Consider the following 138,593-nt stretch of genomic DNA (forward strand, 5'->3'; position numbering starts at 1 on the left):
AGGATTTAATAAGAAAGACTTTTCTGTGTACCTGGCTCTGAGTTTTGAGCTGTAAAATAACGAAAATTGACTCTTTTAATATGTTCCTCCTTCCAGACAATATCTAAATATAACTATCCCAGGGAAGGTAGAATATTGTCAATATTCTTGCCTGCTGCCTGTTCTCTTTTGATAGCTGGCTCTCCAAAAAGCATGTGAAAATCCTTTGTTCTGAGGGTACGTATCACATCTGCCATGGTTATGTAAAGCTAAGTCATGAGTTATTCTAGATCAATTGCCATTAGTGCTTTTATAATGGAAGTTCCTAAGACAAAATCAGATGCCATTTAAAATTGATTTTGTGACCAGGGCTCCAAATCATACAATCTAATAAAACAAAAACATTCTGATATTTATGACTGGGATCTAAATCTGACACACTGTCAAATGCTTTAGTCTGTAAATTTAAGCAGTCACCAATATTTCTCACAAAAATTAATGTGTGTATATATATATGTGTGTGTATATATATGTGTATATATATATATATATATTAGTACACAGAAAAATTACACAAAAATGATCTATTCATTATTGTTCTTTTTCACCTTAAGTGTAAGAAGCAACAAAATTTTAGTTTATATGCAATGTCATTGTAAAAAAATTACTTAGATTATCACAAAAAGCTTTTGAAAAGACTTTTGCTCAGTTGTCTCTAGCTCCTCTCAAGCATATACTTCCTTATTATCTTCCTAAAGCACAGATTCAATCATTTCATTGCCCCACACAGAAAATGTCAAGGGTTCTCCATTGCCCACTAAGTGAAGCCCATTACCTCGCTCAAACAACCCAGTACCTATATCAGTCTTCAACTTCCTTCTCCAACTGCCCTCACTGTTTTTCTTTATTCACCCCCTCTTTAAATAAAACAAGCAAATCTGCGATTTCTGAAAAAAATTTAAATTTTCCAATCCCTAGACCTATTCAAACTGACTGTCTCTAATACAATTCTATGTTTCAAGTTCACTCTTACAACATCCAAGTACATTATAATCATCTTAGCATTATGCTAGAGTATAGAAATGAGTACACATATTGATGGCCTTGATTCCACTGCTTTACAAATTAATACTAAGTACCTTGCGGTGTTTGTTAAAAACTTACAAATAAAGAGCTAGACAGACATTTCATTTTCCAAGGAATGTGGAAACCTATGCTCTACATAATTCTATGTAATTTGTCCATCAGGAAGAAAGTCTACTGGGAAAAAAAATTAATCATTGTCAGTTTGTACCTCTAGAAATTTTGACGTCAACTGTAGAATCAACATTATTATTATTAGTCCCAAGGCTTAAATAATTACTTCAGAACACAGAAAATTAAGGGAAATTTTCCATTGTTTTTTCCCATATAATGCACACCCTATATTTTAAACATACCTTTAGAAGATTCACAAGGTTGTGCAACCATCATGACTAATTTCAGAACATTTTCACCACCCCAGAGAGAAAGTCTGTCCTCATTAGCAACTATTCCCCACCCCACCCCCTTCCAGTCTCTGGCAACCACTAATCTACTTTCTGACTCCACTGATTTGCCTATTCTGAACATGTCATATAATCGAATCGTGTATTAGGTGGTCTTTGGGGTCTGCTTCTTTTACTTTGCATAACATTTTTGAGTTCCATCTATATTGTAGCATGTATTAGTATTTTAGCCTTTTATGGATAAATAATATTCCATTGCATGTCTATGCTCTCTTTTCTTAGTCCATTCATCAGTTAATGGGAAAGCGAATTGTCTCCACTTTTTAGCTACGATAAATAAAGCTGCTGTGAACATTTGTAAAAGAAAGAATAAGGAGAAAGGGTACACACAAATATTGCTGTTTGTATATTTCACAAACATTTGTTGAGTACCTTCCATGTACTTCAAATTAGAGAAGGCAATGCAAAATGATGAGAAAAAAGTATAGAGGCTAGGGTGAATTTCATTCCATTAAGTAATGAGACATAATTATAATACATGGTAGGAAGTGAGAAATTGTAAAAACAGAGGGAGAGAAAAAGAGACAGCTTTGGAGTTGAAAGGAAAAAGAGAGAGTGTGGCTGCTTGGGAGGATCCCAGAAAGCTTCACTTTAAAACAAGAGGTTTCCATTTGTCTTCGGCAAATTTCAACCACAACGGAAAAACACTGAGGCAGCTAAGTATAAAACCCTTCAACATGAATCCGTTTCCATGGTGTCAACTCTATATGTTTATATAGACTATTTTCTTGGTCTCATGAAAAAGATTTTAATAAACCTATGCACACAAAATCATTGAAAGCCACATTTGCCACAAGATACCAAAGTTCTAAAATATTAGTGATTTGCATTATTACTGTGCATATTTCCATTCAGGATTAGTTCTTTTGTTGAGATTTGGGGAGTTATTTTCAGACTCTCTGCCCTCAGAAACCATTGATCCTGCATGACTTCATCAGCACAAAATAGTTCCATGAGTAGGAAAGTAAGTGTTTATTTCGGGAGCTAAGTTTTGTCTTTCATGAATGGGAAGGGCTAGAGGTGACTTAATTAATCCATTCATTTCAGGACCCTCTTGCCTCTAGAGTATCTTTGAAAAGATATACTCCAGAAGATGTGCTTTCCTTCTTTAAATAAACATATGAATTCTTGTGATGTAGGGAGAAGAAACCAAGTAATCCGGCTCAGTTAATACATGCTGGAATGTTGACATTAATGAAGGATAAACAAACCACTATAGTAGTTATATGAAAAATTAAGCAAAGCAATGGATTAAAAAATAATAACGTAACAAATGTTTTAGTTCCAATAAGGCATGGGGAACACAGCAGTGAAAAACGCAAACAGTCCATGCACTCCCCACAGGACATGTTGTAGGTGTATGAAATATGGGTTACAGGGAGGGGGGAGGCAAGAGTTTGGAAGGGGAGGAGGTCAAATGCATAGATTAACAAGTAAATGAATATCAAAACAATCTCAAATAGTGACAAATGCTATGAAGGCAATAATTTAGGATGATCTAATAAAGAGGAAATTGACAGGGACCTTAGGTTAAGTGATTAAGGAAAGGGGGCATATATAAGAAGGTAATATCGGAGCTGATACTTGAGTTATCAATTTACAAAAGAACAAACCCAGGTAAAAATCCAAGCACAAATGCAGTAAGGGTAAAAGCCCTAAGGTGGAATGCAGTTTGAATATCCCAGGGGGAAAAAAAAAGAAAAGAAGGGAAGAAAAAAAAGCTAGGATAACAGAAGCCTGATGAGCGAGGTGAGGAATGTGCAAAGTGAAATTGTTGGGTTTGGCATGATTGTGTAAAGTCATATAAGGGAGATCTTTTTAAGTTTGTGTAGTATATATAAACAATCTGGATTTTTATTCCTTAAAGACCTGATTTGAACCTGTGGTAAGGATTTCTGTATACTTTTGCATACATTAGGGAAAAGAAACTTTAATGTTTATATTTAGTCAAAAAGCAATTATTGAGGAACTCCTATGTGCCAGCATCTGGGATTGGAGTAGAAGGTAAACAGGAGAATAGACTTAGTATTTACTCTCTAAAAACTTAGAGAGTGGTAGAAAAAGTGCTAGAAGCCCAAGAATATTTTATTACATTTATAAAGTAGTTTAGATAGCCTAAGCACTGTTATAACCTCTAGTTGATAAGATCTTTGCATATAATTTAGCATGTAAATTGAGCTTTGCAATATGGATATGACTTGAATACATGGAAATAGGGGCATAGGGAGGTTCTGGAAAATGGATTAAGATAAAAGGAAAATGATAAGATGTTTTATGGAATCCAGGGAACAGCATTTAGCCGAGAGTTGCTGATACTGGCTATATATGTGAGGTTATGAAGGGAAATTCATCAATTCACTCATTTATTCAGTGAATATTTATTGAGCAAGTACTATGTAGGAATATTTATTGAGCAAGTACCCTGAGCCATACTAGTTGCTAATAGTAGTGAATGAGATACAGCCCTTGCTCTTATGGAGCAGTCCAGTAGAGGGAGACATACAATAAACAAACAAGTAAATACAGACTACAAGGTGATAGTAAATGCCATGGAGGAAAATAAAGCAGAGGGTAAGGGAAGGCAGTTTGTAAGTAGTTAAACTTTTACAAAGAGTCATCAAAGAAGCCTTCTCTAATAAATGACATTATAGCAGAGATATGCAAATATCTAGAGAAGAGTTATCGAAGCAGAGGAAGTAATTGGTGGAAATGTCCTAAGTGGAAACATTCTTGAATGTTCAAGAAAAATTATAGAGACAGGCATAACTTCAATACTGGGGAGTGAGCTAGAAAGTAATAGGAAATGAGGTTGCAACTGAAGTTATCCAGATGAGAGGTGATGGTATGGTGATGGAGGAAGTGATGACACTGGTCAAATCCTGAAATACTTTGAAGTGATAAAATTTTATAATGGGTAAATATTGATAAGAGAGGAGTCCAATTAACACCAAGTTTTTTGACCCAAGCAACTGTGTTGATGTTCTCTCAGTGAAGAAAACCCCAGAAGAACAGGAATTGGTTCAGCAATCAACACATCAGTTTTAGACACAGTTTGAGATGCCTGTTTGTAACTAGGTGGAGATTTTGATAGGCAGCTGGATGTATGGTTCTACAGCTCAGAGAAAATGACTGGGCAGAAACAAAAATTGGGGAGTCATCAGGAGATATGTTATATTTAAGACCTTGTGACTCCATTATATAACTCATGGGGTAAATCTATACTGAGAAAAGAAGGTGGCTTGGGATTGAGTCCTGAGGTACTATACATTTAGAGGCCGGGGGGAGAAGAAAGAACAAGCAAGGGAAAGAGTGCTGATAAGGAAGGAAGAATTAAAGAGTCAAAAGGAATTAGTGTCCCAATAACTTAATGAAGCAAAAAGAGAGTAATCAACAGTGACAAATATATTTAAGTAATTTGAGAACTGAAAAGTGACCACTGAACTTCGTCATGGGGAAGTAATTAATGACCTTGAAAAGAGCAGTTAGAGTCGACTGATAATAATTAAAAACCTCACCAAAGTAGGATTAAGAGAGAAAAATTAGTGAAAATTAACTCCTCTGAGAAGTTTGTTGTAAAGGGTGGCAAAGAAATGGGACAGTAGGTAGTGGAAGAGATACAGGCGAGAAAAGGTTTGCCTGAGGTGGGATGTAGGTTAGTCTAATTGAATACCACTGGAATGGTCCAAATGGGAGAGAAATTAATGAAATAAAACAGAAAATGAGAACTGCAGAAGTGATGTATTTGAGTGGTCAAGTGCACTGATGGTTTATCCATACTAATAGGAGGGAAAGCAGTGTATATTGGTACTAATATTTATAGGTGAGTAGATTGGGTAGCTAAATTTGAATTTTTTTCAAATTGCTTTACCTGCTCAATGAAATAGAAGGCAGTTTCATCAGCTGAGAGTGAGACTAGGAAGGAAGTGTTTATAGTGGTGAGAGGAGAAGGAAGAATTAGAGGTATCCTTTAAAGAAGCAGGAGGGAAAAAAAAGGTACATTTCCTTAAATGGACTATAGGTCAGGATAAAACATCTGTTTGAGATTAGCAGGCAGGCATCTAAAAGTGCTATCATTAAGTAAAATTGTGTGTTTTCTCCATTATGATTGCAGGGTCAGAACTGAACTTAATCAACTTTAATTTTGTACAATTAGTATAATGTGAGGAGGAGTATGATACGCTGGTGTATTTAAGCTCTATGAGGATATGGGGGATATAAGTGTGGTGAAAAGATGATAAGGTCTAAAAAGCATAGTTCCTGGAGTCTTGAAATTTAGGCACAGGGGAGAATGAGTCAGAGCTTGTGGGTGTGAAGATGTTAGTTTCTTATATTTGATAAACTGTAGTTGTTTTCTTCAGAGTGAATAGTCAAAATAGGATGAAAAATAAGATCACTTATGAAGAGGTAAAGAAATCAGGATTATTAATTAATTGTCACTATTGGGAATAAGAACCTTGAGCTTAATCTTGGAGTATGTGAGGGGCTCTGAAATTTTCAAGAAGAAAAGTGGCATGATCAGTATTTTGAGATAGATAATTAGACAAGAGCATGGAAGGGTAATAGAAGTAGGTAAAGATGGAAAGCAGGAGGAAGAAATTAGCAGTCTGATGGTACAATCAAGTGAAAAAAAAAGATGAAGATGGGCTGAGGGTTGTGTTCTGCTCTCACGTAAAGAAACATGCAGAATGGATGCATTGTTCCAAGAATTTGGCATTCAAACCAGGTAGATAGGCATGTAAATAAATAATTTTGACCAGGTATAGCAAATGCTATGCCACAGGTATGTACAAAACGTTATGTAGACACAGAGAAGAAATTGAATAATCTGATCATTCTGCTATGAACAAAATGAGGGATAAAGGAAAAACTTAGCCAAAGATATATATTGTTAGCTAAAAGCTAAGTGGTAATTTTCTAGGTAGAGTGGGCAGAATTAGGTATGCTACATAAAAAGAAAAGGAAGCTTAACATCTAAAGAGTGTAAAGAATATATGTCAAGGAGTTCCCTGGTGGCTTGGCAGGTTAAGGATCTGGCATTGTCACTGCTGTGACGTTGGGTATGAGCGCTGGCCCAGGAACTTCTGTATACCACAGGTGTGGCCAAAAATAACAATAATGAAAAAAATAAAAATAAAATAAAAAGGGTATATGTCAAAAATGTGATGTTTTGGATTAGCTTGAGCATGGGAGCTAGAAGGTACAGAGTGGGAAATAAGGCTAGACTTAGAGGCAGAAGCCAATGTTAAGTGACTGAATACCAATCTAAGGGATTTGGATTTTTTTTCCTGCAGATAAGGAGAATTCACTAAAAATGTTAATTGTGTACTTTTAGAGATTTTGTCGGTGTGTGTGTATGTGTGAGAGAGAGTGTACACTGAGCATGTGCACATGCATCTGTTTAAGACAGTGCATGATGTTTCTTTCTTTGAAAAAATTTGAACTTCTTTGGTCACACTTTGATCTCCAATGAAGTGAGTGACAATCTAAAGATGGATTATGGTTACATTTGCCCATTAAATCATGTAAAATTAGCCTTCCTTTCTAGTAATCCACTTGGAAACAGTGGCCTCATCATTATCATACTTTAACAAATTAAACCGATTAACAATTATATGATAGGAACAAAGCCAGAGCCTTTCCAATATTATCTGGGGTTTAGTTTCTCTTTGAGTCCAGTTCCACACCTGCATAGTGGCAGGTGGGAGATGGACATACTTGATAACTCTAAGGTTTGTTCCATGTCTAAAGTGTGATGACTCCATGTGAACAAGGAAAAAAAGCAAACCATAACTAAAAATTCACTGTGAATATCCACATATCAAAAATAAAGAAATAAATAAAAGGAACTATCCTCTTTTTCAGGAATAAAATATAAAATATAGTTGCCCAAAATAGAAGTCAGTTGATATACTATTAGGCCAACAGTGAGTAGGTAAACTATTACACTGAATGCTAGTACATTTACACTGATATTTACAAATAGTGTAGAACATTGTTGTCTGATCTGGTTAGCATAATTTTGGTCATGTTCAGTTCCTACTGAATTTATCTCATTTGAATTCAGAGGAATAAACCAAAACTTTAAAACAAAGCCAGAAAACTTTTCCTGTGTTTATATGTTTATGTAAATTTTGTGACAAAATTCTGTGACAAAACCATAGCCTTCAGTGGGTACATGAGGTTTAAGTGGTTTCTTCTCAAACTGGAACCAGATGTGAGGACTGGTGAAGTAACCAAATGTCATATTACAAAACCAAAACAAAACCACCGTTCAGTGTCTTCATCTCTGCAAAGCACCAAAATGATGTGTTTCAAGGATCAGCAAAGGTCTGAATGAAATTTGTCTTCATTGGGAATTAGGATTTAATCCAAGACCAGCAAAAAAATAAAATTGTCAAGGGATTTGGGTGGAATATTTGCCCCAGAGGTTTCAGAGGAAACTGTTCATTGTTGGCCAAACTCAAGGAGCCTGATAATTAACCATGCTGAGGTATTTTTCACTCTTCTACAAACACCATATTCATATCCATTTGAATATTTTGCTTACTTTATATCCCAAAGTAAGACTACTTTCCTCTTTTCCCTCTTCAGTTTCATCACTGCTCAGCTCAAATTCATTTATGAAATAACCCTTGCCATGAAGACAATTCTTCATTAGAAATCATCTAATCCCTTCATTTTATAAATGGGAGACTATACCTTAGAGATATATTTATTATATTTTTTATATAAAGACTCGGTAAAGTCATACTGTTTATTGGAGGAGGAGGATTTTTCTAAATTTCTGCAGTTTTAGTTGTCTGTAACACAAACAATATTTATCATAACTAGAGAAGGGATCCTCCCAGTTTATGAACATTTGATTTGTGAATAATGTAACATTATTCACATGCTGAACATTGGAGGAGCTGCTTATTAAAAATTCTAGGATTTGAGAAATGTCCCCTGAATGACACAATCTGTTGTCTACACTGGTGCTTTCTTCATAGATCCAGAAATATGGGAGGGTGCAACACTATGTGTAACGTCTTTAAATGGTTTCAAGATCTGAAACTGGCAATTTAGTTTTAGAGATTCTCTACTATTGCCCCAAAAGTTATTATGATTGTAGTATTCAAGCACCCTAAGTTTCCTAGTTTCTTCTCATCAATTATTCAACCAGAGAGGAGCAGCAAGATAAACTTTACTGTTCAGTTGACATGAACAGTAATGTCAAAATAGGTAATGTCAAATCACTTGCAATCCAGTCGTGATCTAGGAGAGAAAATAATACAGTAGCCTAAGATTTCCATATATACACATTATCTCACATACCATGGAAACCAACAACTAAAACTCAGAAAAGTTCTTTTAAAATGGATTAGATCACCCAGCGTTGTACAGCTAAGGTCAGAAACACAGGTGTTTCATTTCTAAGACCAACGTTGTCACCTCTTCACCTACAAGTATTAGTAACTCTGCCAGCAGTTGCCGTTTCCAAAGCCAAGATTCTAACACCATCTCATAAATCTCCTCTCCACAGTGGTGATAAATTCCTTTTAAGGTTGTAATTGGTATAGAGGTCCGAAAAGAATGACAAGATGTGTGTTCCCTCTCCTGAAAAATGTAAAGGTCTTACAGGATGTGGCATGCAATTAGGACACCTAAATAGCACTCAAATATCTGTCCGTGAGTAAGCCTTTTTACCTTCTGGAAGGCATGGTGTGATATAGTCAGGATGTTGTTGAGTTCTCAAATGCCCTCTAATCCAAATTTATAAATAGCTCCCAAGTGATTGTTTGATTTCCTGACTTCCTCTAAGGGTGATTCACTCCAATGCATAATCCTTCAATAAACTGGCGAATTTAAGTAAACACCAAAATTGGCAGTAGTCAAGGATAGAGAGACTTAAGGTAATAATAGCACCAATATAAAAGGTCTTCAGGAGCAGGTATTAATATTTCAGTAAGTTCGGTCCTCATCTTTTCTACAATGATCTTTCCATTCTCTGAATTTATAATTTTAGTAGATAACATTATTATCTATTATATTCACTGTTATTCCCCAAATATGGCATCAGACCTGGATCCTACACTTGTCAACTTATAGTTCAAATAGTTAACATATATTGATCATCTATATATACTAGGTACCATGCTAGGCTATGAAAAAATAAAAGGGAAAAAGTTATATTTTTTGAGGGATTTGCATAGCAGCAGTTCCAGAATACATAGAAGACCAAAGCAGAGAATTACAACTTGCATTTATTAATGTATAAATCAGAGAAGCAGCAAAAAAAGTAACAACTTCCTTCCACAAGGTTAACATTTAGTTGTAATGACTCCTGAATAAAGACTTCATAAATTATTTATGTAAAATTCCAAATTGCAAGACTAGCAGGTAAAAATACAAATGAAAATCCATAAATTTTCATCCTTCTACATCTCTAGAGAGGTACAGTTTGTTCTTTACAATATTAGTTCTTTATGAGATTACAAACGGACAAGTGAGGCACTGCTCCTTATATTTAAAAATCTTGCAAAATAGATGTTTAAAAATACATAAATATTGCTCATTTATAACTATATAGCGATATATACTTAAATATATAATATATCCTTAAATATATAGATATAAATGAGCAAAGTTTATACCAAAAAAAAGATTGTAAAACTGAAAATCCAATACTGTAGAAGGAATAGAAAAGTATATTTAAAGAAATATTCTAACCTAGCAGAACAAGTATGTCTTATATTATGTGAACTCTTCTAAATCATGAATTATAGGTAGAAAAACTCCTCAATCACTGTACAATAACTAGTTACCAAAGCCAACGACATACACATACACACACACACACACACACACACCCCTCTCTCTAAACAAAGTCCCATTTGGATACTTAGATTCAAAGTCTCCTAAATAATGTAATTTTAAAAATGAAACAAATAATGAACTGAAAGCAATATACTATGAAAAAATAAAAGAATTTCCCTAGAGTACAGTATCTTCTTTCCCTCATTTGTTGTTTTCATATTTTGTTAAAATTTGTTAAATAGATATTAGAATTTCCCTGATATATGTTATATTTCAATTTCATTTTCAACTTTGTGAAAGTTGTGTCTCTTCAGAATACTGTTTAACTGATTATTTTGTTAATTTTTTATTAACTTATTAGCTTGGATTTATCCAACTGAAAGTGCCTATCTTTCAACATGGAGAATTAATGTTTTCATATTTATTGTGATTCTTATCTGTAGATCCTATTTCTCTCATGTATTTTTCTCTAAGTATATGCAAATTTGGAAAGATGGCTGTTTTTTGTTTTTTCTTTCATATATTTTGTTGAAATTTACAGAATTTTCTCTTCAACATTTATACCTCTGGTGATATGTCATTTTGATGTATTTCTGTAACTTGCTTCAATCTTAATCTTTAATCTAGTTGTTATCGTTGAATTTAACTTTTCAATTACCATGTAGATTTACTTAGTATCTGCATCCATTTGATGAACTAAAGAAACTTTAGCTCATATTTACTTTCTTTCTCCTCTTCACACCTTTCAGTTATCTCTTATTGTAGAGAATCCAGATATTTAACTGCACATTTCTATTTATATCATTTTTTATATTTTCATGAACAATTATATAAACATTGGTTTTACCGAGTTCTTCACCAGTGTATTGTATCCTACACATTCCCATTAGGCATTCTTTTGAAAATTTTATTAAATTATAATTTAAATCAGGTCTATAAAAGTGATCTGAACCCTTGATTATTCAAAAATGTCTTTGTTTTGTCTTCCCTCTAGCTGTTAGATGACTGAATTATTCCAATTTCAAAATCATTTTCTCTCGTAATGTTGACAAGAATATTCCATGTTCTCTAAGCAATAATTGTTGCCAAGAAGAAATCTAATGCTTCTGCTTCTTTTGAAGGTAGCCTATTATTGCCACCATCATCGTTTTTTCTTTTTTAACCTATGCATTTTAGCTCCCTGAGTTTTCATAGTGATTTCACAATTCTCACTCTTATGTTCATTTATTAAGCTTGACAACTGCTGTCTTATATTATTATCTGATTTGTTGGATTGTTTTCTTTTTTCTTACTATTAAGGATTGGCTCTCCTACATCATCTTTATTCTCTCCTTTTATAATTCCATTTCACTGATAATTGGAATTTCAGGATCTGTTTTACCCATCCCCTAATTTTTCTGTCACGCCTTCCATGTCTTTGGCTTTTAGCACTGAGGAACAATCTGGTGGTCATTTATTTGTTCTTAATCTGTTTCTAGTCTAAAAATCAACCTATTTTTGAGGTCTTTATTTTTTAACATAAATATATAAGAGTTCAAAGAAAGTAATAACACGAACATTCCCAGCAAAGACTAAATATTTTGTCATATTTTCTTGCAGTTGTTATTTTATCCCTTCTAATCACCAGTATCTTAGTTCTCTGCCTTACCCTCATTTGCTGAGGCAACTACTATCATGAGAGGTGCACATTTCAAGTCACTTCCAATAATTTTTATCTCGGTAGGTTTTCTTAATAATATATAGTTGATGTTTTAAATTTTACAACTATTGTTCTACAGAAATGTTGTTTGTATCTAGCTTTTTCATGAGATATTGCATTTCAACATCTACTATTTTATATAGGTCAGTAGTTTTTAAATACTATAATGCATTCCATCATAATAAGATGTATATTATTTTATGAATACATTTTCTTATGAGTGGAGTTTTTCCAACAGGTTTTGCTACTATGCAAAGTAAAATATGTTGACATGAAGTAGGGACATCATTTTCTATTGCTTCAATTTTGGTGGGTAAATACTCTATAAAATTATTGAATGTCTTTTCACCAGAGTATACTCTTCTTTTTTAAAAAATCATCTTAGAGCTGCACCCACAGTATGTGGTTGTTCCCAGGCTATGGGTCAAATTGGAGCTTTAGCAGCTGGCCTACATCACAGCCACAGCAAGGTAGGATCTGAGATGCATCTGTGACCTACACCACAGCTCACAACAATGCCAGATCTTTAGCCCACTGAGAGAGGCCAGAGATTGAACCTGTGTCCTCACAGATGCTAGTCAGATTCATTTCCGCTGAGCCATGATGAGAACTCCCCTCAAAAGTATCTTCTTAAAATTTTTGAGTTATAACTTTCTCCAGTCTTATTTCAATTGTATCTGTTTTCTACCTTTCTATAATTCTTCAACTATTATATTTCTTCTATGACATGCTTTCTATTTTCTAGTGTTATAGTGGGATGATATTCACATATAGAAACATGTCTATTTTTTCATATACATTCATGTATTTTTTTCAATCCAATAATTTCTTTTTCCTGAACATATGATAATCTCTTTCACTAGGACTTATACAATAACCTCATAAGGATTATTCCCACTTTATACTCCTTATTAATTTTCCACAACATTAGTGTTATCTTTTTAAATTATAGCTGATCAGATGAATGGATTAAGATGTGGTATAGAGACACAATGGAATGCTACTCAGTCATAAAACAGAACAAAATAATGCCATTTTCAGCAACATGGGTGGAATTAGAGATTCTCCTACTAAATGAAATAAATCAGAAAGAGAAAGACAAATACCATACGATATCACATATCTGGAATCTAATTTATAGCACAAATGAATCTTTCCACAGAAAAGAAACTCATGGACATGGAGAACAGACTTGTGGTTGTCAAAGGGATAGGGAATGAGTGGAATGGACCAAGACTTTGGAGTTAATAGATGCAAACTTTGCATTTGGAGTGGATAAGCAATGAGATCCTACTGTATAGCATAGGAAACTATATCTAATCAATTGTGATGGAACATAATGGAGGATAATGTGAGAAAAAGAATGTATATATGTGTGTGTGTGTGTGTGTGTGTGTGTGTGTGAGACTGGGTCACTTTGCTGTATAGTAGAAATTGACAGAACATTGTAAACCAACTGGAAAAAATGGAAAAAATAAAAATCTTAAAATAAATAAATTATAGCTGATCACATATCACTACCCTATAACTATAAAGCACTCAATATTTTTCCATTTCACTTAGGCTGAAATATAATTCTTACTTTCTACAAGGTCCCAAATGATGCAGACCCTATATAGTGTTCCTCCAATCTTACTTACTTCCAACTTTCCCTTCACTTTCTCTGCCCCAGACATTGTAGATATATTTTTGATTCTCACACACTCTGAACACTTGTCTTAGAGTCTTTACATATATCATGCCCTGCCCTTGGAAAGCCCATCCTTGTTTGCTATTATTTGCTAATTTTTTCTCATCATTATATCTCAGTCCAATTTTATATCTGCAGAGGAGGAACTCAGGAGAGAAATTATTTTCCTTTTCTCCACAAAGAAAAGACATGCTGTTGTGTTTCAAGACCTGGGGCCTCCTACTTGAGTGAGAAAGCAAATAGTTTTTTATGAGGTTTTAAGATCTGGGCCCCTTCCTGATGGCAAAGAATAAGCTGAAAGGTTTCTTTTGTCTGTAAGGACCTAAATGAGAAGGGCAGACCTGGAAAAGATTGAGGGAAGAACATGGATAAATAGAATATAGATAAACAGTACTGGAGCCAGATATCCAGATATCTGAGTCCCATCCAAAGGGAAATTCAGAGATCAGCCAGTGAGCTGCAAGCACCGGGATAGGGACTAGAAGCAATAACAGGACAGCACACAATTGTCCACGTCCATACAGTTATTGGGCAATAACTCTCGTAAAAGGGCCCAAGAATGCCTCATCAAAGGCAAGATAAAATTACAGCTCTGATTACTTAACCTAGCATTTGACCTCGAGTACATTCTTTTATCACCTTATACATCATCAATTAATGTGATAATTTTGGTGATTTTATAATTAACTAGAACCACTATGAAACTCAAATTCTTGACAAAACTTCTTTTCTCAGACTACACTGCTTTTGTTTATCATTTAGGAAAACACGCACTGGAAACTCCCTCGGAATAGAGGCCAGTTTAAGCTATTCTAGGTTTGCTTCACCTTATCATTTTATCCCATATTTGAGAAGCCAGAAAAGTACCTGGTAGAATATTTCACTCTTTCCCGTTCCCTCAAGTGACTTTGAAATGATTGCACCAGACACAAATTACAGGACCTGAATAAGCTTTCAAACAATACAGCTGTAATTTTAGAAACAGCAGAGAAGTTACCCTGCTCTTGTTCTTCAATTAGCTAGAATGTTTGAGTCTGGAAATCTTTTTGGAACAATCCCTAAGGCCTAGTTAGTCTTGCTTGTCAGTTTATGCGATAGGTCTCTGGGTGCCAGAAGAACATGTCAACTCTGGAATGTGGTTTTATGAGGAAGCCCATTTAACTTTTATATCTTCACCAGGGCAGTCATTATTTCTACTAGTAAAAAAATTTCTAAATTGGTTTACAATGTCAAGCATCACGTTTAGGGTGCAAGTGTTTTGGTGGTCTGTACAGTGAAGAAAGGGGGTTAATAACAGTCATGTGCATGCAATTGTCCATTGAGCTGACCAGCTTGCAAGCACGGCATACTTTTGAATGTCAACCCAGCTTGTAAAAATAACTTGGACTCTTAAACACTTAGGTCTGTATAATAATTCATAGACATCAGATTAAAATCCCATAGAGTGCTTTGGAAATTTATTTAGGGAGACATTATTCCAGGAAAATCTCATCATGTAAGTTTGATAGCTAAAACAGTGTGCTAAATGTTCCAGGCAATTGCTTGCTAACTTGAAATCTCGTACACTCAATATAAAAATGGCCATTGAATTTTCAAGGAAAAAAATGAAAAACTTTAAAAAAATTTTTCTTCTTCTAAATCTACAGCATATCTATTCTCTAAACTCATAGAATTAAGAACAAGAATGGATTCAGATAATACCTGACCCACTTGAATTTTTTATATAAGAAAAGTAAGGCCTAGAAGCGGACAGTGGCTAATTTGGCTATACAGATATTTATTGCAGATCTAGAAATAGAATACAACTTTCCTACACCCAGTGTCCTTTCAGCTGCACCCCAGATCATACTAAGCTAACTGTACATAAATATTTATGTCCAAGAATGTAATGTTTCAACCTCTAGTTCTGGTACATCTACTACTAAAGTGATACAAACTTTTTTCACTCAAATCGGGTAAAGTAAATAAAGATTTGAAAGAAAAGTTAACAATTTCCAACATATAATCATTAATAGTATCAGTGGTTAAGAATAAGAAAAAAAAAAAAAAACAGCTTATCCTTAAATTCTAATAAAATCAGATTTTTTTTTTTTTCTTTTTATAGCTGTACCTGTGGCATATGGAAGTTCTCAAGCTAGGGGTCAGATTGGAGCTGCAGCTGTGGCCTACACCACAACCACTTATTTAAACACTGGATTCAAACAGCATCTTCAAACTACACTGCAGCTTATGGCAACTCCAGATTCTTAACCCACTGAGCAAGGCCAGAAATTAAACCTGTATCCTCACAGAGGCAATGTCAGATCCTTAACCTGCTAAGCCACAACAGGAACTCCTAAAATCATATTTTTAAATTAGTGAATTTCAGTATGCAAAGGAAATAACCTAAAAAGAGGGGAAACATGGTAGCCTTCCAGCAATCTTTATTCAAATGTAAACAGGAACCCTTTTTACATGCCATATCTATGGAGTTAGAACTAGAAATGATAAGAGAAAAAAAACTTGGAAGAAAATGACTTCTTCATTGAATTTTCCAGTTTACCAGATTATATTCTATTGCATTATGGTTTGAAATGCCATGCTGAGAACTGTATGAGGCAAATATCTTTTTTAGACATTTTATAGTTAAATAAATTAAATATTAGATATAGTCAATTATTTGATCATAAATCATCCAGTTTGATTTAGATTCCAACCTACTCAAAGTCAAATAAATTCCTTCCATAGTAAGGACTTGGGATGGTGAGGAAGCAACAGGGTGAAAGATTATGGAAGATGTTACTTTTTACCACTTGGAGTATAAACCTATATTTTACTTGCTCTTTTATTAACCAATGAAATTAAAAATTGCCAATTTAAAATAGTAAATACTTATCACAAATTTAACCTTTTCTCTTACATTGTTTTCTTTTTTGGGCCTGTGCTTTTAAAGATAATGAGACTGGAAAAAAATTTTTTTTAAACCTGAAACACCAAGTTTTATGGAAATTTTCAAAGAAAACTGTGACTGTTTAAGAAAATATTGCTTCAGGGTAGTGACAGGACAGGGAAGGGATTTCTTTAATACAGTTGAGGTTTCTGAGCCATGGCACTGTGGACTTAGATTAAGGTATAAATTCTGTAGCTCCAATTTCTGCAATACATGATATTAAAGGGTAAAATAAATAAAGACAATATATCCAGTGTTTAAAACTACTTTATTTTCATTCATTTTGAATTTTTCCAATTGAAAGTAATTCTTGTTCTGAATTATCTAGCTTCACATGACATCAAATTTTCTTTTATAGAGAGAATTAAACCTAAATTTTAAGAAATGTGTATATTATTTTCATATTAATTTATGGAGATCCCAAAACAATTTTAAACTATTCCTCCTACTTCCTTTGCTTTCTGAGTCTTTCCTCCAGCTCATGCAACTCATGTAGAACCTGGAACATTACTGTTACTGAAATAAGTGTTTGAGTTTTGTTTTGTTTTTTTTTTTTTTAATGAATGAATGAGTAAATGAATTAACTCATATATTCAAGTTTAATCTTGGAGGAAGTGTTCGATAAAATAATCATTAATAGTATTTTTTATCATTGTCACCTCTAAGTTATACTTTCAGTTCTTTACGTACAATTAATTCTTTTAGATCCAGATTCCCACAAACAAATATAAGTCATGGAAACAGGTAGAGCTAGGAAATATAATCTTCACCAGGTTCAGAATGGATAACAACACAACAACTGGTATTTATTTATTCTATGTCAAATTCTTTTTTTTTTTTTTTTTTTTCATCTTTTCTAGGGCCACTCCCACGGCACATGGAGGTTCCCAGGCTAGGGGTCGAATCCGAGCTATAGCCACCGGCCTACACCAGAGCCACAGCAACGCAAGATCCAAGCCACGTCTTCGACCTACACCACAGCTAACGGCAACGCTGGATCCTTAACCTACTGAGCAAGGCTAGGAACCGAACCTGCAACCTCATGGTTCCTAGTCGGATTCATTAACCACTGCGCCACTACGGGAACTCCCAAATTCTTTTTAAAAATCCTTTTATGGATTATATTATTTACTCATCAAAATGACCTAGTAAGTGGGTATTATTAAATATATCCGTAGTGAAACTGAGAGAGCTTAAAAAACTTGACTAATATTGCAGAGTTGGCAAGAGGCATAGCTGGTCAGCAGCAAATCTGGAATTTAAACTTAAGTAGTATGATTCCAGTGCCCTGGGTCAGCCATTACTGGACTATTTTTTAGGTCAGCAGAATCAAGGAATGGAGGAAAAGTTCCTCATGTAAAATGTTTAGGATTAAAAGGTATCTGTAGAATATACCAAGCTGTATTCCCATAATGATTTAAAGAGAATTAGAAAGCAATAACTAGTGTCCAGTTAAAACAATTATTTTGTTTGGTTTGACTTGCTTATCAGTTTACAATTTGTGAATTTACAGTCCACAGTGTTCTGACATTTTCATTTCCTTTCTTGCGCCTGTAGTCTCTTCTCCAAACAGTAACAGAGTGATCTTTTTTAAATCTTAAGTCAGATCCTTCTATTTCCACATTTAAATCCTCTAGTGACTTCAGGTACATTTAAAATAATTCCTCCCACTCTTTACTAGGTTCTGCAAGCCCCTGTATGAGCTAGCCCTTGCCTACCTGTAAAGCATCATCTCCTTCCATTTCCCTTCTTAGTCACTTTACCTGCCACCCACTAGAATCTTTGCTTTTCTTCAAATATGCTTAGCTCATGCCCTCTGAAAAGCTCTTTGACCTCAGACTACTGAACTGTTCAATTCATCATTTCATTCAAGGTTCCACATGTGATATCTCCTTAGAGGTCTTCCCTCACTAGCTTGTTTAAAAATCATCCCAAACCTCATCACTCAATTCTCTTCATGACTTTCACTACCTACTTATACTGAATGACAATTTGTTTACTGTTTTATCTGTAAGTTCTACGGGAGTAGAGACTTAAAGGCAGCAACTGTTCGCTGCTGAGTGCCAATTGCTCGAACAATGGCGCTTAGTAAGCATTCATTAGTTTTATGCCAGAAAATAAATTTTATAATCCTGAATTATTAAATAATCATTTTTTAGGTCTAGGCAGGCATACTTGTTCACTTTAAACCATAATGAATACAGTTTTGGAGTGTAAAGATGTCTAATAATTGTATAAAAGCATATTTAGACAATTAATTAGGTCAAAATTATCTTCTAATGTTATATACGCAAGCCTATATTTGTGCTTTTGCAATTGTGTTAAAGGAGGAGGAACGATAGATTCTATTTCTCAATACTTACATCTTTCAAAGTGATTCACAAAAGAGCTCAACCTCTGATTATTTCAAAGAGCCACAAATGGAATAATAAAGATAGAAGAATCAGCAATGAAGACAGGGCTCTCTATCCTGTTTCCCTCATTTGCAAAATCAAGGAACTGGCCCTAGCTCTCTCTAAGAACCATTTTAGTTGACTGTCCTACAAATGGATTATTGTAATTTGAAAAAATAAATCTTTGTCTGTAACTCTAAAATGTCAAAAATAAAACTATAATTTACTAATTTAAGCTTCCTAAATTGTATCTGTAAGTGTCAATAGCTTGTAAAAATCCTTTTTGATTAGCAAATATTACCACCCGGATCATCCATTTACCACACTAATTGTGTGACATTAAGGGAATAGCTTTTCTACGCCTCCATTTCATCAATTGCAAAATGGAATTAATTGCAGTGTACACTTTATAGGGTAGTTATTAAAATGAAATGGGCTGGTTTGTAACACAACATGAATGTAGTATGTAGCCTATTATAAGTGGTAAATAATTATCAGCTAAGAAAAATGAACATAATTCATGAGCTTAAGAGTTTAAGTGTAAGTTAAAGTGAAACAATCTACCAAATTTTCTTAAGAATATTGATTAACCTCTACACTCCTTTTTTGAACAGGAGTGGGGATGTAGGCAGTACCTCAAAAAGGAAACAAATACAGACATGATTTAATTAACACAAATTCTTCATCCACTCAATTCAGACAAAAGATACTCTTATGATACTTATTTTACCTTTAATCAATTATGTAGATATATTAGCACTGCTTTTTTGATATTTGGAATATTATGAGAAATAGAGGAATTCAACACTTACAACAACAAAAAAATGCATGTATCACTTCTTAACAAAGCTAGGTAGTAACTTATGGTAAACCACATAATAGAATACCTGCCAAATGTTTCAATATTTGAAGCAACTCATAGAAGAACCCAAGAGCAAATACTCACTTTTGGAATTAAGCAATGTACAAATTTCACTAAAAGTTTGTGAGATGTTCCTAAATAATGTGATCATTATCCTTTTGTTGGAATAATTTATAAAAAGAGAAAGAGAGAGATATCAGTGAGGCACAGAGGAAGAGAAGAAACTCCCATGGGTCACTAGTTACTATTTGCACTCAAGAGAGCATTAGGGAAGGCAAACCTATAAGAGAAAGACAAACATGTGATCTTTGGCTTAAGTCACATTGCTCTGAACTAAAATGCCCAAAAAGACAAAAATAATCATTAAATAAAGACCTCTGGCCTATGAGGCTTCACTGTGAGAAATAATGGTCCTCATTAATGTAATCTGCACACCTACCTACAGAGAACTCAGGTTAACATCCCCAAAGCAGAAGACACCACAAATTACACGGAACATTTTCTAAAAGTGTAACCAGCTACCACAGTTTCCTGTGCCCACTTCCACCCCTTTACTCCACCACTGAGCAAATAAGAAATCTGAATGGTACCAGATGGCTAACATTCAGAGATGACATGAAGGAAAGAAAATATACACATGACTTATATTTTTAACCAAAAGAAAAGGAAAGCAGTAAAACAAATAAACGACATGAAATAAAGAACACGCCGGAAAAATAAAATTTCTAAAGTAAATTTATTAATTCATTATAATAGAAAGGAAATATGAATTTTTTGCAAAGAAGCACCAAAAAATTAAGTACGAGAAACAGAAAAAATGATGAAACAGCAGATTATGACAGGTAAAGTAGAAGAGATCAGGAAGAATATTGAAAATAACAATGGAAAATATTAAAATTTGAAAATACATTAAGATTTGCAAGGCATAGGATAGATATCATTAGAACAGAATGATGAGGTAGAGGGCAGATGAGTGAACATGCAAAAGCAAATGGAAAAAACAGGGGGGGGGGGAAATGCCGAAAGACAGCCCCTAGGGAAAGCAAACAAAAGAGACCCAATCCTGGAGTTCCTGCTGTGGCACACTGGGTTAAGAATCTGACTGCAGCAACTCAGGTCGCTGCAGAGCCACTGGTTTAATTTCTGGCCTGGTGCAGTGGGTTAAATGATCCTGCATTGCCACAGTTGAGGTGTATAATTCTCAGCTGTGGCTCAGATTCAATCCCTGGTCTGGGAACTTCCATATGTCAAAGATGCAGCTATCTAAAAGCAAAAAAAAAAAAAAAAAAAGACCTGACCTAGACATAAGTTGTATTTCTGAAAAAGAGAAAAATACGTAAGTGGAATGGAAAATATATATGCTAAGAGATATGCTGTTCAAGTACAAGATAACATGGCAAAACAACAGGCAGTTCTGGCTCCATCTACCACGCTAAAACTGTGGATACTGGAGGGGAGGTAAGAAAATTTTAAGTCTCCAATGATAAAATAAAATAGAGCATTAAAAAAGTTTAATAAATGCAATATAACAAGAGATTTATAAATCATTCAGGATTTTATCAATTAATAAATATAATACTTCTAAATCTAATAAGTGCAAATTTACATAGTTTGATAGTAATGAAAACAAAAAAGTAAAACATTTCTTATAATTGTATTATTTTATACAAGATAGCAAAGGAATATCATCAACAATATGGTAAATAGGTTTCAATGGAAATTTACAAAATTTGAAAACCTACGTGGACAAGATAGAAAACTACAAAATGGAAAATTGGACACACAACGATGTGATACTTGACATATCCAATAATCATTTTGAAAAACTGAAATGGTGATCAAAGAACAGCTCCTCTCCATTCTGAAAGAGTCCCCAAATCAAAATAGGTATATGATCAATTTTCACAAACTTGCTTTAGGCATATTGTTATTTAAAGAAAAGAAAACAAAAGCAAATAAAAGAGATGAAGGCTGTGTGATTCAGTTTGTAAGCCCATGTGAACTTAAGCCCAAAAGTGGAATAAAGATAGTACAAAAATCAGAGGTGAAGTTCATCTATGAAAATAGTTGCAAAAATCCTAAAGAAAATGTCTGATAACCAGACACAAAATGCTTTAAAATAATACATTTAGTTCAGTAGATTTAACTCAGAAATTCAGATTCTCTATCATGTTAGTGACGTAAAGGAGAATACAGTAAATACAGAAAAAGCATTTGATAAGTATTAACAAGGATTTATGTTTAGAAAAAGAAAAGGTTAGTATTAAACCAAAACTTTCTTAATTTGATCAGAAACTCAGGAAATCTCATGATTCTGTAAAATCTTTACTTGGCCATATTATCTTTAAGATCAGAAACAGGATGAAAAGGCCAGGTAGCACATAGGCCTATGATTTAAAAAAAAAATCAATAGGTGATAAAATGATAAAAAGGGAAGGGGCAAAACTGTTATTATCTACAGATGATAGAATTAACCACACTGAAAACTAAATAGAATGAAAAATATATTGGAACTGGAGATTTCAGTTGAGCTTCTAAATACAAAATGAACTTTAAAATTATAAGGGCATTAAAATTAAAAATATTTGCTTATATTGGTAATATCCAACTGGAGTATATATTAAATACCATTCATAACAGGAAATAAAAAAGATAGGAATTTATCTTGCACAAGGAATTTATGGAGAAAAAAATTAATTATATTAAAGTTATGAAGGCATAAACATAGGCTAAATATAGAGATTAATTTCAAGTTATGGATAGAATTTTTAACAATATAAAGCTGTCAGTGTCCCCCAGATTAATACATAAATTCAGCACAAATTTGAATCAAAATCAAATAGGGCTTTTTTGAGGAACTCAGAAAGAGATACCCTACCAGATATTAAGGCATATTACAAGATAACAGTAATAAAGTACATTGTGATATTAGTTCAGAAACTAATTACCAGAGGCCCCCCCAAAAAAAGCAACAGCAAACTTATAAAAATATTCATGCACATATGGAATGAAGACGAGTAGAATGTATAGGTTAAAAGCATGAATACTGGAGCTCCACTGTTTGCATCCAAAACGTGGTTCTAGAACTTAATAGTTATGTAAATTTGGCCTAATTATTCACCACTCTGGGCCTTAGTTTCCTCTTCTGTAAAACAGGAAATAAAAATAGGGCCTTCTTTTTTAGTAGTATTAGTATTAGCATTTGGTAAGAACATTTAGGGTCTAGTCTCAGCAAATCTCAATCAATTATAAAGTAAGTGTTTTCGGCTACAGTTAAGTTACCATGTTTTACACTAGCCCCTCCCACTGTATTCATCTTATGCCTAAAAATTTGTACCCGTCTACCAACATGTTCCTGTTTCTCCCACTTCCCCAAGCTCCCAGAAATCACTTTTCTGTCCTCTGTTCCTCTGAACTTAACTTTTTTTTTTTTTTTTTTTGTCTTTTTGCTATTTCTTTGGGCCGCTCCCACAGCATATGGAGGTTCCCAGGCTAGGGGTTGAATCGGAGCTTCAGAGCTGTAGCTGCCAGCCTACGCCAGAGCCACAGCAACGCAGGATCCGAGCCGCGTCTGCAACCTACACCACAGCTCAGGGCAACGCTGGATCCTTAACCCACTGAGCAAGGGCAGGGACCAAACCCGCAACCTCATGGTTCCTAGTCGGATTTGTTAACCACTGCGCCACGACGGGAACTCCCTGAACTTAACTTTTTAAAATTTTTAGATTACACATAAAAGGGATACCATGCAATATTTATTTTTCCCTGTCTGGCTTATTTCACTTGGCATAATTTCCTCAAGGTAAATGTGTGATGTGTTGGGTGTGGTTACATAACTACATGGGAGGAATCCTTTCACAACATGTATGTATTGCAAATCACCATGGTGTGTCTTTAAATATCTTACAACATTATGTGTTAATTAAACCTCAATAAAGCTGAAATTTTAAAAACATACATTATAAACAAAAAATAACATTCTTTATAGAGTTTTTATAAGGGTTAATTGAGTAGTGCACTCAGACTACAAATCAGCATAGGGCAAGTGCTCAATAAAATTAGTTACTATTAACACCTCTTAGGAAGGAAAATACGCACCTCTGCATAGATGGTGTTGTAGATACTGGCTTACTGCCTGGTAAAAAAGACACTAAGAACTCTAGGTGAATTTTTTAGTTTAAATATTAAAGTTATAAAGCTAGCAAAAAGAATTTCTTTTTAAAAATTTTAAATTATAAATTATAAGATATGCAGTTGATAAACTTGATTACCTTAAACTTCAGAATTCATTCATGACAGAATCAAGGACAGAGTTAAAAGAAAGGTAAATAACCAGGAGGAGGTACTTGCAACATTAAATCCTAATAATTATCTCTAGACTTTAAAAAAAGCACATAGAATTTATTAATATCAAAACCCAAGAAGATAAACAATGACCCCAAATAACTCTAAATGGAAGAATTTATGCTATAAAAGAAAACTCTGTAAGACTGAATTATTTTAAATGTAAATAATATTAAACATTTTGGAAAACGATGGTTATTGAAGAGGATGCAAAGCTATAAATCCTTATACTGTAAAAATATCACTCAATAGGAGTTTAGATGATGGAAGCAAGCAGAGGAGGCAGAAGACATATGCACACAAATTTCTCATCTTTTTAAAGCCAGGAAACAATAGATAATGTCCAAAGTTTATAAATTAAGAAACAATTTTAAGTAAAGAAATAATGACAATCATTATATAACTGCCCAAATTACCAGAAAAATATGAAAACAAAAGCACATAAAATAAAGCCAACATAAAAGTAAATGAGATCTAAAGAAACACTGAAAAAAAAATCAAATATAAAATTAGAAATTATAGATGGAACATGTGCTCAATTTCCAAAGCCTGTCTTCTACAGTATTTAATATACTTACTCTATGTTTCCTACCCTACTGTCAGCGTGTTGAGAGCTGCCTTAATGGCTGACTTATTTCCATGTCCAGTTCTATGCCCACCAGTAGTCACTAAAAAATAAATTCTCAATTTGGAGTGTATGTGTATACAGTTCACCATTGAGCAATGCTGGAATTAGAGGGCACCTACCCTCTGAACAGTCAAAAATGTGCATATAATTTATTTTCAGCCTTGCTTAGCAGTTCTTTCATATCTGCAGTTCCTCCTTATCAGTGGTTCTGAAATCTGTGACTCAACCAACTGCAGATACAGATGAAAGAGGCAATACTATAGCAATTACTATTGAAAAATACAAGTAAAAGTGGACCCAAGCAGTTCAAACACTTGTTGTTCAAGGGTCAACTGTATTTAAGAGTTCCCACTGTGGTATGACAGAGTCGGCATCTCTGGAGCACTGGGACACAGGTTCAATATCCAGCTGGGCTCAGGGGGTTGAGGATCCACAGAGCTGTTGCAGCTGGTCTCTGGCCCTGGAACTCCATGTGCTACAGGGCAGGCCAAAAAAAATGGGGGTGGGGGTGGTGCCAACTGTATTTATAAACCTAATTAAAGGAGTGTAAAATACTTAAAATAGCATTTAAGGTTGATTAAACCCTAATTCTGATGCCAATATTTTAAAAGGAATTTGAAGAACAATTAACAACAATGTATTAACCCTTATCTAAGTACTTCAGTCTAGCAGGGAAAAAAAAATGGCACACGCAAATTGAGTAATTGGAGGAATGTTTCTAAATGGATTCTTAGGAGCTCCCTGGTGGCTCAGTAGGTGAATGGTCCTGCACTTTCACTGCTTCCGTGACATGGGTGTTATCCCCGGCAAGGGAATTTTGGCATGACAGGGACATGGACAAAAAAAAAAAAAAAAGACAAAAATAAATAAATAAATAAATAAAATAAATAAATAAAAACTAATTATTGGCAGAGCTGTGGGTCTGATGTAGGGAAACTATAAGGAACAGCACAATACCCTAGACTAATAATAACAGTGGAGTTCAGACACCATGGTGAGTCCTGTGGGAGAGAGGTGAAGTGAGATTTGAGAGAGAAAGAAGCTGAGCTGTGACCTGCCATACAGGGAGCCAGCCAAAACAACTCCCAAGGAGGATCGACCAGGGCAATAAAACCCTGAATACAGTTCTTTCCTACTCACCAAATCTCCTAGAGTGCCTCCTACTTCTCAAAATCAACTGACTGCTAGAGGACAAGGAGCCAGATGATACAGCTTAGAGGTCAGCCTCCTTGAGCAAAGTGCAAATAGAGAAAGGTGAGTGGAGATTCTGGAGGGGCAAACAGAAGCTCTCCAGCATGGTCTATACTTCCCCAAACCTTGAGAACAGGGTTTACGTCAATATCTTCCCATGGTAGACAGAAATATTTTTTATATCAGTAAATACCATGGGTTAGTTCTGTGCTTTTATTTGACCCATACTTACAAGCTCTATCTAGTATATTTTCTTTTGTTGTTGCTGTTTTGTTGTTGTTGTTTGCTTTTTTTTTTTTTAGGGCTGCACTTGTGGCATATGGGAGTTCCCAGGCTAGGGGTCAAATCAGAGCTGCAGCCACCGACAACAGCTACAGCCATACTGGATCTGAGCCTCATCTGGAACCTACCCCACAGCTCACTGCAATGCTGGATCCCTAACCCACTGAGCAAGGCCAGGGATTGAATCTGCATCCTCATGGATCCTAGTCAGGATCGTTAACTGCTGAGCCACGAAGGGAAATCCCTATGTTTTCAAATAAAACAGAAAAAAAAAATGCATTCTATTCTCTCATTTCTCAGCCACTGGTCTTATTTTATTTTCCCTGGGTTAAAAAACTGGATCTGTGATCTTGTTTCTGGTCAATAAAAAATAAGTCATGAGTGACTGAGATAGTTTTATATTCAGCAAAAATTTTCTGACCGTGCAATTCTCAGTACAGCAAAGATCTATTTCTCTTCAAAGCAGATCCAAAGACGGTACCTAAAGAGTATCTTCTCTGTTGGCTTTTAGGATAGCCAATCCTTTGGTGCCAAATCTTACATGACCCTTTTTAACCACATCATTAATAAGGGCAGATATTTTGAATTGAAAACCACACAACAGCTAAAATATGTTCTTGACCTTAAAAGATGGGTTCAAACTTCTATGGTACTATAATGATTTTTTCATCCAGAGACATTTATTTTGGGATGCATTCCTTCTGTTGGAAGGTTTCTGTCAAAAGAACTGAAATACTTTCTTGGTCCCTCTTAGCAGGTTAAGTGTAAGCACTGCAGAAACATTTCAACTTGGGCTCAAGACAGGCAGAGAATGTAAGGTAGAAGATATCTTACCAAAGTATTGAACTCTGGGTCTCATGTTAAATAGGGGTAGCCTGACATGACCTCTTTTCTTAACCCTCATTTTTACAAGAATTCACATAAAACATGTGCCAAGTTATAATTCCTCACTGTAGAGGTTAGTGCTTAGGCTGTGTTTTCTTATTTATTTTCCTATTTACCCAATCATGATTTCAAACATTCTAGTCAACTCTCCAGTTCCCTTACCTACTTCCTTTGCTTTCAACCTCCATGGAATGCAGATCTGAAGAGTTGAGAGATGCCCAAATAGCTCCTCTTAGATATCACACTGGCACCTAAAACTTCTTACTTCTTAAAATATGCCTTTTTTTCCTGGGAACCTCTCTATCTCATTGAATAACCTATCTGTTACTCAGGTTTTAAGCCATAAATCTAGGAGTCTATAAAATTACCACTCTTCGTTACATGCTCAGCCTCACAACTAATCGCCGTAGGTAGGCTGGGTTCCCTGGAAAGCAAACTTTGAAGCAGAAATTAGTGTTCAGAAGTTTAGTGGAAGTTCTCAAGGGATCTGTAGCTATGGGAGGGAAAATAAGGAAACAGAATTATGTGGGGGGGAAGGTTGGGTTGAGATGCAGTCTCCATGCCAATCCTATGGTTATTCCTGGATGAATATTTATATCCCTACACTGATTATTCACTGGATGTGACCACTCTAGGAAGGTGTACAACCTTGGGCAAGGGAGATCTTCCCAGCTGAATCTGGGGCTTTTTAGTGGTAGCATTCTCTCAAAACATGGATTTGAATGGCACACTATCCACGCTGAAATATATCACCTCATCCTATCATTTTGTTTTTTGAATAGCTCTCAAGTCATTCCAGTTCTTCATGTCACCACTTTCACCACTCTAGTCTGCTACTAACATTTCTCTCCTATACACCAACTTCTTAAAAGGTTTTCCTATATCCAGTATATTTGTCTTTTACTTCATTTTCCACCTAGCTGTGCAACCTTTATAAATCAGTTATTGGATCACCTTTCTCCTATAGCTTAAAAACTTTCAATGATCTCCTATTACCATTATGATAAAACATTAATTTCTTACTAAGATCAGTAAGGCTATAAAGATCTTTCCTCTTCATGTCTCTTCTTTAACATGCTGAAGCCACCTATGCCCCCCTTGCCCTATCTTCTGGCAATTCCTGACTACACCAAGCCTCTCAAATGTACCACTCTCTCACCTCTCAGGTTTTCCATACATTGCTTCTGACCCTGGGAATATACATCACCTACCTCTATCTCTTATGACTGATTAGCTTACTCTTCTTTAGAGACATATTTCTTGAATCCTTAGAATAGATCAGAACCTTCTCCTTCTGCTCCCTTAGCACCTTTCATTTCTCCTACCAGAAAATTTACCTATCATAAAAATATTTTATAATTTTATATCATTATTATCTCAATTTATACCAACTGCATGCTAATAGTCTCATGAGAACATAGCTTGTGTTGGCCATAAGAAGCAACATGGCCAAATATGGAGACTTTATTCACAACCTTACTCTTTTTTTTTAATTTATTTTTTTAAATTGAAGTATAGTTAATTTACAATGTCATGTTAGCTTCAGGTGTACAACACAGTGATTCACATATACACACATATATTCTTTTTTCAGATTATTTTTCCTTATATATGCAGACTTCCTCTTATACAGCACCTGACTCATGCATATTCCACAAATAAGTAAAAAGGAAAAAATTAAAACCAAAGACACCAAAAACATAATATAACAAAATATTTTGATATAGGTAGGTAGTTGTTGAATATCTGGGAGGGGGGAACAAAAAGAATGAAATTGCATATAACTAAACAAAAATTTCTTGAGAGTGTCCTCTCCCTGTGGCATGGCCTTTGTTAAATTATCATTCTTTTCTTTTCTGCCTTCCTCCTTTTCTTTCTTTTTTTTTCCTTTTTCTTTTTAGGGCTACACCTGAAGCAAATAGAAGGTCCCAGACTAGGGGTCAAATGAGAGCTGCAGCCTCTGGCCTATACCACAGCCACGGTCACACCAGATCCAAACCTTATCTGCGACCTTCCCACTGAGCAAGGCCAGGGATCAAACCCTCATCCTCATAGATACTAGCCTGGTTCTTAACCCACTGAGCCACAACAGAAACTCTCTTCTTTCTTCCTTTCTTCATCTCTTTCTTTCTTTCTTTTTATTTCTTTCTCTTTCTTTCTCCTTCCTTCCTTTCTTTTTTCTCTTCCTCTCCCTCTCTCTCCCCTCCACATGATTTGATTCCATTTTTATGTAAGAGAATTTAGTCCTATTCATTACCTTCCTTAAGCAAGAAAATATATTTGCTTTCCAATCCATCCTCCTTAAATAGATACAGTAGAGCTTCTAAATACCATAGATGGATTTGCAAGGTTTTATAATAATATTCAATTCCTACAACTATTCATTGACATTAGTGCAGGTGAAAATGTCTGTGGATTTATGTAAATCCCCAGAGCACCACTTCTTCCTCAACTACTGTAGAAAATATATTGAAATGCTTATGAGTATGCATGATATCACTTACTTATTTTAAAAAATGTAAGTGCCCTCTGTGTGCCAGGTACTATTCTAGTTTGGTGGAATACAGAAGCAAGCAAGAGATACATGATCTCAGGTTTCCTGGAGATTTCTTTCCAGTGAGGAGAGAGGAAATACATAAACTGAAAAATAAAAAGGCAGTGTTAATATAGAAAAATCCCAAGAAGAAAATAAAAGTGGACAATAAGAACTGTATCCAAGTAACTATTAGATTGATTGGCCATGGGAAATGTCATTGAGGATCCATTTGAGTCAGAAAGCTAACATTTAGAAGAATTCAGCTTGCAAAGATCTGAAGGAAAGCCTTCCAGATAACTGGAATATTAATGCAAAAGCCCTCAGGTAGGGTGTAGTTGGAGTAGGTGGCTGAGGTTAAAACACAGTATCTAGGGGAGAAGCATGAGGCAAGCAGATATCACATAATGTACCCATGGTTAGGAGTTCAAATTCAATTCTATGGAGATGTAAAGTAAGTAAATGATTTTGATTAAGGAATTAAAATGAAAGAAGGAAGTGTGCTCAGACTGGATACTGAGAGCAGGGCTTTTTAGAGGCAGACTGCGTGATTTTGAATCTCACCACTGAAAATTGCTAGCTGTGTTGTCTAAGACAATTCTCTTAAATTTTCCAAGCTCAGTTTCCCGTAAAATTGAGATACATATAAAAGTGTCCATTATACTTTATATGATTGCAGTAGGGTGGCAGTGGGATAAGAGTGCTGAACCCCAACAATGTAGGTCTCCAATCCTTGTCCCTTTGGAGAAAAATCTGCAAAGAGACTGAGAATAGTGAGGCAAATAAAAGTGTTTATTAAGAGAGAAGGGAGAGAAGATAGGTGAGGAGAAAGCACAGGCACGCTCCGGTGGACAGAGAGAGAAAGATAGACAGACAGACAGATAAAGAGCAAGGGAGAAAGAGCAGCTTGACACAGGTTTTAGAGGTAGTTTAAACCACCTGTATGGGGGACAGTCCTTCCCTGCTTCCTCTAGCAAATCATCTTGCTCAGTCTGGCCTTGAGTCCACATTTGGCCTGACTCTGGGCTCTCTCCTGTGTATGCATGCATCTTTTGGCCAAGATGGATTTCAGCAGGACTCACCTCCTCCTGGCTCCTGCCATAATCTTTATCTTGAAGTATTTGTCCACTGGGGACAGATTCCAGTTGCTTAGGTTGGGACCCATCTATCTCCTGCCTCAGCTATCTGCTTTCTGTTTTAAAAGATCAAACTGAAGTAGCATGAAGAAATAATTGCGTGAAGCAAATAGAAATGGTGAACTCATTTAGAGGTTTGTTACTTTTTATTGCTGGCATAACAAATTACCACATTTAGTGATTTAAAATTCTAATTTATCATTTTCTATTTCTGTGGGTCAGAAGTCAGACATAGGTCAGACTCCTAAAATCAAGGAGTTTGGCAGGACGGCATTCTTTTCTAGAGGCTCTGGGGGAAATCTATTTCTTTGCCTTTTTCAGTCTCTAAAAGCCATTTGCATTCCCTTGGCTCATGTCCTCCTTCAGAGGCAGTAACAGCAAGTCTGTTCACCTAATATTGCATCTTTCTGACAATTGGAAATGATTCTCCACTTTTAAGCACTCACATAATTAAATTGAACCCTCTCAAATAATCCAGATTAATTTCCTCTCAAGGGTTATACCCTTAATTATAATTGCAAGTCCCTTTTGTCATGAATTTACAGGTTTTCCGCATCTTTAGGATTAGAAAATGACTATCTTTGAGTGGTCATTATTCTGCCTACTATTGCTTAACACTGGTGATTTTTAGAACAACATCTTAGTAATACTTAATTTAGTAATATTTTCATAATTTAGTAACATGTGGTAATTTAGTAATTTTGAATTTAAACAGATATTTAAAGTAAAATTAAAGAAGTCTTTTGCAAATTTCATATATAAAAAGATATATTGTGGGCTTAAAATTGTAGAAAGTCCTTATTACCCAAAGATACTTAAAATAAATCTTCTTAAAAGGGGGAATATATACTAATAAATAAAAGACAATTTTAACTAAAAGTCATTTGTTTCACTTCAAACTTAACAATTTAAGCTATAATCACAATTACATGGTAACTTTTAGAATAAAAAGCTTGAGCAAGAGGGAATCTTTTTTAAAGTACTTTTTCAGCAAAATTGTATGATAGCATAATAGGACATTAATTATATTGATCTTTAAAGCAAAATAATAAATAAAGGCATTTTTGTAAATAGGAGCACATTACCGATTAAGGATCCTGACTTAATTTAAATCAACCCTTCTACTAAAGAAACTGGAATATTTGATAGATAAATAGACAGAAGGGATGTATAGATAGATAGGTGATAGAGAGATAGATAAAGAGAAAGACAGACAGATGAACTGCAGTGTCCTTGAAGAGCTAGTAAGACAGTAAAGAATTGCCTATTCAGTGTAACTATGTAAGAAGGAAGGAAGTGAAGCTCTGAAATGTGAGCCTAGCATTTTTGACTCTTTGTCCCTGAAAGTATATTATTTTAAAGGCTACAAAGAAGAAGACAATTTGAGTCACATTTTGACAACCTTACAGAGCTGGGTAGATAAAAATTGGAGCTGAAGACCTTCTGCATACTTTTGGTTGAAATTTGAAAAAGCTATATCCTGGAAGAAAATGTGCATTCAGTATAAACTGGCATTTTCAGGGACTAGAGTTCAACTTCAAATCAACCTAAAAGTTTTCAAATACTATCAAAAATAATCAGGAATATGGAATTCTATGGTAGCCTAGCAATTAAGGATCCAGCTTTGTCACTGCTGTGGCTCAAGTCACTGCAGTGGTGCAGGTTCAATCCCTGGCCCAGGAACTTCTGCATGACCAAAAAAAAAAAAAAAAAAAAAAAAAATCAGGAACATATGGCCACAAGAATACAGGAATAACCTCCAGCAGAAACAAAATATAATAGAAGCCTATTCAATGGAGCGCCAGGTATTGGAGTTGCTAGACCAACCTTTAAAATAATTATGTTTTGTATATTCAAATAAATAAAAGACAAAATCTATACAGTAGAAATTTTAAAGATTTTAAAGCAAAATTGATAATGATAGAATTTTATAATTTAGAGATAGTAGAAGAGAGAAACAGTGACCTTGAAGATGAATCAGAACAAAAAAACCCTAATGGATCATTGATAAAATGAATAAAAAAGGCAAAACAGTTGGGTAAGACATGTGGATGATACAGTGAGACATTTTAATATAAGTATAACGAAATCTTAGAAAGAGAGGAGAGTAAAAAGCAGCAGCAATATGTGAAGAGATAATAGATAAGAATTAACCAATCATAAAAAAAAATAAAATTTAAGAAGGTATGAGATCCAAGCAATTTTTACTTAACTGCATTTTACTGACATTACTGAAAACTTGAAATTATGATAATATGAAAAAGAAGCAAAAAACACATTAAAAAATTTTCAAAGAAGCGACAGTTGGGTTGAGAGATGAATCCTCAAAAGAAGCAGTAAAATTAAATAACAGTGAAGTACTATTTTTAAGGTGCTAAAATAAAATAAATACAAATCTAGATCACTATACCCAGAAAAATAAAATGATAAAACAAACATCTTCAAAAATTAATGTGAAATAAAATTAACTTCATATAAATCAAAATTATGTGAATTTTCCTCTACAAGCAAAATGAATTACAGGGAGTTTTTTTCAAGCAGAAGGAAAATAATCTCAGATGGAAAAATCAGAGGTACAGGAAGGAATGAAGAGCAATAAAAGTGATTGATATCAAGGTGAATATAAATAAACATTGACTATATTAAATAATAAGAATTACTATATCAAATATTCATAACGTCTTAGAAAGAGACAGGGAGATAAAGAAATAATTAAAATATATTAAAATTACATATAGACAAAATGTAGAGGTAAAAGGTTTAAAATGTTTTAACTCCCTCAGATTTTATTTTAAGGTAAAAATGCCAATTGGTTTAGACCAAGTCGAGGATATTATATTCCTAAAGTAGTTACAAAAGGAATAATAAAAAAATAATCTTCACCTAACAGAGAAAAAAATGGAACAGGATAAATATGCAATCTACCCAACAGAAGCAGAAGATGAAAACGAGGAGAAGAGAGATAAATAGAAAGCAAATAGGAATACAACAGGTTATAATACGACTATATCAGTAGTTATATTATAATTGGACTAAGTGCTCTAATTAAAGGAAAGATATAAGACTCAAAAAAATAATATACTGCCTACAAAAAACATTTCTAAAATAAAGAGTATTGCAAGGTTGAAGTTAAAATTTTGGAGAAAGATGTAGAATACAAACACTAACATAAAGAAAGCTTCTAAGTTCTATTAGTATCAAAGTGTAGCATCAAAAATCATTATTAGAAATAAAGCCAGACACATCAAATGGTACAAGTTTACCCACTAGGATTATATAGAATATAGACATAAAATTTACATTTGTACACAATGTCAGTGTTTCAAAGAATGTGAAACAAAAAATAACAAATGTACAAAGAGAAACAGACAATACATGATATGGGGATATTTTAATGCAGAGGATTCGCTAGCTGACAGAACAACCAGAGAAAAGGAAAATCAGTAAATAGAGAGAAATTTTGAACAGTATGATTAGCAAATTTGACCCAACTGAAATACATGGAACTCTGCACCCAACACCTGCAGAATACACGTTCTTTCAAAAACACTTGGAATATCCATAGAAAATGATTAGAGAAAGTAATTTAGAACACATACTCTTGGCATTTTCTACAAAAGTTGAAATAGTATGCCCTACCTTATGACAGAGGAATTCCACTCAGTATTATATTTTTAAAAATCTAAGATAGAGGCATCAAAAGACACATACAAAATTATTCATAGCAGCAGTATTCACAATGTTCAAGAACTGGGAAAAATCCCGTAGTAAAAGAATGGCTATTTAACTGAGAGCACATGTATATGCTAGAATAGCATACGGTAATGAAAATGAACAAACTACAGCCAAAGGCGACAACATATTGAATATCACTGACCTAACACTGATCAAAAGAACTCAGTAATGGATAATTTATGTGAAACTCAAAAACTAAAAAGTAATAAAAGCAAAGCTAAAGGGTGCTATTAGAAATTGGTGTTATTATTATGTTTATTCAGAGGGAAGAAATAGTGAAGAGAGGGAGATGTACTATTCCATTTCTTGAACTGAGTGGTGTTTACATAGATGTTCTCTTTGTGATAGTTAATTAAACTTGGCAAATATCTTTTCTCTACATTCTTTTTCATATATGTGTTATACATTACAATTGCACATGGGGATGTATAATTGTACATATAGTGAAAAATACATGTGCATATATGTATATACATATAATAAGAATGTGAAGTATGAGAGCATAACCTTACTTTCTTTAATTGAAGTCAATATAGTATCAAGCCCTTATGACAACTGACAATTGACAGCCCTTGACCTTGACAAATAAAGGTGTCTCAGTCTCTTCTTTTTATAAAATAGTGTATTTTGGGTTGTTAGGCTGGATATAGCACCAGCTGCCCTCTCTTCTTTGGTCCAGATCCCTCCCCTGACGCAGTAGTCAGCATCTCCTCTAAATTAATATTGAACAAATATTTAAAGGCCATCATAGTTAACCGGTGCTAAAATAGTAGACTTCATAATATACCAATGTGACTTAGTTGGGCCTGAATATAAATTACCTGCATGTACCTATTCTATTCCCCAAATCAATATTACTTCCTTTAAGTGCAAGTTTCATATCTAACTTTCATTGTTGATCCTCTTGCCTAAAATAATTTACTCCGCAGACTAGGAATTCACTAAATTTTTGTGGACATTAACCACTGTCATATGCTTTGAAGGTTGAGTATTAATATGTCCATGTTAAATAAGAGGAAAATAAATTTTAGAAAGATCAAGTAAATAACCCCTTAGCACACAGGTAGAAAATGGCAGAGTTCATATTCAAAGTCTGACTCCACAGCTAAGGTTCTGTCTATCAAGTTCTGCATCCTCTCTAAATTAAAGATCATTTTAGATTAACTTTGAACATCTGTTCAACTCTATATTTTTTTCTATAGTTCTATGGCTTTAAAACAAGAATAATACATTTCACAAATCATAATTTTAGTACATATTTTTTACTCTATATCTGTATAATGAGAATATTGTCTATAGCAGGATTTGGTAAGCTACACACTGAAGGCCAAGTCTAGCCAGATGCGAAAGTTTTACTGGAACAGTCACTCTTAATTTTTGTATTTTTTTGGCTACTTTGAAACTAAAACATCAGAGATGACCACTTGCAACAGAGACCATATGACCCACAAAGCCTAAGCTCTGTATAAGGATTCCATTATTTTTTAATACTGTATGTAATGTACTTTAAGTTTTCTGAACATCAAAATAAAAAGTAAAATACAATGGATTTTTATTATATTAAAAAAGGGGAAAATAACATTTATTTTTTAGAATTGATGCTAAGTTTGTCATTTGGAGAGTTATGTTCATTTGAATACCATAATATTAAATGGGATATGTCATCAGGGTCCAGTCAAGAGATAAAACCACATCAGTTATTTGAACAGGAAAAAATAAATACAAAGAATTTTTTACTGTTGGAAAGTAGTTAATTACTAAAAGAAGTAAAAAGAAAAAGTTATGAGATCCAGGAGTAACAGGTGCAAAATAAAGCAGGGAACTAAGAATTAGGAGAAAAGTCTTGCCCCCAAGACTGAAATTCAGACCTCATTGGCATGGGCATGTCAATCATGGGAACACACAGGCTTGCCCATTATCAAGAAACTTGCCAGAGTTCAGTCTAGAGCTTATCTGTGGAAGCATCCTGACACTGCAGAGGATCTGGTAGCACTGAGCTGCTTGGAAATGGTTTATTCTAGGCAAGTATAGTCTGAGGTTTCAGTAGAAGTTCCCTTGCTGAATAGAATAAATGGAGGACTAGCCAAGACCCAGAAGGGAAGTCTTTCTACTTCCATCACTGCAGTCTCACTCCAGTGCCCTTTATTGATGAAGGCTTACATTTATTAATGATGTGGCAAGATCCACAAGATCAAGCTCCAGTATCATCAAACTGGCAAAGAAGGGTGGATGTGGACTTCCCATCGTGGCTCAGCAGAAACGAATCTGACTAACATCCATGAGGACTCAGGTTCGATCCCTGGCCTTGCTCAGCGGGTTAAGGATCTGGTGCTACTGTGAGCTGTGATGTAGGCCACAGACATGGCTCAGATCCGGTGTTGCTGGGGCTGATGCAATCCTAGCCTGGGAACCTCCATATGCTGCAGGTGCAGCCCTGGGGAAAAAAAAAAAAAAGGTGGATATAGGTTGATAAACAGGAGTTAATGCTGCATACATGTGGAAGGAAAATTTAGAGCATGTAAATGTCTCCTCTGATGCTTGAAAATCAACTCAACAATTAAGTCGTAAGATGAGACGAGATTCAGTGAAAGAATTTTTCTGGCAGAGGGCTAAATTTTTGAGGTACCAGCTAGCTGCTTCTTACTGATCTAAGTTGACAATACAATAGTATTTAGAAGATATAGGCAGGTGAGCTGTAAATATATTGTTTAGTATAAATATAATTTTAGTTATAGTTTACTTTTCTCTAGAGAAAAATCACCTGAAAGAAGAAATTTAAAATGGAATCTCAGTGGTGTTAAAATAACAATACCAAATGACACTCTCTGTTCTGGGTTGTTTGAAAGTACACTTCAAGGGCCCAACGAGCTCTACCAGCCTAGTTCTTTGTGTTCTGAAGGATATCACACATTTGCACAAAAACAGTTCATCTTAGTGATCCCGTGTATTTGCCATTTTTCCTCTCTATTGCTCTAGCTAAATGGAAAGATGGCCCCTGAGATTCTAAAATCACCATAAGCCACAGAGACACTGCCAAAGCAGCAGTGCTCCCAGCGCCCAGGCCAAAATTGCTGCGTTCTAGTGGAAGTTGACACAATGCCTATGCTGTTGTCGGAGGTGTTAATAGATCCAAAGCATGACATTTTCCCCAACTTTTAGTCTGGCCCATTTGCTGGACAGTGTTGCCCACTTGGACTGTTGTGTTCGCCACCACCAGGACTTATACATATGCTGTATATGTGTACATATATGTCTTCAACAGAACATTAGATGCAGACTTTTTTTTTCTTTTCTCCCCTCATGAAGACTAAAGAACATGTCCACTAGAGAAAGGGGAAAAAATTCACTCTTCCAAGGAGATATGAACCAAGTGTTTTAACATCTCAATCCCCCAAGACTCAAGAGTTCTTTCCTATAAAACTCTGGTTTGTCATGCAGAGAAATTCCAGATGAGTCCCTACTGTTGATCCTCTAGCTATGTCCAAAACATATCTAAATCCTCTGGTGACAGTTTATGCTAAAATATGTGAGTCCCTCATACATAAAAATGAAATTTGTTTTCTACTCCCCAAATAGAAACTTAGCATTGCATCATGTCAATTTTCTTCTAACGTTCTATTTTAAAAAATCATCTTTTTTTTGGGGGGGGGGTCATCCCTCAGCATGCGTAAGTTCTCAGGCCAGGGATCAAACCCACTCCACAGCAGTGCCCCAAGCTGTAGCAGTGACAACGCCAGATGCTTAACATACCAGGCCACCAGAGAACTCCAAAAAATCATCGTTTTATATGTAACTCTCTCTTTAGCTGGTGAATTTCTCAAGAGCAAAATGGTTGTTCTGATTTTTCTAATCATTTCAAAGCACTTAACCCTGTGCCCAGTATAAATAAACATTCAGTTTACTTTTTTGTTCGAGTTTACATAGAAATGAAGATGATTAAGTCAAAAGAGCAACAGGAAAATCCACTGTTGTGTCTTTATTATTAAGTTAATTTTTTGGCTTAGCTTATGCTAAATAATCAAGATCATTTTCTTGTTTCTCCTGCTTTTCATTTATCAACCTATTAAAAAAGAATGCTAACGATCACTCCTACTAGTATGTGTAGAAATATTTCCTTAAGCAATTATATCTGCAAGGATTTTCCACTTTGACTCTAAGATTTGGTAGTTGATGGAACAGGGAGGGCCAGGAATAACAGTTGCTAATGGTAACATATCCTGAGGACAAACAGGAGGGAGATCCTTGCAAGTAGCATGGAGAAAACTGTTGAGTTACAGGGAGGATATCGAAGTAAAAATAGAATAATTTAGAAATCACCATCTTTCTTTGAATGGCTGTCCTGGCAGTCAAAGTCCACAAACAGAAGCTTCTTGAGCCAAGACTCCCTTTGAAACCACTTCTATTTCACGGAAACTAATTTTTAAAATGCTCAGTGGTTTAGGAACATGAAGAGTCAGTTTACAAATCATTATCCACTTCATGAAAAGAAAAAGAAATCGTCAGGAACCTCGATTTGAAAACCATATAACAAAGTTAACCATTAAGTCATGTGACAAATTAGAGGGACATCGAAATAATTTCAACAGTGTCACATCATCAGCCTTCAAGCCTCATAGTGATTATGCTCTCAGCTTACATACATCTCTGCATTACTGTGGTGTTTTAATAACATCTGTGAAAAATCCTGACATGTTGGTAATGTGAGGAGAAGACATCCTTCAGTGTACCTATGCCAATAAGCAAATGTCTGTTCTAGTTACTGAGGTTTTTAGTCTTTCTGACTATATATAGCTCCTCCTTTTCTGAGCTCCTTACTTCAGAATGGAATGTATTGAGCAGCTCAATGAAAATAATCAAGTTGTGATTACTAACTAGTTCGTATGCTGGTTTGAAAACCCAAGTCTAGAATAAAATGTTCTAATAATAGAGCATTGGTGCAAGGGTGCATGAAATCTGGACTTGATAGGAGAGCTGCATTAAATTTATCTTAAATATGAGGCTACTGTATTGTTATTTATGAATGTATTTTTTTTTCATTTTCCATTTCCAATACTAAGAGATTTTATGCCCCCAATTATTGCATATTCTGGCCCAAATAGAATACCTTCTTCTCCTAGAACATGCACCTTAATCAGCAAATGCCTCTGCACGTAAATGTTCATCACTGAGTGTTTGTACACATCCTTCAAATCTTTTTTTTTTTTTCTTTTGATCATGCCCATGGCATGTGAAAGTTCCCAGGCCAGGGATCGAACCCACACCACAGCAGCAACCCAAGCTGATGCAGTGAGAACACCAGATCCTTACCCCACTGTGCCACAAGGGAAGTCCAACATTCTTCAAAAAAAAAAAAAAGTTTTTGTTTTATTGAGATATAGTTAATTTACAAGGTTGTGGAAATGGTTGCTGTACAACAAAGTGACATATATGTATACACACACACACACACACACACACACACACACACATACACACACACATCCATTCCCTCTCAGATTCTTTTCCCAGATAGATTATCACAGATTATTGGGCAGGGTTCTCTGTGCTCTGCAGCAGGTCTTGGTTGGCCAGTTGTTCAACATACCTCAGTGTGCATATGCCAGTCCCAAATTAATTCATGTATCTCCTACTTTACAAGACCATTCTCCACTCCCCCAGGCAGAGACACATAGCCTACTTCCTTCATGTGCCCTGAGTCTATAGCCACCATTGCACTTGTTATAATAGTGTGCTTATTTTTCTCTTCTTTCAGAATGAGTTTCTCAAGCGCAGGGGTGGCTTGTTTAGTCTAGCTGAAGAAAATAATTTATTGGAGTTCGCATCGTGGCTCAGTGGTTAACAAATCCGACAAGGAACCATGAGGTTGTGGGTTCAATCCCTGGCCTTGCTCAGTGGGTTAAGGATCCGGCGTTGCTGTGAGCTGTGGTGTAGTTTGCAAACGCTGCTCGGATCTGGCATTGCTGTGGCTCTGGTGTAGGCCGGCGGCTACAGCTCTGATTAGACCCCTAGCCTGGGAACCTCCATATGCCGCAGAAGCGGCCCTAGAAATGCCAAAAAGACCAAAGAAAGAAAGAAAGAAAGAAAGAAAGAAAGAAAGAAAGAAAGAAAGAAAGAAAATAATTTATTAAATGAGCTAATCTGGGAGTTCCCGTCGTGGCTCAGCAGTAACGAACCCAACTAGTATCCGTGGGGATGCGGGTTCGATCCCACTGTTCTCGTTCAGTGGATTAAGGATCCAGCATTGCAGATGTGGCTTGGATGTTGCATTGCTATGGCTGTGGTGTAAGCTGGTAGCTATAGCTCTGATTCAACCCCTAGCCTGGGAACTTCTATATGCCACGGCTGCAGCCCTAAAAAGCTAAATACATACATCCATACATACATATATACATGCATACAGACATAAATAAGCCAATCTGTCTTCTGGATCTTTTCTCCCCTAATACCTCACACCAGTACCATATATGCATTTTATCAATCTTCAGACACAGAGCAGTATTTACACTTTAAAAGTTAAATAGTAAGGTGACCAGTGGAAGTCAGTAATAAAACCAACTAGTGATTTGAGAAACAATGACAACAAAAACCTGAGGATAAAAAGTAGTAGAGTGGACAAAAAGGAAGTGATCTGGAAATGTTCCCAAAATGGAGCAAGGATGGCTCTGGTAGCCAAACCCAAGGCAGGTTTGTAGGTCAGGAGCATCTGCCAGAGCCTAAGAGGAACAGAAAGGTTATTCATCCTTCCTATCAGAAAATGTGAACAGTGTATGCGAGAAATAAAGCCGCCTTTTTATTTCAGTTTCCATGTGTTAGCTTAAGCCTACTTGGTCTGTCTACAGGGTCCTTAGAAACAAATCTCTTCTTATAGCAGATGCAAGCCTATCTGAAAAGAAACATTTGGAGAATCAAAGTTTTTTTCTCTGCCCCAGTAAGGATGTGTTGATAGAGGAAACAAACTTTTGAGAAAGTAAAACCTAATTTTTTTTAAAGATAGTGTAAATCAGATAAGGTGATAATTAAAAATTACACTGCTTTAAACTTACTTTGTTTGTTCATTTTTGGTCACACCTGCCTCATATGGAAGTTCCCAGGCCAGGGATCTAACACGCACCACAGCAGTGAACTTGCACCATGGGATAAGAGAACTCCTATACTCACTTTTAATGCTCTTGAATTTAAGCATAAAATGTTATGTTTTGAACCCAGAATCAATATATTTAAATCAAGTAGAAAAGTACAAAAGTAATTTTTGCTTACTGCAATTAAATCAAATAAGCAAGCTTTAATTTTAAGACATTAAATGTAGAAAAACATTTCCAACAGACGCATTTTAGAGTAGCTCAAGATATCAATAGCCCTTGCATTCTAAATCTCCAGTTCTGTAGAGAGCTCTCTTCCTTGAATCTTGAATTCTTTGGATTAGGGTAACAGGTACTGGCCAGATTCTATAGTCCTACCTCCAATTTTTCCTTCCTTAATCTAGCCAGCCCCACTTCTACAAAGATATTTTTATACACATATGTGGTCAGCTTATCTTTTTCCATATTATTTATCTTAATCTTCCCACATACTTTCTTCATCCTAGCAGAAGGTTTCTGGGGAAAAAATTAAAAAGAAAGGATGAAAAGATACATGTGTAATTCTAGCTAACTTCTCTCTAGTTAAAAGGGTGAGTAGAAACTACTTATTTTTAGAGGGCTTATGATATGTAATTAGAAATGTGGGCTGTGAACATATCAGGTTTGAATTCCACCCCTATGACTTACTAGCTGGTGACATCTGATAAGTCAGGTAAGCAGATTTAGATTTATGCCTTTTCAGATTTATGGCTAATAGTAATACCCACCTCTTCAGACTACTTTGAGGATTTAAGAAGCTAAGGAATGTAACACTGTTCAGCTCTGAAGAAGAGCCGAATAAATGTTAATGGTTATTATTATTATTACTAGAAGTGATAGGTTGGTAACAAGAAAATAAGCTGTTCTTTGTTTTAATTCTCTTTACCTTAATCTATCACTCTTCTGTTCACAGTAATGGGGGCTCATGAAATGGTTTTGGTTAGATAATCATAACCAAATTGATAATTAAAGAGGTAGTTTTTGCTCAGTGAGACAAGGTTCAACAAGTCATGATTATTTAATATTGTTATGCTAAAATATCATGAAAAAACTAATTAGAGAGAACGTAACTTTTGTTGCTTAACAAATTCGGAATCTTGGAAAAGTGTTTTAAAACTTTTAATAAATGATGAACTAGCTGGCTCTATTCTTTTTAATTTTTAATTAAGTAATTAAGTAATTTTAATACAGTAATATATGAACCACAACATTTATCACTTTGAATGATTTTTACTTCATTCTGTTTTGTGTAAATAATGAAATTAATTTTTCTTCTAATAATTTAACCTATTTTTGTTGTTATTTCATGCTAGACTTTAAGCATGAGTAAAAACCAAAGATAAAATGATAGTGTTCCAGGGCTGCTCCAAGAGGACTGGATGAAACTGGAAAGTATTGTGGAACAAACTGGGAGGCGAATGGCTTTGCTCACACACGGAGCTTTCATTGTCAGCTCTCTGCAGAGTCAAACTCCAACTTTACATTCAACTTCACTCCCATTTATAATTAGTTGGAAGGGTAACATATACATTTTTTATGAAAGGTATATAGTCTGCTTCATTTTGGCAGGTCATTGGTTTCTAATACCTTGGAGAACAAGTGAGTAAGAGTTTATTTCAGGTAATGAGCAAGATCAATGCAAATGCTGAAGCAAAGGCTCATTATGAAGAATAAGAAGTGGTGTTTTTTATATTATAAGAAATAGAAAGGAACAAGGCTAAGCACCTGTGATTTCTGTTCAAAGAAGCAGTTCATGGTGATAATTGCAGGTCAGATCATTTTAATACTAGACCTAAATTAATAGCTTCAGTTTTTTTTTACATCTGTGGAAGCTGAAAGATAATGTGAATCTTAAATACTAAAAAAAGTTACCTTTGTTCATTTATGATTATAACACCATGGACCTCAGCCTTGGCCTGTGGATAGTAAGATGCATCTGTATTCAAAAAACATGTGTGCACATATTTCATGTTAGGGTGAGATCTGTCAGCCACTCCTCAGGCACCCTGGCCACTGAAATAATAAGACAGAAGGTAAACCTCTCAAACCATATTTAAAGTAAGCTTCCATAAAACTTTTTTTATACTATTTGTATAGCACCAATCACACTGAAATGTCCTCTTTGTTTAATTAACCCTCTCCTCTGGAAAACCTTAAGTGATTTGACAACATGGGCTACCCCTTACTAACTCTTTATCCTACATCTTGACTTTCTCAGCACCTGGTAAACGAAAGACTCTCAGGAAATACTTGTGGAAATGCAACACTCAGTAGTGTAGTCAATGTTGACACAGTCACAAATAAGCAGTTACCAGACTTAGGCAAAGACATTTGAAAATTGGAAAAAGCCTTGGGGATCACTTGAATAAGCTCCTTATTTTACAGATGAGGGACTGGAAGCTTAGAAAATGTAAGACTCATCCAGAACCTACAGAGGACAGAGGAAAGCCAGGCTCATTTCTGGATCCCAATTATGCCAGTCCATGAGGGATAAATGGCAGCAGGGGGGTTGTTGTTATAGTGAGTATCTTACATCTAATATGCAAAGGGAAAATCTGTGAGATACTCCTAAACTAAATCAGGCTGGCATCCAAAAGTCCAGTTTTGCAGAAAGCTGTGGGATGTGAAGATTTTACATGTAACTCACCTGCTGCTCCCAAATATCCACTCACCTCTAGTGCACAAAGTCATAAAAATTTTAAAAATTCTAGTGTGTATGTTTGTGTGTTTAAAAGAGAAAGAGAGTGAATGAGAGAGAACAAGATTTGGGTAAGAAAATATTCCCCCCAAATTTTATTAATTAATTATATGAAAATATAAAGATAAATATAATAGCATTTAGACATGAACATTAACTTTAAAAATAAAAATGAAAATAACAGCTTTACTAACCCAGACTATTTTTTATGACTAAAACCTATTACTATTCCAGCTAAAATTAACAGTTGTCACTCCCTTGGCCCAATGTACTTTCTCTGTTGATAAAGAGAAATGATCAGGAGTCTGGCCTTGGAACCAAACTGAATCTGTTGGCTAAACTGACTATACCTCAGTTTCCCATTTTTCAGAATGAGTATAATCAAATAATTAACCTTATAGGATTATTGTGATAATTTAAATAAACTGGACCATGTAAGCACCTTAAAGTAGTATGTGATTCATGGTGAGTGCTCAATACATGTTAAATACTTATTTTAAAATGTATTTTCAACTCCTTTTATTTAGTTAGTTAGTTATTTATTTGCTGTTTAGGGGTGCACCCATGATATATGAAATTTCCCAGGCTAGGGGTCATATCAGAGCTACAGCTGCCAGCCTATGCCACAGCCACAGCAACTCGGGATCCAAGCCTCAATTGCAACCTACACCAGAGCTCATGGCAACCCTGGATCCTTAACCCACTGATCGAGGCCAGGGATCAAACCCGAATCCTCATGGATCCTAGTTGGGCTGGTTAACCTCTGAACTGTGAAGGAAACTCCTATTTTCAATTTCTAAATATTGAATCATAAAGCCTTCAACACGTCTTCTAACCTAGAACCTGAAAGTAAGGGAAATTCAGAGTTTAAAGAACTTCCAAATCAGGAGTAAGTCATCCCCTCCTTCCTTTCTCAATTCGAGTTCATTATTAAAAACACAAACAGAAAACTAAGATTAAACATTTTTTTTTTGCTTGAGAAAACAATGAATTAAAAGGCAAAATAAAGGAAGTTCCTGTTGTGGCTCCGTGGGTTAAGAACCCAACTAGTATCCATGAGGATGTGGGTTCAATCCCTTGCCTCACTCAGTGGGTTAAGGATCTGGCATTGCTGAGGCTGTGGTGTAGGCTGGCAGCTGCTCCTCTGATTTGACCCCTAGCCCAGGAAGTTCCATATGCCACAGGTGCAGCCCTAAAAAGAAAAAAAAAAAAAAAAAAGGAGTTCCCACTATGGCACAGTGGGTTAAGAATCCGACTGCAGCAGCTCAGATTGCTTCAGAGATGAGGATCCAATCCCCGGAGGCGCTGACATTGCCACAGCCATGTAGGTCTCAGCTGTGGCTTGGATACATTCCCTGGCCCAGAATCTTCCATATGCTGCAGTGTAGCCATTAAATAAATAAATAATTAAATGGCAAAAAAGCACAAAACTCTAGAACCACTTTCCTGTGGTTTGAGTAAATCACTGCTATTTTTCTATATGGAGGTAATAATCAGAGAGATGAGTGAACTCTGCCAACAAATACTCCTGACTAGGACTTTTATTCATACATACACCTGTCTACTCTCATTTGGAATGAAAATATTTATAATTTTGAGAGCAAATATAATGTAGAAAGAGAACTAATTCTGAAGCAAAAGAGTAATGATTGTATCACAGATTACATGTATGTCTTATTCAACCAGTGTATTTGTTTAGATGTAAGTTGTAACAGATGTAAATTGACTATATGGTGAAGATGCACATTATCAATTGAAAATTTGTTTTTACTTGCCCAGTATGTCTGGCAACCACACTAGGGTATGCACTTTATGTTTTCAAACTTTAACATTGTAATAATTTTGTTCAATATATCACAGAACCACTCTTTATGTATTTAAATATGTTTTCATCTACTTTCTATTTTTGTTAATAGAATCACAAAGCTTAGAAATCACTAATTCTTTACTCTAACCTCCCTTTTTAAGTGACAGTCCTTTCTTCAACACCCCCAACAGATTCACTTTTTTGGAGGTACCTTTTAATGGGGGAGCTAACTGTTCTTTGAGAGAAATAATTCTCTTTTCAAAAGATCTAAAAAAAAATGTTAACCATCCTTTTGTTCCTGTTGAATTCAAATCTCTCTTCCTATTTTTTATGACCCAAGATAAGTATTAGGACCCTCTACAGGTTTTTTTTTTCTCTTTAGATTAAACATACCCATTCTTCAAAATGGTTGTTAGAGTAACTGTCTTCCAGATATCACCTTGAACTGGGTCCCCAGTTTGTCTGCATTTCTCTCAAAGTATGATGCAATCTGACAAGTGTACAGTAAAGTAGGACTATTACTTTCATCCTTTGGATATCATGTCTGTGTCAAAACCTTTTAGGTGAGAGTGAGGGAGATTTGACGGTAGAGACTAGAGCCATGTAAACAACTGAAGTAAAATGCTACCCTGCTGGCTTTGAAGATAGAGGAAGTGTCCAGGAACCAAGGAATGCAATGAATGTAGCTCTAGAAGCTGGAAATGGTGGTTGATATTGTCACATTATGGATCACTCTACCCACAGAGCCTTGAGGGGAAGAAAGAAATAAAGCACAGAGACCAGGATGCAAAAACCACTCAGGACACACACAGGACACTCAGCCACAAAAACAGAACCCACCACCCCACCTCATGCCCCCAGCAGAGAAGCCAGCAAAGGATATAAATCTATCTTGAGGTTTTGACAAAACAGCTAAGTAGGAAATCCATGTAGCCCCATTTTAAAAAAATAAGACTTTTTAGGCATCCATATCATAATTGATTCACACTGGGTGTTTTACTTAGAACAAAGCCTTATTTTATTCCCTTATTCTTAAAGAGAATTTAATAATCTTGTTGGTGGCATTTCCTACTTACTTGTGAGGTCCCACCTCACTTACCTTAGTTATCACAGTAATTAATTGAACAAAATTTATTTATTTTTTGATACCAGAGGCTATCCAAGTGTGAACTCATAGAGAGGAATTTAAGGAATGTATAATTCACAAAGACACGATTTCTCCACAATGATGTAAGTTGACGCCCTAATGGTTGCATCTCAGGAATGTCAGGTTTACCGACTGTCACATTGACTTCCCAGCATCATTGCTGTAGTACAGTGGAAAGTAGTGCTGGGGAAGTTTTAAAGGAAAGGGTTTGTAGTAATCATTCATGAACACAAATCCAAGCTCTCGCATTTATACCATACATATTCCACCCTTTGTTTCTCTATGATTTAATTATGGATAATTCCTACCTTGTAAAATGTTTCCAGGATTAGATGGAGAGACAATATATGTCAGAAATGTTTGATTTAAATCTTTGTTTTACCACTAACTATTTTATTGACTTTACCTAAGTTTTGTTTTCTTCTTTGGTAAAAGAAGGATAATAATTTCTTTTTTTTTTTAGGGCTGTACTCACAGCACGTGGAGGTTCCCAGGCTAGGGGTCGAATCAGAGCTGTAGCTGCTGGCCTACACCATAGCCTCAGCAATACGGGATCCAAGCCACATCTGTGACCCACACCACAGCTCATGGCAACGCTGGATCCATAACCCACTGAGCAAGGTCAGGGATGGAACCTGCATCCTCATGGATACTAGTCAGGTTTGTTAACTGCTGAGCCACAACGGGAACTCCAATTTCTCTGTCACTGTGTAGAAGTGATGATTTAACAATAATGCTGTCTGTCACATGGTAAATTCTCGATAAATTACATTGATTATTATTATTATGACTGTTTAAAAACCATACCACATCATCTGTCTCACAGAAATTCATTAAAAATGGTTATTCTTATTATATAGTGTCCACCCCTATAATTTACTATAACTTTAACAAACAAGTCCTAACACAACATGAGAGACAAACATACTTGAGTTTACAATTGTTAGAAAACATTCCAGAGTATCAGGTGATCCATTAGGAGGAGAAACCCTATAAAAATAATGCAAATGAGAGATAAATCAGGGATGACTTCCTCACAGGGAAGTACAGGGTTCATCCTGGAGTTATTTGCATTTCAGTTTTGCATTCCCTATTAGAAAATAGGTTCCTAAAACCTGGACCATGAAGTCCACAGACACAGCAGAATTCCTTGCACATCAAATGGGACAAAAATTACAATTCTTTAACATTTGATTTTTTTCACTTGTGTAGTGGTGTTAATAATAATTGCCCTATTTTCTAAGAGTACTTTTGTATCAAGAAAACAGTTACTATAATAGTGATATAAATTATAAACAGATTTGTAAATTTTGAAGGGTTATTTGTTAATATGTTGTTATTATTATATCAGAACATCATCATAGCAAGCAATTTTCTCCTGGAGGGGGGGCCTGGATCTGTGTGTATGTGTGTGCATGTGCATGTGTGTGTGTGTGTGTGCGCGCGTGCGTGCGTGTGTGCGTGCGTGTGTGTGTGTGGAGTGGTGGTGGTGTGTGTGTGTGTGTGTGTGTGTGTGTGTGAGAGTATATGATAAAATTGAGGAAACATATGGAAGTTTGTCTTCTACTGTGACTTTTGGTGTTCCCAGCATGTCGATATCTTTCAATTGATCAAATCAGTGACTTGAACTGTTAGAATATAGCAGAGAGAATCCTATATTTACTGTAATCAATAGGGGTGATCTTACTAAGGGAAGAGAGTAAAGGGTGCAGGTACCAAATGGCAAGGGCCTTCCATCAGGGTCAGAAAATGTTGTGGCTGTGAGAACAGTTCTTAGAATAAGGCCAAAGAACCTAGTTGAGGCATTGGCCCTATAAAATAAAGGTGAAAGCAATGAAGTTTGGCTCAAATGTGTTCTGCAAATTTCTAGCCTGTTTGTAAAAGCCCCTACCACTACAGCTACATAAGTGCAGTGTGCCCTAGACATGGAAAACATCAAAAATCAATGCAACGTAACATGAGTTCTATAGGCTTCAGAGGTAGAACAGTCTTCTGACATGGAAGTTCACTTCAAGATAAATACAAGGGAAAATATAAAGAGGCTTGTGAATGCAATTCTCACACCTCTGAATTCCATCATTAAAGGGATGTTGCTGTGGCTATGGCATAGGCCGGCAGGCAGCTGTAGCTACAATTTGACCCCTAGCCTGGGAACCTCTGTATGCCACGGGTGTGGCCCTACAAAACAAAACAAAACAAAAACTGCGCACACACACAAATACCAGAGGTTAGAGTAAGAATAGGAAACAGTAAATGAATCTGAAGTTGGTCAACAGGTAGAAAAGATTTTTTAAAAAATCAGCTCTTCCAAGAGGTGTGGGACAGCATCAAATGATCTAATACACATGTAGTTGGATAAACATAAGAAAAAAAAAAGAGAGAATGAGACAAATAGCATGTGAAGAGATAATGGCCATTTTTTTAACAAAATTAGTGAAAGAAAACAACCAAGAAACTCGGAAACCCTCAGGATAAATATAAGGAAAAATACAACTAAGCACATCATAGAAAAAGAGATGATAGCAGACTTCCCATCAGCTACCACACAGTGCAAACAAAAATGCTAAAAGAAGAAAAAGCTGAAGTGCTAAAAGAAGAAATGCTATCACCTCAGAATCTACCATGAGCAATAATAAAATTTTAAAATGAATCAAACAATTTCTTGGACAAAAAAAACACTATAAGAAATGTTAAGGAGTGTTCTTCAAGCAAAAAGAAAGTAGTACAACTTGGAAAAGTGAATCTAAATACACACAAATGCACAAAGAGCAGCATCAGCAATAGTAAGTATAGGTAAAATTGTAATTACTAAAAATTATTAACTGTAAGAAAAAACAGAAAAAAATGGATCTATAATGGGGAAAATTTAAATGTATGGCAATAATACTATAAAGAATGGGAAGGATAAAATGAAAATAAAGTATTGAAAGATAGTTACCCTATACATGAAGTGAAAAGATATGATTTGAAGAAAGGCTGTAGTGATATAATGATGCATACTGTAAACCTATAGCAAAAATAAAAGGGGTATAAATAATAATCCAAAGTAAAGCAGAATAAGAGGAACTAACCAACAGAGAATAGATAACATCAAAAAAAAAGTTTAAGATGGTAGCTTAAAAAATAAGTATATCAATAATTGTACTAAATATAAATGGTCAAAACACACTAATTGCAATTTAGAGATTGTCAGATTGGAAAAAATAGCAGACACTGATTCCATGCTCTCTTCTTTTACATGTAACGGCATAGATTGACTAAAAGGAAAAGGATGTGGGGAGAGATGTACTATGCCAGTAATTATCAAAATGAAGCTATGTGAACATATTAATATCAGACAAGGTAAACTTCTACAGAAGAATTTTATTAGGGATAAAAAGATAAATTATGTAGTGGTAAAGGAATATGTACCTAATAAAGAACTTAAGTTTTCACAAAGCAAAAGCTAATAGATCCAAAAACAGAAATACAGAAATTTAAAAATGTACTTGAAGGCATCAGGAAGTCTTCCTCAGGAATTGAAAGAACAAGTAGACAGAAATTTAAAATACAGCTTCAAACATTATCAGCCAACTTAGCTGAGATTTATAGAACACTCCATTCAATAATAATAAAATGCACATTCTTTTTAAAGTCCCCATGACAGTTCACAAAAATAGACAACTATATTGTCAGTCATAAAATAAATCTTGACAAATTTAAAAGAATTGAAATAGCACAAAGTATGTTTCCTGAATACAAAACAATTAAACTAGAAATCAATAACAGAAAAATATAATGGAAAATCATTAATATTTGGAAATTAAATGACAAATATCTAAATTAATAATAGTCACAATTTTAAAACATGAAAATAGAGCGCATTAAAATGTATAAAATATAGCTGGAGCAGTGCATAGAGGAAAATTTTATAGCACTAAATGCTTATACTAGAAGAAAAGAAACATCTATCATCAATAATCTAAACACCCATGTTATGAAAACTGAAACAGAAGAGGAAATTAACCCCAAATCAGGAAAAGAGTAGGAAGGAAACAATACATAACCAAAATCAGTGAAATAAAAGGGTGAAAATACCGGAGAGAATCAATGAAACCAAACTCAATTCTTTTAAAAGGTAAATAAAATGGTAAAATTTACAAAAACTGATTAAGAAAAATGACTGAAGAAAAAAAAATACAAGAATTAAGAATAAAGCAGAGGAAATCACCACAGATTGTACAAATACCAAAAGCAAAAACAGAATAATATATGTCACTTTAATAACTTAATGAAGTGAACATATGATTTGAAAGATGCAAGGTATAAGAGTATAGTCAGGGGAAAGAGAAAAAATTATTAGCCCTATACCTATTAAAAATTTGAAATTTTAGTCAAAAACCTTTGCACAAAGGCAGCTAATGCACAGATGACTTGGCAAATTCTATGAAACAGTTCAGGAGAAAATAACACAAATTCCAGATTGTACTCCTCCAGAAAATAGATGAGGATTGCTATGGGCTGAATGCTTGTCCTCCCCAAATTCATGTGTTGGTAGTCTAACCCCAATGTGAGATGTGGTAGTTTTAACAGATGAGGGTCTTTGAGAGGTAGAGCCCTCCTGAATGGAATTAGTACCCTCATATAGAGACCCCAGAGAGCGCTCTCACATGTCCGTGAACCAGCAAGTAGGCTCCCATAAGACACCAAATTTGCAGAGACCTTGATCTTGGACTTTCCAGCTTCCAGAACATGAGAAATAAATATTTGTTGTTGAGGTCTCCCAGTCCATGGTATTTTTGTTATAGCAGCCTGAACAGACTAAGACAAGGGTGTAATTCTCCCCATTGATTTTTTTATGAGATCATCATAACCCTGATACCAAAACCTGAAAAATATATTTTAAGGAAGTGAAAGGCCTATATCCCTCATGAATAAAGATCCTTTAAAAGTATTAGCACTCCAAATCCAGCAATGTAGAAAAGGGATAATATGTCACAATCAAGTGGAATTTATCTCAAAAAAGCAAGATTATAATTCACTTTAAGAAAACTAGTAACTGGAATTTATTCAACCTGGAACTTATTCAACCTGATAAAGGGTACTTATTCAACCCGATAAAGGGTAGCTATAAAAACCTACATTATCGTATTTAATGGTGAAAAGATGAATAACTTCCTCACCCCAAGATGAAGAACAAGGCAGTGATGCTCACTCTCTACTTCTATTCCGTATTGCAGTGGAGGAGCTGGCTGAGGCAATAGACAATAGACAATATAAAAGAGGTACAGATTGAAAGCGAATATACAAAATAGTTTTTCCTCCCAAACAGGAGAATTTTATATTCATAGAAAATCTTGTTTAATCTATAAAAGCCTACTAGAACTAATAAATAAGTTTACTGAGATCACAGAATAAAAGATCAAAATATAATAATCAATTGTATTTTTGTAAACTAAGAATGTCCACTTGGAAATTGAAATTTTAAAAACTACATTTATAGTAGCATAAAAACATCAAATAATTCATGATATATTTAACAAAATATATACAAGAGTGTATGCTTTTGAAATATAAAAACACTGTAAAGAAAAATCAAAGATCTAAATAAAAGAGAAACATACCATGTTCATACATCAGAATATTTTTAAGATGTGAGTTTTCCTTCAATTGATCTATAGAATCAATGAAATCCCAATAAAAATCCCAGGTAGCTCTTTGGTGTATATTGATAAGCTGATCTTAAAAAATCTACATGTAAGTGTAAAGGACCTAGAACTGCCAAAAAAGAGTTTTAAAAAATTCCAAAAGGAAACACAAGGAAAAATTATTCCAAACCTGAGTGAGGGAATGGTTTCTTAGAGCACATAAAGCACACTCTTTTTTTAAAAAATAGCTAATTGTACCTCATCAAAATTATAAATGTCTACTCTGTGAAATAAACTGCTATGAGAATGAAAAGACAAGCTGAAGAATGGAAAAAATGCAAAATAAATCATAAAAATTTTGTATCTAGAATATATAAAGAACTCTCACAGCTGAGTATTAACAAAAAGATTTGAACAGACAGGTCACCAAAGAAGACATACAAAAGGAAAGTCAGTATAGGAAAAGATTCTCAAAATCATTAGCCATTAGGGAAATACAAACTAAACACAGGGAGATATCAGTATACATTTATTAGAAGGACTGCATTTTTGAAAATGGCAATGAATGTCAAATGCTAGATAGGATGCTGAGTAACTGGAACTCTCATACATTTTGCTAAGAATGCCAAACTATAGAGCCACTTTGGGAATTAGTTTGGCTATTTCCTATTAAGTTAAACATATACTTTCCATGTGATCTAGGAATCCCATTTTGACATAATTGCCCAGGCGAAATGAAAACTTATATCCACTCAAATACCTTTACATTAATATTTATTGCAGCTTTATTCATGACCACCAAAAACTGGCAACAATTCAAATTTTCACCAACTGGTGAATGAATAAGCAAATGATGGCACAACTATCCAATAGAACACTCTCTTTATTAAAAAAAAAAAAACAAAAAAAACCAAAACAAAACAAAACAAAAAAAAAAAAAAACAAGTGCTGATACATTGAGCAACATGGGTACATCTCAGAAGCATTATTCTAAGAAGCGAGACACCAAAGACTACATAATGTATAATTTCCTACAGCCTTCTGGAAAAGGCAAAATTATAGGGACAGAAATCAGATTGGTGGTTACCAGGATCTGGAGTTGGAGAGGAGGATTGACTGCAAAGGGCAGGCAGGAGGGGAATTAGGGGGGTGTTGGTTACAGACATGGTCTTTATCTTGATTGTAGTGGAGGCTACATACTGTCTACATTTGTCAAAACTCATCAAACTTTGCACTTTAAAAGGGTGAATTTTGTGTATATAATTTATCCCTCAATAAACTTGACTTGCAAAAAAACATTAGAGAGAGTTCCCATTGTGGCTCAGCGGTAACGAACCTGACTAGTATCCATGAGGACTCAGGTTCGATCCCTGGCCCTGCTCAGTGGGTTAAGGATCCAGTGTTGCTGTGAGCTGTGGTGTAGGTTGCAGACTCAGCTCAGATCTGCTGTTGCGGTGGCCGTGGTGTTGGCCAGTGGCTATAGATTTGATTTGGCCCCTAACCTGGGAATTTTCATGTGCCATAGGTGCAGCCCTAAAAAAAAAAAAAAAAAAAAAGACAAAAAAAAAGCATTGCTAAGTATGGCATAAGAGTGTGGATAAGGACAGCATCTGCAGCCATGTTGATCTTTACAAATGATCCTATTTGTATGTTTCTTAGCACAATTTTGAGATTAAACAATGTGCTGTGTCCTTTATTTCTTGGGTTTGACCAAAGGTAAACACAACAGGAGATCGTATCCAAGAAGCAGAGTGCAATCTCAGTGTTTACTTTCCAGGTTCCCTCTCCCCTATAGATTACTCCTGATGAAAGGTAAGACTTCTGCTGGGCAAATTTCTCTCCAAAGTTCCCTCTGTTCTGAGTCCTTGTAATCTCACTTTTAACCCTTCAAGCCTAGGAAGACTTGGCTATTACTGAGGGCTCAACACACTCACCATCTTTTCTACTTCTCCATACCCTGCCCACATTAAATTCTCAAATTACTCAGTTTATTTGAATGTGCCATCTCCTTCCTACCCAAATCTTGACTGATACAGAGAACAAGGTTCAACTCCTGGTCTCATCACTTTTAAGCCGTGAGCACTTGGGCTATCCTTTCACATATTTGGAACTTTAGTTTTCTCATCTATTACATATGAATAATAATACGTCCATAGCAACCACAACCACAAAAATATAAGTTTTTGCTAACATTTTCTCTCCCTTTCTCTTCCTAGTCTCTCAATCTGTCACTGAGTGCTTATTCTCTTTCTATTTCTTCATGTGCTTCTATTTCTACTCTCTCTTTTAGATAACAGAATTTCTCTATCATGTACAAATCCATCAGTTATTTACATAGAGGTATATAATGTGCAGAAGCCTATATAAATGGCTTAAATGTACCATGGTTATATTCCTGGAATAAGCTGTTGCTATTTCTACTCCTACAGAACAGAGTTAAGACAAACTGTTGAATTAGGTCAACGAAATCCACAAATAGGGTGGAATCTTTAAACTGTCTAAGCAGGGATAGATCTGGAATAAGTCAGCCACAGATATCACTTGTCAGCATGCTAGGGGAGGAATTTAAAATAAGGGTCAAAGGTGTGTCAAGAATACTGGTTTCTCATAGCATTGTGATGCATCCGTTAAATCTATATTGAGAGTTTTCCATCATGTGGATTCAAGTTAACGTAATGGTTTTACGGCAGTAATGTCTAAACAAGGATCCACAAATTAGGCTGTATTTTATCTTGACTTGCGAACTATCGCTGCCAACTACTCAAATTTCAAGCTTGTTAAGACATATGTTATCCCTGGAAACCCTTCATAAAAAAAAAAATAAAGCATTTTACTGCCCCACCAATTCAGTGTGCTCTGGTCAGTTCTCCATCTAGATCTAAATTAACCATGTAATAGTTACTACACTAGTGAGCAATATTTTAAACAGCTTTTAAAGCAAAACCCAAAGGAGCAAATTTATTTCTATTTGTGAAAACCATAATCCAGTTTGTATTCTCTTTGCCAGCTTTTTACATAGTGAGACAGAGTGAATTTGTGGGAAAAGAACTGCATATGGAATTAAGAAGATTTGTATTTGAAATCTGGCTCTGCTGCAACTTCTCAGCTGTGTGATCTCATAAAGTCACTTAATTTACGTAGCCTCAGTTTCTTTATCTGTCAAATGGGAATATACTTGTGAAATAAATGAGCTAATGATGATCTGACAATGTTACACGTTACCTTTGGGACTGAATAACTTACTTTTTATTATTCATGTATGTAAAGTTGCAAATGTAATTAGTAAGAAGTGGAAATGAAGGAAACTTTCAGAGACAGGAATATTTTGGTTAATAGGAAATTAAAATCCTGGAGAACAAGAGCAAGATTAAAATGATCACAAGGTCTGCATTTATACCCCACATGTCACAGTTCAGTATTTATAGATTTGTTAGTGACAGCCTCCCCAGTATAGCAATGTTAATTACCACGTAGCTGTCAGTTTCACTGACAGGGTTGTGCACCTGACTGAGGCCGAAACTACTCACTGTTTCTATACATGATCATTTAATTTAAGAGTGAAAACTATATACCAATAAATCATGTGGGTCTGATTTATTCTCCCTAAATCAGACTTTGAAACAACCTAGTGACATTCTTTTTACCAAACCTCAGTGTATTTTATTTCTCAAATGTGATTTGTGATGATCAGAGCTGGACTAAAACCTCAGGAAGAGGTGATGGGTCTAAGGCTGAACACAATGCTAAATGTACACTTAAATTTTCCAGAGCCCATGTTCCAGCTGCTATTTAAATTTCATGATCCAAGCAATAGAAAGCATAAATAGGGAAAAGAAGAACAGGAGAGGGAAAGAGAGAATGAGTATAGAGGCTGGGAGAGGGGAAAAAAAAGATATTGAAGAGAAGCTTGGGAAAATGTTCAGTGGAAAATCTGTAGAAATGATGTAAGAGAAAGCAAAGGCAGGGATTGGAGTAAGGGGTGTATAACTGAGACTATAAAAACTCAGAGAGAAAACTCACCATCAGAGCTGAGTTTGGGGGAAACTGCACAGACAGGACTTTAAAGTTAGAATCTCCTGATTTTTCACAAGGTAAGTTAAATAGAAAAGCCAAGAAAGAGTTAGGTTTTTTCCTTTTAACTTTAAAAAAAAAATCGCATACTTTTAAGATGTTTTGATTATATCTTGATTTTGTTAAAATTAGAAATGTTTTTTGGTAATATTTTCCTCTCTAAAAATGAGTAGAAAATCTAAGATATTTTTGTAATGCAAACTTAGGGTGGAGATAATGGTTTGCTCAGGCATTTTATATTAGATAATTTTGGCTTTTGTTTTCCATTTTGAAACAAAGAGAAAGAAAACTCAAGATAATGATAATATGTATGTTAGATGTCTTAATTTTGCTTTCATCAGATATGTCCAGTGTTAGAAAAATTTTTAAATGTATAAAGTGGCCTAATTTTAAAAATTTAGATAGCAGAAAAAGTTTTTCTCATCTTTATTTCCATCAAAATCAGAATTTAAGAGCCCTCCCTAAGTTAATCAAATTCTAAATTTTATAGTCTTCAAACCCATACTCTTCAAACCCATACTATCCCTTATTTTTCTTCTTGTAAAATTCCCAAATAGGCAAATTTGATACTAATAACATGGTTTAGGGTAGATTTAGATCATGTCTATTCTGCAGTACTTGAAGTTCTCTTGCTTTATGTGGTTGAATTAAGGGTTAATCTGAAACATATATTTAAGTTCTGTTTAAGAGGAAATTTAAAATTTTGTTTTAGGTTTGGATCTGTGGAAATAGTGTGCACAATAAATTTAGTTCTGTCAATACAAAATATTGTTTCTTTGTATTATAGTTTTAATTTATAATATAGATGATATATAATTTATATACAATATATGGGTGTGCATTATATATTTTATATGTGTTATATATAATAATACATAATTTATAATTATATTTTCTGAGTTGTCTTTCTAGAAATTAGATAATTTTAACAATGATTTACAATGATTTTAATGCCCATATAAGCTATAGAATTGACTGCACTATATTTAATGCTCTTCCCACAAATACCACACGTGTCGTGTCTTCTCTTTTGTTCTATGCTTTAGCACTCTTATAGAACTTTTCTAAGGAGAACATCCTATAGCTATATATTCGAGCGTCCTCTCTATAAGTGAATTGCACTACAGCTTCATTCAATAAGTTATTTAAGGTTACCATTTGCTTTCTCCCTTTAATTTCTCAGAATTTTAAACTGATTCTTATACAATGAATCATGAGCAGGAAAGAAGCAGATATGTTTAGTAGACTAGGTTTGGGGACCTCAGGGCTATAATTTTCACTTCTTGTTCAAATACTTTCAATGATTTGAGCATTTGATTAATAAAATTAGGTTGACTGAGCTTTTCTCCAAGGAATAGAACTCAAAGTAAACAGGTCCAAAATACTACCTCAACTCTGTCACTGTGTAGTTGTGCAGCATCAGGCAAGCTTAAGCACAGAGTGGGGCTCAATAATATTTTGTTATTATGGAAAGAGATGCAAGAAACTAAAATCGCCAGTGATACTGAATGTAAGAATAACCTGGGGGTGCCTCCATTTCAATCCCTTTTCCCTGTATTAGAGAATCAGACTCAGTATCACAGAATCTTGGAGCCAATCCTTAGATATCATCTAATTTAACCTCTTTGTCCATATATCATCCACTGCGATCTCTACCCACCAGACAACGTTTGCTTAGATTCAATGGTGTCATCAGAGGAACACAAGCTTTGGAGTCAGGAAACCAAACTTCTAATCCCAGTCCTGACTTCAACAGCTTTTACCCAGCCTCCTAGGGGCTTCATTTTCCCCTCAGTAAAACTGGAGTCCATGTGGGTACAAAAGGTGAGTCACGAGTTCCCTCCTAACCCTGGACACTTCTCCACACAGGCCAACTCCCCTATGCCTAAAGAGCACTCTGATTAGAGATATTTTTATCGAAACTTTTATTTTCCTTTCTCCAGATAATTTTCAGGGTACCTCTCTGGAGTGGTTAGCATCACTGGCCAATAATTGCTGTTGCCTCAGTTGGCTTGAACTGGCTGTTGCTCAGTCTTGCCTCTTCCTTATTGATGCATCATCAGCTCCAGGCTCAGCACAGAGCATCTGCTCCTCCAGGAACAACTCCTCTGCCATGACTTCTCCTGCTCCTCCTCTTCTTCAGTCATTTCATATCTCCCCTTCATCTCCTCTCCCTCAGATGAATTAATCACCTCTGAGTCTGACTCCTTCCATCTGTTGAGGATGGTAAACTCCACAATTTTCTATTGAGCATCCCCTTCCTTTCTAAAATTCTACCTTCCTATGACACATAAGACTCTAAACATGTGGGGAGTTCCCTTCGTGGCTCAGCGGTTAACAAACCCAACTAGGATCCCTGAGGGCGGGGTTTTGGTCCCTGACCTCGCTCAGTGGGTTAAGGATCTGGCATTGCGGTGAGCTATGGTGTAGGTCACAGATGTGGCTCTGATGTAGTGTTGCTGTGGCTGTGGCGTAGGCCAACGGCTACAGCTCCAATTGGAACTGAAGCCTGGGAACTTTCATATGCCACAGGTGGGGCCCTAAAAAAAACAAAAATAATAATAATAATAATAATAATAATAATAATAATGGTGAAAAATGCACTTTTAAAATATCACCTGGGCCACCACACATAACTTTGCTTCTGACCCACCCACATTCCCTGGCTTCCCTATGGTCCCACTTTGGAGGTTGCATTTCCTTGCAAACTCTGACTTAGCCATCCGTGACATGACTTGAAGAGGATTAGAAAGTCACCTACTCTCTTTCTCTACTTGCTCCACAGTCCATCCCTCCCCAGCTGCTCCCATGCTTGTGCTGTGTAAGGTCTAGTTCATATAAAAAGGTCCTTAATGTCCATAACATTCATAGTGGCTCTGCTTCCATAACACGGCATGACTATGCTATACTCTCAATATTATAAAAACTAAGTGAAAACTATGACTTTACCAACATAATTAGTGACTTTAAAAAAAAATGAAATAGAGATATCTTATGAACTATAAAGCAAAATATGTATCATAAAACCTTATTAAAATCCAATTTAAAAATTCCTTTGTTAATATAATTAAAACTCGAAGAAAAATTATGTTTTGAGTTTAACTGAGATTTCTTCCCTTTGTTTTCCTCTCATTATGAAATTCTTTATAGGTGTATGCTAATATTTTCATAGGAATATTATGGCTGAAATTAATGATAATACATAATACCCTGTAACATTAAATGTTAGAGTAATTACCACTCAAAACACTCTTTAGTAAAATTTCCTACCCCCAATTGATATTACCATCTTTATTGTATTTTATTTTCTATCACTCTGCCATAATTCTAGATTCCAAGGGCTAATTTTACTCCTTAAAAATGAACAAGGGTAAAAATCAGTTTCCGGAAAAATTAAAAAGTAGCAAGAAATGTTTTGAAAAGTTGCTATTTTTAGAAGGCAATATCAGGGTGATGGTTGTTATTTCTTGAGTAACCACTTTGTGCCAATCCCTTTACCTTTATTATTTCTGATCCTTCTAATAAACTTACCAAGTAAGTCTTTGCCCAATTTTCTTGATGAAGATATTAAAACAAAAAGGCTAAGTAACAAGTTCAGTAAGGAGTCATATCCAGGTCTGTGTAACTAAAGGTCAACAAATCTCTTTCTACTAATTCACTTCTTTTGTATTAGAAAGTATTCATTCAATACCAGGAGCTAGGGGACAAAGGTTCTAAAGTAGTCCAGGTTGGGTCAGTTCATCTATTTAAAAAAATTGAATTATAATATTTTTGATATAGCTCCAACATGACTGTTGTGAGAATGAAAGGAGGTAGATGGATATCAGACTAATAAAGTACTATGCAAATAATTTTTAAAAAGATTATTTACAACAATTATACCTGAAGGAAATGAAAGCATTCCAGGAAGAGCCTGCTCTTGCAGGAGGAAATCTTGACCAGACAGGCAGGGCAACTGATGAAGGAGTTTCCATCTCCACCAGGATGTGAGCAGCAGGAAGACAGGGAGAGTGTCTTACTCATGTTTATATCCCTGGCACCTGATATACAGAGCATACCTTATAAATGCATCTTACCGAGTGTTATAAAATTTACACTTTCACTCTTTGACATTTTGGTGTATTTTTTTATTGACTATATTGACTAGTTTAATGGAATCAAAATATTATTTAATATTTCATTAAATAGTATATATAATACAAAGTGGGATAAAGGGTGAAGGAGGTGGTAATATTCCACATTATCCTGATGCTTATATATGTCATGTTTACCTGCATTTATCCAAATTTTCCTTTTGACACCCTTTTTATACCACATAAAAAATACTTAGTATCAAATGGCCAAGCAGCGTGTTTATGTGCACCTCTATAGCATTTCTCTATCTCTAGTTTTGAAGATTCTGGTTTCTCCCATTATCATTAGAATTAAACGAGCAAATTCCCTTACCAGAATTGTATACAATCATACACAAGGTTCTCTTCTATTTCTTGAGGACATGGTTTTATATGAAGAAACTAATAATGTTTCAAGGATCTAAGCACAAATTAATATCTGATAAGGAGAAATCTTAAACTTTACTGATTAGGGAATACTGATGCATGTTCCTTTCATTAGAAGGAGAATCTGTGATGTGAAACATGAATGGACATACTGGGATTCTGGCATGAACTTCATCACATTAATACTGTAGGCAAATCTCTTGGGCAAACATCTTCCCATCTCAAAGTCTTAGTTCCCATGTCAATAATCTGGGATGTTAATATCTGTCCCACATTTCTGTTTATCTACCACATAAGGCTACTTCATTCATTCATTCATTCAACACATAATGTTGACTCTATTCCAGGCACTATGTTGGGTGCTGAGATACAGTTGTGAAGATGACATAGTTCCTACCCTCAAGGAGTTTACAATAACAACAAAATACTTTGTTAAACATACATACCTAGGCTCTTTAATAATGAAATCTTTCTTTAAAGTGTTATTGTAGGTTTCTGCCTTCCTAAATTTTTACAAGAAAGATACTAGAAATATGATTAAAAATTCCAAATAGAAAAAAAAGGGAGGTATTTAACAACAAAATTATATGATTTTGGAAGGCAATAGAGTCTGAAAAAGAATGAAAATGGTCGGAGTTCCCGTCGTGGCGCAGTGGTTAACGAATCCGACTAGGAACCATGAGGTTGTAGGTTCGGTCCCTGCCCTTGCTCAGTGGGTTAACGATCCGGCGTTGCCGTGAGCTGTGGCGTAGGTTGCAGACTCGGCTCGGATCCCGCGTTGCTGTGGCTCTGGCGTAGGCCAGCGGCTACAGCTCTGATTAGACCCCTAGCCTGGGAACCTCCATATGCCGCGGGAGCGGCCCAAGAAATAGCAACAACAACAACAACAACAACAACAACAAAAAAAAAAAAAAAAAAAAAAGAATGAAAATGGTGCCAAATGGAATAAAATCAGTTAATACATATATTATAGTAAATGATCATTCTTCCTGACTCGTAGTGTTCAGGGAAAGTCATTTTAAAATGCAAGTGTCTGCCACATTAAGAACACCTCATCCATAAACATTTTACTTTATAAGCATTTTGTTTTGGAAATGGGAAAAATGTTCTATACTTCTACAAATAAGTTATACTTGAAGGAGCATGAAACTGAGAGTCTGAAAGTGTATCTTGTTGTTCTTGTTCTTCTAATTGGCTTTGCAACTGTGGAAAATTTACTAGCGCTGATACAAGAGCAACGAGAAATGAGAAAGAACACATTCCTCACTTTTTAATCTTTTTAAAAAAAGGAAATGTTCAACTTCTGTCTCAATTTGCAACTTCCTTTCAAGTCATGCTCAAAATATAAAGCAAATATATTGAGTATGGCACAATCTACTAAAATAGCAAATTTCACAAAGAGAATTTTAAATAAGTAACTAAACATCGTAAGTATTTCTCAGAAGTATTTTTGGGAAAATTATGTAGATGCTATATATGTGACAGTTGCTACAAATTGTAATTCAATTGCCCTTGGGTGAAAATCCTATTGATTTTACATCTTACAGATGAGTTTATGAAGATCCAAAACTAATCCCCAAGTTCTAAGGTTCTAAGTACTACAGCCACACTTAGCTCTCGAGTTTCTGGAACTGATTGCACCAAAGGCTGTGGAATTGCAGCACCAATAAAGAGACTCCGGTGTCTGAGTCTGCTTTCCAGCAGACCTGAAAAAGCTTCCCCTGGTTGCTTCTTTCGTCAATGAAAACTAGAAACAAACTTAACATCCTGCTCAATTGTCCATCATTGAAATATCAAGATTATCTGTATAACACCAATCTGCTATATGTATCCTCTTGATTGCTTAACATAAACTTTGTTGATTGTCTCTATGAATGGCCCCAAATTCCCTAGGTGATTGTTGAGTACAAGTTCTACTTCCCCTGGAAGGACCTGACTTCAAATACCAGCTTTCAGCTCAGTAATAATTTATATACTGGGCATTCATCTTTCCACATTAGCTTATAGTTGTTCATCTTTCCACATTATCTTATAGTTTGCAAAATGTTTTCATGGAAAATTTAGAGTTCCCAAAGAAAAGTTTCACTCATGATAAAAAAAAATAAAAATTATGCAGAATTTTCTCACAGATAAATTTATATCTTTGTACATTTTCAATAAATAACATTAAATATAAAATGAAATGTTTCTATTGCTCTTATTTGGCAAACAAGGCAAATCCGTAATAATTTATGCTATTTGTAAATTAATTTAAAATTTTAAAATTAACTAAAGTTACAGTGTGAATTCATAAAATGTGGTTTTTTTAGACAACTTTGACAGTTTAAGTATCTTGCTCAAGATCATCTAACACAGCAAGGAGATTTTTTTTTATCCTTCAGGTCTAATTCTGAGTCTTTCCTCACCATCACAGAAATATTTTCTGATGCTGAGTAGCTATTTATTGACCAAAAGAATTTTATTTTTAAAATACTTGTTAGTTTATCTAAAGATTTTTGGAGAAAACTTATGTGAAAAATATGTGTACATATGTCAGTGTAGGTGTGAAGTTGGTGCTGTTTCAGATATCTGAAAATTTCTAATGTTAAAATTTCCTATTTTTGTATCCGAAATAGGAATTTTTAATAATAGCATTTTATATCCACTAATACTAAAATTTGCCATTCAAATGATTATTTTACCTTGTTAGACAAATTGTTAACTACAAATGAGAGGAATCAAATCTTTAAATATTTTAATATTATGTGATTTTTTTTTAAATTTATATCTGGGAGTTCCTATTGTAGCTCAGCAGGTTAAGAACCCAACACAATGTTCCTGAGAATGCGGGTTTGATCCCAGGCCTGGCTCAGTGGGTTAGAGATCTAGCATTGCTATTTGGTGTGGCATAGGTCGTAAATGTGGCTTTGATCTAGTATTGCTATGGCTGTGGCATAGGCTGGTAGCTGCAGCTCCAATTCAACCCCTAACCCAGGAACCTACATATGCTGCAGGTATGACTATAAAAAGAAAAAAAAATGATATACGATAATGAGTTAACCTTTTCTTTCTCTGACCCCAAAAGAGCAGCTGTAACTCTAACAGTTCTTGTTATGAAAGTGTAGGAGAATTGAGTATACTCTCTTAAATTAAGCATGATGGAAAAAAAAAAAACAAACATTTGAAAGTAAATAGATATACCGTATTTCATCCATTCTAATGCACATTTAACATCTCTGAAATTGTAATGTCTTAAACTTGATAGGGTGTCATAATTTAATTGGTAACATATTTTTCTTTCTTACCATAATGACATCTAAAAATCAAAGATTTGAAGGCCATCTCTTTTCAGCCATAAGTACTTACAATTCAAGAGGAGTATATTTATGTGAAAACCTAGATGTCAAATCTTATGACATATCAGCTGACGAGGAACAACAGAAAGCTTTTCCCAACCAAAGCTGCACCAATTATTATTACCTACATACGGAGTCTGCACTTCCACCAGAAAAGAACCAGACGTGGCAATGGACTTTAAAAAACCTAGAAGCAACTCTAGAGGTTGAGGAAACTAAGCTAATTTCATTCAGTCTACAGAGGTAAGGGTTTGCCCAAAATCATACAGTGAAATAGCAGCCGAGCCAAGGCAGGACCTGAGTATCAGAACCCCTAGATCAAGTTGTTTTTCTATCACAATGAGCCATATACTGTGTTAACCATTGTTCTTTTCAGGCCCTCTTTTATTATTATTATTACTTTTTTAATTGTTATTTCCCCAATACAATTTTTTTTCTACTGTACAGCATGGTGACCCAGCTACACATACATGTACACATTCTTTTTTCTCCCATTGTCACGCTCCATCATAAGTGACTAGACATAGTTCCCAGGGCTACACAGCAGGATCTCATTGCTAATCCATTCCAAAGGCAATAGTTTGTATCCATTAACCACAAGCTCCCCAGGCCCTCTTTTAAAACAAAAAAAGAAAAGATAGTTACTCTGTTATCTACTATTCTGGAAGCTTCCCTCTTTTATCAAAGACTTTGACTTTTACTTCATGGACCAGGGTAAAATGTACACTGAAGAAGAACATGCTCTGTTTTACAGATTTTACTGTGGGCCAAGCTGACTCACCACTTGCATAGCAGACCACCTCTGTTTTCAGAGAAAGAAGACTGTGGGCAGTACTATGTGCAGGCACACACAGTCACTTCCCAGTGTCAGAAATAGGGACCCTTCGTAACATGTCCTGTTAAATCTCACTTACACATCTGCAAGGTCAAAGTAGGAGAGTATTAAAAAATGTTTTTAATTACTTTTTAAGTCTTTTAGCTTTAATTAAAACTTTATTTTTAATTCCTGTTAAAAAATAAGGTAGGAAGAGTCTGTTTCAAATATTTCCAATCAATAAATTAGGGTAAATAAAAACTCCCCAGAAGTTATCGAGATTTAGCCCCCAAACTCCATCCCCTTATGAGTTTCTAACAGTTAGTCTGCTATCCCTAAGTCAGATGCTATTTAAGAGAAATTACCACAGTCACCTGTGTGATTTGTTTTTCTTCAACACCAGCCCTCAAAGATAGATAGTTTGCATCAGTGATTGTCAATCTTTTCTTTTTCTGCCCCAGCTCACTGTAAAAATGACTCAGTGTGGCATTGATTCTCAATAATGTGAACATCATTCTTTGTTTTAACAGAGTTCTCACTTAATCCCAGTTTAAATATAATTAAGCCACTTACTTTACTTCTAGACTTGTAGAGCCTTTAGTATGTCAGTATGCACTGTCAATGTTCTAAAGGAATATACAATCTGTGTATGTTCAAGTCCTAAACTTCAAGGACAACCTTGCTCCCTTTGCCACCCCTCTAGCCATGAAGTGGAGGATATCTTCAGAATATAATGAGTTCTTACATGTGATAACCTTTGAAACAAAGGTTAAGATATTACGCCATGTAAGATGTTTGTTTATTCATCAATATCATTAGTGAAAATCTGTGCACATAGTAGACCAGTTGGCTGAAAATGAATGAAGTACACATGGAAATTTCTTATAAGACAGATCCCATGCCCACTGTTTCCTTTGAAGCTTCTCACATTAGAGGAATATTATTCAAAAATTACTCAATGAAAATTATTGCTGTACTGAAAAAAATTGCAAACACCTTCACTACGGCATAGTCATACAATGACTACCCTTTGAGTGTTCTTTCTGTGATCTGGAGTGTACATGGGGCTGAGGAGATTTTTAAGTCATGGGCTATATTTATCCACTATCAACAAAATAGGGAAATGGAGCTGAACCTAGTCTTTTCCTTCCCTCCCTATAATTTCCTCTGTTTCTAATTTTGTAGCAATCAAGTTTCAACTAGTTAATCAAATGTCTTTTGTGTGGCAGGTGCCAGGGTGTTTGTTTTCATTAGTGTACCAAATGCCATATTTAGGAACTTGGCCTTTTGGTTAACTGGCTGCAAGCATGGCTTTAAACCATTAAATGTGTGTATTTAAACTCAGCATTTATTTTTACATCTCCCTATCCAAATAATCAGGATGTGGTTATCTGTAAGATGATACATTATGACTTTTTTCCTATATACACCCAAGCACAAAAATATACACCTCAGACATAATCATCATTATTATAAACACCCATCATCCTGTGCCATTTATAAGACTGCAGAGATGAAGAGAGACCTAGTTAGTAAAATGTGCATAAAAATAGTTGAAGGAAATCCACATGGAAAGACTTATAAAATGAGCAGTTTCACACTTTGTAAACTGTTTTTTAGCATGATAAAAAACAAGGAAGGAAAACATCGCAATTGTAGTCTATCTTTGACTGAATGAGAGAGCTACTAAAAAAAAAAAAAAAAAAAAGACATGCCGGAAATATGAAATCATTTTTAAAATACAGCTATGTTTTTAATAAATTTTCCCTTTTGTTGAGGAAAGTCAAAGACATCAGCAAAATCAGAAGGAAAAATGATTCAACAGCTGATTTTCTAAAGGAATAAATAATGCAGTTTTGGGTTGCTATTTTCACCAGATAACTGTTACATTTGTACTTGTTATTTTTCTTGTCTCAATTTAGAGAGCTCATCATGATTAGCTATTTCTTGATACTCACCACAGAACACAAATATTAAATGTCAATTTGTAGAAAGAGAACAGAGAGAATTTACTGCTTCCTTCCAGAAAGTGCTTCCACTACAGAGAAGCAGTCAGTGACTATCATTGTGACTAGATTCCAAAATAGAGTAATCACTGACATAAGTAAGTAGTTTAAATTACATTTCATGAAAATTAAGATTATATTTGATAAATGAATGTTATAGACTATGCTAAAATATTTTATCTCCATTTTAAGTCTTAATAAGCATGGTTAGTACAGATGCTGCTCTGTCTATATAAAACATTTATTTGTCTATATTATGACAGATACATTTATTTGCTAAAATCTACACTCACATTTCATAGTAAAAATACTTTAAGGAAGTGTCATAAAGAAAATCTTTAGTCACACCAAAGATAATATAGTTATTCAAGAAATATTTAGTAAGATCTCATAACTGTTCTTTCACTTACAAATTATAAATACTATAGGGCATGCAGAGGATATACATGAATCAATCCAATCCTTTCAAAGCTGTTTTGAAGTGAAAATTACTCCTCACTTCACAGATATGACACCTAAAGCTCAAGTAGTTTAAATGACACCCAAGGTCACACAATTACTAAAGCAAAAATGTCTCAAATCCTGTTCTTCAGATGGTTCCTAGCATTGTAGGGGTGTGGAAAAGGGAATAGGGAGCTTGGCAAGAGCAAAGCCATCGTGCTGCCACCGTCCATCTTGGGGAACTTAAGGTGACTCATGAGGGGTCTGAGAAAAACAAAGTCATCAGGACTTGAGAAACTTGAGACTTGAGAAACTCTGGGCCCCAATTGTTCTAAAGAATTTCAAAAATAGCTAGATTGTACTTAACATTAATCATTAAAGTAACAATATAAGGCATTCTGTACAGCTGTACATCTTTCTGTATCCTGCATGTAACTTAAGGTTAATGTAGCATGTTAGACACGTAAGCAAGCACTATAAATGTACCTCCCCCCTTTTGCTTGGGGTCCATGATTGAGAATCGATTCCCCGTGGACCCGCCGATGTAATAAAGCTGTTCTCCATCTTCCTCGAGTGTCCTCTGAGGTGATTTCTAGGAATTCTACAACATATTCCTAGAATACCCAGAGAAACTGGCCCATTGAGCTACTGTCATCATTGGCCGGTGGTTTGTGGCAGCGGGGGCCAGCTGCTGCTGGGTATAGGTGTGCCTCCCTGATTTCAGGGAACTCAGGACTGGTGGCCCCTGCAGCCTCAGGTCGAGCGGACTGACCAGACAGACCTGGTGAGGATCAGCCAGGTAAGGAACGGGGGACAGGTCCTGCCCATAGGGCAGAAGAAGGGGTGTGATTAACCCCTTGGGGATGAGTGCACCGAGAGAAAGGTGCATGAGTCACAGGTGGACTCTCCCGGTTGGAAGTTGTACCTGACCGGAGTCCTGCTGGGCTCCTGATCGGAAGCTGTACCTGATCAGAGCATTACCTGTTCCCCACTGGAAGTTGTGCCTGACTGGAGCAGTGGTTCAGAACTCCTGGGAGCGGAGTCCTGCTGGGCTCCTAATCAGAAGCTGTGCCTGATCGGAGCACAACTTGCTCCCTGTTGGAAGTTGTGCCTGACCAGAGCAGTAGCCAGGAACCCCTGGGGAGTGGGGGAACTGTGATAACCTCTGAGTGCATGTGTGTGTGAGTGTGAATGTGTGTTTGACCTGACTCGCTTGCACTTCTGGTACGAGTTTGTGGCTCCATGGCTGTGGTGGCTACAGAGTCCGAGTGGGTCCTAACCTGCAGTTCCATGGTGACCTCATAAGGCTTTAAGTTTGTGCCAGGCTCTGAGCGATTCCCCTCCCTGCGAGTCTGGCCCAGGTCCAGGGTTTATATGGACCAGCCATATGCCAAGAGGAGGGCGGTCAGGCAGACATCTGAATGGCCACCTTCTGAAAAGGAGGCACCCTCCCTTTTCTCATCTGTGACACCAACACAGGGCAGCCACACAGGGTGGGATTTAGCTTAGAGTTGGACCTCCAAGTGCATTGCTTAGGAAAAGAGATGTAAGAGTCAGAGAAAGTTGTGCCTGTGGAAATTGGGAGGGGCACTCTTTGAGAAGTTAAGCTAGGAAATATTGACTTTACCAGTTCAGAAACCATGCACTAAGGTTTTGGGGACTCTCTTGCCTGTCTCCTCTGCTGTGACACTCCTCCTTTTGATCTGAGTTGGGAGGTGCTCCCTAAGCAATAGCAATATCTAGGGGACGGCTGGCATATTCAGCTGTTAGTGCAGGAACTCTCACTCTCCTGTGATCCCAAGGATGTGGTATCAGAAAGAACAAAGAGAAAAGCAGGTATACTGGTCAAATGTCAGTCTCCATTGAACACGCCATCCTCCCTGTCAAGAAGGAGGGAGGGAAAGATTACCAACCAGTGCGGGATTTGTGGGCTGTTAATGAGGCTGTTGTGACTCTTCATCCCACTGTCCCCAACCAGTACACCTTGCTCAGTTTAATGCCTGCAAAGGCAGCTTGGTTCACCTGCCTAGACTTAAAGGATGCCTTCTTTTGTTTCCATCATTATGGACTACAGACATCATGATGAGGGTAGAAACTTTAACTTTACCAAGCAAGCTTTAATAGATGAAAAATAAAGCTATAAAGGCATTAAATACTGAAGCAGTGCTAATGAGAAAGGCGGTCATTCAGAATAGAATGGCACTAGATATCCTGACAGCTACCCAAGGGGTGACATGTGCCATCATAAAAACAGAATGTTGTGTATATATTCCTGATCTCTCTGGTAATGTAACTGCTACGTTAGATGATATGAGGAATCAGATTAGGGCAATGTCTAACAATAATCTTCCTTTCTGGACTTCAGTTTTGTCTTGGATAAAAGGGGACTAGTGAAAAAATGTAATACTAATCATAGTTATTACACTGCTATTAATAATCTTTGGACATTGTATTTTTAATTGTGTTACTCAGCTTGTTGCACTCCGCTTAGGAACCATGTTCCAAGCCCACACCCTTCAAGTACAGTATTTGCCAATGACTGATGCACATCAGAAAGGATGCGCATCAAGAGGGGGGAATGTAGGGGTGTGGAAAAGGGAATAGGGAGCTTGGCAAGAGCAAAGCCATCGTGCTGCCACCGTCCATCTTGGGGAACTTAAGGTGACTCATATGAGGGCTCTGAGAAAAAAACAAAGTCACTAGGACTTGAGAAACTCTGGGCCTCGACTGTTCTAAAGAAACTCAAAAAAAGCTAGATTGTACTTGACATTAATCATTAAAGTAACAATATAAGGCATTCTGTACAGCTATACATCTTTCTGTATCCTGCATGTAACTTAAGGTTAATGTGGCATGTTAGACACTTAAGCAAGCACTATAAATGTACCTCCCCCCTTTTGCTTGGGGTCCATGATTGGGAATCGATTCCCATGGACCCGCCAGCGTAATAAAGTTGTTCCATCTTCCTCGAGTGTCCTCTGAGGTGATTTCTGGGAATTCTACAACAGCATCCCTTTCTTTTTGCTCCCTGCAGGTTTCCATATGATTTTTTTTTAAGAAAATACAAGTTTACTGAACCTTCTCATTCATGAAAGATAGACTGGGGGGCTTCCCAATGCCATTTGATAAGTGAAGTCAAACCCATTCTGTTGCAGCTCATAGCCCATGACCTTCTTCTAGTGGGGCCATACCTCCCACTTGAACCAGGGGCCAGAATGGCAGCCAGCATGCCTGATCTAGATCATAGATAAGCTTTAATTGGATCTATAGTGTCTTTTTAATGTAAAAATTCATAAGTGTATAAATGACACAACTTTGTGCCTGCTATATAGAATTAACAAATGGAATTTTTGACGTGTTCACTTTACTATATATAGAGAGATAAAAACTGATTCCCTTATGTTTTCTCCATAATCTTATTTACTTCCAACTCTCCCCAGAAGCAATTATGGTCATGAATCAAATTCCACTGGTTTATACTTTAATCATATGTACAGATTTCAAAATACATGAAATTGCTTTGTGTATTTCCAATTTGGTGAGAGTAGCATCCCGTATACACTATTCTAGAACTTCTAATTTCCCCACAAATCTGTTTTTTTAATCCATGCATATATTTACACATAACATTTAGGTCATTTGTTTTAACAGTAGATAATACATATATTTAAATTCTTTGCTTTTAGTCCAAATAGTATGAATATACTCCAATTGATAAATCCATTTCCTCTTGAGTAGCATACTTGGATTGCTTCAAATTCTTTACTACTATAAAAAATGACAGTATGAACTTTCAAACATGTCTCCTCATAAACTTTGGCCCATTTTTACTTGTGTGCCACTTTTCAAAATTTTATTTATCAGTTATTTAAATGTTCCAAATGCTAATCTTTCTTTTTTATGTCTACTGAAAATATATGCCATTTGTAATTTGTTTTTATTGTAATTTATCATGTAGAATTTTTCAGTTTTGATACAGTATAATTTAAGTTCTTCTATGAGGTCCACTTTTCAAATCTTGCTCCAGGAATCCTTACATGTCACAAGGACGTAAAGATAGTCTCCTAGTGGATTGTGGTGTTTTTGAAATTTTGAATTTAATTACTTTTAGACACAGGACATTCTGTCTTTTCTACCACAAACTCCACCAGGCCTCAATCTCTCATACATAGCCAAGTTAACACATTTCCCCTTAGGCACATGAGGTTGTCATCCGTGGATTAGACAGTCAAAGAATAAAGTTACACAAACTAGATTTCTCAGATTTGGGTTACTTTGAATTAAATTATGATTATAGGAGTTCCCTTGTGGTGCAACAGAAATGAATCCTACTAGGGACCATGAGGTTGCATGTTTGATCCCTGGCCTCGCTCAGTGGGTTAAGGATCTGGCATTGCTGTGGCTGTGGTGTAGCTCAGATTCAACCCCTAGCCTGGGAATCTCCAAATGCTGCATGGGCATGGCCCTAAAAATCTAAATAAATAAATAAATAATGATTATAGTTGTACAACTCCAGTCTGGGTTTCCATGGAAATGAAGACTTAGTAGAATTCATTCTGAGAGACTGGCAGCTTCTATTAAGTGTAATTTAGGTTTTGCAGAGGTGCACTCCAAGGCATAGAAGTAGAATAATTTGGTTTATTACGTGCCCATAACAAGCTTTATAGGAATTTTTATTTTCTGCCTTTATATGCCAAACTAATAAATGTTAACTCTGATATGTGTGCCCCTTAGATGATGGACTGGAGACTGGCAAGTGTGCATTTTATCCTGGCTGTGACGCTGATGCTCTGGAGCTCAGGAAAAGTGCTTTCAATGGATGTCACGACAAAGGTAATGGAAACTAGCTTAAAGGACCATATTTTTTATGAACATAAGCCATTTTTACTATTGTCAGAACTAGGTGCTGGTTGACAAATAGGGAGATGCCTTAATAACACAAAAAATTAAGTAAGCAGGCATTTCTTTCCATGCCTTGTCTTCACTGTGGATTCAGAAAAAGCCAGGTATCTAAATGTTAAAAAAAAAAAAAAAACTGTAGGTCATAACACAGATTTGTATTCTATAAACCTAAAACTATAGGATAAATTCATTTCCATTTCAGTCATATTTATTATTGAATCAATTACATAAAGATGAAAGTGCATTTATTTGAAATTTGAAGTTGTTTACATTTTAAAATTTGAGTAGTCTGCCTAAAACTTTATCATTATACCAATGTTTTCTTACTTCCTAGGCTGTAAAGGCAAAGAAATGTGAGGACATCTCCACACAGAGAAAAGTTAATGTGGCTCATTTAATCTTAACAGAAACATAGCATTATTCATTGTACTTCTTAAATAACATAAAGAGTCTGAAATGGCTTTTATTAAAGGACAAGTTTTATATGTTTTGTGATTATTTTTCCTGAGACTAAGAATATCTTTGAAAAGAAATAAAAATCTACTTTGTGTGTATGTCATTAGAAGAATGAACACATTTTTAGGAAGAAATTCTTAGAGATAATAAAAGATGTCTTATCTTTGCCCTTTGAAAGGCTGTCTCCTGTTCTTTAGAGTTTCTTTCTCTTGATTATAGATCATCCTCTCTTTAGTTTCTATGTGGTCAAGTTTATATTGATGGAACATGATGGAGGATAATATGAGAAAAAGAGTGCATTTCTCTTTGCTGTACAGCAGAAATTAACAGAACATTGTAAATCAACTATAATAATTTTTTTTTAAAAAAAAAGCTTAGGAAGTAACAGAAGCTGAGATTTTAAAAGAAGAGTTGTGAATTTTGCACTATAAGTAACAAAGAGCTATAGAGATTTTTAATTTTTTATATGATGAAAATAGTGTTTGGGGATAACTAACTTATGGCAATATTTAGGACAGAATAGAAAAGAGAGAGATGAGACAAATAAATTATGAAGTGATTGAGAGTGTACACTAAGCAGTCAAAAACACCTGATATTAATCACCACTAATAGGAAGAAAGGTTTTCCAGGAAGCACTGGCCAGGTTTAGAGCAGATTTGACTGGTTTAGGAAAGAAGCAGTTCAGTGGCTTTAAGTCTCAAGAACTCTGAAGCAGATGATAAGTATTCCAAAAGAGAATTGTTTGAGTTGATGATGAAAAGGTTTGGAAAGTGCTATTCTTTCATTTTATTGGGGGAAAAATAGAGGGAATAGAAAGAGAATAAGCTAAATATTCCATAAAGGATAACAGGAAGTGAAGAAAAAGTGTCTTGCAAAGACTAAGAGTCTGGCAAGGATGTGACTAAAGGTGGGAAGGAAACAGAACCTGTAGTTAACGTTTCTTCCACAGGGGAATAGTCTTGGGCTCTTGCAAAAGAAAAAGCTTCTCCTGGACTATGCAATGATTCTAGATTGTTGATAGGAGCATTTTTTAAATACTGTGATTGGGCCTAAGAAAGGAAAAGACAGACTTCATAAACTGGACACTCATACTTTTTTAACTTGGATGACTTGCCAAGTAGTATTATGAATAAACAAATAAATAAGAAATTTGGGTGTTCCCATTGTGGCGCAGTGGAAATGAATCCGAGGAACCATGAGGTTGCAGGTTCCATCCCTGTTCTCGCTCAGTGGGTTAAGGATCCGGCGTTGCCGTGAGCTGTGGTGTAGGTAGCAGATGCGGCTCGAATCTGGCGTTGCTGTGGCTCTGGCATAGGCCAGTGGTTACAGCTCTGATTGGACCCCTAGCCTGGGAACCTCCATATGCCTCGGGTGTTGCCATAGAAAAGACAAAAAAGACAAAAAAAAAAAAAAAAAAGAAAGAAAGAAAGAAAGAAAGAAAAGAAAAAATAAATTTGACAGGGAACAGTAAAGTTTTTGGAATAGCTCTGACCTCATCATGGACACTCAACATTTGTTATCAAATCACATGAGTGAATTGGTAAGCTCTTTCAGGGTATAGACTGAATTTCGTTCATTTTTTGGATCTCTTGGGTCTAATACAGAACTTGCTTAGTGGCTTTTTAATGGTTTGAATCAATAAGGAATGAATGACTGGTGAAAACGAAATAGCATGAGGTTAAGAGTTTTTTCAGAACTCATTCAATAAATATTCATCAGAAATGTATTGAGTACTCCTAACTCTGAGTAAAATACTGGGATAGGCATTGAATAGAGCAAATAAAAGATTAACTAGATATAGTCCTTGCTCTCAAGTTACTCGCAATCTAATATTGAATACAAATATATTGCAACTAATCTAATACAGGGGAAAACGTAATGATTGAAGGGATAAAAGAATTACAGATAATGAGCTATGGGAGTGATAAGGAAGGATGCAGTTGTTACTGGGAAAGAATCTAAAAGGATGATCAGTTAATACACTAAATTTTAGAAGCAGGCTTGGAATTTATCCCTTTTTTTATTTTTGTGTATGTGTGTATGTGTTTTATTTTCTTTTAATTTCTTTTGGATATACCTCATCTCTATGTTTTTGTCCCCCAAAATGTTTCTCTCTGGATCATAACTCCATGAGAAATCACGTTTCATGACAGACATGACAGCTAAAAACAGCAAAAGTCAAATGTGGATGATCGTCCCTGTTTTATTTTCCTTCATGAATGGACTCACCTTTCCCACCCTGTAGGCCTTTGATTCTGAACTCATAGATGTTGAACCACCACCCACAATGACAGAAGAGAAATCAGCTACTGATCTGGCAGCTAAACTCTTACTTCTTGATGAACTTGTGTCTCTGGAGAATGATGTGATTGAAACAAAGAAGAAAAGAAGCTTCTCTGGTTTTGGTTCTCCCCTGGACAGACTCTCAGCAGGCTCTCCAGATCATAAAGGTAAACAGAGGTAAGTGAACTCTTGGAGAAGGAACTTTTCATTTTCTAATTCTTCCACTTTGGATTCAGAAACAGAATTTCACATAAAAATACAATGAAAATCTTGTAGGTAAACACATTTAAAATTATATTAGCTAATGTCTGAGTTTAATGGTGTTGTTTTGGAAATAACTGTTTAAAGAATGAAACAATTGATACAATATGCATTATTATTTTCATCATAATGTTTTCTAAGGAAGATTCTGTTGTATGCAGATGTAAAATAATTATTATAAGACATAACAGTATTTGAGAGGTAAGGGGGAAAATGTGCCATGAGACAAATGTTCTGGTCAGTTATGTTTTCTATTTAGTAGAGGTAACCAGAATACCGTTTTTATGTTTACCCATGATACAAAGCTTTCCAAATCATGTGAATAAGTCCACTCTCCTATACCAAGAGGTAGTGAAGAGTTCTCAGGACCTGGAGTCAGAACACATGTGTCTAAGTCGAATTTCTGATCATTTCTAGCCATGAGAGTTGTGTAAGAATCTTATCATCTGTGATCAGCTTATTTATCTGGAAAATGGGATAATTACTTACCTCCATTAAAAAAAAAAAAAACAGTAAGAGAAAAAAAAAAAAGGAAGAGAAGGCTAGTATGCTAAGGAGGACAATCCAGTGAAGAGGAAAATAATGATGGAGGAACTGGACTGGAAATGAAGGCAGCTGCAGAAGCAATGCCCCTGAGAAGATACAAGGAGGTAGGATAAAATGTGCAAGGCAGCCAAATTTAGAAGCCTGGGGATTAAAAAACAGGAAAGAGGAGGGAGTAGAAGGGGACAGACAAAGCGGGAGACTGGGGATGGTGGGTGCTGATACCCCTTCTCTCTTTTTTACTTTTTTAATTCATTTCATTTCATTTTGTCTTTTTAGGGCCACACTCAGGGCATATGGAGGTTCCCAGGCTAGGGGTCTAATTGGAGCTGTAGCCGCCGGCCTACACCACAGCCACAGCAACACCAGATCCCAGCAGCGTCTGTGACCTACACCACAGCTCACGGAAATGTGGGATCCTGAACCCACTGAGTGAGGCCAGGGATCGAACCTGCATCCTCATGGACGCTAGTCCGATTCTTTCCACTGAGCCACAATGGGAACTCCCAGGTTCTCTTCTAGTGGCTTCCGCTGTCTCAGAAGTAGGAAGGAGGATCTTAAGGGTCGCAGGTTTTAGTGGAGAGCCAGATGGATACCCCCCCTCCCCTACCCATCACCACACCTGGTCCCGATTCAGGAAGCGGCTTGCAGGGCAGATACCACTTATTCAACGAGCAGATCCATCCCTGCAAGCAGAGGCGAGGGTCCCTGCGCCCTCACAAACCAGAGTGGCCACCAAACAGCAGAAGCCTACAGGCCACCAACTCCTGGCTGAGCGTCTCTTCTCAGACTTGCTCATCAAACTGTACAAGCATCTCTGGCCAAACACAGAGAGGAAGATGCTTGGGCCCTCACAGCACCAAGTGTTCTAGAACGATCCTCCCAGGCAACCTGCATGCCTCAGACCTGTCTGCCTCAGAAGACAAGGGCTCTCCCTGCGGAGACCCGCCGACTCACCTCCACTCGGCTCCTGGGCCGTTCGGACATCGTGAAGCCAGTGCTCACTCCAGGCTGGTCCACCTCCTCCCCAGGGTCCTGCCCTCCTCTGACCTGAAAGGAGACGTGCACCTGCTACAAGACCCGCGAGACCTGCGAGACCCTTGCCCATGGGGACCTGCACCCGCCCTTACCCCCACCTCGCCCGGCTGTCACCTGGGCGGCAGCTTCCCTGAGGGGCCCTCCTGAGGGCGGCCAAAGTCGTGGACACCGCGGGTGGTGGTCACGCCCCTGTCTCCCCGTGGAAACAGCAGAACAGAAGTCCTTTCTTAGGTAGTGAAAGTCGCTTCAGTGTACACGCTTCAGCAAACCTGAGCCAGGCATCCCCGTAACCCTTCCGTGAGTACAAACCGAGGGCACTGTGGGCAATGGACGTTACTACAGCAAGCCTCCTGTGGAGGAATGCTCAGGAATAGCTGTGGAATTGGTCAAAGACGCAGCTTGGGTGGGAGGAAAACCTCGTAATTTAACTTGCCTACAGGAGCAAAGTGAGAAGCCCTGGGAAGTTTCTTTATGTGGACTCACTAGGGCTAATGCAGCAGGTCTCAGTGTGAATGCGCCCCCCACCACCACCGCGACCCCTCCCCCACCTTCCCACCCCCTCCAGACGACACAGCAGTTGCGTGCGCTCGCCATCCTCAGTAGCAAAATGGATCCAACAGCAGTCATAGTTTTTGATGTGCGGGTCCAGAAATATCATCGTATCCTCCTTAGACCTGGTAAAAGAGTAAATACATTCACCAGATGACAATAAGAAAATGACTCAGAATAAATCAGAAAGATATGGGGAATAAAATGAGAAAATATATGTATAATTAAATCTAAATAGAGTATAACTGGGACAAGTAGAAAAAAACCACTATTTAAAGATATTATGAGTATTTTTTCAATGATTTTCTAGAAATGGTGAAATAAGACGATTTGTCAAATTTGGCAATAACAGCAAATATTGACTCAAAATAACTAGTGCCGCTTTTGAAAGGTTAATCGAATTAAGAACAATTATTCTGTCAAAAGGATATCATGTAAGAGATGGCTTAGAGGCTTAAACATTCAAGGCATGTTCTTGGGAGGACTAAATAGCATGGTGTGGGCTCAAAATTAGGTATTAAGAAGCAAGATCAGAAATGAAATTGAGAAGGAGAGTTGGGACCACATAGGGATGCTGTTTTTAGCATTTTCATTCATACTGTTGCCGCGTGGACTGTGCAGTACAAAACCTGTACAACCTTAGTCCACGTCTCTGGAACCAGATTGTGACAGTCCTATCCAATGCTGTGTCCAGAAAGAAAGGATTTTAGTAGAGTGATTGATGATTGTCAGGGGTCAAAAATGATCCATTTTCATTCCCTTTTACCTCTACCTTTCCCTTCACTTCCAACAACTTCCAGAAGGTTGGAAGTATTAAGGAGAACTAATGCATTTGCACAGAAGTTTACTCATGAGCTTCAGAAATTGAGGATTTCCCCTAATCTAGACTTTATTTTGCTTCACGACTGCAATTAGACTACAGAGATTCTGTTCCTTTGAACTCTGTGGCTTACAACAAAGGTGACCTCCAATGTCAGGATTGTTTTACTTAGAATTTATTTAGAATAATATATACAAATTAATCTTTTTTTACGTATAATTTATTTCTAAGACTTTTATATTTTTGTTCTTGATAGTTGATCTTTTACTCCTTCAAATTAGATTCCAAGGACACTTTCTGGGAAATTTTCCTTCAAAGATTCATATTTTATTCAACAACTCCTGTTCTTGGTCTTAAAGCAAATATTAAATTTGTGTATTAGAGAGTTGGAAAATAATGGGAATACATAGTAGATACTGCATAAAATATTTCTATGCATGCTCTTGACTTTTAACTGAAAAATAAGTTTAGATTTCTTTCAAAACATGATACTAACTCAAGCAAAATTAAACTTTCAATTTTTCTATCATCTGCTACAAAGGTATTTGCATATTGGTCAAATATAAATAATACATTTACAGGACTAAAAGGAAGGTTTTTGTATATGTAGTAGCAAGAATACACAGTTTAGAGTTTTGCAATGATTTTATTAAAAATTTCATAAAAATTGAAGTAATTTTGCATGGGAGAGCTGTATATAATGTTATTTACTGTTCTTTGATTACAGTATATGAGAGAATAGCTTGAGTCCTTTAGTGCAGATAACTTTACTCCTTCCTTACTTGTTTTCGAATCCTTCACAAGGCCAGAAATTATGTTGTTACCTTATTATGCATGAATGTATACAAAACACTCTCTTTGTTGCTTATAGCATCTGTGATGTTCATGTATATGGCCTCAATTTTTCTCCTTCTTAGACATGCGTGTTCTATCTTCTCATACTCACCAAGAGAAAGTTATAGGTCTGAGATCCATTTTCCACACTCTAGCCCAAAGAACTAACTCATCATTTAATCCCAAAATTCATAAGCTTTTTTTGTGTCATGGGCCACTATGGCACTTTGGTGAAACCTATGGACCCCCTCTCAGGATATTGTTTTTAAATGAACAAATTTCATGAATTCAAAGGTTACGAATATAGAGAAACAAAATTATCAATATATTTAAAAATTAATTTGTAGTATGACAATACATATGCTTTATTAAAGCATAAAATAAGATCTAAGAGATGTATCTGAAAAAATAATTTCAAGTAATGCTGAACATAAAAAAAACAATTTCAAAGTATCTTTAAGGACAAAAATGTGCTTTGAATCTATCTGTGATTTCTACTTGTTACAAGGGTCTACTAACTAACAAAACTATTCTGATTTGTCCTCTACAATCATAACTGAAGCCAATGCTCTATTTCACATAGAGGATAGTGAAGCCAAAGGTGTAACATTTCCCATTCATATTTATGGATTCCTGAATTATATGGTACATGATTCCAAGCTTTAAAATTCTATCTTAAGCATATCAAATACATTATCTTATTTTCAATGACTATAAAATATTCAGAAAATAAAATTTTCTAACTGCTCTTGAAAACATCTGTAAAAGATGGAAAAATGAATGAACAGCTTGGGGAAAAGAAAAAACAAACAAATATTAAAAAAAACAGGGTTAAGGTCTATGGAAGATCATATTAAAATGAAGCAAAGGCCCCTCTATTATTTCCTATTTTATATCATATTTAACATTTTTCACCTGAATATGACACTAGCTTCATTTTCAATTGGATGTGCAAGTTACTTTAATTCTCAGAACAGTTACCTCAACTACACATTGAAGTTCAAAATATTTTCTTCATTCAGTTTACGTGTTTAAAACCTGAAGTTAATGAATGGTCATTCAGTTCATGAAACTAAAAGGAAGCAGCTATGACCATATCTCTGGCAAAATAGTATCTTCTATTTGAACCACTCTTTACTATTAGAAGATACAAGAATCTTTCTAAACGGTGGTTTCTCTCACTTCTTCCCACCATACTGAAAATGCCTTGTAAAATATTAATAATAATAATATGGTATATATTTTAACTACAATAAACATTCTCATAATTATTACTGTTCTAATTCAACCATTAATGTTTTGAGGTCAGAAAAGCAATTAATATCATTGTGTCAGTTGGGTTTCCTGCAGGAAACAGGCAAGCATGTTTGAAATAAGAAAATTTGTAAAGAATTTAGACATAGCACAGCTATTTACAAAAGGCTGGGTAGAGGCAAATCATACTGGATGGTGCAATCTGACCCTTGTTTGTAGAGTCAGATGCCTTGGGAGAAGCCATGACCTTTGGTTAAGAGGATGTGACCTTGCAAGGAGGGTACGAGGGGAAAATTATCCTGACCTCAATTCCTCTCTCCTTCCAATCTCTCCTGCCAAGTCTGCCCATCACCTGCCCCAAACCAAAGCCAGAGCATTGGATCTTTTCTAGCATCCAGTGGGGTTTGTTTCCTATACTGAAATTAGGGTGAGAAAAGGCAGTGTATCTGCAGAACAGACAGAAGATACCCAGCACAGTTGCACACATTCTGTAGACTCAGGTCAATAAACAATTTGCTCCATAACGTTGTATCATCACCACTTAATTGAAAGAGAAGGACTCCATAGAACATAATTACAGAAGCAACTTTATCCCCAACCACACACATTCAAATCCATTCTGTTGATGTTTCCTAGCTCTTGGATGAAAACAAAGGCAAGAATTATGACTCTACAGTCTCACTGAAATAATAAATATTCGTCTGGCTGCTTTTACTAGAAAGATAGTCACATGTCAGTAATTAAAATAACCATTGATATGCCTTAGCCCAAACTATGAATATTATTAAAAATTTCTCCTTTTTCAAGCTGGAAAGCTGCAGTGGGAAAGGGTTAGTGGTCAGTTTATCCTCACCCCTTCCCCCACTACAGTGGGCTGATTTCTATCTCCTCCAGTATTGGGGATGGAGATACAGAGAGGTAAAGAAAAGTCTTATTTGACAGATACTATCATGACCTGACTTCTGTGCTCTCTGGCCTCAGTAAATACTCCGAGTTGACTCCTCACCATGAGCTGTCTTTGTGTGGGGTCATTGCATAACCCCCACTGGGAATGTGGACATAAACATCCTTGCCTCCAGTAATGCTTCTCTTCCAGCAGGTCAGCTTTGCTCTTCATATTCATCCTACTCCCTTAGCTTCTTCTTTTGACACCACCACCAGCATCCTGCTGAGGTCACCTCACCCATAACTCCTGTCCGTAAGCCCTTCGGGGAAGTTTCTTTTTAGAATTAACCTAGGCCAACTCTACCCACATGCTCTTTCTACATCTGCTCCTCAGAAAACCCACATCCTTGATTCTGGTCACTGAAAGTACAGTTGTTCCTTATGTAACCATCTCTTCAGCCAATTCTCACAGCTTCCTGCCCTTTAAATTTCATAGTCTGTTCTATGAGGTCCACCCTGCTTCAATGAGTCTATGTCAAGCTTTTTTTGAAGGCTTTTCTCTGTATGAAAGAACAGGGAAAATGTCACTGGTCTCCAATAACCTGCTCCAGAGAAATCCTCCTTCTTTACCTATTAAATATCAATCTTTTTACTGGATTAAAGTTGAAATATCAGTTTGTAGACACCTTCTTTACAAATATTGTTTAATTCTAGCACCTTTATTTTGAATGCAAGAGGAAATACTTACCAATTTTTTTTTCTCCCCTTTACCTTTTCTGGGCCACAGTTAAAATTGAAATGGAAAGATTCCCATTTTAATATTCTGGTACACTAATTTTGAATTCCTAAACTCCAGAAGATATTATCCCCTTTTGATTTGTATATTTTCATAGATATAAAATGATTTCTCTGTTACAACCTAGCCAGAACATCAGGTTATTTAACCCCAAGTCCAATGATTTTCCACTTCAATAAGCTGATAAAGAAATTAAAGGAATGTGTGAATAAGGGACTTGTCCAAGGCCAGGAACAGTGAGATTCACTTAGAATGCTTGCGTAAAATAGGTCATTTTGGAAAAGGTATTCCAATGATGTATATGTTTTCTATCCTAAGTCAGACATAAAATTCAGGCTAAAATTGAGAATATCAATTCCAGCTTCCATTTGTCAGATGTGATTGCCCTTCTTGATGACAGTGCCAAAGATTAAAGATAAAAATCCTTTCATTTCACCTTTTCTAATTCACTGTAAAGTAATTCCACAGACCAAGGCCAAACTAGATATCTCATAATTTTTGCTATTTTTTTTTAGTTCTTAATTCTTAAAGCCCAAAAGAGGTAGTTCAAAATGGGCTCCATTCCATAATGAAGAACAGAGAAAAAGGATTCAGAGTGTGATGCCCTATATGTTTCCTTCCTCATATTTGAAAAGACTGGCTGTACTATAAGAATTGCCCTTAAACCCTGATCTCGGGCCATTTTCCCCAAACTGTTCTTTATCACTTGGCTCATACCACCCCTGCTCAACTCCAACAGAAAGAGACAGTCCCTTTGCCTTTTATCCTTACCCTGATTCACATGTGAGGTTTAAAACTTTCTCCCCAAATGGCTAATACTTGATTCCATATATGGGCTTTAAAGTGTATATTACCCCAAAAAAGAAAATTCTAGAAAACATTTTGTGTAAATTTCCATTTACTGGATAGACTTTTCAAGTGTCATTAGACCCTCAGAGAGGTTCATGAGCCAAGCAGATGAAAATCCTTTCTGCCTAATCCTACAGCCCTGCAGTGATTTTTCAAATCAAGAATACCTGGGTTACTTTACAGTATACCCTTGATTTTTTTTTAATTTTATTGAAGTACATTTGACTTATAATGTTGTATTAGTTTCAAGTGTACAGCTGAGTCACATATATATATATGTATATATGTATATATATATGTATATATATATATATATATATATATATATATATATATTCTTTTTTCCCAAATAGATTATTACAAACTATTGAATAGATTTCCCTGAGCAATACAGGAGGTTCCTGTTAATCATCTGTTCTATACAGTAGTGTGTATGTATTACTCCCATCCTCCCAGTTCCTCCCTTCCCTCCACAGGTTCCCCTATGGTAACCTTAAGATTGCATTTGAAATCTGTGAGTTGACAATAAACCCTTTAAACCTCATTATTCGATTCCAGTTCTCCTAGCTTGTTTCTGAATGCCTGTTCATATGACCCATTTCTTAGGATAATATTTCAGAAGCTGACATTATGCCTAGTCAGCACCATCATCATAAACTTAATAGGATCTGTTTAAAATTGAATTACCATTTTTGAGATAGAACTTCCAAAGTCATAAATCAACTGTGTGCCAATGAATTAGCAATTCCTCTCATCATTCTAAACATATCCCATATACTAAGTTGTACTTCCCAGCCTCATGATTCCACATAGAGGAACTCCAGTGAGAAAACTGGCCCCATTCCTCATGCCTTATTCACGCCTTCCCAAAGGAAAAGGAGTCATGTACCTGATAGTTTGAGAGGAGTAGTTGAACATGTTGCCCTTTCTTCCTGCCTTTTTTATTATTTTTTTTTTTTGGTGGGGTTGGGAATATAATTATGACTAATTGTGTAAATCCATCTAATCCTGGGAGAAAATGTGAGGAAGAACTTTTACATGCAAATTAAATCCATATTCTAAATTCAACTGATCAAAATGACATTTTCACTTCTATGCATTTATCATTCATATCTTATTTCTGTATTGTTTCTGAGTGCAGGCTCAGGGGAAAAAAAGAGCATTGTGTATTGGCACCTAAAAAACTACATTATCACTCAGATTTAATGTGGTTCTTCACCTAACATTCTAGAATTAAATTTGAAAGCCTAATTTGTCTCTTTTATTTTTTTAAATTTTTTTATTGTTATTTCCTCCAAACAATTTTTTTCTACTGTACAGCATGGTGACCTAGTTACACATACATGTATACATTCTTTTTTCTCCCATTATCTTGCTCCGTCATAAGTGACTAGACATAGTTCTCAGTGCTACACAGCAGGATCTCATTGCTAATCCATTCCAAAGGCAATCGTTTGCATCTATTAACCCCAAGCTCCCAAATGGTCCCACTCCCTCCCCCTCCCCCTTGACAACCACAAGTCTATTTTCCAAGTCCATGAGTTTCTTTTCTATGGAAAGGTTCATTTGTGCTCTATGTTAGATTGCAGATATAAGTGATATCATACAGTATTTGTCTCTCTCTTTCTGATTTACTTCATCCAGTATGAGAGTCTCTAGTTCTGTCCATGTTACTGCAAATGGCATTATTTTGTTCTTTTTTATGGCTGAGTAGTATTCCATGGTGTACATATACCACATATTCCTATCCAATCATCTGTCAATGGACATTTGGGTTATTTCCATGTCTTGCCTACTGTGAATGGTGCTGCAGGGAACATGCGGGTGCATGTGTCTTTTTTAAGGAAAGTTTTGTCTGGATATGTGCCCAAGAGTGGGGTTCCTGGGTCATATGGTAGTTCTATGAATAGTTTTCTAAGCTGCCTCCATACTGTTCTCCATAGTGGCTGTACCAGCTTATATTCCCACCAACAGTGCTGGAGGGTTACCTACCTGTTCTCCACACCCCCTCTAGCATTTGTTATTTGTGGACTTATTAATGATGGACATTCTGACTGGTGTGAGGTGGTATCTCATGGTGGTTTTGATTTGCATTTCTCTAATAATCAGGGATGTTGAGCATTTTTTCATGTGCTTGTTGGCCATCTGTATATCTTCCTTGGAGAAATGTCTATTCATGTCTTTTGCCCATTTTTCCATTGGGTTGTGGGCTTTTTTGCTGTAGAGTTGTGTAAGTTGTTTGAATATTTTAGAGATTAAGCCCTTGTCAGTTGCATCATTTGAAACTATTTTCTCCCATTCTGTAAGTTATCTTTTTGTTTTCTTTTTGGTTTCCTTTGTTGTGCAAAAGCTTGTCAGTTAGATTAGGTCCCATTGGTTTGTTTTGTTTTGTTTTTGGTCTTTTTGCCTTTTCTAGGTCAACTTCTGTGGCATATGGAGGTTCCCAGGCTAGGGATCTAATCGCACCTGTAGCCTCTGGCCTACGCCATAGCCACGGCAATGGGGGATCTGAGCCGCATCTGCGACCTACATCAGAGCTCACGGCAATGCCAACTCCTTAACCCACTGAGCAAGGGCAGGGATCTAACCCACAACCTCATGGTTACTAGTTGGATTCATTAACTACTGAGCCACGATGGGAACTCCAGTTCCCACTGTTTTATTTTTGCTTTTATTTCTGTTGCTTTGGGAGACTGATCTGAGAAAACATTTGTAAAGTTGATGTCAGAGAATGTTTTGCATATGTTCTCTTTCAGGAGCTTGGTGGTGTCTTGTCTTATATTTAAGTCTTTCAGCCATTTTGAATTTATTTTCATGCATGGTGTGAGGGTGTGTTCTAGTTTCATTGATTTATATGCAGCTGTCCAGGTTTCCCAGCAATACTTGCTGAAAAGACTCTCTTTTTCCCATTTTATGTTCTTGCCTCCTTTGTCAAAGATTAATTGACCATAGGTGCCTGGGTTTATTTCTGGGTTCTATATTCTGTTCCATTGGTCTGTATGTCTGTTTTGGTACCAGTACCACACTGTCTTGATGACTATGGCTTTGTGATATTTATCCTGAAGTCTGGGAGAGTGATGCCTCCTGCTTGGTTTTTGTTCCTCAGGATTGCTTTGGCAATTCTGGGTCTTTTGTGGTTCCATATAAATTTTTGGATTGTTTGTTCTAGTTCTGTGAAAAATGTCATGGGTAATTTGATAGGTATTGCACTGAATGTGTAGATTGCTTTGGGTAGTATGGCCATTTTTACAATATTAATTTTTCCAACCCAGGAGCATGGAATATCTTTCCATTTCTTTACATCTCCTTTAATATCCTTGATTAATGTTTTATAGCTCTCAGCATATAAGTCTTTTACCTCCTTGGTCAGGTACATTCCCAGGTATTTGATTTTTTTGGGGTGCAATTTTAAAAGGTATTGTATTTTTGTATTCCTTTTCTACTATTTCATTGTTAATATACAGAAATGAGATTGATTTCTGAATGTTAATCTTATATCCTGCTACCTTGCTGAATTTGTTGACCAGTTGAAGTAGTTTTTGTGTTGAGTCCTTAGGGTTTTCTATATATAGTATCATGTCATCTGCATACAGTAACAGTTTTACCTCTTCTCTTCCTATTTGGATCCTTTTATTTCTTTTGTTTGTTTGATTGCTGTGGTTAGGACTTCCAGTACTATGTTGAATAACAGTGGTGAAAGTGGGCATCCTTGTCTTGGTCCAGATTTTAATGGGAAGGCTTTCAGCTTTTCTCCATTAACAGGGCCTTGCTGGATTCTCCTTCATTTTGCTCTTTCTCATACCTTAATTTTTCCAAGCTCATTATAGTCCTAATTTCCTATAATCTTTTCTTATTTCTATAATTTTAAATTGGGAAAACCAAGATTGTGAGACTCAGGGATCCCTCTTGTTTGATTGTTTTCATATGCTCTTCCTGGAACCTCCAACTTGGTTGTGATCTCTTGCCCTGTAGAGTCCCAAAGTATTTTGAATCTCACTGTATTAGATATCTGTTGCTATGGGAAACAGATTGCCCAAAATGTAGCAGCAGAAGACAATAATAAACATTTATGTCTTCACACAGCTTCTGTGCCTCAGAAATACAAGAATACTTTGCCTGGGTGATTCTAGCTCAGCGTCTCTCCCAAAGTTACAGTGAAGAAGTTGACAGTCATCTGAAGGCTATATGAGGCCTGGAGATAACCATTTCCAAAATGACCCACTTGCCTGGTTGATGGCAGGAAGTCTCAGTCCCTTACTGGCTATTGGCAGGAGGCTTTAGTTCATTGCCATGTAAACCCCTCTATAGGGTTGTGAGATGTCCTTAAGAAATGGCAACTGACTTGCCAGAGTGAATGACCAACAAAGCAAGGCAGAAGCTGCAATATTTTTCATTACTTACCTTCGAAGTCATTTCCACAATATACCATTAGTTACAGAGTTCAGGCCTATTCGATGTGGAAGGAGACTATGTTATAGTAGAATCACTGAAGTTTATCTTGGAGCCTGGCTTATATACTCACCCAAGCTTTTAAAGTATACTTATTTAATTTCATGTTTTACTAACCTACATTACTGAACTACTCAAATGAACATCTTCTGTTAACCTTTACTATACTTGCATTATTTGCTGTTACTTAATGTTGGTGGATCTGCCTGGTCTTCTTGAAAGTGGCCAAGCAGTTTATCATCCCTTTAAGATGTAGCAGCAAATCTATCACTTTTAGAGAACATTCTCCATACCCTAATCCCTAAGTTTCTTTTCTTGGAATTCAAAAGCATAAGCAGAATCAATAACGGCTTTTGTGTATCCTATTGAGGGAAAAATATTTAAGTTCACGTGAAACAACTATTAAAATTAATGAAGTAAGTATGTGTTCACAAAATAAACCTTAAATTTTTTAAAGGCTTGGTTATCATACAGAACATATTCTCAGACCATTATGTAATTGAATAAATAACAACAGGATAACTTAAAAAGAAGATGCAATTCTCAACTCATTTTATGAGAATAACATTTTCTGGACATCAGCATCAAGTGTAGAGAGAACAAGACAAGAAAATTATAAGACATCTTCATTAAGGACTATAGATTCAAATTCCTTCGCAAAAAAAAAAAAAAAAAAAATCAGCAAAACAATTCCAGTAATGTACCAAAAAGATTATACACCAGAGTTCCCATCATGGCTCAGTGGTTAATAAACCCGACTGGCATCCATGAGTATGCGGGTTCGATCCCTGGCCTTGCTCAGTGGGTTAAGGAGCCGGCGTTGCTGTGAGCTGTGGTGTAAGTCACAGACTCGGCTTGGATCCTGCATTGCTGTGGCTGTGGCGAAGGCTAGCAGCTGCAGCTCTGATTTGACCCCTAGCCTGGGAACCTCCATATGCCACAGGACAAAAGACAAAAAAAAAAAAAGATTATACCCCGTTATTATATTAGGTTTATTACAAAAATACAGTATAAAGTTGATTTACTTTACAAAGTCAACTAATTGAATTGACAAATTGAAGAAATAAAACCATATCATCTCAATGGGTGCAGAAAAAGCATTCAGTAAATCCAATATATATTCATCATCTAAATCATCAATGGATTAATAATGGAAAGTAACTTTTTGGAAACAAGTAAGGGATGCCTATTTAAAAACCTACAAAAAATAAAATAATAAAATAAAAACCTACAAAACATATTCTTAAATGACATCACTTAAAACAACAACAAATCTAATAAACTATGGGAAGTCTTAATGGAAAATATTATAAAAATATATGGGAAGGCATTAAAAATAAATAGCTGATCTTGGATAGTAAGATTCAACATTATAAAGATTTCAATTTCTCTAAATGATTTATACCTTAGATTCAATACAATTCCAGGTAAAGCTGCAAAATGATCTCCCATTAAACTTGACAAACTGCATTTAAAATTTATAAATAATTAGGTGTGGAAATGGGGGGGGGAAGGAGAATCATGACCCCTATGTCACCCCATAAATGAAAACTAGTTTCAAAATTTAAAAATTTAAATACATAAGGCAAAACTCCAGAAAGATTTTAAGACACTGTAGGAGAATATTTTCATAACATTAAGGGTGATTTCATAAACAAAATGTAAAAGTATTGACAAATTTTAAGACAACATTAAAGATTTTCATAAAAGACACAATAAAGATGATTAACTACAAGTGGGAAAGGATATTTACTTATAACTGATAAGTCTAATATTTAGAATATAAGAAACACTCCTACAAATCAATATTTAAAAGAGAAAAACAGGCAACAGACTTAACCAAGTACTTCCAAAGGATGAAATCCAAGTGGCCAATATGCAAAGTGAAAGGAGAGCAACTGTATTAGTATTCATGGAAAGCAAACTAAGACCAAAACGAAATATGATAGCAAATGCAACTAACTGGCAAAATTAAAAGTCCACAATACAAGGGTTAGTATATATTTGAAACAATAGGAACTATCATACACTGCTCTTGGGTGGTTAAATTGGTATAGCAACTTTGGAAAACAGCCTGTTCCTATGTAATAAAATTAAGGATAGGCATAGCTAGCAATTCTACTTCTAAAAATATACTAGAGAAATCCTTAAATGTGCATTACAAGCCTGTATAAGAAAATGTTTAGCTGAATAGTACATGACAATAATAACAAAAAAGGAAATACCTCATGATAAAGTGTATTAATAAGTGTTGTAGAGTTGTATGATAAAATATTATACAACAGTAAACATGAAAGAGCTCCATTTACACAAGTCAACATGGGCAAATCTCAGAATACATAATATTTGCTGAAAGAAGTCAAGAGGAATTCACATGTAATTTCTTTCAGATAAAATTCTAGAACCATCTAAACTAACCAGGAGAGTTTTGAAGAATACATATAGATTATAAAGAAAATCAAGTGATATATTAGATCAAAATTCATCCTACAGATGACCTCTGGGACTAAGTCATGAGAGGGATTCAGTGTGAGAGAAAGAGAAACAGGAACTTCTTAAGTACTGATATTTTATTTCTTAACTAGATGCTACCAATAGGGGTGTTCACGTTTTCTTTTTCTTTTTTCTTTAGGGCCACACCTGCAGCATATGGACTTTCCTAAACTAGCGGTCAAATTGGAGCTCCAGCTGCCAGCCCATACCACAGCCACAGGAACACAGGATCCTAGCCATGACCAGGACCTACACCGAAGCTCAGAGCAACACCAGATCCTTAACCCACTGAGAGAGGCCAGGGATAGAACCCATATCCTCATGGACACTATGTCAGGTTCTTAACCTGCTGAACCACAAGGGAAACTCCTAAATACAAGTTTTCTAACAGTTGTTTTAGAATGGTGAACATCTTTAGAGATTGAATTATCAAATAATATAAATATTAAAGAAAATCCTATTTGGCTCAAGAAGTCTATTTTAGTGAGAAATTTAAAGTTATATTTTAAAAAATCCACCCTTTTTATATTACTTTGATAGTCTGTATCCTTAAACTACTTTCAGAATATTTTAGAATGGAAAAGGTGGATTGTTTTAAATGGATATATAACATTATCCATGTCATACCATTATTTTGTCACAAGAGGGACTAGATAGTCAGAAAGTAGTTTTCCCGTTTGGTCTTAATATCTTTTTATGTTAACATTTATGTTTTATACACTGCATATGCCTGTCAGTGTATACTTCACAGAGTGTAGTATTGTTATATACATTTCATATCAGCAAAATGTTAAATATTAGTTTGCCATTGTACTTCTGAATAGATGGAAGTTGTATAGACATTATTTAATTTACTGAGTTATTATTGTTTTTTGTTAAGTAGAAGAAATAAATAAAACCCAAGTCAACCATCCCCTGGTTCCTAATACTTTTAGGACCAAATTTAGGGGAAAGAAGAGAAAGAAAGAAGAGGAAATGAAGGAATAAGGAAGGAGAAAAAGATTTTATTTTTGCTTTTTAGCATACCACAGCTCCCTCTCATTTATTTGAGCAGGGAAAGTAGATTAACCATAGCAAAGAAAGAAAAATACTGTTTTCATTTATTTTACATTCAGTTTTGAAAAAGTACATTGGTAGTATGAACCAGTAAGTGTTCAACTCTAATTTATAATGACACAGGAGACCATCATACTTTTAAAGAAGTATGGGGGAAATAAGTATGAAAAAATACTCTTTGAACAAGTGAAAGGATTGTTTTTTGCGACACCATCCATTCTGCGCAAGTTTTAGGTCAGTTCGCAGGAAAACCAGCTGCCCTTTCCTTCCTCTTCTCATCAGTCCTTTAAACATCTGGAAGGGGCTGGTTTCTCACTTCCTCTTCCTATTTGTCTGAGACTTCCCCTAAGCATTCTTCTCCATTCTAAGGTGGCTTCCACCTTCCCCTTCCCCTGGAGTTATAATGGGAGTAGTCCATGTAGGAGCTTAAGTGTTCAAGGAATTAAAAATCACATCTGTTTAATTTTTTAATGTATCAACTGTATTATTCTCAAACATCAGTCCTAAATCATCCAGACAAATTCATTCAGTTTTTATTTCTATGGCAATATATTACCACAAACTACTGAACTTAACACAAATCTGGAGTTCCCTTGTGCCTCAGCAGATTAAGAATCTGGCATTGTCACTGCCATGGCTCTGTTTTACAGCTGTAGCACAGGTTCTATCCCTGACTCGAGAATTTCTGCTTGCCGCAGCACCCCCCCCCCAAAAAAAGACAACACAAATTTATTATCTTTATTATCTTACAGCTATGTATGTCAGAGGTCTGGTATGTGATCACCAGTCAGCAAATATCATTCTAGACAACTTTGATATGACTGATTGCTCGCCAGTGGGTGGCCTCTGAAATTCCTTCTATGTGCTGCTGTGGGCTCTCTCTTTCCACGGGTCTACCAGCAGAATACAGAGGCAGTCAAGGATTGGTGTTCCTTCTTGGAGGCTCTAGGGAAAATTCACTTCCTGTTCATTTAAGTTGTTGGCAGAATACAGTTCCTTTTGGTTGTAGGACTCAGGTCCTCCCCCCCCCCCACCTTTTTTCAAGAATGTCTAGAGGACACAGCATTCCTTGCTTCCTGTCACTTTCCTCCACCTTCCAGACCAGCAATGACAGGTTAATCTTTCTCAGAGCATCTCTCTGACCCACTTTTCTTCAATTATCTTCTATTTTTAAGGACTCTTCTAATTAGATCAGCCCCTTCCAGGTAATCTAGGATAATCTCATCTCAAGGTTTTTACTAATCCCATCTGCAAAGTCCCTTTTTGCTATGTAAGGTGACATATTTTCAGATTCTGCAGATTATGACATGGACATCCTTTACAGCGGCAGAGGGGAGTCAGCATTATTTTGACCACAAGAAAAATAACTGCTTAAGTGAGGAGTCTATAGATCTACTTATATAAATAAAAATAATTTAAAAATATAAAGACATTTTTCATTTTTTAACAGTCCTATTTATAATTACATCAGAAAACCTAAAGCACAACTTTTATGCAGTCTTCTGTGACTTGACCATAAATTTTATGCTAATTATATAGACAAAGAATTGATTATCAAGTTGATTATCTAGTTGAGAATATGCAGCCAATTTACTATCATGAAATCCAGAAGTGCAAACAATAGGCACCACATAAGAGGGTGTGTTTTTCAGAAAATTGAAGAATGGGTTAAAGATGTGGCCTTGCCCCAAGCAACCTGGATCTGACTTTGCTGTGGCTATGGTGTAGGCTTCAGCTGCAGCTCCGATTTGACCCCTAGCTAGGGAACTTCCATATGCCCCATGTGTGGCCCTAAAAAAAAAAAAAAAATTCTTTTTAAAGATTAGCAAAAAAAAAAAATACTCCGGAGTTCCCATCTGTGGCGCAGTGGTTAACGAATCCGACAAGGAACCATGATGTTGCGGGTTCAGTCCCTGCCCTTGCTCAGTGGTTAAAGATCTGGCGTTGCCCTGAGCTGTGGTATAGGTTGCAGACGCGGCTCGGATCCCGTGTTGCTGTGGCTCTGGCGTAGGCTGGCGGCTATGGCTCCGATTCGACCCCTAGCCTGGGAACCTCCATATGCCGCCAAAGCAGCCCAAGAAACAACAACAACAAAAAAAAGACAATAAAGAGTTAATTTTTGAATATACAAACTGTAAGGCCTCCTGAAGGATTTTTTAAGACTTCATTTTAATATTAATATTAAATATTAATGTTTGTTTTTAATAATTTTTAATTAATTAATTTTAAAAATTAAGTATTTCTTCCCCTATTGATCAAACTGTTGTCTAGGAGACAGTTCTATAAGATCATACATAAATGTTATCTGCGTTGACTAGCAAAACTAAGGACCAACCTAGGAGAGAAAATAGGTGTGAATCAGCAGAAAAGAAAGGAATTATGTTAAAAAAAAATACGTATATTCCTACAATATTATTTGAGGATAAGCTCCCCATCTGGTTCACCGCCTATTTTTATCATCCTTGCATACACAGCACTAAGCACAGTACCTAGCATATTAAACACATTAAATAAATATCAGTTATCTCCAAATGAATTGTTGTAATTAAGATTAAACTAAGCATATAAAATTTTGTATTTACAAAATAAATAATCAAAATCGCTCATTTCCATTGTTCTGTACATTTTACAGAGATTATTAAATTGAATTATTTACCTAATAGTGATATGAGGAATAATGATAAGATCTGGTAGTTAAGACAAAAACTTGGCATCAAGATAAATGAGAAAAACTTTTCCTCTACTATTTGTATTAAGACATTGTCAGTCTGACAGTACTTAATTACGGGTATTTGAAAGCAAAGATTATTTCTGATTTACTGATCCCAAGACACCCACAAAAGGAATCTTATACCTAGTAGGTACATGGTAAGTGATAAAGAAAAAAATCGTAGATATTGTATTTTTTTTCTTTTTTTCTTTTTTTTTTTTGTCTTTTTGCCTTTTCTTGAGCCGCTCCCGCAACTTATGGAAGTTCCCAGGTTAGGGGTCGAATCAGAGCTGTAGCCACCGGCCTACGCCACAGCCACAGCAACAGGGGATCCGAGCTGCGTCTGTGACCCATACCACAGCTTATGGCAACGCTGGATCCTTAACCCACTGACTAAGGCCAGGGATCAAATCCGCAACCTCATGGCTCCCAGTCAGATTCGTTAATCACTGCGCCACGACGGGAACTCCAATGTTGTATTTTTCATTCATTTTTAGTACTTAAATTATGTAGTATAATATTGACAATGTAATGCAAATAATTAGAACTAAAGAAGCTATTGGAAATGTTCTGAAAAAATTTGCTTAATTCTTTAAGCTGTTGAGTTGGCTTGTGAGGTAATTAGTCCTTCATCATTGAGATTTTCAAGTGAAGAGCTATATCATTGCTAGTCAAAAACTGAAGCAGAAACTTTTTTATGTTTGGTGGGAGAATAACCTTTATCTTTCCTGTTCCAAAAGTATTTGACTGCTGGCAATGTTTTCTCTTGATCTCAGTACTCATCGTGCTCATAATCTATCTATGTCTAACGTTGCTCTCTTATTTAGTACTTGTGGTGGCAATAACAAATTTAGTTAAAATGCTTCTTTTTAGAAGTTCCTGTTGTGGCTCAACATGTTAAGGACTTGACATGGTGTCCAAGAGGATGCGGGTTTGATCCCTGGCCTTGCTCAATTGGTTAATGATCTGGCGTTGCCACAAGTGACCTGGATCTGGCCTTGCTGTGGCTGTGGTGTAGGCTGCAGCTGCAGCTCCAATTTGACCCCTAGCCTGGAAACTTCCATGTGCCCCAGGTGTGGTCCTCAAAAGGGAAAAAGAAAAGTTTCTTTTTAAAGAGTTAATTTTTTGAATATACAAACTGTAAGGCCTCCTGCAGGATTTTTTAAGGCTTCATTTTAATATTGATATTAAATATTAATGTTTGTTTTTAATAAATTTTTAATTAATTAATTTAAAAAATTAATCCCAATACTTCTTTTGTGAAGTATTTTTCCCAAACAATATTTGACATAGAGCATGTATAACAAGCATAGTCCATCATATACAAAGCTTCTTCAGGTAAAATCTGAGTGAATACCTGAGAAACACATCTACTCCACCTTCAGTCTTGGCACCAGCACCCTTTCTTCTCCCACCATCATCCTGCCCCAGAAGAATCATTCCAAAGGAGAGGCTGGGGAAAACCACTGACCTGGCGCAACCTTCCTCAGTCAACAGAGGAATACTCCAAAGCATGAATGGGGAGAGGGACTTACCAAACTAAACACTCAGCAGATTGGTATGCTAATAAGACATGGCTTATTATCGAGGCTATTTGATTTTGATAAGTTATTTAATTTCTCAGTCAGTCTCCTCAGATGTAAAATGGAGGTAGTCATACCTACTTCAACAGATGTTGAACGGATAAAAGATAGTGTGTGACCCATCATGGGTGCTGAAGAATGAGAACTATCACAGCTATTGCAACTCCGGAAGAAAAACCCTAGATCTCCCTGAAATAAAAGAGTAAAAGTAATGATTGGTAACTTGGACCTTAGCTTGAAAACGTTCTTTTTCGGTTTGTTTCAGGAAAGTAGTAGATCATCCAAAAAAGCGATTCGGCATCCCCGTGGATCGGATTGGTAGAAACCGGCTTCCAAATTCCAGAGGCTAATTAATCCTAATTGTGAGTACAAGTTGAAGAAGTAACAATACCGGCAGGTTTTGATAAACATTTCCCAATGGGGTATTGATCCACCCTGGATTGTAAATCCCCTTTTTGATTCCTTAGCTTATAAATTCACTTTTTCAAACATTTCTACACTTGATTAGTATATTAATGTTAAATAATTTAAATGATATTAAAAAACAATGTCCTAGGTCTCTTCACTCTAAAAAAAGATTTATTCTCACAGACTCATATATAATTATTGAATATTAATATGGAAACAAATACTAAAATTCTAATTAATAATAAATCACCATGAAGAAGACATAGTCTAGTGACACACACCATTTTGTTACTGATAACTGCTTTACCAGAATCGTTGTAACACAAGACAAAGGAGAATAGCGTAGCAAAAAGAGCATTAGCCATAGAATCAGGACATATAATCCAAATCCTGGTTGTCAATTACTATCTTGTTTCCAAAAAGATATTTTATTTCTCCACAGCTTGTACATTTAGCCAATAACACGAGGGTATTGTGAGGATGAAATTAGATGCTTATAGGAGTCCTAGAATGTAAGAGACAAGTGATATATACATGCAAGTGATAACCACTTATATTACCGTTCTGAAAACTTACTCTGTGCTGAGCCCTATATTTAGTGCTATACCTGATTGCTTCATGTAATCATTATATTCTATAAACACTATTATTGTCACCAGGATCTTGAGAAGTAGTACAGTGTAAAGGGTCAAAGGGCCAGCTAGGGCAGTCAGCCTTTGTGGGTTGAATCCCAGATCATCCATCTATTGCTTAAATTCTGAAATTTCCCCATCATAAACTGAAAATAATAATGATTTCTGCCACATTACATTGTCCTGAGGACTAAATGAATTCATATACATTAAGCCCTTAGAATAGTGCCAGACATGTGTTAGGTAAGCAATAATTATTTTTATTGTACAGATAAGTGGAAAGTTTAGATATATTAACTCACAATGCCCATAGCTAGTAAGTGGTACAAGTAGAATTCAACCCCAGAAAGCTTAAGTCCTTAGCTTATATTTTAAACAATATATTTAATCAAACATGTTATATGTTTTAAACATTAAATATCTGTTGAATATAAAATATACGTAATGTATTCTCTATCAATAGGGCTTACAGAGGCTGCATCCTTTCTCCCAAAGAGATAAGACAACCTAGAGCTGCTTTGACAATTTTAGGCTGCAGAGAGAAAAATCTGCTTTCTGTTTTTCTCACTATAACCCTCAGACAATTGATGTAGAGGCCTAGAAGCATCACATTAACCTTGACCCTCTTTTCACTTGTCAGCCGTTTTTCGCTCTTCAAACAATCTCAACCACAATGAAAAGTCAGTATTTTACCTCAGCCTTCTCATTCTCAGAATGACTTAGTTACAATAACTTTTTGTTCTGTGGAGTTGTTGATCAATGAAATTATGAAGTTACTGAATTTCTATAAATACAGGAGGACTTATTGAATATAGTCAATAACATTGCCTTTTGAGCAGCACCATCTTCAAAACTCAGACTGAACTTTATTTCTAGAGATATACCAACTAGGGTCAACTCTTCAGGGTTGTTAAAAATCACCGCATTATATTTGAGCAGAAACTAATTGCTACTAAAAATCAACTAACTCCTTGAAATCAAAGCCACAAGCCTGCAGTTTCTTGATGTCTTGTGAACACTATGACACTGAGGTTAAAATAATTAAAATCACTTGATTTCCACATGTATCCTAGCCCCTTCACAACCCTTGATATCACCCATTTGAGTATTTCTGAGTTCAACCAAAATAGAATTTGATGAAAAAATTATATAAGAAACTCATTTTTGTATAAATTTTAATATGAAGTTTTAGACCCTAAAAACTCCAGGGAGCTACCAAACTGTGAAAAGGGAGTTGAATTAATATGTTTCCTGAATCACTGTTGAGTGAAATCCAAATTATTACATTATGTCCTGCACTTAATAGATGTTTCAGAGTATCATGAAAATCACTGTCCTTATAAAATCTCAATATAGTAATATCACAAAAGAATAGGTTTAGAAAAGAACTTAACATCCCATATTTTCTCTTTCCCCTTTGTTAATCATTCTGGGGTTCACCTGCTCAACCATTGTTTCTATTATTCCTCCTACTTCGCCAAGATTTTTCAGATGTTTTTTTACTTCCTCATGTGAAGTTTCATGTTTTGTATTTTATGAATAACAAAGGCCATCAAAATATATTTCTAATTTCCATTCAACTCTTCAAAATTAGTTTTTGGTATATTATTTCTTATTGTCAAAAAATTCCTTTGAATTAAATAGGCAATGTAATATTTGTATCATTTAATAGATAGATAACTTGAGTCATTTAATAATGTTCACATATCATGCAGGTAAACCATTAGAGAGTCAAGAATATAAAGTCTCACTTAAACTAAAATTTTTTTTAACAAATGAGAACCCTGAGACTGTGAGAGGAAATTGATGTGCCCCCATTTTTACAGACTTTGGGACAGAGAACTATCCAGGACTTACTCTTTGGATTTTCTAAGCCAGCATTCTCTTCATGACCTTTTAGGTCTGTGTGCTATATTGTCAGAGCTGGCTGCTAACTTCACTGCATATCCATTTCTTAAACAGAAATAGTATCTCAGACTTTATGAAAATCTTTGTTTCACTTCTGTAGGAGTTGATTACACTCTTCTGGAGCAGTTTTATTTGTGGGTTTTCACCTTTTGGGTTTCACTGTAAGTTTTCACCCTGAAAGTGAAACTAGTTCTAATCATGGAAGTTTTTCTTGGTTTGAGGTCAAGTCTAGATACAGCTGCTGGGTGCTTCTTAGTTTCCAGAATAAATGCTAATCTCTTCCCTGATAAGCATTTTGTAAAAGAATATAATCTGATTTTTACACAATGTCCTCCTTAAATTATTAATATTATGAGATCAAAGTTTTGCATTTTAATAAACTTCAGTTCCTAGCAACTCAGATTCAGAGAGGTAAGGTTTCACAGCTTCTCTAGATACAATTAGCAAGTTCTTGCTTGTTCTCTGTGGTTGAAATCAGGATGCCCACTTGATGGAATTTGGTAGAAATAGGACCTGTAATTGTGCTGCTCCTTGCTGCCACATGCCTTAAAACTTCATGATAAGAGACTTGTTAGAGGATTGTACTGACGATTTTTATTTTTGGAGAATATTGACACACTATCATTCAAATAAATTGACATAACTCTAAAATAACAGAAATATTATGTTTAAATACCGGTGTATGGTTGGACGCTTTAAAAAGAATAAAAATACAATTATCAACATGTTAACAGTAAATGGAAAGTAGTAATCATATTGTCTTTCGATTGTCATTGCAACATCCTTTGAACTAAGGTTGAAAACTCAAAAGAAATAGAGGTACCCACAAAAGGTAGTGTGGTTTTCAACATAAACACCTACCTGTTACATTAAATATACATTTTTAAAGGAATTTTGATCTGAAATTATCATTTTGCATTATTGTCTCTGCAATAAAAATATGCCACATAAAAAAAGCTATAATGAAAGCTAATGTAGTTAGAGTTTTAGTTCTTCTCAACTGAAGTTGACGGGTTTCCCCTTATCTACAGAATTCTCATTAGCGTTAACATTTTCAACTTTCATTTTTGCAGACACAACTTCCTTAAGTGAAATGTCACAGAAACATGGAAGATGCTTCAGTGAAGTTCTTCACACTCCTTAATGATTAAACTTCTAAGGAACATTCTGTAATCCTTTCCTGAGCTTGAACTTCAGTTCATCACATCACAGTATTGTTACAACTTCAATTAAATTATGCAGTTAATTTCAATGCATGGATATTTTTAAAATATATATTTTAGTTATTCATAAATGGTTACTTGATCACAAACATTACTTTGCTAAGAAATAATCAAAAAAACACAATTCAATGAAATGTTTCTATATGCATTTACCATTTATATATATTCAGTTGAAGAATAATAACTAAGACTGATGTCTTTCTGTAAAATTTACATACAATCCATTCATTCTTCATTGAGAAACAAGCAAATGCAATGTTCTATATTTTACCTTGTATAGTTTTACTTCTCTCTTATCCTTTGTCTGTGAGTCTCTTGGGTAATGATTATGCAATTAGGCTTCTCTTACATTTAAATTTCAATCAGGTTCAACCAAATAAAGCACAGCCCCATTTCCAAAAATAGGCAAAAAAGGGGCTTTGATTAAGAAAAAAAAAAAAAGCAGTAATTAAACCCATCAACAACTTTATTCTTCCCTTGAACTGAGAAAACATGGCACATCAGGGCACAATGATTTAGAATTAAGAAATGAAGGATATTACTCATTCCCCAAGCATGGCCATCTCATGTCCCCTAACAACTTTCCATTTCTCTATATCACAACTTATAATTAATTACTAGCAGCAGTGGCTGATCATGAGAAGAACAACTACACACGGAAGTAACAGATGAAAGTTTGGAGGAAGTCAAAGAATCACCAAATAGGAAACCACCAGAGCAGTAGAGGCCAGTCAAATTCACCTAAGTAAACAGTACATTTCAGCATGTTATAATAAGCAGTCTTTTTGATGTTAATTACTCACCTAAAAAAATCCATTTAATTCGTTTCTTATACTGTGTTTAATAAAGTTTTGAAAAGTATGATATGTTGGAGTGATTTCTTTAAAATGATTCAAATTATTTTTAATTGGCCTACAAAAGTGTAAGTTTTTTTTTGTCTTTTGTCTTTTTAGGGCCGCACCTGAGGCATACGGAGGTTCCCAGGCTAGGGGTTAAATGGGAGCTATAGTCACAGGCCTACACAGGCCTACACAGACCACAGCAATGCCAGATCCAAGCCATGTCTGTGACCTACACCACAGCTCATGGCAATGCCAGGTCCTTATCCCACTGAGCAAGTCCAGGGATTGAACCCATGTCCTCATGCCTGCTAGTCAGATTTGTTTCCACTGAGCCATGACAGGAACTTCAAAAGTCTAAGTTTTGATATTCTGGAAAGCTCAATTCTTAGTAAAAACTATGGTGTTGCTGTAATTTAGTTGTATAAATCCATTGTGCTTTCAAAACATAAAGACGAGTTATTCCTTGGAGCAGAGATAAGTTAGCAGAAGTTTAAAAACTCTCTAAAAATGATTCTTTAAACCTGTAACACTGCCTAACAGACCTGATATGTGGGAAGAAGAAAGTCTGGCCAGTAGAGCAGAGGTTTATTTTAGCCTAAAAGGAAGAGTGTTTTGAGAAAGTATATTCATATTAGAAGAGGAGAGAAAGGAGTAGTTGTTGATCTTAACTAAAAATTAATTCATGTACAATCCAAAGAATAAAATAAACTCAAACATAGAAATGAACTTAGAATACAGAGTGGTTTTGTATACAACTTCTTCATTTGAGGGGAAATCTTCTAAATGCTGGAAATCTTTAAATTTAACCTTAGGGAAAAAAACAGAAAATGAATGATTCTTTTAATTGTAATGGGGTGGGGGGGCAGCTTAGCAAAGAGAAGTGAATTTTAAGAGAGCTAACTAATTCTGTTTTTCATAAAGTTGCATTAGAAAGTTAGCACTGGCACAAGGACAAATATCCTGCAGGACCCACTATTTAATAGAAAGAATTATTTAAATTATAATTTCTCTTGCCCACCTTTCCCAACTTTCTGATTGATTATAGGAATGTGTCCTATTCTTTGGAAGCTCTTTCTTTCCTTTTTCTCCCATTTGGATATTTGTCAGCTGCTAATCCAACTGGGTACTGCTTCTTCATGCTTTGACAAAAAGTATTAAACCCTTCTTACTTTAGCCTAAAAATTTCCCATGGTAAAGATTTAAAGTGGGATTAAACAAACAAATTTCCTGTCTTCAGTATTTTTTAAATTCAAAGGTATGCTTATGACATCCATTTTAATTAGAATAAGCTGTCACAATATATTGATTTATACTCTGTTATAATGTGTAATGCATTTGTCTCATAACATATACACAAGAATTCCACAAAGAAAAATATTTTATCCACTTAACGACTATTTTATTTCATATTTTAATTTTTACCACTACTTTATATGGAGTAGAAATAAGTCTGTGGTGTACCAGTTTAAAATAGGGCATACTTTTAACATAGCAGGAAATGAAGACGTAATTTCTGTTAAGAATCTGACGGGTCATCTCATCTGTTTGTCCAATGCATTGTATACTACTAAATCAAGCCGCATTTCATTGAGAAGTAAAGAGATTTTCATTTAATTTCAAAGACATATATTACCTTTTATTTCTCTTTGTTCCTTTTGTAAAGTTTCATAAAGCAAACTGTGCATATGGATTTGTGAGTTCTGGCATTAATCACATAACCAATTTTTCGTGAGGGATATTTATTTCTGGCAACACATGCAAACAATATCTAGCAAATTCTACCTTTAATTCACAGATAGTTTTAGGCAAATAAACTTCTAAAAAGTAAATTATTAAAAGATAACTTAATGGGTTCTTCTAAAAGAAAGAATTATTAAAAGCTTCTTTTGAATGACATTATTCCTAAATTTAAAAGTGCTTGAATATTGTTCCATTCCTCCAAAGTTGATAAACATGAGATGATAAAAGCATGAGTTTTTGTCTGTTTTTATGACAGTATGACTTTTGTGTTCACAACAGTTGTAAATACATGACATTCAGGCATTATTGAGCAACAAATATTTATGTACTTAAGCAGCTCCTAACAAGTGTATTTAAAGCACTACAGGCATATTATTCAACTTGATCTGTTTTATATATTTTAAAAAATTTTTTTAGTTTAAGCAATATTGTTTGTTCTAGTGCATGAGATAATTTTATCTTTAACACCACACAATTACCATCATACAGATAAACTGTATTTCACCCACACTGTGACATGAGGGAATACGTATAGGCTCATCTGACCAGCTTTTCTAGTCAAGGATATTCTTTAATTATAAAGTTACTCTGACAATGTTGCTATGTGATATTAATACTGTTCAGATGTAAGCAAGAGCAGTTTGATGTAAAGATGTGAGGGAAAAAAAGTTCTTATTGTGGCTCAGGGGATTAAGAACCCAACATAGTTTCCTTGAGGATGTGGGTTCAATCCCTGGCCTCATGCAGTGGGTTAAGAATCCAGAGTTGCCACAAGCTACAGCATAAGCCATGGATGTGGCTCGAATCCAGCATTGCTGTGTCTATGGCATAGGCCGGCAGCTGTAGCCCCAATTTAGCCCCTAGCCTGGGAACTTCTATATGTCACAGGTGTAGCCCTAAAAAGAAAAAATAATAATAATAAAAATTTTTAAAAAGAAGGAAGGAAAATCCAATGAATTTTTGTTTGTTTGTTTTTTGCTGCTTTTTAGTGTACTCAGTCTAATCTCATATACACACACTGAGACACCAATAATTTCTGAAGGTGGCAGAGAGGAGAATTAAGGAAACCCAAAGGCAAATTATTCTGTAAGAAAATTTTCCTAATATCTATCTCTGAAACATCTAGTACTACTTTCTCCTAGAGTTTGATAAACAATAGATTTCTGCTCCCTAGTAATAAATTCATTTGATTGTAATAGTCAGTGCCAATTGTCCTAATTAACAGAAAAGCATAATCACAAAAAAGAAAAAAGACAATGATGCATATTTTCTCCATAAATTGAGACAGTGTAATTTATTTTAATTTTCCAAGATGCTTTTTAAATGTCTTAATTGATAATGCAGCAGCCTAGTCATCATCAGACAAAAATATGTATAGACCATGAATTTATAAGTGGCATACAATAGATATAGCACTCCCCACTTTAGCTCTACAAGGCCATTCTGATAGTCCCATGCCATTCAAAAGTGCAATTGATAAGGCATTATTATTCACAACATAAGCTTTAAGCATATAATATATACAATAAATTCTGTCACTGTCTTTTTTGTTTGAAGTAGCTACAATCTTTAAGCAGCAGAGTGAGTAGATATATTTTTTTTCTAATGCCCTTATCTTTTTTACATCCAGAGAAAAAACTTCAGACACAGTACTTCCAAAAGCAAGCTAAAAAAAGAAACAAAACAAATGCTTTATTAGGAAAATATTTGATAAAATGTTGCATTTGAATAAAATAGTTCATGTATGCCTGAGTATGACAGAGAGAGTTTTCTAAAATGGATGTTCAAATGGTAGTTATTAGCCTCTTGGAGATCTTTAAATTAACCAGAATTAAATAAAATTTGACAACTCAGCTTCTCCATCATACTAGACAACTTTCAAGGGCTCAGCAGTGACCTGTGGTCAGTAACTATCTTAATGGGCAGCACAAATTAAGAATGGTCACATTATCAGAGAAAGTTCTACTAAATAGCACTGTTACACATTGTACTGCATGTAACATAGTTCAGAGAATACAGTATGTCATCCAATTATATGCACCCTTCTATTTTATGGTTGGAATAACTACAGTCCCAGAGAGAATGTGTCACATAAGCAAAATCAGTGATAAATATGCTTCTTTTTATTGGAGAAAAAAGAAGGAAGAGAATTTAAAGTTCACTTTGCAAACAACCAAATGATATTTAAGCAATTTGATTGTCACATTGAGTTTTCACATTCTGATCACAAAGTTATGCTTTAGAAAAATCAAAATAATTCTAATAGCATTTGCACCTTCAAATCAACACATGAGTCATTTTAAATCTTCTGTGGGTTGTTCCCAATCAATTGTCTGACTTAAGATAGCTTCATCTAATTAATTTCAAATTTCTCTAATTTCCTTCCATCTAAACAGTTTACAAAATTAAGCCCTTGGGGAGATGGATCTCTGATTCACTAATGACTAATGAGATACACAATGAAAATGAGTTGAAAAACTCATAGTACAGTTAAGACACTCTTTGACATAAATGGCAAAAGTCTACCTTCCTGCCCAGGGTTCTTTCTCTAACTCTGTAAACTGTGATCCTGTTACTCATCACCACATACACACACAGTGTTATGATAGCACTGAGTCTACTTTTCATTTCCAAAAAGAGCCAGAGTTTTCTTTAAACAAAACCACAGTAAAACCCTATGAAAGCAGAAGTTTACTTTCAGACATTGAACTGAAGAGCTTGTACCTTGAATCCAATCTTCTTTTTTGTAATGTATTTTGGAAAGCCCCTTTCTGTCTCTTTGGACATCTTTGAATGTCTGGAAGGAAAATATAAATCTACACATATCCAAGATTTACACCACAAGAGCACCTCAAATAAGTATGCACTTGGAATAGAGTTTGGAAATCTATGGACCAGTTGAAGAGAACTGTAATGAATGATATCCCCAGCAGAGCCAACTCCTCAGTGCTTATCTGTCATTTAACATGTATGTGAAGGAAAACTCTAGCCAGCATCCTGGTGTCCCTTGATGTCTCTCTGGTTAGCTCTGGTAATCCTTGTTTTTTAGCATGGTGCTAGGTGTTGGATGGCTACATGTTTAATGAATGGAAGAATTTAGCAGGTGTCTCTCAACTATATATTAAACGATTACAAGTATACAGCATTTCACAATAAGTATGAAATACTACTGCCTGAAGCTGAATCTCTGGGTCCATTTCACCTTCATGCATTATTAGTCATGGTGTATTGTCCCTAGTTATGGCAACAAAAACCACACTTCAGACATGATGTGGATTGTTTTTGTGACCTAACCTGGGCACCTAATTCATATGTTTATCACCACAAATATTTACTTTGTTCCTATTGCATACGTATATGTTTTAACATCTCCTTTCTTAAAATCTTCCTTGATCTCCTCAAGCTACTCTTGCTAACATCCCAATTTTTACTACCCTTTAGAACAAAATTCCTCAAAAGAGTTGTCTGTTGTTAGTCATTCCTGTTGTCTTATCATATTTTCTTTTTCCAAAAGTCCATCAAATAATTCTTGTCAAAGCCATTGAAACTCTTGCCGTTGTTATTCAGATGGAAAGTGTGGTTGCTGATTCTCTCTCTTCTGCCCAATCTCTAACCTCAGAAAGACCTGACCATGGCCTTGGATGTCCTCTGTTTTATATCTATCTACAGTGATTCCCTAGACATTCTCATTCCAGTACCAAGCAATATTGATATGCAGATAACTGTCAAATGTAGACTTCCAATCTGGCCTACTTCCCTAAACTCCAAATTTATATACTCAAGGGTTTACTCAAATCAGTCCTGGGAAGATTTTTTTATACATGGCATAACAAACTCAAAATATCTGTGGTAGAGGTAGGACTCTCCAACTGTTCCTGGTGTTTCTGAACATTTCCCAGGTTCTTCCCCAAACCCATTAAGTTAGATTGAGATCATGTGCCTAATTTGGGTAGTAAGAATGTGTTTACCTCCAGGTCTCTCCTATCCTGCCTCAGGGACTGACAGTGCAGGCGCAAAGTGAAGGAAAATCGCCAAGGTACATAAGGCTTCTGGTAAATGCAAAATAAATCTTAAAGGAAGTTACACTACTGAGATCATAAGGTTATTTTCTTAATGCAGTTTGCCTGAATTATCCCAAAATACACTTGGATAACTGGAAGTAGGGTGCTACTCTAAGAACCTAAGGTATAGGACAGTCCAATCAACTGGTTAATTACAGACAAGGAAATTGGTATCATAGGCTGGAAAAACCATGAGTCATTTTACAAAATAGCAAAGTATGTGGTAAAACTGACATCTGCAACAGTTGAGATCCGGAATGTGTTCCTCTTAAAATACTAGAAGAAAAAGTACAGGATATTGGCAGTATTTTTAAGTTGCTATTGGATAACTTTAGTGAGGTATTGCAAGAAATTGATGAGCTTAGGAAGAAAATGGTGTCTTTGCAAAAAATAAAAAGAGAATAAAGATCGTTCAGAAATACAAGATCTTGAAATATTGAAGGAGCTTTGTCTAGATCCCAAAACTAAAAAAAAAAAATGGGATTTAAAATCACTCTAAGTGGCAGAGGCCAGGTAAATATCAATTGCAATAAAGAAGTGGGGACAAAAATCAGATTAAATGTAGTCTTCAAAGTATGCTCCAGATATCTTTAGGGCAACTCAGGCTGAGAATGCAAAATATTTATTTATTTATTTATTTATTTATTTATTTTGTCTTTTTGCTATTTCTTGGGCCGCTCCCGCCGCATATGGAGGTTCCCAGGCTAGGGGTCCAATCGGAGCTGTAGCCACCGGCCTAGCCAGAGCCACAGCAACGCGATATCCGAGCCGTGTCTGCAACATACACCACAGCTCACGTCAACGCAGGATCGTTAACCCACTGAGCAAGGGCAGGGACCGAACCCGCAACCTCATGGTTCCTAGTCGGATTCGTTAACCACTACGCCACGACGGGAACTCCAGAATGCAAAATATTTAAAACTGTTTCCCATTTGTAGCAACATGGATGCAACAAAGATTATCTTACTAAGTGAAATAAGTCAGAAAAAGAAAGACAGATACCATATGATATCACTTATATGTGGAATCTAAAATGTGGCACAAATGAACCTACCTACAAAACAGAAACAGACTCACAGACAAAGAATAGACTTGTGGTTGCCAAGGGGGAGGGGGAAGAAGTGGGATGGACTGGGATTTGGCGGTTAGTAGATGCAAACTCTTACATTTAGAATGGATAAGCAATGAGGTCCTACTGTATATATAGCACAGGGAACTATATCCAGTCTCTTGAGATAGACCAGGATGGAAGATAATATAAGAAAGTGGGAGTTCCCGTCGTGGCGCAGTGGTTAACGAATCCGACTAGGAACCATGAGGTTGCGGGTTCGGTCCCTGCCCTTGCTCAGTGGGTTAACGATCCGGCGTTGCCGTGAGCTGTGGTGTAGGTTGCAGACGCGGCTCGGATCCCACCTTGCTGTGGCTCTGGCTTAGGCCGGTGGCTACAGCTCCGATTGGACCCCTAGCCTGGGAACCTCCATATGCCGCGGGAGCGGCCCAAGAAATAGCAACAACAACAACAACAACAACAACAACAAAAAAAAAAAAGAAAGTGAATGTATGTATATGTATGACTGGGTCATTTTGCTGTACAGCAGAAACTGACACACCATTGTAAATCAATTCTACTTTAGTTTTTAAAAAATTAAAAAATTAAAATAAAAAATTAAAAAATAAAAACAAAACAAAAAATTGTGTCCAAATAGTTGAGAAGCTTTCTAAATTATTACAAGAACATCATTGTCAAAGAAAACAATAAACCCTAGAATAATAAAATGTCTTTGACACTTGATAAAATAAATCTTTGGCCTCCATCTTTGTGAGAATAGGGGGAGATCTGAGAAAACTGTACAGTGGTCCAGAAGGGAATATTCCCCAGAGAGCACATAAGATGTGTCCAGTGATGAAAATGAAAAAACTGAAAGAGCAAAAACCTCAGAACAGGTAGAGCCAGGGGGAAAAATACAATGGACAAAGGACTCCTCCTACACACTAGTAGGTCCTGATCAAGAATCCTTTCTCCATTTCCAGGATAAGAGAACTTTATAATATTTTCCCAGTGGGATTTCAAAATTGCCAGAGGCCACCATTCACTATATCTCTTGCTCTTTTCCTTTATAAAAATGATTATTGATTGTGGTTATTCTATCCCTGTTCCTCTGCCAATTATTGAATTTGTCCTTTTAGCTGTTAGGTCTGTGAATGAAGAGGAGCCACATTATATTTGACAGAAATTGGTAAGTATCTCCTAGAAAGCCTATACTTTGTCCTGGATGCTGCAGTGAGAGGAGTTTGGGATTGTCTCTAATGAGAATTGCTTGAATATGGTCTGTGTGGTTAAGAAAAGATCAAAGGATTGACTCTGGTTGAGGCAGTATTCCCCAAGTATTATAAGTACACTCTAACATTTATTAGTCTATTTGGCCAATATTTTGGTGGCAGCCCAATTGATGAATTCTAGCAATGGACTTCAGTAGAAGGGATGTATGTCACTAAACTGAGTTCTGAATGGAGGCAGTTGAGACCCACAATGCATCCTCTATCCCTTTCCTGTGTCTTGGAGGCAGTCAAGCTATAGCAACAATCTAGATGATGTAGTCATAAAATAGAAGAGGGTTGTACCATATGCACGGGACTTTATGATTGGATTTTATTCCTTTAGGCCTCTGAGATTTGACTTTAAACTGGAAACACATCAACAGCCTAGGCTATGCTGACTAAGAAAAAGTCCAGCAGCTTCCACCACAAAATCCTCTATCATGACCTTTCTCCTCCTCTCGCTGTCTATGGCTTAATAAGTAGGAATTGCCCTCTTTCTCCCCCGTTACTCAGAGCAAAACCTTCGAGTCATTTTTGACAGCTTCCTCTTTTTTTTCTTTTACAACTCACATATAATCCTAGATCAAATTTTGTTGACTTTTTTTCAAACTACATCTAGAATCAGACCCCTTTTTATCGATTCACTACTGCCATCCTAATTCAAGTTATCACTCATCTGGACCATTAAATTAGCCTCATTAAAGGTGTCTCTGCTTCCATTTTTGCCCCTCTTTTGCAGTATATTCTCCACAAAGCATCAAGAGTGGTTCTGTTAAAACTTCTTTCATATCATTCATTTGCTCAAAGCTTTCCAGTGACTTCCCATATGAAAGCTAATAAAAAGCTAAGGTCCTTAAATGGCCTGAAAGCTCCCTCTCTTCCACTTTTCAATTTATCTTCTACCAATCTTCTTCAGGCTAACTACTTAAGTCACTTAGCAGATGGGTTATTTTCACCATATAATTTAACCCCTCTGAGATGTAATTTTCCCATCTATAAAACAGGCATAGTAATAGCCATCTTATGGTGTTTATGATAAGAATAAAATAATAATTATAGTAATAATGATCAAAATGATTTTTAAAAGTTAGACTTATATAGTAATTAATATATCCCAGGCATTTTTAAGTGCTTTTCATATAATAACTCATAAAATCCTCCCACAAATCTCATAAAGATAATTATTACTTTTTGCATTTAGGGGGAAATAAAATGAGGCACAGGAGGTTAGATAATTGCACAAGGTCACATGCATAGGATATGTCAATGTTAAGATTTAAACTCAGGCAGTCTAGCTATAGAGTCCATGTACTTAACTATGATATTTTGAGATACTAAAATACAAAGTGCCTGGTATATTCTAAGTGTCTAAATAATACCAGTGTGGTGTTCTTCCACTGTAAAAAATAGGTTTTTACAGAAGTTAAAGACCAATCTGGAGAAAAGGGGACAGGTAAAAATAAATAAAACATACCTTAGCAAATCTCACATCACTATATAAATGAAGAAACACATATACAATTTTTTCAAATATAAGAAATAATTCAGGGGGAGTTCCCTTTGTGGCACAGCAGAAGTGAATCCAACTAGTATCCGTGAGGATGCAGGTTTGATCCCTGGCCTTGCTCAGTGGGTCAGGGATCCGGCGTTGCCGTGTGCTGTTGCAGACATGGCTCAGGTCCTGCATTGCTATGTCTGTGGCTTAGACTGGCAGCTGTAGTTCCAGCTGGACCCCTAGCCTGGGAATGTCCATATGCTGTGGGTGCGGCCCTACAAAGCAAAAAAGAACTAATTCAGAAAGAAACAAGAATTTTCCAGGAAATGTTCTAAAGTTCTAGGAATCCTAAAGGCTAATCTTTCTCAAATTAAATATTATGAATCAAAACTTGGACTAAGTGTTACAGCAATGAGGGTATTCGGTACTTCAACAAAGATGCTCTAAAATCCTGAATTGATTTAAAACTCAGTTATTTCCATTTGCAATCCTCCCAGCTCCAATGTTAAAGCAAAATAGCAAGGGTAGGGCACAGTTTTAAATAACAAGGGTCTCTTTAACTTAAATCTGGAATATATAGCCATGCAACCCATTATTGTATACATGGCAGAGCTCAGATGCATTCATATGGGAACACTCTCATTGAATATTTTTTTAAAATATGAGCCTTGATCTTGATTATCACCATATGATTAAGAATATCAACTTAATCTCTTCCTTCTCAGAAATAATTGCAGAAGTCATCTTTTAGATGTCAATTTTAAAACTTTGAAGTGAAAACTTACCTCGCTTATTAGGATGCGAAGGAGATAGACCGTCTATAGCATAGGACAGCCCAACACCCTTTGCCTCCATGAGCTGCTCTTTTATCTTTTCCAGCTGTTAAAAATCAAATATGAAAATTATTAATCTTTAATAATAGCAATGTTGTTCTCTACTGAAGAAGAAGAAAGATCAAGAAAGGGAAAAGAGAAGGAACGATGGAAGAAAGGAAAGAAAAAAAAGAACAGAAAAGGAAATGAGAATAATAAAAGAAAATAAACAAAAAGAATTAAATAGAAAAATAAAAGGAAATTTGCATTTAGAGACTAGCTGGGAAACGTCCATGACCCAACAGGCAATTAGGAATAAACAGGTTTATGGTGAAGGAAGTCAAATCAGAGCATTCATTAGTAGGGAAACTATAAACGCAATCTATGTAGTTGTACTTAATTTTATGTCACTTATAATGAGCAGTGCTTTTCAAGGAGTTCCAAAAAGTTATATGAATGTTTATATTTCCTGAAATATTTGTCCTTTCTAGCAGGAAATACGTATTTTAAGGCCCTAGCGTTTCCACCTATGTGGAAAATAGGTGCCATGTTAATTTTTTGCAAACTTTCTGATTGCGTAAACCCTGAAGACCTGGGAGTTTCCACTGTGGTGCAGAGGTTTAATAATCTGAAGCATCTCCAGTTGCTCCAGCGGAAGCATGGGTTTGATCCCCTTCAAATGGTGCAGAGGATTCAGCGGTGCCACAGCTGCAGTGTAGGTAGAAGCTACGGCTCAGATTCAATCTCTGGCCCAGGAAATTCCATATGCCCCAGGGTGCAGCCTTAAAAAGGGGGGGGGGGGGGACATGAAGATCTAACTCTACCAAAATAGAAGTCAGCCTGAGCCACTGCCTGATCCATGTCCCAGCTGTTAAGACTGAATGATGGGGCATAATTCTCTCTCACAAACAGCCACACAGTTTGTATAATCATGAGTTTTCATACAGTTGTAGGAGGATAAGGTTGTGAAGGGGCTCCCTGTGCAGAGACAAAATGCGGTTCAAGAAGGCAGCACTTTGGGGAGTTCCCGTCGTGGCGCAGTGGTTAACGAATCCGACTAGGAACCATGAGGTTGTGGGTTCGATCCCTGCCCTTGCTCAGTGGGTTAAGGATCCAGCATTGCTGTGAGCTGTAGTGTATGTCGCAGGCGCAGCTCAGATCCCACGTTGCTGTGGCTCTGGCATAGGCTAGCAGCTACAGCTCCCATTCAACCCCTAGCCTGGGAACCTCCCAAATGTTGCGGGAGCGGCCCAAGAAATGGCAAAAAGACAAAAAAAAAAAAAAAAGAAGGCAGCACTTTGGACCTCCCCAAGCCAGCTGCTTCAAGCAGAAGAGCTCCATTTGATATATTTCATTCATTCATTAGGACCACATACAACTTTGCTTGGGAAAAAAATATTTCTACATTTAAAAATAGTAATAACTTTTGAAAATCACCAATCTAGTTACAGCCTCCCATTTTGCAAATGGGAAGATTTATATATGAAAATTTTAATTCTTCCATGGTCTCATAGTTAGGTATCTGGAGATCTGGGTCTAGAGTCCAGATTTCTAGACATTTTACCCCGTAATAACTTCAGCCATAGTTGGTTTTGTTTTCCTTTTTTTTTTTTGGGCAGAATTTGTTTCATTTTCCCTAGTAAATTACTTCACTCTTTCTCTACTCTTTCTTAAGCAGGAACAAAAGTTTTACAATACAGTAATAATAATTTTAAAAATTATTGTGTCAAAAAAAGTCTTATAGTTATTATTCAAATTGAAATTTTAAGTATTTCAGTCTCACTTGGTTAACTTCTTCCAACTTGTTAGCCAGTTCTACATCTGCAAGACACATTTGTCACATAAAAAATTATATTGCAAGTAATATGTAATTCATTTCAGGTCACACATTCAGGAAGACAAAGGTCTTTTTTGCATGATTTGAAATTACACTCTCATCCCTTATATAAAGCCCCAAATACCTTTTCAGTGCCTGTAACATTGAGATGTAATCAGTAATGTAATGAAAAAATATCTAACTTCTAACAATACGTGCATTTTTTTCTAAAATACACCACAGTCCTAATAAGTGCAAAGTGTTTTAAAATAAACTGTAGTTCTAACAAGGACTAACAAAAGTTTATTACTTAGAAATAAACTTTTGCTGCCATGGGGAAATGCTCATGAAGCAATATTAAGTGATAAAAAGCAAGACATGAATCTATCTATGTAAGTCAGTCAAGAAGGAATTTTCAGGAGTTCCTGTTGTGACTCAGCTAAAACAACCCAACTAGTATCCATGAGGATTTGGGTTTGATCCCTGGCCTAGCTCAGTGTGTTAAGGATCTGGTGTTGCCAAGAGCTATGGTGTAATTTGCAGGCAGACATGGCTCAGATGGCAAGTTTCTGTGGCTGTGGTGTAGTCTGGCAGCTGTAACTCAGATTCAACCCCTAGCCTGGGAACTTCCATATGCCATGAGTGCGCCCCTAAAAAAGAAGGAATTTTCCTAAAATATTAATAGTAACTCTCTCGGTTTTATAATTTGTGGTATAAATTTTTCTTTTTATAATTTTGTTCGTTTTCTTCAATGAAAATATCTTATTTCTAATTTTAAAATTCTGTATTTTAAAGTATTAATGTATTATTTTAACCAGTACACTGTCCTATAAATAGACAATTATTTAGAAGAACAGATGTGAGGGTACCACGTTGTTATGTTGTTACTTTTCTCCTAGGTTAAACTTGCTAAGTTTCTGACAATATTTGCAATTTCTTGGAGACCATTCTTATGTAAAATTGTAAATTGGATTCTCCTATTCTTCAATGAAAAAAAAAAAATCTCAGTTGATGCAATTGATGTAGCCTAAATTTCCTAATGCTTTCTGCTCCAACCATTTCCCATACTGAAAGAATTTGATTACAAAATATGCTAACTTAATAGTCACAAAACCACAGTTACTTTGAGAAATTTTCTAGTGGAAACCTGTGAACAACAGATTTGAAGCATTTAGTAATACTCTTGAAGCATTTAGTAAAAGAAAGTATTAAATGTGCCAGTGGGGGGGAGTTGCCTAGGTGAGAGGAAAATATGAATAAATGTAACTATTTTGTAACTAGATGGTTACAGATTCCTTCAGGACCCTTTAATTTAATAAAATAGGATTTCAAAAAATTTTAATAATGCTATTGCTTTTAGCATGAATATGAAATAAGAAAGATGCTTAAGCCTTCAATGCTGCATTAAAATTAGTAATTATTTTATTTAATATAAATTAACATTTAGAAAGAACAGCTCACAATGAGGAATAAATAAACCTTGACTTTATTCTTAACTCACCGATGTTGGAAGGTCTTTGAAAATCAAAAATTTTATTCAGTAGAGCCAGCAATAGTTCTTCACGATTTGTGTCTTCTTTATTGGGAAACAATTCATTTCCTGAAATAATCACTCCAATGTAGTGAAACCTCCATTTTCAATCTGTGTCACTGAAAACGCCTCTGATTAAACAGGTTTTACAGGTAGCTATCAATGTGTATACTCACCAGGAAAAGGAGCTTAGAAAGGGGTATGTAATCCAAAAAAATGGGCTGTTTAAAAATCATTGAATGTATGTAAACACTCAAAGAGAGATTGTGAAAGAGAGAGGGAGGCAAAGACAGAGAACGCACGTAAATTTTACCTGTAATTATTTTTGGGTAGTAGAATTGCAGGTAAATTTTACTTTCTCTTTTTTTCACTGTTTGTTAAATTTTCTACTATTGTGTTTAACATAAAAAAGATACATTAAAAGTTTTTAAAACAATAAATAACATTTGTTTTTATTTCATATAAAAACAAGATTTTCTTTCAGATGCACATTTAAATGTGAGCCATTTTTGTGTTCTGGGAATTGACTTTGAACCATCCAGAAACCTTGCAAAAGAGATAGGATGGTGCCTACTTTTTCCATACTGATATCATCATTCCATCTTTGTCTATTTACCTCCCAGCCCACTCACAAGTCAGGTAATCAAGTCTCTCAGCACTCTAAAAACAGAAAAATCAATGAAATTTTCATAAATACTTTCATTCTGGAGTAGAAATCAGGACGGTAGACTTTATTTATGCTATAAAGCATGAATATTTAATAAGTTATCTATTAACAAATAACGCAATTAAAATAACAATTAGTGGGTTACAAACAAAATGAGCTTTGTGAGGTGGCCTAAAAAAATTCAACCCTTATTATATAACTTCTGTAAGGTCATTTTTTTTCCTCTATGTCCTTGTAATAACTGATATTGTGTAGGCAGAAGGTAGATTAGCATGTTTAAAATTTAGGAGTGGGAATATTGTGGTTTCAGTGAGAGAAATGGCTCATAATTTAACTAGATTCTTCCTTTAAATGGCCTGTCTTTCCCTATGTTAACAAAATGTCAATTGATGAGTTCAAACAATAATTAAATGAATGAAAGCCTTGCTGAGGAACAAAATAAATGACTTGGGGTAGGTGACGGCATTAAAATTTTCTACATTGACCAAACACACTTATTGTTACTCAATTTCATCAATTTCAAAGTTACTCAATTTCCATTGCTTCATAGACCTAGAAATTATTTGTGAAATTCTAGTAGTTCTTTTTTCTTTGAGTAATTAAAATAATAGACTATCAATGGAACTTTTGTTTAACATCAGTTAAATGAGGACCCTCGGAAATAGTTTAAGAGAAAGTCATGACTATGCAATAATGTGATTTTTATTTTGGCTGTTCATTAAAATGCTAAATTATAATCTTTAAAATGTTTTAATTGAAGAAAATAAGGCATACTGTATAGCCAGATGATGGTGATTATTTGTTTAGGAAAGAGAACTGTGATGAAAGAAACAGATTCATTGCCTTCAATTTAGGAAATTTATAAGACTAAGAAGAAGGTATTTGAAGCTTTTATTTACTTAATTTACAGTCTGCTTCTCTGCATATTTAAGTGGAACACTTTTCAAAAAAAGAAAAATAATGATTACACTTATATAACTGTCCTCAGAAGTTCTTGTCACTATGTTTGGGGGGTTTTTTTGTTTTTTGTTTTTTGTGGGTTCTTTTGCCTTTTAGGGCCACATCCGAAGCATATGGAATTTCCTGGGCTAGGGGTCAAGTCGGAGTTACAGCTTCTGGCCTACAACACAGCCACAGGAACACAGGATCCTTTTCCACTGAGCCACAACAGGAACTCCTTGTCACTACCCTTTATAGGAATCTGAGGAAAAAGTTTTTTCAATAATTTTTTTTAAATGTTTCATTTCTAAACTTAGTAAGATACTGGCTTATAAAATATCTTTTTCCTTTTTCTCGTCTGTCTTAGATAAAAAAATTAAAATAAAAATGTACTTTTAATATTTCTATCTCTGAACAAAAGTTAATATTGATAAAGGAAATGCTTGAATAAAAAAATACCTGGGTGCAGATGCACCTCTACACAAAAGGTGGTAGAGTTATTCAGACGTGAGGAAGTGACTGCTTTTGCAAATGCACAGGAAAAAAATGGACTCATTACCACCGTTGGATCTTAAAAGACTTAGTTGTCTCCTTGCTTGTCATTCAAATGCAAAGCTTTTTACAAGAAATAGACAAGAAATTTTTCCAGAAAGAAACATAGGAAACCCCTGCCATGATAACATACCCAAAAAATTATATATCCCTAGTCTTTCTGGTCAGGATAGTCCCTCCTCCACCTTTTTGTGGTATGCAATTTGCCCATTTTCAGGCTTAACTACTGAGGCATTCCTTTCTGTGGCTCCAACTAAATGAAGCTGGCAGATTATGCCACTGGCCTTGGATAGTAGAGAGAAGGATGGAGACCCCACCTTGGTAGTCTGTCAGCAGAAAAACAATGCGTTAAAAGACTAAAATAAGTCAGACATGTAGTTGCTAAAAATGTGTATATGGGAGTTCCTTGGTGGCTCAGCAGGTTAAAGATCCGGTGTCTTCACTTCAGTGACTTGGGTCACTGCTGTGGCAAGGGTTCGATCCCTGACCTGAGAACATCCACAAGCCAAGGGCATAGCCAAAAAAAAAAAAAAAGAGAGAGAGAGAAAGAGAGAAAAAGAAAATTGTGTACCTGGATAGAAGCTCACTCAAATCAGGAACAATTTAGATTAGAAAATAATCTTACTAATAACTAATCTCCATTTACATATAATGAAAATGAGATCAAAGGAGGTCCCAAAGAGAAACCTTTCCTACACATTGCCAATGATGTGTACATACCAGTGTGTGGTACTTTGGGGTCAGAGGTGTTATTTTATTGTCATCTAGCACAACATTTGAGTTGCATTTAACTGTATTTTACTTAGATGTGCTATCAGATGTGACAATTACCACTAACATCCTTATTTTGCAAAATCCTCTATGAATGGCTAGATGTTTCCTTCTTCATTCACATATTTATACTACATTAAAAACATTGAAAATTCCATTTTTCACAGGAAAAACAACGAAGACCTACCTAGTACAATGATTTTGACTGACCAAAGACAAAATGTGAGTGCCATGGATAAAATGCAGAATCTTTCGTTCCCAGACTTACATTTGGGTCTCTGAGATAATTTGTTTTTCAAAAGAAAAATCCCTATAAATAAATAACAAGGGTTTATGCAATTTTATTTCCACTGCCAAAAGAACTGCTCTAATTTTCATTGACTTTTAAAACCACAGTGGAGGCAAGATGGTCTAGTAAAATTGAATTAGATCCGAAAGGGGAAATTTAATCCCCTTTTTCAACCCAGTGTCATGTAAACAAAATTTATTACATTCTGTCTTGGTTCCCCTAAGTAAGATGAAAGTAAAAAGCTATTTCCCTCTTTCTGACAAGGAGGTCAGTTAGATGCTAGATAACCTTAGCGTTTCAAATTTAAAGGGATATGAAAGAACACTATGTTTAAGTTACTATTTTTAAAATGTACAGAAATATATAAAAGTTTCAATGAGGTTAAGTTGTTTCCCTGATAAATCAGCATTAAATCTAGCTCCACTGATTCCCAGGTTAAGAGCTATTTCCACTATTAGAATGCGTCAAAATTTTTTTAAAAGATCAATACAGTTACAATATTGCAAGAGCAGAAACTTATTTTCTCTAACTTTATCATGGTTGAGATTTGTAGATGTCATAAATTAAATTATTTCATTTAACATAAGTACTCTAAATATGTTAGAAATCTAATCAACACAGTCAATGGACAATGTAGAGGTTAGCATTGTGCTCCTGAAAGTATTGTATAAATTTCTTCATGCATTAATCTCCCCAGTTTCTTCTAACACAAGTTTTTATCTTGATGTGTTCTTCTCAAAACCATTCTCCATACATAAGTAACTTACTAAAATCTGGTTGGATGAAAATCTTATATTTCTTTCCCCAAGATGTACTTTTGAAATATGCACACCACTGTACTACTATTTATACATTTCCATCTTTGGACATGGGGTATAAATAAGAAAGAGGTGTCCCTTGATTAGAAAATAAGAGCGTAGTTGAAATTAATTTAGTATACTGTGTGCTAAAATTAATTTACTTGAGAAGAACCGCATCATATTTAATACAAAAAGCAATTACTAAAAAGTTGTTTGGTAATTAAATCATATTAATGTTTAAAATATTACTGCCGCAATAGTAGAAAAATCAAAGCAATGAAAACAGGAAGATAAGGATTATCTATTCACCGACAGGATTTTAGATTCGTACGTACATACCTTGGATAAAATATGGCAGTCCATGTACCAATTCTAAAAAGATCGTTACAGATAACAAAGTTAGGAGTCCAAAGCAAAGAGTGGTTGAAAGGATCTTGTTCATGTTAATGGTATTCTGTACTGAGAGAGAAACCGACTCTCCAGGTCAAGATGAATATTTCAATGATTCTGGAAAGCTGCGGAGATCACTTTTAAAAGGTGGCAAGTGTGCTTCAACTACAAATGATCTGGACAAAGAAAAAAAAAACTTACAGCACCCTGTCAACATGATTCACTACTTGGACATGTGACAGGTTTCCTACTCAGTCAATGACAGGAAGAACCCAGTCCAATCGATACACCTCACACTTGCCCATTTCAGTAAAAGCAGATTTCCTATGCATGCACATGCACTCAGACACGCGCATAGCGTAAAGCAAAAACTGGGATATAGAACCTTTGGGTTAGATTTTCCTAACAATGCAGTGCTAACAAAACCTTTCATTTAGCTAATTTAGAGCCAGATGTGTTCTTTGGGATAGTGATGTTATTTGCATCCATCAACTTCATTTTTAAGCAACCAGATAGATTTGAGCTGGGAAGAGCTCACATTTGAAATGAATCATAATGGGAACATTAATGTCTCACTCTACTGGAGAAGGATGGTTTCATTTTGCTGCAACCAGCACTTTTAAAAATTAAAGCTGGATCTAATTAATTCAAAGTTGGCAAATGTCCCATTAACTACTCTCTTTAATACTTGCTTTAATTGTGCTGGTTTTTCTTTTTAAGTCCAAGTCTTTCAGTATATCTACAGTTCTGGTTTTATGGCTCCAAAGATGCAATAATGACCTCTGGCCTTGGCATTTACTCCTTTTCCCAGGAGACTCTAGATGCATTAGCTCTAAAACTGAGTCAGTTCCATGTGCATAAATTGTAGCACAGGATGATGTGAAGGAGGTGTAACAATCAAATTTTTCCTAGCCCACTGCTTTAATGAATATTCTGAATAGTCTTAACCACTTAGTTTGATAGTCCCGCTTGTTTTTTCTTAACAGACTCATTTGCCACTGCATGTCCTTGTGCACAGTCACATTAGATGTCTAATTCCTAAATATATCTTACACTTTCTACACTCCAGAGCTATGCTGACATATTTCTGTGTGCCTGGGCTCTTCATTCCACCATTTCACCTACTCAGTCCTCGAGCTCTGATCTAGTTCCACTATCTCTGTTTAGTCTTTTGAACCTCTTTCTTTTTTCCCTAACAGCTATAATAACATTTTCTTATTGTAATATAGTTGATTTGCAATGTGCTAGTTTCAGGTACAGCAAAGTGATTCAGTTACATGTGTGTGTATATATTTAGTTATATGTATATATGTACAGATATTTAGGTTCTTTTTCACTATAGGTTACATTATTACAAGATGTTGAGTATAGTTCCCTGTGCTATATAACATTTTCCTACTTCTTTTGTATTGCTATAATATTTTGTTAATAAATCTATGACAGCTGGAAAACCCATTCCGCTTTTCATTACAGTCATAGGTTATTGTGTCCTATATATATATATATATATAATATTATATATTATTGTGTCCTATATATATTATATATATATATAATATTATATATTATGGTCATGGTCACAGAATATTGGATTTCGTGAACCAGGTGTCAAATCCCAGCCTCAGCTGTGACCTACACCATGGCTGTAACAATGCCGGCTGGATCATTAACCCACTGCACCACCTTCAATATTAACCCCCACCTTCAATATTAAATTGTAAATACGTTGAGAGAGTTATTGATATAGTTGTTTCTATTCTATTCTATTTATAAGAAAGAGTGAGTTGATGGAAAATAAGTGAAAACACTGTTGATGCATGAATGAACAACAAGTGAAATGTCTGGTAATTTGGAGGCAAAATGTGTTGACCGTCTTCAACATTATCTCTAGTTACAAAGCTAAATAAGTGAAAAATAATTGCAACACTTTAAATGTCTGTTTTCTCTTTTTTCTTTCTTTTTTTTTTTTTTTTTTGTCTTTTTCTGGGGCTGCACCCTCAGCATATGGAGGTTCCCAGGCTAGAGGTCTAATCAGAGCTGCCACCGGCCTACACCACAGCCACAGCAATGCCAGACCCGAGCCATGTTTGCAACCTACACCACAGCTCACGGCAACACCAGATCGTTAACCCACTGAGCAAGGCCAGGGATCGAACCTGCAACCTCATGGTTCCTAGTTGGATTCATTAACCACTGAGCCATGACGAGAACTCCAAAATGTCTGTTTTTTCTCGAGCCTAAAAATTCAAAAATAAACAGTCTTTGAGACTTGATTTTAAAAGTTTTATCATGCTTCTATCATTTGAATACACCTCCATGCTATCATTATTTACTCAATCAGTTACTTAGATTAGCTTTTTAAACTTTATTTTTTTTAAACCTCATCAAAATGGAAAATGGGATATCAGCATCTTTTGATGGACAAAGACTACAAATACGGTGAAAAAATAGTATAATTCCAAGTTAAATATTAAAGAAAAAAGTTAAATTTTATGTAAAAGATAGAGATAAATCTGATCGATCATACATAAAATATACTGATAATAAAACTAATAATCCAAAATAAAGACCTGAGATTAAATTACCAAATGAAATGTGAAAGTTAACTATAAGCCAATATTAAAGATATGCTCACCTCATTGTTCCTTACTTATTTTTAAAAAATGTTTTTGGGGGAGTTCCCATTGTAGCTTAGTGGGTTAAGGTAGCCTCTGTGAGGATGCAGGTTTGATCGCTGGCCTCACTCAGTGGGTTAAGGATCCGGTGTTGCCATAAGCTGAAGCATAGATGCAGCTCGGGTCCAGTGTTGCTGTGGCTGTGTCATAGGGCTCCCCTTCTCTGATTTGACCTCTAGCCCAGGAACCTCCATATGCCACAGGTGCAGCCATAAAAAGGAAAAAAAAAAAGTTTTTAAAGGTAAATAATATTGTCTAGATTTTTTTTAAATTTTGTTATACAGAACCAGGAACCCCATTTCTCATAGAGTTTGCCTTCTTAGAAGAGGCAAAATAATTAAGCTACCTTCTCTGATAAGGTTGGGTACTGATGACTCACTTCTGAACAAAAGCATATGTGTGACTTTTGTTCCACAAATGCTTATTTCAAGAATTCTGGTACAATCTTCTGAATCTCTTCTTCTGTCATATTTTAATTAATACTAGCAAAGTGATGAAAAATAAGTTCCTTATTCGTGACCATCCATCCTCTTTGGGGGAAAGTTTGCAAAGCCTTTTCATGAAGTCTTTCATCCCTCTCACCCTAATAATCAAATTATTTTACTAAATTCTTCTCATGGATATATAACCAACTTAATTGTTCAAATTTTAAAAATATTTACATTGATCGTATTGGACAGATAAATGAAGTTAGATTATTTGTCTCTGGAGCCAGTAATATACACAGTAATAATACATGGCGAGGTTATTGCTGCCACTCAGTGAACAGTCAATCCGTGCCAGGCCCTTTTCTAAGTACTTCACCTGCACTATCTTACTTAATTCCCACCATAGTCCCTCAATCATTATAAAATTGTTGTAATAGTTCACATTTTACAGCAAAGGAAGAACGTTGTGGAGCCAAAAGTGAAATCTAGATCTGCCCAACTGCAGAGCCATACTCCTTTTTTTTTTTTTTTTTTTTTTTAAATTATGATGCTCTCATTTGGTTAAAAGGCTAACAGCTACTGTTTAGTTAATGGTTGTTTGCTTGAAAGGAGCTTAAGTGAGCAAGAAGATACATTCTAGAATGACCAAATTAACTTAAAAAGTTTAATATTACAAAATAGCCATTTTATGCATATTGTCAACACATAAAAATAGATAAATAAGCACTCCATGAAAAGGCAGAAGATGAAGAAAACGTCCTCAAACTTTTCATCATGGTTTTAGCTTCTTTATCCTAGCTATATCCCTGTTTTGACTTACAGTTTTAGAATTCAGAAAAAAACAGAATCCACAAGTTCACCTCATCTTCTCATCTTCCCTTTTAGACTTGGCTCTTTTAACGAGAGAGGAGTATACCTTCTTATTCGGCTTGGCAGCTCTGAAGATAGTTCTTCCAACTTATTTTCAGATTTAGCAGTGTTATTTGAAACAGAACTGGTAGCTGTCAAGTCCTGTAACGTTCTAACACCTATTTCTGATTCTTGTGTTCTGCAGAGCCATACTCTCAACCCACGTTCTCTCTTGCCCACAACTGGAGAATAACAGAAATGAAAAATGAGTGATTGTTCCAATAACAGAGACACCAATTTTAAGCAACTTAATGGCACTCTCACTTTGCATTTTCAAGAGCAATTTTTGTGATTGCCTAGTCTGTATTTCAATTATAGCATATAAAGGACACTGCTGTTTGATCAGTAGATATTGTCTGTCAAGTGATAATTTACAGATAACTTTAAGATTCACCTACCTCTTAACTATTTCTTGTAATGAGTGACAGGAAAAGAGCAGATAATCAGGGTCCATGTGTGATTCAAACCCATTTGAATAATTACTTTCTGACTCTATTAACCTCTCAGGAGTTTTTTTTTCACAGTAAGTAGAAAAATTGAACAATATCATTTTGACCTCTCTCTGACCCTGTTAGTTCTTGGTAAAATTCCCAACATGTAGTCAAATGAATGAATAAAAACAGCATGAGGAAGGAAGAAGGCAAAAGCAGAGGATCTGGCATTCTGATAAGCCAGTACACGGATTTTTTAAAAGGAGTTCAGAAAGGCCTTTTTTTTTTTCAAAATGAGGTAGAAATGTCTATTCAAGTAATTTGACAATTCTTAAAATTTGGTTATTTTTCTTTTTATTATTAAGTTTTAAGACTTCTTTATAGTCTGGATACCAGTCCCTTATCAGATATATAATTTGCAAACATATTTTACATTCTGTCAATTGTCTTTTCACTTTCTTGATAATATCCTTTGAAGCACAAACATTTTTATTCAGATAAAGTCCAACTTATCTATGTTATCTTTCGTTTTTTGTGTTTTGAGTACTGTATCTAAGAAACCACTGCCTAATCAAGATCATGAAGATTTACATGTATTTTTAAGGGTTTTATAAATATATCTCTAAAATGTAGATGTTTAACCCATTTTGCATTGTTTGGCATATGATGTAAGGAAAAGGTCCAAATTTAGTCTTTTTCATGTGTATACCTAGTTGTCCTAGCACCGTTTGTTGAAAAGACTATTCTTTCCCTATTGAATGGTCTGAGCCTCTTATCTAAATCAATTATTATAGATGTATTATTTTATTTCTGGATTCTCTACCCTATTTCATTGATCAATTTGTGTATCCTTATGCCAGAACCACATTGTCTTGATTAATGTAGCTTTGTAGTTAAGCTTTAAAACCAGGAAGTAAGAGACTTCCACCTTTGTCCCTTTTTTCCCTAGATATCTTATATTTCTATATAAATTTTAGAATTAACTTGTCAAATTCTATGAAAGAGAGTAATGGGGATTTTGATAGCAATTAACTTGAATTTGTAGATAACTTTGGGGAATATCACCATCAAGTCTTTCAATCAGTATATACATAATTTCTAACTACTCAGGTCTTTGATTACCTTCAAGGCTGTTTTATAATTTTCAGTGAACAAGTCTTACACTAATTTTGTTCAAATTACTTCTAAATGATTTATCTTTTTGGTACTATAATAAGTGGAATTTTTCCCTTTAATATTTTCACTGCTCATTGCTGAGTATAAAATATAATTGATTTTCTATAGTGATCTTATCTCTTGCAAACGTGATGACCTCATTTATTAGCTGTAACATTTTTGTTTGTTTCAAAGATTCCTTCCGATTTTCTGTTTAAAAGATCATGTCATCCACAAATACAGTTTTACTCTTTCCTTTCCAATCTAGGGTTTTTTTTAAATTTCTTCTTCCTACCAATTTTTCTGGCTATAACCTTCAGTACAATGATGACTAGAAATGGTGAGAGTGGATCTACTTATCTTGTTCCTGATCTTAGGTGGCAAAACTTTCAATCTTTCACTTTTAAATATGATATTAGTTCTGGATTTTTTTGCCAGGTCGAAGAAATTCCCCTCAATTCCTAATTTGTTGAGGGTTTTTATTATAAGACTATTGGATTTTGTCAAACTTTTTTTTTTCATCTACTGAGATGGACCGTGGTGGTTTTATTCTTTATTCTATCAATGTGGTGTATTACATCAATTTTTTTTGTTAAATAAGCCTTGTATTCCTGTGATAAATTCCATTTGGCCATGATGTGTGATTCCTTTGAATATGTTACTAGATTCAGTTTGCTACTATTTTATTGAGGCTTTTTACTTCTATATTTATAAGGAATACTGTTCTGTAGCTTTCTTTTCTTACTCTGTCATTGTTTAGTTTTTGTATCAAGATAACACTGGTGTCTGGGAGTTCCCATCGTGGCTCAGTGGTAAATGAATCCAACTAGGAGCCATAGGTTGCAGGTTTGATCCCTGGCCTTGCTCAGTGGGTTAAGGATCCGGTGTTGCCGTGAGTTGTGGTATAGGTTGCAGATGTGGCTTGGATCCCATGTTGCTGTGGCTCTGCGTAGGCCAGCGGCTATAGCTCTGATTAGACCCTTAGCCTGGGAACCTCCATATGCCACAGGAGCGGCCCTAGAAAAGGCAAAAAGACAAAAAAAAAAAAAAAAAAAAAAAGAATAAAGAAAAAAAACCACTGGTGTCATAGAATTAATCGGGAAGTTCTCTTATCTTTTAATTTTTGAAAAATTTCCAAAGGATTTGTGTTTAATCTTCTTTAAATACTTGGTAGAATTTGACAGTGAAGTCATCTGGTCCTGGACTTTTCTTTGTGGGTAGTTTTTTTGAAACCTTAATTCAATCTTATTTCTTATAGTTCTATTTTACTTCTTCATTTGGTTTTGACAGTCTATGTTTTTCTAGGAATTTGTCCATTTCATCTATGTTATCTAATTGTGGGCATAAAATTTTTCATAGTATTCCTTTCTATGCTTTATTTCTGTAAAGTTAGCAGTAATTAGGAATTTGATTATATATGTTTTAAATCTAGAAACAAAACACCAAGATGTTTGTCATTTATGTATCAAGAAGAGCCATGAGATACAGAGACCTCTCTGGAAGAATCCAGGAGAGAGTAATAGTAATAACAACATATACAACTACTATTGAACACCAACATGAATAAACTTCCAGAAGGGGCTTTACTCCAGCAGATGGGCATGGCAGGAGGGATTTCTAGGCACTGACACAATACATTGTAGGAGTTCATTCAGTTTTCAAGTAGTGTTTTTTATAACGAATGAAAGCATAAGTACCCAAGTAGAAGTTAAGTAGGGGCTTAGATTCTGGTCCAGACTCTGCACTCAAAGTCAAGGATAAAAAACGTCCTTCTTCACTTGCAGCACATGATGCAAAACAGAACATCATTTGGAACTGTAGCTAAGGTGAAACCCCTGAGCAAGAAATCTTTTGAAATGTAACCTACGGAATCAGAAAGAGAAGAAAAACCAGGTTCAAAATCCAGGATCTATTAGAGGATTCAAAATTAAATTAGCAATGTCTGTGTAAGAAATAAGATTCTTTAAGCCTAAAGATGTTGTAAGTAACAGGAAACCAGACTCTTAGAATGGAGATCAGAGAAAGAAACTGTCAATAAAAAAGTTTTGGCCTCAGAGTTCGCGTTGTGGCTCAGTGGTTAGTTAACCTGACGAGCATCCATGAGGATATGGGTTCGATCCCTGGCCTCACTCAGTGGGTTAAGGATCTGGCATAGCCATGAGCTGTGGTGTGGGTCACAGACATGACTCACATCCCACTTTGATGTGGCTGTGGCATAGGCCAGCAGCTACAGATCCAACTGGACCCCTAGCCTGGGAACCTCCATATGCCATGGGTGTGGCCCTTAAAAAGGCCAAAAGACCCCCACGCATGAAAGTTTTGGCCTCATTTTAAAGAGTAGACTCTTTGGTCAATATGGGCCCTGCATTATGACAAATATCTCTAAACTCACCTTTTTCCTTCAACTATGACAGAGATGGTAGTTATAAAGATGATCCACCCTTCTCTCTGGGATCAGGACCTCCATGATCCACTGTCATTTAATCAAACCTTTTTTCTCTCCTCTTTCTAAAACAAACAACAAATTAAATTTTATTGGACTCCTCACATAGTCTCTTACCTATTTTTCCATTTCGCCAAGGCCAAACTTCCTGAAATAATTTCCTGCTTCTGGTTGTTTCCCATATATTTACTTCAGCCTATTTCAACCTTGCTTCCTCTTCCCAAGGCCACTAAAATGGTCCTTTCTAATAGTCTCGTTGCTGTGAAATGCAAAGAAAACTTTAGGTTCTCCTTTTCCTGGATACATTTTCAGAATCTCCTTGGTGGACCGCACCCTCCTTATCGAAAAACTCCCTGGTATTCTCCTACTTTGCTAGTGATTCTTCTTCAGTTTCTTTTACCATTTCCTCCTCCTCTGATCTTTAAGAGACAAACTTTCTCAGGGTTTGTGTCTAGGTTCTCCTTTCTTACCATGCTTCGCTTCATTCTCTTCTAGAAATGCATGACTTTCTTATTACATACTAGTGACTCTAAAATTTATATCTCCCACCTCACCTCTCTTTGGACTACCATACCAAGATTTCTTACAAGCTTTTCAACAACATCCCAAAGTGAACCATTCATTTTTCACTCTAATGTTTCATTTCTCCTCCAGTGCTTACTACCTGAGTAAACAGCAGGACTATTTACCAAGTTATTCATTCAGGAAAGCCCCTTTTCTCCTTTAGTCTCCATCTTTTCCAACCAACTGCAAAGTTCTGACTAAACCTCATAAGGATTTTTCAAGTTTTTCCATCTTTCTCGCCACCTCTCTAGACTAGGAAGCTATCATTCACACCTACACTACTGAATTTCCTTTATTACCAAGTCTCTTCCCCCTCACTTTTGTCCCTTTCAATCCATTTTCCAAAAAGCTTTTATTTTTATTTTTTTATTTTTCGTCTTTTTGCCATTCCTTGGGCCGCTCCCGTGGCATATGGAGGTTCCCAGACTAGGGGTCGAATCGGAGCTGTAGCCACCGGCCTACGCCAGAGCCACAGCAACTCGGGATCCAAGCTGCGTCTACAACCTACACCACAGCTCAAGGCAACGCCGGATCCTTAACCCACTGAGCAAGGCCAGGGATTGAACCTGCCTGCAGCCTCATGGTTCCTAGTTGGATTCGTTAACCACTGAGCCACGACGGGAACTCCCCAAAAAGCTTTTAGAGCAATCTTTTGGCAGTGCAGATACCAATCTCTAACACACCTAATTTAAAAGCCTTCAACTCTTTTTTCATTACACTTAGGATAAAGATCAAAATTCATAGTATGGTCTATAAGATCCTACACTATATGCCTCTGCCTACATCTTCCATCTTATCCAGACCCATGTTTTCCTCCCCACTGTTCAGCTATAGTGACCTTTTTCCAGTTCTTCAAAAATGTCATTACTCTCTTCCACAATGACTTTGGATGTGAAGGGAGGCAGCCTCTCCTCTCCTAACTTACACACACACACATTTAATACATTTAAGTCTCAGTTAAAATTGTCACTTCCTCAGCAAAATTTCTTATTTTTCCAGACTGGGTGGGCCCTCCCATCATAGCCTCTCACTGCATTGTACTTTTCTGAGTAGCTCATATGTTAACTCTAAATCAAGTGCTTATGTGTGTTTTTGTGCATCATATGTCTCCGTTGCACTGTAAGATTCTATATACCTATAATTTTTCTTCCTTTTTTTTAGGGCCACACCTGCAGCATATGGAAGTGTCCAGGCTAGGAGTCAAATTGGAGCTGAATCTGCAACCTACACCATAGCCACAGCAATACCAGATCTTTAACCCACTGAGCAAGGCCAGGGATCGAACCCACATCCTCATGCATCCTAGTTGGGTTCTTAACCCACTTAGCCACAATGGGAACTCCCAATATGCTGATAAAATTTATGTTTGCCTGGTCTATAACTGTATCTCCACGAACCAGAAGAGGTCCTAGCCCATAGTCATCTCCCATAGAATATCTACTGGGATTAAACAAATGAATAGGAGTAGAATAATGGTCCATTTGTTGTTTTGTTTGTGTTTGGGTGCCTTCCTTAGTTTGACTAATTCGAACTCCACCTGCTAAAGGGTAGAGGCTCCTGACTATTCCAGACATAGAATAGGACTATCTCAAGGAAAGTGGAAGGGTGGATATTTCCAAAAATAGGCAGGGCTGAGATTTCCAAATTCAGAATCTCAGCTCCTAGAGGAAAAGAGGACAGGAGAAGACAAGGCTGGTGTGTATTTTTTTTTTTCTCCCAAGTTAAGAAATAGCTGGTGTTGAGCATGTAAGAAGAGGGGGAAACAAACATGACTTGGAATTAATAGGCACCTTAACTAATAATATGTGAACACCTTAATATGTATATAGACCAGACAATATACTGAAATGATGCTTACTATGCTTGAGAAAGAATGTTGTTATCTGTGAGGAAGAACAGTGTTGGATGCCAAGTGAAGTCAGAAAAGGAAACTGGCAGGCATCCTACAGTTCACTTAGGGTCTGAAGTCAAGGCTTCTTCTAGAGAAGCTCAGGAGCAAAAAGCATTTTTCTTTGAGAATCTCTTCAAATGAAGAGCCTCCCTATAAGCTCTGTGATTTTTCTCCTTGTGTGTGACTTTGGGATATGGTCTGCAGGTTTAGTCTAAAGGTTTTGTCCCTTATAAATCTGTGACTCATAGAGTTATACATCTATGTTTCGCCATTTTCCTGACTTACTCTTGTTAGGAACTAATCTCGGGGATCCTATTTGCTCTTCTCTGACCCTGATTTGAGCTTTTTCCTTTCTGTTACTCAGAGATCTGGTTTAGAACTTGCCTCACTGTGCAGTGGAGATAGGGGAGTGTTTTCAAGAAATCACTCTTTTGATCACACAGTTCCCTCTTGTCTACAAGATCCTTATCCTCATTTAACCTACTTGAGAAACTTATTTTTAGGAGTTCCCATTGTGGCTCAGTGGTTAACGAATCTGACTAGAAACCATGAGGTTGCAGGTTCGATCCCTGGCCTTGCTGTGGTTGTGGCATAGGCGGACAGCAACAGTTCTGATTAGACCCCTAGCCTGGGAAACTCCATATGCTGTGGGAGCGGCCCTAGAAAAGACAAAAAGAAACTTATTTTTAAAAAATCAGAAGTCCAAGATGGTATTCTCCAGCTAAGAATTCCACGATTTCTTTAGGGCAGAAAAAATTGCTTCTTCTACCAGTCTTACAGATAATACAGTTCTATGTGTTTCTGTACTTGTTGCATTACATTTGTTACTAACTAAGTCAGTGTCTGGGTCTCCCTCTAAATCTGAATTGCTTGAGGACAAGGATAGCAATTCCTTATTTTTCATTGTAATATACACCTTTCAGCCTATCGTGGGAATTAAATGAGAAAATATTGAGATGCAAAGAATTTAGCATGGTGCATGTCACATAGTTTGTGATTATAAATGTTGATTAAAATGAATAATTATTCCACCATTCATTGTATTCATGTAAATGTTCTCTATTTACCAAGAAAATTAATTTAAAAAAAAAACATTGTTCATCACAAAATGGTCTTAAATATTTGCATTGTTATCCAGCCAGGTTAAGTGTTCTCCGGCCACCTAATACCCTTTGCTCTATGATGGAACGGAAGGATTTCCAAGTTCTGGACTCCAGTCTCCCCTATGTAAAATGTGGAGATTAATTATATCTGGGATCCTTTCACCTTAAATATCCTATGGCAATACTCTACTAAACACTTTTTTATAAGCTATTTGTAGCATGCAAAATCTTAAAAGAAGATAATTCAAGATTCTTATTGTACATTTTCACAGCCATCATAGTACCTAACACAATAATAGATCCGCAGTTGCCTCACAAAAAGTTCATGGATTTAAATTATGTAAACATGAGTTCCCAGTTGCTGCTCATCAGTAGCAAACTTGACTTGCATCCATGACAGGATGTGGGTTCCATCCCTGGCCTCGCTCAGTGGGTTAAGGATCTGGCATTGCTGTGAGCTGTGGTGTAGGTCAAAGACACGGCTCAGACCCCACATTGCTGTGGTTGTGGTGAAAACAGAATCTGTAGCTCCTCCAATTTGACCCCAAGCCTGGGAATTTCCATTTCTTTTTAGGGTTCTGCCAGTACAACCCTAAAAAGAAGATAAATAAATAAATAATTACAACACCACTGCTTTGTTTAACTTAGAATGTTTATTGTTTTTTCCCCCCAGTGAATCTATTTTTTGTATGGATATTCCGGTTTATTACCTCCTTTTCTTTCATTTATAGTCATGACTTACTGCTTACCCACAATATGTCACCTTCACTGAATTATTTCCTCTTCTTTTGGTAGATTCTAGGAAGTCTTTTGGGGTGGAAAAACAGATTTAAGGATTTATATAAACTTGAATTGAATAAGCAAAACCACTGGTCTCATTCTAGCTGGTGGCCTGAAGATTTGAATGGGACACAAAGTCGTTCAAATAAGCTTGGCTCCGCATAACCCATTTTGCTCAGTCCTGATTAATTCATAATGGGTCCTCACCATCCACAAATTTCCTTTTGTTTCTCACCACAATATTTTTCAAGATTTCGCTGTGAGACATATTCTATGTTATCAACACTTTAAGTAATAATGAGGCTAGATATTGAACAAATCAGTTTTATTAACTAAATTTTTGATGATATTAGTACACCTAGACAACCTCAGCACAACAAGCAGTGCTTTAGGGAGGTGTCATTATCATAATGAGATATCTTCCTCTGACTTAAACCATTAAGTGGAGTCAATATTTATAAAACTTTTATCCCAACTTGTAAAACTTGTAACTCCTGCCTGGGTTTGACTTTTCAGCTCAGCCGTTCTTAAGTCCATTAAGTACTATAACAGGATGAACTCAAATTTATTGCCACTACAGGGAGCTTTGCTAAGAAGTGTGACTAGATAGTGAAAGAGTCCCTGGAAAGCGGGGGACATAGAAATAATCAATTTTGTTTACTGCTGAGAATTAACTCCATACATATCTTTGTTAGGAGACATCTCCATCAGCCATGCCTAACATCCCTTGAACAGATGTTTCCCCTGGGAAGAGAGAATTTAAGACAAGAATTTGGACACTGGTATTCAGAAACCGTTTATTCCCTTTTTTTAAAAAAAAATCTCACGATTAATTTACCAGTTATCTATTTATCCCCGACCATATAACCATCAGTGAGCCAAGTGATATGAGGGATAAAATCATTCAAGAAGCTGTGTTTCACAATGATAAGAACCTAACACTAAGATTCAAGATGCCCAAGTTCAATCTGTGATGAATTACTCATGAATGTCAAGACAATTGGTGAGTCCTGCTCATCCACTGTTTTCCCCAGTGTTTCAAAATGATGGTACAAGGAACAACTGCTCATGGTTGGCAGGGTATTATATACATGATATTGACCCACACCCAAACCATTTGGAGTTACAGTTTTCTGTGTATCCAGACATAAAATAGGATTGGGCAAATTGGTTTAGGTCCAATTTGGTGAAGAATATATTGTAGAGGAGAGACAGCTGATAGCTTTAAAATGAAATCTAGTAGACCTCGTAAAACAGCCTTCATGCAGTGAAAGACCTTTGAAAAATAATTTTTGGCTGTCTTGACCTTGACTGGGACAACTCTGAAGTATGTTCCTCACTCTCACCCCAAGTTCCCTGGTGAATTATGCTCCAGTTACATACCCATTGGCATTCTTCTTTTCCTAAGCTCACTTCCCCTTTCCCATCATCCTCTTCTGTATCTCCTCCCAAATAAACTACTTATCCCTCAATCCTTGTCTCAAGTCGTGCTGTGTCTCAAGGTAAGATACCTCTAATGCAATGCAAATGTAATATTCACATCTTGTTTTTAACCTCAAAACTCCATTGCACAGTAAGTAAACAAACACGATATGTTTATATTGCTTATCTTTTCCCTCACTTACCCTATAAAGATAAAGAAAGACTATATTTCTGTAAAAACATAAACAGCACAAATTAACTTCAGAGATATAGTCAACCTGCTCACTGATCATCATCTATAGGTTAGGTATAAAGATGATTTCACTCTAGCATATTTTATAATTTGCAAATAATCTATGTGGGTTAGTAGATATTTGGTACTATCCAAAATGTATATCAGCATATCTTGTCTATACCAAATGGTTTTGGACAGGACCAAATAGACCTGCAAATATAAGGACATTTTGCCATGGACCAAATATCTTATGGATGTTTTGGACAGGACCAAACGTTCTGCAAAGATTTATTTGTCATGTAATTTGTTAGTTTATAGCTATTCTTTTTTACCCCCCCAACCCCCAACTTAAGTCAGAAACATACACTAGCCACTAGACTCCGTATCAGTATCAGAAATTGCCTAAAGCTCTCACTATATTGATACTAGCACAAAAGAACTGTTTTGGGAGTTCTTTAGCTGCTTAAGCACTAAATAGTCCCCTCTGGTAAGGAGGGGGGACTTTCATGCTTGAGGTTGCTGCTCTCATTAACTAATTCCCTGAAGAAGTTTTGATTCACCTCTGGCAGACCTTTCCTCCCTAGCACAAAAGAGATGGGCTACTGACAGGAATGACAGTACAACCCATGTAATTAAGTGAAAGAGAGATTCATAGGAATTATGTGAAGAGAAAGAATCAGCAATCTTCACTCCCCAGTTTAATTAGCTAATGAATGACTGGACAGGCACTGAGTCAATTTATTGATGCAGAATTATGTTCCCATCACTCTGTGTGAATACAGAATCATAGATTCTTGGAACCTGAGATAACTTTGAATGCTGAACTTGACACTGAAGACTTCATGATCTAGCTTCAACCTGTCCTTACAGTCTCCTTGTTGACCACATTTCCATATGCCCTCCATATTCTAGGACACGGGTTTTAGACTGAGTCCTTTGGAAAGAAAACCCAAGGCAAAAATCACATGCTGATGTTTTAACGAAGGGTACTGAAGGGTGACAAAACACGCCACCTTAAAATATGCCACTTTGACATAAGGATTATTTTGAGCTAAAGACATTTGAAAAAAAAAAAAAAAGAAGAAGAAGAAGGATTAAGAAGGGCACTGTGACCTCCTCTTTTTTTCTTCCAAAAGCAGGGGATAAAAACCCCCATATGGAACACGTCTTTCTTCTACCAAGAAGAAATAAACATTTTCGTCACTGAGGAAACCTATAAGAATAAACTTTGTTAAACTAACAATTGTCTTCCTAGTCACCTTTCTACCCAGTTAACCACCCTAGCCCTAGCCTGTCTGCTTTGTCACATTTTCAAAATTTGCTACACTTAGTCCAATTCAGAATACGTAGGCTTTCAAATCGAACTGCTTCATTGGGTCTTCATTTACTTCTGAGGGCTCCCTGTCATGTAAAATTTACATTAAATTTATTTTTACGCTTTTCTCCTGTTAAGCTTTCTATGTCAATTTAATCCTCAGCTCTAAGAGGCTTAGAGGTTCCATTTTGCCTCCTGAATCATACAAAGTTTCACGAGACAAAGAGGAAAAGCAAAGCATAGACGGAGGGAAACCAAACACAGAGTGATATGTTGCTGTGCTGGCCACGATCTCTCATGACTCGCTTGAGTTCTGCAGGATAAATCTGGACTGACTTTAAGGAATCACTGCACCTTGAAAGGGTCCATGGTAGATTGGGAGGGCAAGGGATTCTCTGCTGCCTCCATCTCACCTCTCGTATCTTATTGGTCTACTCCATGGAGCGCTGCCTCCCCTGAACTTTCAGACTGTATCATTCCTTCCTTGTCCCCGAGGTTTTCAGTAGGGAAATTAGAACCTCTTCAACTTCATTTCACCAATGAGCCATTGCAGTGGTTTCTCCTTGTCAGTCAATACTTTATGCAGGAGGTCTTTCATTTGTGTCAGTGGGGGAAACAGAAATATTTAGTCCTTTATCATCACGGGACTGGCAAGAGCTATTGCTCAAACCTCAGTGGCTAGAGCCAGGGATAAAGGTAGAGAGAAGCCATATGAATATGTTCCAAGAGACAGGAAATTAACTGTATTTTTATTTTTGAAAACCATTTGTTACATATTAAATACCGATTTGATGGATACTTATTTTTAATCACTCTAAATTTGTAACTTTATTATTTTCTAGCCTGGATTATTTATGGTTAGAGGCCAGTTATCATTTACATAATTTTCCTGCTGTATATAATATGTCATTTTTCTTCAGATGCTTTGAAGATTTTTCTGTTCCTCTGTGGTGGTCATCAATTTTGACTAGAGTGGCCTTGGTGCTTTTCCTCTGTATTTCTCTTTCTTGGGGTTTCCTGAGCTTCTGGGACCTGTAGATTGATATTTTGAAATAGAATCTGGGAAAATCTCAACCATTATTTTCTCAAGTTCTTTTTCCGTTTGTTTTGTTTTTCTGTCTTCTTTCTCTTTCTCTCCTCTCTTGAGTCCTTAAATGTCTGTGTTCCAAACAATGTGATGTTATTCCACCGGTACCAGAAGCTCTTTTTTTAAATTTTAATCTGTTTTCTGTTTTTTCAGATTAAATAATTTCTATTTTTATTTTTATTATTTTTTGGGGGGTTTTATATAATGATTTTTATTTATTTTTTCCATTATAGCTGATTTACAGTGTTCTGTCAATTTTTTACTATAGCATGGTGACCCAGTTACACATACATATATACATTCTATTTTCTCACATTATCATGCTTCATCATAAGTGACTAGACATAGTTCTCAGTGCTACACAGCAGGATCTCATTGCTAATCCATTCCAAAGGCAATAATCTGCATCTATTAACCCCAAGCTCCCAATCCATCCCACTCCCTCCCCCTCTGAAGTGCATGGAGTCTTGATCTGCCATCTCCAATCTATAATTAAGCCCATCCAGTGATTTTTTTTTTCACCTCCGATATTGTACTTTCTGTTTCTAGGATTTTCATTTATATTTTCTGTTTTTATCTGCTAAAATTCTGTATCTGTTCACTTTTTTGTGTATAATTTCTATTTCTCTACTGAGTTTCTAGCTGGTCACTCATGATGCCCATATGTTTTGATTTAAGTCCTTAAAATATTTATAATAACTGCTAACATAGGCTCTGTATGTCCTTGCCTGCTAATTCTGACCTCTGGGTCATCTTGGTGTTTGTCCCCTCAGGATTGCTTTTTTTCTTGATTATTCACCGCATTCTCCTCTGCCATTACATGTCTAGTAATTTTTGGTGAGAAAACTTTTCCTTTTCTGGACATTTTGAATGATACATTATAAGGAGTCTGGGTTAAATTTTTTTCAGTGATTGCTGAATTTTATGCCAGCAGGCAGCTATCTACCAAAGCTTGGTTTTAGGTTGTGCTAGGTTATTTTTGCAAGTACACTATCCATATCACTTATGGCCTCTTTGGTAGCTTACCTGAATATCAGATATGTGAATGAGGTCTCTCTACTTTGTGTGGGTCTTTCATCTAACATCTCCCAGCATCTGGAGCCCTCTAGAATTGCTCTTCCATTCTCTATTTCTATGGATGCTGCTTTCTGTTGGGCCTCATAGAGTTTCATCTTACAGGCTTTTTTTTTTTTTTTTTTAATTTTCTTTTCAGAGCTACACCTGTGGCATATGGAAGTACCCAAGCTAGGGGCTGAATTGGAGCTGCAGCTTCTGGCCTATACCACAGTCAGGGCAACTCTGGATCCGAGCCACATCTGCGACCTACACCGCACATTGCAGCAATGCTAGGTCTTCACCCAACGAGCAAGGCCAGGGATCAAACCTGCATCCTCAGGGAGACTATGTCAGGTTCTTAACATACTGAGTCACAATGGGAACTCCCATGTTGCAGGTTTTGGCTAAGAACTTGGGAACTCCTGGGTTCAGCTCCCACTTCTTCTATCGCCTACCCACAAATTCTAAATATGTCAGCAGCCTGCTCAGAGACTGCCTCCACGCCCTTTGTAAAATTTGGAAAATTATCCCAAGCTACAGAGTTGGCAAGAGCATGAGAGGCTCACTTCATGTATTACTCTTCTCTCAGGAATTATACTACCTAAAGCCTGGGACTTGTAAACAGTTGCCACATATGTTTTCTCCAACTTTATACTTGTTTATGGAGGGAGAACATGGTTGGAACTATTTATTCTATCCTAGCAAGAAGTGCAGGTCTAAATATGTTTTTAAACACTGAGTTATGAAATATGCAATATTTTGTATGTAAAGAAAAAAATAAATGGAAAATATCACCATATCCAGACCAAGGTCAACATTTTTCCATATTTGCCTCAAACATGTGGCCTTTTCTCAAAGAATTGAAACTTTACAGATAATCAAAACATACTCTTTTGGTTATGTATTGCCATGCAATATACCACTCTACAGCTTCTTAGCTTAAGCAATAACATTCATTGATTTGTTTCACATTCAACAAATTGGTCCAGGTTATCTCTGTCCCACACGGCTTCCTCTGGAACCGCTCAGCTGGGTTTTGAAGATCCATTTCCAAAATGCTTGGCAATCCTCTTGGTGTTTGCTGTCATTAGGGAGCTCCACTAGGGATTCTGGCTGGGGATAATTGTTCCCCCCTCCACATAGCCTCTCCATGTGGCTAGTAAATTTTCAACAGCATAGAGATGTTAGGATTGTCAGATTTTTTTTACAAGGCAACTTAATTCTTTCAGATCATCAAAACAGATGTTGCCTAACCTTCTTAATGCTAGGACTTTCAGGTCTCAAAATGTTATTTCGACAGCATTTTATTGGCAATCATAGTCAAAGATCCAGTCTAGCCTAGAATCAATGGAAGGACAATTAGACTCCATGTTTTGATGGAGGTCCACAATGTCATATTGCAAGAGGATATGAGTGATAGGAACCAATACTATGGTCATTATTGCAAAAGTAATTTATGTCTCACAGTTTCCCAAATCCCTTATTCCTTAGAGGTAGCCACTGTAATCAGTGTGTAAACTTCTCATTCATATTTTCATATCTTTAGTACAACTCTCTCTAGCACCGAACATCTTTTGTATTTCAAGAATCCTCCATATAGAAACAAGAAAAACATTGAGAAATCTCACGAATGTGTTACAGGACACAAACTCCCTAGATGTGTTTACCCAAGAATCTGCTGAGACCATACATTGCTGACAGCTTGAATTACACAGATTCATCCTCTTTTCTTCTCTGAATTTGAATTTGTAATCCTGCCCTTCTAGTTACAGGTATCATGGGGGAAAATAACATGTAGAAAGAGGATTCCTAAATTATGGTCTGCTGCAGAAAAACTGACTATGCGTTTCATCTTTAAGAGTGGATTCCCATCTCTTCTCAGTTGGAGATTTCCTTTTAATTAAGACCTTCCCCATATGTAATTTTTTTTAGTCACCTTTGGTTAAAAAT

At 35.9% G+C, this 138,593-nt stretch overlaps 2 protein-coding genes across 2 annotated transcripts; one reads left to right on the forward strand and one right to left on the reverse strand.

The window, feature by feature from the left end:
* Positions 1–57,064: 57,064 nt before the first annotated feature.
* OSTN (osteocrin) lies at positions 57,065–100,162 on the forward strand. Its single transcript, NM_001098597.1, has 5 exons — positions 57,065–57,117; positions 72,927–73,025; positions 75,797–76,011; positions 96,220–96,316; positions 99,976–100,162. The coding sequence occupies exons 2-4, from the start codon at positions 72,927–72,929 to the stop codon at positions 96,302–96,304; spliced, it is 399 nt and encodes a 132-aa protein (NP_001092067.1). The 5' UTR covers positions 57,065–57,117; the 3' UTR covers positions 96,305–96,316; positions 99,976–100,162.
* A 1,010-nt stretch (positions 100,163–101,172) lies between these two features.
* UTS2B (urotensin 2B) lies at positions 101,173–119,304 on the reverse strand. Its single transcript, XM_005670073.4, has 5 exons — positions 119,099–119,304; positions 114,712–114,810; positions 113,178–113,215; positions 111,368–111,461; positions 101,173–104,373 (listed from the first exon to the last, which is right to left on the reverse strand). Exons 1-5 carry the CDS (start codon positions 119,199–119,201, stop codon positions 104,348–104,350), a joined length of 360 nt encoding a protein of 119 aa, XP_005670130.1. The 5' UTR covers positions 119,202–119,304; the 3' UTR covers positions 101,173–104,347.
* Positions 119,305–138,593: the final 19,289 nt, after the last annotated feature.

This window comes from Sus scrofa, chromosome 13 (assembly GCF_054392235.1).
Source record: "Sus scrofa isolate SSC_HxYL_T2T_F1_AM1 chromosome 13, Sscrofa_HxYL_maternal_Yorkshire_Landrace_v2.0, whole genome shotgun sequence".
Lineage (NCBI taxonomy): Eukaryota > Metazoa > Chordata > Mammalia > Artiodactyla > Suidae > Sus > Sus scrofa.

Bases quoted from the DNA above. Each gene is read 5' to 3' on its own strand.
- OSTN (NM_001098597.1), top strand. From the start codon at position 72,927: ATGATGGACTGGAGACTGGCAAGTGTGCATTTTATCCTGGCTGTGACG. The intron at 73,026-75,796 runs GTAATGGAAACT...CCCACCCTGTAG, and splicing joins CAATGGATGTCACGACAAAG to GCCTTTGATTCTGAACTCAT. The intron at 76,012-96,219 runs GTAAGTGAACTC...GGTTTGTTTCAG, and splicing joins GATCATAAAGGTAAACAGAG to GAAAGTAGTAGATCATCCAA.
- UTS2B (XM_005670073.4), bottom strand. From the start codon at position 119,201: ATGAACAAGATCCTTTCAACCACTCTTTGCTTTGGACTCCTAACTTTG. The intron at 114,811-119,098 runs GTATGTACGTAC...TGATTATTTCAG, and splicing joins ACTGCCATATTTTATCCAAG to GAAATGAATTGTTTCCCAAT. The intron at 104,374-111,367 runs GTAAGTTTTCAC...TTCTTTTTTTAG, and splicing joins TTCGCATCCTAATAAGCGAG to CTTGCTTTTGGAAGTACTGT.